At 46.2% G+C, this 112,011-nt stretch overlaps 2 protein-coding genes across 3 annotated transcripts; one reads left to right on the forward strand and one right to left on the reverse strand.

Moving 5' to 3' along the window:
- Positions 1–44,231: 44,231 nt before the first annotated feature.
- Positions 44,232–64,258, reverse strand: LOC311150701 (uncharacterized protein; the record flags this gene model as incomplete). Of its 2 annotated transcripts, none has more annotated exons than XM_084188211.1 (3): positions 44,232–46,915; positions 64,009–64,068; positions 64,159–64,258. In XM_084188211.1, the coding sequence occupies 3 exons, from the start codon at positions 64,256–64,258 to the stop codon at positions 45,930–45,932; spliced, it is 1,146 nt and encodes a 381-aa protein (XP_084044337.1). In that variant the 3' UTR covers positions 44,232–45,929. The 2 variants fall into 2 exon arrangements, with proteins under 2 accessions (XP_084044337.1, XP_084044338.1); XM_084188212.1 differs by lacking the exons at positions 64,009–64,068; positions 64,159–64,258 and adding exons at positions 61,858–62,029; positions 62,200–63,985.
- A 223-nt stretch (positions 64,259–64,481) lies between these two features.
- eef1da (eukaryotic translation elongation factor 1 delta a (guanine nucleotide exchange protein)) lies at positions 64,482–96,464 on the forward strand. Its single transcript, XM_084188213.1, has 7 exons — positions 64,482–64,859; positions 75,695–75,821; positions 92,050–92,128; positions 92,275–92,366; positions 93,725–93,922; positions 94,379–94,573; positions 96,196–96,464. The coding sequence occupies exons 2-7, from the start codon at positions 75,702–75,704 to the stop codon at positions 96,232–96,234; spliced, it is 723 nt and encodes a 240-aa protein (XP_084044339.1). The 5' UTR covers positions 64,482–64,859; positions 75,695–75,701; the 3' UTR covers positions 96,235–96,464.
- Positions 96,465–112,011: the final 15,547 nt, after the last annotated feature.

Here is a 112,011-nt window from a genome sequence, read left to right on the forward strand (position 1 = left end):
TGTTGTTGTTGATGTTGTTGATGTTGTTTACAGTGTTGTTGTTTAAAGTGAGAACTCCTCCCCACTGGACTGTGATGTCAGTCTGCTGCTCCTGTACAGAACACTGCTGTTGTTGTTGTTATTGACAACGGTAACACCATGACAACAACCCTTCAACATTCTCTTCAGGTGGTTCCGGAACTTGACCCCAACGAACACGTAGAACAGAGGGTTGAGACAGCAGTAGGAGAACGCCAGCAGCCTGGTCACATAGAAGGAGTACTCTAACATGTTGCTAGCGCCACACTCGCCCCCTAATGGTGTGGATGACTCAGCACTGCCAGCGCCGCCTCCATCTTGTCCCTTATACACCAGCGTCCTGAGGAAGATGACAACGTTGTACGGCGCCCAGCCCACAAAGAACACCAGGACCAGGCCCAAGACCAGCCTGGCGGTCCTCTGGCTCCTCCTGTCTCCTCCACTCCTCTGGCGCCTAACCCTAACCCTAACCCTGGGCCTCAGGAGTCGGACTAGAATCTGACTGTAACAGACACACACCACTAGTAATGTCACTATGAAGAGGATGTTCTGCTGGTAGACCCCCCACAGCCTCCAGCCGACGTCTGCAACCTCACAGTACCGCTGGCCACCACTAGGGGCTTTAGAGTCACTAGGCCAATCAGGGTTGTTAGGGTCCACAGGATCAGTGATGATTAACTTGGTAAAGATGAGAGCTGGCGTAGCAGCTAACACACTGACGGTCCAGACAACCAATGAGACCACAGCGCTCCAGGTGCCCTGAGAGTGGGAGGGGCCTGACACCAGGTGAGATAGGGGGCGGAGCACGGCCAGGTAACGATGCAGCGTCATCAGGATGAGGAAGATGCCACTGCTGTAGTAGCCAGCATAGAACAGGAAGCTGACCGCCTTACAGGTGAGGTCACTGTAGCTCCAACCAATCAGGTGATAAGAGACCCAGAAGGGAAGGCCGCAGGTGAACACCAGGTCAGACAATGCCAGGTTCATCATGAACGCATTCGTCAGTGACCGAAGACACTCGTACCTGGGAGAGAAGCAGAGACACACAGCACTGTTTGAAACACAACACACAACACTGTTTTAAACACAACACTGTTTGAAACACAACACACAACACTGTTTTAAACACAACACTGTTTTAAACACAACACAACACTGTTTTAAACACAACACTGTTTTAAACACAACACAACACTGTTTTAAATACAACACTGTTTTAAACACAACGCAACACTGTTTTAAACAACACACAACACTGTCGCTAGCTAACCAAGGTGCACGAACATAGGAACTGAAGATGAGATGAACATACAACTCTTAGAGGACAATGGAAGTCGACTTCAAAACCCTGATGAAGACTACAGTAATAGTCCTACCCTGAAACCTTGATGAAGACTACAGTAATAGTCCTACCCTGAAACCCTGATGAAGACTACAGTAATAGTCCTACAATGAAACCCTGATGAAGACTACAGTAATAGTCCTACCCTGAAACCCTGATGAAGACTACAGTAATAGTCCTACCCTGAAACCTTGATGAAGACTACAGTAATAGTCCTACACTGAAACCTTGATGAAGACTACAGTAATAGTCCTACCCTGAAACCCTGATGAAGACTACAGTAATAGTCCTACCCTGAAACCCTGATGAAGACTACAGTAATAGTCCTACCCTGAAACCTTGATGAAGACTACAGTAATAGTCTTACCCTGAAACCCGGATGAAGACTACAGTAATAGTCCTACCCTGAAACCCTGATGAAGACTACGGTAATAGTCCTACCCTGAAACCCTGATGAAGACTACAGTAATAGTCCTACCCTGAAATCCTGATGAAGACTACAGTAATAGTCCTACCCTGAAACCCTGATGAAGACTACAGTAATAGTCCTACCCTGAAACCTTGATGAAGACTACAGTAATAGTCCTACAATGAAACCTTGATGAAGACTACAGTAATAGTCCTACCCTGAAACCCTGATGAAGACTACAGTAATAGTCCTACCCTGAAACCCTGATGAAGACTACAGTAATAGTCCTACCCTCCTTGGACTGTCACTAGTTACCTCGCTCTCTCTGAACAAGATGCATGAATAGAGCAGCAAGCCAAGTTAAAATGAGGAAAATATTCATGATCTATTTCTCATCGTCAGACTGTCCTACCTGGCCAGAACCACCAACACCAGCAGGTTACCCACAAGGCTTAGTGCAATGACCACGGAGAGGACCATGGGTGTGACGAGGGCTCCGAACCTGACCACGCCTGTCTTGGAACAGACTTCATCATCGTACTCATCGTCCCATTTGCCGCTGCCGTAGTAATCAGTGGTTCCGTTGCCATAGTTGGGGGTAGTGGGTCTCATTCCTTCCTCTACCGTGTTATACAGGTACACTGTAGGAAACAGCTGAGATTGAAGAAGTGTTAATGAGTGAGATTCCTATAAGGGGAAATAGGTTCAACTATACCCAGTAACAATGATAGCATGAAGAAAATGCTAATAAATATACCATTTGATTTTACATACAATGGTATCAGTTCCTGTTTGACTAGCTCCTCCAGAGGGTCAGACTCAGTCAATCTGGGCTCCTCCAGAGGTTCATATCTTTGATAAGGTGTTACAAGCTGAAGTAAACAGTAAGCATGTTAAAATACACTGAACAAAAATAGAAACGCAACATGCAACAATTTAAAAGATTTGACTGAGTTACAGTTCATATCAGGGGCGCAACTTTCACTGGGGACGGGGGGGGTCATGTCCCCCCCACATTCTGAAATCAAATGTTTGTCCCCCCCAGTTTTATCATTGGAATGTGATACAAAAACAGGCAATGGTGTGCTTTAGGACCATGCGGACGCCTCCAAGCGGTCGGGTAGGCTGTTTGGAGTGTTCAGCCGGCTGGATTTAGGACCACGCGGACACCACAGAGCGGGCTGACAGGATGTGTGAACGCAAAGCTTCTGGAAGGCTGGCTGGACCAGCATGGGAGAGTTCAGCATAGTTCAGTGTGTATGTGTTGCACTCTTTCACCAAGTTTTAAAAGCAAACAAAGCATAAACTGGCTACTCTTTAGTTGACTGATGTAGCTGGCAAGGTAACTGCTGTTTAACTTAACAGAAAAAAATAGTGTTTATTTGCAGTGCTGAGCTAGTAGTGTAACTGACATGTACAGTCACGCTAATGTTTCATCCCCTCTCGACTGAGGTGAATGAATAAGCTACGCTAGCTAGTAGCTATCACAGCTCTAGCCTCTAGTTATCTGTCAGATAGCGATATGAGGTGGATATTATTACGATCTAACAGCTCTGGTTTGTATGGAAATTATTTCTAGCCTTTGTTTTGTCCCGTTTAAGAAGTAAATTAACTTGGCTAGCTTTCACCAGTTGATGTACCGTTAGAGAGCTCGCAAAAAAGTTGGCTAATGTTAGCTATTCTTTTTGCCTCAATCACACTAGACCTAAATCAAATAATGAAACCATCGGCCAAATGATTGAAGATTGATATTCTGACGTTTTTTCTGTGCAATGTGAGTTTTATTAGTCAGTATGGCAATGTAACGGTATTGATCTGTCAGTTTCCCTGGCTAATTCCCTACTTTTCACACTGACACAGTAATAAACATCTCTAACGTTACAGGCTTCACTGTCATGGTGCACAGTAGAGGTCTGCGCGGGACCCATTTCTTCACTCCGCCCGCACCAGCTGTCTTTCTGTCCGACTCCCACCCGCTACCTCAAGAACTGGTCCAAACCCAACCGCTACCTCAGGAACTGGTCCAAACCCAACCGCTACCTCAGGAACTGGTCCAAACCCAACCGCTACCTCAGGAACTGGTCCAAACCCAACCGCTACCTCAGGAACTGGTCCAAACCCAACCCCAGTCCCGCAATGTTATTTCAGGCCTATGTGACGCAGCTCACTGCCAGCCATGGTCCCGGCAACTTTGCGCACTATAGGCAATATCAAATATGCAAAAATTACTTAAGAAATAAGTTAAATTACCAGAGATTCTCACATGGCCCTTACATTGTATTACTGCGCTATATCAGCCAATATGCTAGATGTAGTTTGAAGAGAGCAGAGTTGGAGAGACTTGCACTTTCTCTTGAGCTATTTTTATAGCCTACCTTTTAGGAGTGGGAAAATTTTCAGATGGAGAAATATAATAATAATAATATGCCATTTAGCAGATGCTTTATCCAAAGAGACTTACAGTCATGTGTGCATACATTTTTAAGTATGGGTGGTCCCGGGGATCGAACCCACTACCCTGGCGTTACAAGCGCCATGCTCTACCAATTGAGCTACAGAGGACCCCTGAATTTGTGTGATATATATTTAGCAGGCAGAGACAAATAATAAATGGGTAATCAATACTTATTGAAAATGAAAAGGCGCAAAGCTCGCTCACCATAGCTGCCTAACCTATGCTCACCATAGCTGCCTAACCTATGCTCCCCATAGTAGACTAACCTATACTCACCATGGTAACCTAACCTATGCTCACCATAGTAACCTAACCTATGCTCACCATAATAGACTAACCTATGCTAACCATAGTAACCTAGCCTATGCTCACCATAGTAACCTCACCTATGTTCACCATAGCTGCCTAACCAATGCTCACCATAGCTGCCTAACCTATGCTCACCATAGTAGACTAACCTATGCTCACCATAGTAACCTAACCTATGCTCACCATAGTAGACTAACCTATGCTCACCATAGTAACCTAACCTATGCTCACCATAGTAGACTAACCTATGCTCACCATAGTATACTAACCTATGCTCACCATAGTAGACTAACTTATAATCACCATAGTAACCTAACCTTTGCTCACCATAGTAGACTAACCTATGCTCACCATAGTAACCTAACCTATGCTCACCATAGTAACCTAACCTATGCTCACCATAGTAGACTAACCTATGTTCACCATAGTAACCTAAAATATGCTCACCATAGTAACCTAACCTATGCTCATCATAGTAACCTAACCTATGCTCACCATAGTAGACTAACCTATGCTCACCATAGTAACTTAACATAAGCTCACCATAGTAACCTAACCTATGCTCACCATAGTAGCCTAACCTATGCTCACCATAGTAACCTAACCTATGCTCACCATAGTAACCTAACCTATGACCACCATAGTAACCTAACCTATGCTCACCATAGTAACCTAACCTATGCTCACCATAGTAACCTAACCTATGCTCACCATAGTAACATAACTTATGCTCACCATAGTAACCTAACCTATGATCACCATAGTAACCTAACCTATGCTCACCTTAATAACCTAACCTATGCTCACCATAGTAACCTAACCTATGCTCACCATAGTAACCTAACCTATGCTCACCTTAGTAACCTAACCTATGCTCACCATAGTAACATAACTTATGCTCACCATAGTAACCTAACCTATGATCACCATAGTAACCTAACCTATGATCACCATAGTAACCTAACCTATGCTTACCATAGTAACCTAACCAATGCTCACCATAGTAGCCTAACCTATGCTCACCATAGTAGACTAACCTATGCTCACCATAGTAGACTAACCTATGCTCACCATAGTAACATAACCTATGCTCACCATAGTAACCTAACCTATGCTCACCATAGTAGCCTAACCTATGCTCACCATAGTAACCTAACCTATGCTCACCATAGTAACCTAACCTATGATCACCATAGTAGCCTAACCTATGCTCACCATAGTAGACTAACCTATGCTCACCATAGTAACCTAACCTATTATCACCATAGTAACCTAACCTATGCTCACCATAGTAACCTAACCTATGATCACCATAGTAACCTAACCTATGCTCACCATAGTAACCTAACCTATGATCACCATAGTAGCCTAACCTATGATCACCATAGTAACCTAACCTATGTGTCACGATCGTTGAAGGGAGTGGACCAATGCGCAGCGTGGAATGCGAACATCTTTTATTTATATATCACCACACGAACAAAAACAACAAAACGATATGTGAAGTCCTTGGGTACATACACAAACCAACACGGAACAAGATCCCACAAACACAAATGCCCAAACGGCTGCCTAAGTATTGTTCCCAATCAGAGACAACAAGCAACAGGTGATTCTCGTTGCCTCTGATTGAGAACCACCCCGGCCAACTTAGAAACACAATGAACTAGATACTGAACAAAGAAACACAAAACATAGACTCTAAACACCCTGGCTTAACATAACAGAGTCCCCAGAGCCAGGGCGTGACACTATGCTCAACATAGTAACCTAACCTATGCTCACCATAGTAGCCTAACCTATGCTCAACATAGTAACCTAACCTATGCTCACCATAGTAACCTAACCTATGCTCACCATAATAACCTAACCTATGATCACCATAGTAACCTAACCTATGCTCACCATAGTAGCCTAACCTATGCTCACCATAGTAACCTAACCTATGCTCACCATAATAACCTAACCTATGATCACCATAGTAAACTAACCTATGCTCACCATAGTAACCTAACCTATGATCACCATAGTAACCTAACCTATGATCACCATAGTAACCTAACCTATGCTCACCATAGTAACCTAACCTATGCTCACCATAGTAGACTAACCTATGCTCACCATAGTAGCCTAACCTATGCTCACCATAGTAACCTAACCTATGCTCACCATAGTAACCTAACCTATGCTCACCATAGTAACCTGACCTATGCTCACCATAGTAACCTAACCGATGCTCACCATAGTAGACTATCCTATGCTCACCATAGTAACCTACCCTATGCTCACCATCGTAGGCTAACCTATGCTCACCATAGTAACCGAACCTATGCTCACCATAGTAGACTAACTTATGCTCACCATAGTAACCTAACTTATGCTCACCATAGTAACCTAACCTATGACCACCATAGTAACCTGACCTATGCTCAACATAGTAACCTAACCTATGCTCACCATAGTAACCTAACCTATGCTCACCATAGTAACCTAACCTATGATCACCATAGTAACCTAACCTATGCTCACCATAGTAACCTAACCTATGCTCACCATAGTAACCTAACCTATGCTCACCATAGTAGCCTAACCTATGCTCACCATAGTAACCTAACCTATGACCACCATAGTAGACTAACCTATGCTCACCATAGTAACCTAACCTATGTTCACCATAGTAACCTAACCTATGTTCACCATAGTAACCTGACCTATGCTCACCATAGTAACCTAACCTATGCTCACATAGTAACCTAACCTATGATCACCATAGTAACCTAACTTATGCTCACCATAGTAACCTAACTTATGCTCACCATAGTAACCTAACCTATGTTCACCATAGTAACCTAACCTATGTTCACCATAGTAACCTAACCTATACTCACCATAGTAACCTAACCTATGCTCACCATAGTAACCTAACCTATGCTCACCATAGTAACCTAACCTATGCTCACCATAGTAACCTAACCTATGCTCACCATAGTAACCTAACCTATGCTCACCATAGTAACCTAGCCTATGCTCACCATAGTAACCTAACCTATGCTCACCATAGTAACCTAACCTATGCTCACCATAGTAACCTAACCTATGCTCACCATAGTAACCTAACCTATGCTCACCATAGTAACCTAGCCTATGCTCACCATAGTAACCTAATCTATGCTCACCATAGTAACCTAACCTATGCTCACCATAGTAACTTAACCTATGCTCACCATAGTAGCCTAACCTATGCTCACCATAGTAACCTAACCTATGCTCACCATAGAAACCTAACTTATGCTCACCATAGTAACCTAACCTATGCTCACCATAGTAACCTAACCTATGCTCACCATAGCAACCTAACCTATGCTCACCATAGTAACCTAACCTATGCTCACCATAGTAACCTAACCTATGCTCACCATAGTAACCTAACCTATGCTCACCATAGTATTCTGAGAGTGTGAATAATGTCTAAGCAGGATCAGATGGTGACAGGGGTCCCTGCAGGGTCAGGCAGCCAGGGAAGACCAGTCAGGGTCAGGCAGCCAGGGAAGACCAGTCAGGGTCAGGCAGCCAGGGAAGACCAGTCAGGGTCAGGCAGCCAGGGAAGACCAGTCAGGGTCAGGCAGCCAGGGAAGACCAGTCAGGTTCAGGCAGCCAGGGAAGACCAGTCAGGGTCAGGTAGCCAGGGAAGACCCGTCTGGGACGGAGGCGAGGTCAACACTTTATTCTCTCTGTGCAGCAAACAAAGGACAAGCCAGATGCTATTTTAAGGCAGTCTGACAAACCTCCAAAGTTGAAAGTTGACTGTATACTGGGCAACTTTCATAAGGACTGGATGCCTTATATGGAACACAGAGGATTAAAGGAGTCTGTATTGAAAACATGTCCACGTCAGCTTATTTAGCTGCTGGGCTGCTCAGTTCTGGCCCTGGGGTCTGCCGTCCTCTGGGTTGTCACTCTGGCCTTGGCCTAACACACCCGAAACCAATAATGAATGAGTGGGGTGTGTTGGGGCGCTGCAGGGTGGTGGACCCCTAGGGACAGGACGGGGCGACCCAGCTATATTGTGTGCACAGGAAGGCCAAAAACACAACAAGGACATCAACCACCCGAGCCACTTCCTGCTCACCCCACTATCATCCAGAAGGAGAGGTCAGTACAGGTGCATCAAAGCTGGGACCGAGAGAATGAAAAATAGCTTCTATCTCAAGGCCATCAGACTGTTAAATAGCCATCACTAGCAGGCTTCCACCCGGTTACGTAACCCTGCACCTTAGAGGCTGCTGCCTCTATATACATAGACTTGGAACCACTGGCCACTTTAATAACGGAACATTAGTCACTCTAATAGTTTTGACATATTTTTTGCTTTACTCATCTCATATGTAAACTCTGAAAAAAAGAAACGCCCCTTTTTCAGGACGCTGTCTTTCAAAGATAATTAGTTAAATTCCAAATAACTTCACAGATCTTCATTGTAAAGGGTTTAAACACTGTTTCCCATGCTTGTTCAATGAACCATAAACAATTAATGAACATGCACCTGTGGAACGGTCGTTAAGACACTAACAGCTTACAGACGGTAGACAATTAAGGTCACAGTTATGAAAACTTAGGACACTAAAGAGGCCTTTCTACTGACTCTGAAAAACACCAAAAGAAAGATGCCCAGGGTCCCTGCTCATCTGCGTGAACGTGCCTTAGGCATGCTGCAAGGAGGCATGAGGACTGCAGATGTGGCCAGGGCAATAAATTGCAATGTCCGTACTGTGAGACGCCTAAGACAGCGCTACAGGGAGACAGGACTGACAGCTGATTGTCCTCGCAGTGGCAGACCACGTGTAACAACACCTGCACAGGATCGGTACATCCGAACATCACACCTGCGGGACAGGTACAGGATGGCAACAACAACTGCCTGAGTTACACCAGGAACGCACAATCCCTCCATCAGTGCTCAGACTGTCCGCAATAGGCTGAGAGAGGCTGGACTGAGGGCTTGTAGGCCTGTTGTAAGGCAGGTCCTCACCAGACATCACCGGCAACAACGTCGCCTATGGGCACAAACCCACCGTCGCTGGACCAGACAGGACTGGCAAAAAGTGCTCTTCACTGACGAGTCGCAGTTTTGTCTCACCAGGGTTGATGGTCGGATTCGCGTTTATCATCGAAGGAATGAACGTTACACCGAGGCCTGTACTCTGGAGTGGGATCGATTTGGAGGTGGAGGGTCCGTCATGGTCTGGGGCGGTGTGTCACAGCATCATCGGACTGAGCTTGTTGTCATTGCAGGCAATCTCAACGCTGTGTGTTACAGGGAAGACATCCTCCTCCCTCATTTTTTTGCTGACGTTTCTTTTTTTGCGTTTATATACTGTATTCTATTGTACTGTATCTTAGTCTATGCCACTCTGACATTGCTCATCCTAATATTTTATTCATTCCTTAATTCTATTATTTTACTTATAGGTTGTGTGTATTGTTGTGAATTGTATATATAGTAACCTGACCTATGCTCAACGTAGTAACCTGACCTATGCTATACTGCACTGTTGGAGCTAGAAACACAAGCATTTCGCTACACCCACAATAACATCTAATAAGTGCCTTGCTTAAGGGCACGTCAACAGATTTTTCACCTAGTCGGCTCGGGGATTAGAACCAGCAACCTTTCGGTTACTGGCACAACACTCTTACCCACTAAACTACCTGCCACCCTCAATCCAATTGAGAATCTGTGGTATGACTTAAAGATTGCTGTACACCAGCGGAACCCATCCAATTTGAAGGAGCTGGAGCAGTTTTGCCTTGAAGAATAGGAAAAAAAATCCCAGTGGCTAGATGTGCCAAGCTTATAGAGACATACCCCAAGAGACTTGCAGCTGTAATTGTTGCAAAAGGTGGCTCTGCAAAGTATTGACTTTGGGGGGGTGAATAGTTATGCACACTGAAGTTTTCTGGGTTTTTTTTCTTGTTTGTTTCACAAGAAAAAATATTTTGCATCTTCAAAGTGGTAGGCATGTTGTGTAAATCAAATGATACAAACCCTCAAAAAATCCATTTTAATTCCAGGTTGTAAGGCAACAAAATAGGAAAAATGCCAAGGGGGTGAATACTTTCGCAAGCCACTGTAGAGGATGTCTTAATAAAGACATTGTTAGGCTATTGGTTAAAGGTGCAACACAATATTTATTATTGAATTACATTTGATCTAGTTCAATCTTTTTAACCACTTAAACATATTTAATAATGATCTCTTATCTAGTTTGACATATTTGCTTACTTTTTGTTCTAAATAGAGACGGTATATTGGATTGTGTAAAAATGCAGGAAAAATTCTGGGGGAGTGGCGCTCCTGGTTCATATAAGGAAATCAGTCAATTGAAATAAATAAATGAGGCCCTAATCTATGGATTTCACATGACTGGGAATACAGATATGCATCTGTTGGTCACAGATACATTTGAAAAAGGTAGGGGCGTGGATCAGAAAACCAGTCAGTATCTGGTGTGACCATTTGCCTCATGCAGCATGACACATCTCCTTCACATAGAGTTGATCAGGCTGTTGATTGTGGCCTGTGGAATGTTGTTCCACTCCTCTTCAATGGCTGTGCAAAGTGGCTGGATATTGGTGGGAACTGGAACACGCTGTCGTACACATCGATCCAGAGCATCCCAAACATGCTCAATGAATGACATGTCTGGTGAGTATGCAGGCCATGGAAGAACTGGGACATTTTCAGCTTCCAGGAATTGTGTACAGATCCTTGCGACATGGAGCCGTGCATTATCATGCTGGAACATGAGGTGATGGCGGCGGATGAATGGCACGACATTGGGCCTCAGGATCTCATCACAGTATCTCTGTGCATTAAAATTGCCATCGATAAAATGCAATTGTGTTCATTGTCCGTAGCTTATGCCTGCCCATACCATAACCCCACCATTACATTTTAGCAGATGCTCTTATCCAGAGCGACTTACAGTTAGTGAGTGCATACATTTTCCATACTGGCCCCCCATGGGAATCGAACCCACAACCCTGGCGTTGTAAGCGCCATGCTCTACCAACTGAGCTACAGGGGCACTCTGTTCACAACGTCGACCTCAGCAAACACCTCGCCCACACAACGCCATACACGTGGCCTGCAGTTGTGAGGCCGGTTGGACGCACTGCCAAATTCTCTAAAACGACGTTGGAGGCGGCTTATGGTAAATAAATGAACATTCAATTCTCCGGCAACAGCTCCGGTGGACATTCCTGCAGTCAGCATGCCAATTGCACGCTCCCTCAAAACTTGAGACATCCGTGGAATTGTGCACATTTTAGTGGCATTTTATTGTTCCCAGCACAAGGTGTACGTGTGTAATGATCATGCTGTTTAATCAGCTTCTTGATATGCCACACCTGTCAGGTGGATGGATTATCTTGGCAAAGGAGAAATGCTCACTAACAGGGATGTAAACAAATTTGTGCACAAAATTAGAGTGAAATAAGCTTTTTGTGCATATGGAAAAGTTCTGGATCTTTTATTTCACCTTATGAAACATGGGACCAAGACTTTACATGTCGCATTTATATTTTTGTTCAGTGTATATTAGATATAAAATGTATATCCCTGTAGAGGATGTCTTAATAAATACATTGTTAGGCTATTGGTTAAAGGTGCAACACAATATTTATTATTGAATTACATTTGATCTAGTTCAGTCTTTTTAACCACTTAAACATATTTAATAATGATCTCTTTTCTAGTTTGACATATTTGCTTACTTTTTGTTCTAAATAGAGACGGTATATTGGATTGTGTAAAAATGCAGGAAAAATTCTGGGGGAGTGGCACTCCTGGTTCATATAAGGAAATCAGTCAAAGTACCAACACTTTACATGTCGCGTTTATATTTTTGTTCAGTGTATATTAGATATAACATGTATATCCCTCCTCCTACCTCCATGCTGACTCCTTCAGCATCCATCTCCCTGTAGAGGTGTGTAATCCCAGCAGGACAGGTGGTGCTAGTTAGGATCCTGCTCTGACTGGAACACACAGACCCTGGAACACACAGACCCTGGAACACACAGACCCTGGAACACAGACCCTGGAACACACAGACCCTGGAACACACAGACCCTGGAACACACAGACCCTGGTTGTTGCTAAATGACTACAGGTGAGGAGGACTGATCTGGTTCAGAGGCTGACTGTCTCAGATGCCTGCTCTGAGTGACTGGGACACCAGACTCTATGGGATCTAGCTAGACAAATGGCACCCTATTCCCTATATGGTGCACTACTTTATATAGAGCACTATGGGGGCTCTGGTCAAAAGGCATTTGGGACGTACCTATAGTATGAAAGTTGCACCTGAAATCCAACTGCAGGGATCTGTTCCGCATAGAAACAGGAAAGACACTGGACATGATGCGTCACTGTTCCCTTTAATAATAATAAGCCATTTAGCAGACGCTTTTATCCAAAGCAACTTACAGTCATGTGTGCATACATTTTTACGTATGGGTGGTCCCAGGGATTGAACCCACTACCCTGGCATTACAAGCACCATGCTCTACCAGTTGAGCTACAGAGGACAAGGAAAAGTGCACCACTTTTACCAGGGCCGTATGTAAAGAGAATAGGGTACCACAAATCGTGTGGAGGTTGGAGCTGAAATCCAACCACAATACATGCAGGTATCAGTTCCTCTCAGACAGAATGGTACCAGGAGGAATTGGTAAAGGTCACCAGACCACAAAGACAACAAGGTCTCTAATATCACTGGCTGTTGTTTTTAACTCTTTCCATAAAGATATTGTAGCAAAATGAAGGCCTTTTTAGAGTTCTAGAGTTGTAGATGACTTTTTTTCACCTTTATTTAACCAGGTAAGCCAGTTGAGAACAAGTTCTCATTTACAACTGCGACCTGGCCAAGATAAAGCAAAGCAGTGCGATAAAAACAACAACACAGAGTTACATATGGGGTAAAACAAAACATAAAGTCAATAACACAATAGAAAATCTATATACAGTGTGTGCAAATGTAGTAAGTTATGGAGGTAAGGCAATAAATAGGCCATAGTGCAAAATAGTTACAATTTCGTATTAACACTGGAGTGATAGATGTGCAAAAGATGATGTGCAAATAGAGATACTGGGGTGCAAAAGAGCAAAATAAATAACAATATAGGGATGAGGTAGTTGGGTGGGCTAATTTCAGATGGGCTGTGTACAGGTGCAGTGATCGGTAAGGTGCTCTGACAACTGATGCTTAAAGTTAGTGAGGGAGATAAGAGTCTCCAGCTTCAGAGATTTTTGCAGTTCGTTCCAGTCATTGGCAGCAGAGAACTGGAAGGAATGGCGGCCAAAGGAGGTGTTGGCTTTGGGGATGACCAGTGAGATATACCTGCTGGAGCGCATACTACCGGTGGGTGTTGCTATGGTGACCAGTGTGCTAAGATAAGGCAGGGATTTGCCTAGCAGTGATTTATAGATGACCTGGAGCCAGTGGGTTTGGCGACTAATATGTAGTGAGGACCAGCCAACGAGAGCGTACAGGTCACTATGGTGGGTAGTATATGGGGCTTTGGTGACAAAACGGATGGCACTGTGATAGACTACATCCAATTTGCTGAGTAGAGTGTTGGAGGATATTTTCTAAATGACATCGCCGAAGTCAAGGATCGGTAGGATAGTCAGTTTTACGAGGGCATGTTTGGCAGCATGAGTGAAGGAGGCTTTGTTGCGAAATAGGAAGCCGATCTAGATTACACTTTGGATTGGAGATGCTTAATGTGAGTCTGGAAGGAGAGTTTACAGTCTAACCAGACACCTAGGTATTTGTAGTTGTCCACATACTCTAGGTCAGACCCGTCGAGAGTAGTGATTCTAGTCGAGTGGGAGGGTGCAAGCAGCGTTCGGTTGAAGAGCATGCATTTAGTTTTACTAGCGTTTAAGAGCAGTTGGAGGCTACGGAAGGAGTGTTGTATGGCATTGAAGCTCGTTTGGAGGTTTGTTAACACAGTGTCCAATGAAGGGCCAGATGTATACAAAATGGTGTCGTCCGTATAGAGGTGGATCTGAGAGTCACTCGGGTTCTGCCTCTCTTCTTTTTCTCATGATCTTTGTTGACATTATAGCTGCTTCACAGCACTGGTTTATTGAAAGTCTGGCTGTGGATGCCAGTGAATGCTCTATCGTAGTTCTTTAAGATCTCACTTTAATACTATTGATCATAACATCTTTGTTGACCGGCTGGAGAGGTGGGTGGGAATCTCTGCCGTTGCCCTCGACTGGTTCAGGTCATATATTTTCACTATGGTGTCGATCCTTTTTCCCTGTATATGCGTCCCCCTGGTGATCCACAATCATAATATTCAGTTTCACTGCTATGCTATGCTATGCTACGCTACGCTACGCTACGCTACGCTACGCTACGCTATGCTATGCTACACGCAGCCCTATTTACCGATCAGACCCAATGGCCAAGCTAGCATAGCTACCTTTCACAAGTGTCTTGCTGACATCAAATGTTGGATGTCTGACCATTTTCTCCAGCTCAATTATAAAAGATCAGAGGTATTTGGCACCCACCTTGCTAGAACTCAGATTGTGGATAACCTTGTGTCACAACATCCTCCTCTTGTGCGTCTGACTCCGTCCAACATCACCCGCTACACCTTGGTCATTTGTCCACCAATGTAAAGCCTACGGCCAGAAACCTTGGTGTCTTCTTTGACCCTTGACCTAAACCTCGAGCTGCATGTAAAGAAGGTTGTCCAATCCTGCTTTTATCATCTAAGAAATATAGCTAAAGTCAAGTCTTTTATCTCAGTCACTGATCTGGAGAAACGTAAACATGCTTTAATTTCCTCACGTCTAGATTACTGTAACTCTTTGTATACATGTCTCAGTCAGAAAACATTCCATCTACAGTTAGTTCAAAATGCTGCAGCTCTGCTTTTAACAGGCAACAGGAAATGGAATCATATAACACCTAATTTAGCTTCTCTACACTGGCCACCAGTCACTTTTAGAATAGATTTGAAAATGTTATTAATCAAGTTTATGGCTTGGTTTAGCCCCATCCTATATCTCTGTTCTTGTATCTCCCAGGATGCAGCGGGAGATCCTCTGGCAGGGCACTATTGACCATTCCAGAGTCTAGGTTGAAAAAGAAAGGAGGCTGGGTATTTTCCATTAGGGCCCCTAGACTTTGAAATGGTCTGCCAGAGGAGATCAGGCTCCATTTACATCCCTGCAGAAGACGATTTTAATGTATGATTTTAATGTATGATTTTAATGTATGATTTTAATTAGCATCTTTTTTTTCCATTTCTCCTTCCTCTTGTTTTTGTGTCTTTGTTAGTTATTTTATTTTATTATTTGATGTGAAGCACTTTGTTACTTGCGTTGAAAAGCAATATACAAATACAGTTATTCTCAATATTCTATGATAATGATACTATTCATTATTACATTATTATGTCTTCCTTTAGTCGTGTTTGTTTTTTCTCTCCTTCAAATGTTTTGATCAACTTTTTAATTTGAATCCTCCACTATCTGATGTTATCGGTCTGTCCAGAGAGGAAGAGGTGAAGCCGGAGGGTTTATTCCACCCAAAATCTGTCCACGAATAAAAGCCCACAAAGTGAGGAATTTTTTGTGTGGAGGTCAATGAGAGAATGTCGAAAAATGTGTATTGCTAATTTGCTAAGTGTGGCTTATCTGATCTAATATAAGTTTTGTAATGGTTAGGATGGTACGAATGTACTGATATACACTGAGTGTACAAAACATTATGAACACCTGCTCTTTCCATGACATAGACTGACCAAGTGAATCCAGGTGAAAGCTAGGATCCCTTATTGATGTCACCTGTTAAATCCACTTCAATCAGTGTAGATGGAGGGGAGGAGACAGGTTAAAGAAGGATTTTTAAGCCTTGAGACAAGTTTTTTGTGTATCAAGAATGATCCACCACCCTAAGGACATCCAGCCGACTTGACACAACTGTGGGAAGCGTTGGAGTCAACATGGGCCAGTATCCCTGTGGGAAGCGTTGGAGTCAACATGGGGCAGTATCCCTGTGGGAAGCGTTGGAGTCAACATGGGGCAGTATCCCTGTGGGAAGCGTTGGAGTCAACATGGAGCAGTATCCCTGTGGGAAGCGTTGGAGTCAACATGGGGCAGTATCCCTGTGGGAAGCGTTGGAGTCAACATGGGCCAGCATCCCTGTGGGAAGTGTTGGAGTCAACATGGGCCAGTATCCCTGTGGGAAGCGTTGGAGTCAACATGGGCCAGCATCCCTGTGGGAAGCGTTGGAGTCAACATGGGGCAGCATCCCTGTGGGAAGTGTTGGAGTCAACATGGGGCAGTATCCCTGTGGGAAGCGTTGGAGTCAACATGGGGCAGTATCCCTGTGGGAAGCGTTGGAGTCAACATGGGCCAGCATCCCTGTGGGAAGTGTTGGAGTCAACATGGGGCAGTATCCCTGTGGGAAGCGTTGGAGTCAACATGGGCCAGTATCCCTGTGGGAAGCGTTGGAGTCAACATGGGGCAGCATCCCTTTGGGAAGCGTTGGAGTCAACATGGGGCAGTATCCCTGTGGGAAGCGTTGGAGTCAACATAGGCCAGTATCCCTGTGGGAAGCGTTGGAGTCAACATGGGGCAGCATCCCTGTGGGAAGCGTTGGAGTCAACATGGGGCAGCATCCCTGTGGAGCACTTTCGACATCTTGTGGAGTCCAAACCCCGACAAATGAAGGCTGTTCTGTGGGCAAAAGTGGGTGCAACTCAATATTAGGAAGGTGGACGCACGTGGCATTTCGGCAACTTTGAAAATGTTTTCATTATATAAGAGTGTGCCCACTACAAGAGTAGAAATCCTTTATGGATGGTGTTAAGAGATAGATGGGAGGTATTGAATCGAGTTGAAGGATGGGACTAATAACAAATAACAACAAATAATAACAAAGATAGCTAATAATGTAAGCATACTGTGTCCATAATAGCCCATCCCAGCCTTGTGCAGGTCTACAATTGTATCCCTGATGTCCTTACACAGCTCTCTGGTCTTGGCCATTGTGGAGAGGTTGGAGTCTGTTTGATTGAGTGTGTGGACAGGTGTCTTTTATACAGGTGACGAGTTCAAACAGGTGCAGTTAATACAGGTAATGAGTGGAGAACAGGAGGGCTTCTTAAAGAAAAACTAACAGGTCTGTGAGAGACGGAATTCTTACCGGTTGGTAAGTGATCAAATACTTATGTCATGAAATAAAATGCAACTTAATTACTTAAAAATCATACAATGTGATTTTCTGGATTTTTGTTTTAGATTCCGTCTCTCACAGTTGAAGTGTACCTATGATAAAGATTACAGACCTCTACATGCTTTGTAAGTAGGAAAACCTGCAAAATCGGCAGTGTATCAAATACTTGTTCTCCCCACTGTATATATATATATATATATATATATATATATATATATATATATATATATATATATATATATATATATATATATATATATATATATATATATACATACAGTTGAAGTCAGAAGTTTACATACACCTTAGCCAAATACATTTAAACTCTGTTTTTCACAATTCCTGACATATAATCCTAGTAAAAATTCCCTGTCTTAGGTCAGTTAGGATCACCACTTTATTTTAAGAATGTGAAAATGTCAGAATAATAGTAGAGAGAATGATTTATTTCAGCTTTTATTTCTTTCATCACATTCCCAGTGGGTCAGAAGTTTACATACAATCAATTAGTATTTGGTAGCTGCTATTACAATTACTACAAACCTACTACTGTCCCTTAGCAACACCTTCTGTCCACCAAAACCTACTACTGTCCCTTAGCAACACCTTCTGTCCACCAAAACCTACTACTGTCCCTTAGCAACACCTTCTGTCCACCAAAACCTACTACTGTCCCTTAGCAACACCTTCTGTCCACCAAAACCTACTACTGTCCCTTAGCAACACCTTCTGTCCACCAAAACCTACTACTGTCCCTTAGCAACACCTTCTGTCCACCAAAACCTACTACTGTCCCTTAGCAACACCTTCTGTCCACCAAAACCTACTACTGTCCCTTAGCAACACCTTCTGTCCACCAAAACCTACTACTGTCCCTTAGCAACACCTTCTGTCCACCAAAACCTACTACTGTCCCTTAGCAACACCTTCTGTCCACCAAAACCTACTACTGTCCCTTAGCAACACATTCTGTCCACCAAAACCTACTACTGTGTCTCTTAGCAACGCTTCCCTTCCTTCTTTTTATCTACGTTTAACAAAGTGTTGAATCTTCTCTCATGCATTTATAACAGCATATAATCTCCTCAAACATAAACATTTATAACAGCATATAATCTCCTCAAACATAAACATTTATAACAGCATATAATCTCCTCAAACATAAGCATTTATAACAGCATATAATCTCCTCAAACATAAACATTTATAACAGCATATAATCTCCTCAAACATAAGCATTTATAACAGCATATAATCTCCTCAAACATAAGCATTTATAACAGCATATAATCTCCTCAAACATAAACATTTATAACAGCATATAATCTCCTCAAACATAAACATTTATAACAGCATATAATCTCCTCAAACATCCCATTCTGCAGTCTGAGACTTTATGGGAATGTGTGGGAAAGAAGAGGAATTTATGACAATTTATCATAGACACTGGCTACTATCATCATTAGACACTGGCTACTATCATCATTAGACACTAGCTACTATCATCATCATCATGATTTATGCCATTTAGGCTTAGCTAGTTATGTTATCCACTTACTCCTGAGTGGCGCAGTGGTCTAATGCACTGCATCGCAGTGCTAACTGTGCCACTAGAGATCCTGGTTTGAATCCAGGCTCTGTCGCAGCCGGCCGCGACCGGGAGACTCATGGGCGGCGCACAATTGGCCCAGCGTCGTCCAGGGTAGGGGAGGGAATGGCCGGCAGGGATGTAGCTCAGTTGATAGAGCATGGCGTTTGCAACGCCAGGGTTGTGGGTTCGTTTCCCACGGGGGGCCAGTATTAAAAAAAAAATATATATATATATATATATAAAATAATATGTATTCACTAACTGTAAGTCGCTCTGGATAAGAGCGTCTGCTAAATGACTTAAATGTAAATGTCTAGCTAATAATACTAGCTAGCTAGTGTTTAACATTACGTGCTAACGCTAATAGCTAGCTACCACGGATTAAATGGGTTAGCTAGTTATCACAATTTTTGCTAAGACACTAGCTAGTTAGCTAGCTAGCTAGTAAATTAGTCTTACAATAGGCTCTATGCACGCATCACTTCCGCATTGGCGTAAGGATGCTTGGGCTTTTCCGGTTACCGGAAAAAAACATTAGACAGCGACAGTAGACCGTTATGATGGCAGAGATGAAGTTTACAAGGTGTTTGCTGGAGTTGCCTAAAGTATCTGTTAATGATATACGGAGGGTCGTCCGGACATCCAGTACGACACCACGTAGCAAACTGGATAAAGGCTTCAAATTTTAAGTTTCTTCTTTTCTTTGCAACTTTGAAGGTAATATGCTAACGCTAGCTAGCCTGAGCTAGAAGCCTTGCTTTGGTGTTTTAAGTCATGACTCCGTCCTGCTTCAGGTTAATCATGCTTTAAATAAAGTTTAATCATGTGTATATACCTCTCACTTCATGTGTTTGTACTTTTATGAAAGTATCAGGTAAAAACAGGGCTACAAATGAGATCTCTGTGAGAGCCCACTGCTACCGCTCAATAAAGAACCTAAAGCCACCACACCAGCTGAGAGTAGGACTCGATTAAGGGACACGTTCAAAGTTCTGTTGAACTTGTTCAAGGTTCCGTTCAACACATGTTTTACTCGTTTAATGTTACCACAGCTTTGATTGCCGTTGCTAAGAGAACACTTTAGAACTTTAGTGGTTTCCACGGTAGCTGAACAGTGGTAGCCTTATACAGACCAGGGTAGCTGAGTGGGAATTGCCATGCTTTGTTGTTGGGTCTGTTGGAAACAAATTGGGGTTTGGTTTGAAATGTAAACAATAATGAGATTGCTACTTTTTCCTGACTTGATGACTGCCATGACAGTAACATATTCCACACTATTCTTCAAACTGCTGATGTTCTACTGAAATCTTAATCTGACAAAGTGTGGGCTAGTCGTGCATCCGGACGCACGGTATACGCCAAGGTAGTGGGTTCGATCCCCGGGACCACGCATACACAAAAATGTATGCACGCATGACTGTAAGTCGCTTTGGATAAAAGCGTCTGCTAAATGGCATATTATTATTATTATTATTATATTATTATTTATTATTATATGACCCACTTGAGCCACCATCATTTGGTCTAGTTGAAATGAAATGCCCAAATGTAGCCAGCTACATAGACTGCAAGTTCCTGAGATTTGACCATGGCCTACACAAATTGAAGGAAAGCCATTGTTATTAATGGCAAGTCCAGGGACAGTTACTCATCACAGGCATGGAATGGTGTGATTTTGTTGTCTGTGCCACGATGACATTTCCGTGCATTTCCGCATTTGCCGAGGCAGCACCGTATTAAGCTCCCTGAAAGAGAGATGTGATTTGTTTTTCTTTAACACATACATGTCAAAATACCTCTCTATGAAAAGTAACTGAACAGACACATGAATTATTGTATTGTATTGTATTTTGTCAACTGTCTTATTTACAACATTGTAATATTAAAGGGGCGCTATGCAGTTTTGGTCATTTCTTCACATTTCTATATGTTAAGTGTCCAAACACAACATTAAATTGCAAGCATGTTAGCATCCTTATTGACAGTTACACAACATCTTAGAACATTTGGCACTAAGGTCAGAAACTGGACCACGCACACGTCAGTCCTTTTGCTTACTGCTCTTCTCAGTATTTTAAAATACAATGAATGAGCTAGTAGATAGCCTAGATCTAGATAGTGTTAGATAGATACTTTACTCATCCCGAGGGAAATTCAAGGTTTCCAGTAGCTTACAACAACACACATGCAACATTTAAACAGATAATAATACTAGTCATTGTTGACAGCTCAAATACAGAGGCCTATATATTAAACACATTGGACTTTTTTTATTTACCTTGTGAAAAACCTTGTGTCATCATCAGATCCAGCAAACCGCTCCAAGCAGAACTTGCTGCTGATAGTTCTCTCCTCAATTTGATTTCGGAGCCTTGCTATCTCTACACTAAGTTCTTCATCGTGGTCAAGGGACATATCCAGCGCAGCAGGTTCAGTACTGTTGCAGTAGTCATGGTCAGGAGGACAGTCCAATTCCACAGACGGATCATTCATAGTTTCTGTGTTGGGACGCTCGGTCCTTTCCCAAACTCCGGGCCGCGGGGCTGGAAGACTGAAATTGTTCCATTGAAACGTCACTGGAACAGCTCCCTTCTTCAGACGTCTGCGCCCAGCTGGAGTCGGAGGCTCTATCACATCTTCACTTAGAAAGTGTCGGCTGCAGACTTGTGTGTTTGTTGTAAGAAAGTTGACTCGTCGAATGTTAATCACCCACCGTTTATGTAATTCACTGTCTTTGGGAAAAGTAAAAAAAACTAACAGAAGAATTGCATCCGGCAGACAGCAGTGATGGCTGGAAGAGCTGTCATCCCGTTTTTGAAATGACACTTTCGTACGTTTACACGTCATCGTGTTACAAGTATTACAAGTAAAAACATTAACATAAACATTAAGATCAACAACAACTACGACGAGAATGTGGGGCTATGACAGTCAATTGCAAATTAGTCTGACATAATTAGTCTTATCTCACCACCACTAATGAGAATGGTTGCTCACGGTGTATCATACAATGTGACCATATGGAAGAGGGAGACACATTCATAGCTAGAGTCCAGAGGCCTGCCCGCCGTCCGAGGGAGACGTATTCATAGCTAGAGTGTAGAGGCCTGCCCGCCGTCCGAGGGAGACGTATTCATAGCTAGAGTCCAGAGGCCTGCCCGCCGTCCGAGGGAGACGTATTCATAACTAGAGTGCAGAGGCCTGCCCGCCGTCCGAGGGAGACGTATTCATAGCTAGAGTGCAGAGGCCTGCCCGCCGTCAGAGGGAGACTGTTACGGATACAGGTATCCTGTGTTTTTGTGTGTTTCTCTCCTTCTGCCCTAATCACAGGTGTCCTGTATGTTCCTGATTGGTGGTCGTTGAGGTGTCTGCTGATTGGACCAATCAGTGAACATTCCTGTTAATTGCACCACCTGTTATTCGTTTGTTCAATCACACATCCCATTTTATAAAAACCAGACTTGTGTTTGTTGCAGGAGAGAGAGATTTTTGCCATATGTGAGTATGGACACGGTGGTGTCCTGTGTGATGTGTACTCACTAAGTTGTTGGTTACCCTATTGGTAACTTTGTTAGAATACATTTCTTTATGTGAGTGTGGATACTGTTGTGTCCTGTGTATTGTGTACCTACTTTATTGCTGATTACCCTGTTTTGTAGCTTTGTGTGTTTCTGGGAAAAGGGGAGTTTAAGCTAGTTGCCCTTGGGCGTACATTACCCGTAGGAAGAAATCTGTCTAAAAACACTAGTTAGACCTGAGCGGACCACCCACTGTACTTTTGTATGACTAGCAGTAGCCTAGCGGTTCTTTAGGCAGGCTAGATCAGTTTAGGGGGTTTTACACTATTGTTTCATTTCTTGGGTCCTGCTCAGCCCTTTTTCCCAAACCCTTACCGTGTGTTCTGAAATAAACCATGTGTGTTTGACGGTAGTTCATGGTAGTTGTGTCCTATTTGTTCTCACTGTTCCATACTACACTTATAATTTGCATGAATTTATGTTACGGGTCTCATGTCCGTCACCCTATACGTTTAAAAGCCACGGGGTTCGTAACATAAAGTGGGGGCTCGTCTGGGATCTATCCCATGCTACTCATGTAAATTAGTAAGTGTCTGGTTCAGTGTTGAGCTTGGCAGCTGTACTACCTGTTTTTTTTGTGTGTTCAGTAGTCGACGGCTCGTGTTGCTAGTAGGATGGCTACTTTTGAGTTAGGGGCATTTTTGGAAAACCCTACGTGGGGGGTTTTTGAGAATTGCCGTAGAGTGGATCTACAGGCTTTGGCTGACCATTTTTCTTTACCCATACCGAGGGGTTTAGTGAAAGCAGAAGTTAGGGAAGTAGTGTTAGAAATATTATTGAGCGAGCGAGTGCTTGTGTTACCGCCGCCTGAGTCTGCTTCTCATGTAGGGGATGTGGTTGCTGTTTCTGTAAGCCCATCAGTGTCTGAGGACGAGGCTAAGGCTCCAGCCACATTGCCCCGTTATGACCCACTCTCCCCACTGACTGACAGTGATGCCAGGATCGATGTCCGCTCGACGCGGCTCCAAATGGAGGCGGAAGAGCGGGCACAAATCAGGCAAGACAAGCTGGAGATGCGTAAGCTAGAGGCAGAACAGGAGACGCGTAAGCTAGAGGCAGAACAGGAGACGCGTAAGATGGAACTGGAGATGCGTAGGCTTGATCAAGAACTGGAGATGCGTAGAATGGAACTAGAGGCAGAAACAGCGAGGTTAGTCTCTGCTAATACTATGCCTGCTAGTGAGCCATCCTCACCAGTTGTGTCATCTGCTACGTTTGATATTAGTAGACAGATCACCTTGGTACCTGTGTTTAGGGAGTCAGAGGTTGATTCCTATTTCAGTGTGTTTGAACGTATAGCGGTAGCATTGAAATGGCCCGAAGAGGTATGGTGCCTATTACTTCAGTGTAAACTAACAGGTAAAGCCCAAGAGGTTCTGGCAGCGCTACCTCTTGAAGACAGTTTGAATTATGAAGTGGTCAAAGCTACTGTTCTTCGTGCCTATGAGCTTGTTCCTGAGGCATATCGACAGAGATTTAGGTCTCATAAAAAGTCTCCTACTCAGACTTATGTGGAGTTTGCTAGAGACAAAGGAAATCTGTTTGACAAATGGCACAGTGCAAGTAAGGTAACTGATTTTAACTCTCTACGGGAGTTAATCTTGTTAGAAGAGTTTAAAAATTGCTTACCGGAACGCATTGTAGTTTATCTGAACGAACAGAAAGTATCCTCACTGTCGGAAGCGTCTGTATTGGCAGACGAGTTTGTGTTGACACATAAGAGCGTGTTTTCGGCTCGTACGGAGAGCAGGGCTGCGGAGTTGCTAACTTCTAGTCCTAGTCGACCAGCAGTACATCCAGCACGCCCAAAAGATGTGCGTCACTGTTTCTATTGTCATAAGGTGGGACATTTAGTTAGTGATTGCTTTTTGCTTAAACGCAAACCGGGGATGCCTCAGCACGCCAGGCCGCCAACGGGTGTTGGGCTGATTCGTACGGTTGTAAGGCCGGAATCAAGACAGAAGCCTCATAGTGAATGTGGTTTGAAAGTCCCTGTCCCAGATCACAGTTATGAACCGTTCATTTTTGAGGGGTTTGTTTCTATATCAGATGACGAAGCGTCTCAGCGTCCAGTTAGAATCCTCAGAGATACTGGTGCGGCGCAGTCGTTCATACTAGCTGATGTGTTGCCCTTGTCTAATAATACATATTGTGGTTCCAGTGTATTAGTACAAGGAATTGAAATGGGTTTCGTCCCAGTGCCATTGCACTTTGTGAACGTACACTCTGAGTTAGTCAGTGGATTGTTCAGAGTGGGCGTACGTCCTATGTTGCCAGTAAAAGGTGTGACATTTATAATGGGCAACGATATTGCCGGAGGAAAGGTAATACCCATATTGGAGGTATTGGATAAAAGTGACCAGTCTCTCTCCGAGGAGCTGGCACAGGGTTATCCAGATGTGTTCCCCGCTTGTGCTGTCACACGTGCTCAAGCACGACAAGTGGGTGAAGTGATAGATTTGTCGAACACGATTCTATTCAGAGAGTGTGACCCAGAGGATAGTTCGGGTGCTACCTCTGGTAAGCTGGTGCAGTCTGACCAACAGCCCAGAGAAAGGAAGAAGGATGTGGAACTTGTTGCGGAGGCAATACAGTTACCAGTTACTCGTGAGCAGCTGATCGCTAACCAACAGGTTGACATTAGCCTGGCTAAATGTTTTTCTAGTGTTGTCTCAGAGGAGGAGCTAAAGAAGAAAAACATGGCATACTTCATTGATGGTAATCTCCTCATGCGTAAATGGACATCCCATGTTGACGCTGGCGGAGATTGGAATGCTGTTTACCAAATAGTGATTCCTACAGCCTTTCGACAAAATGTTTTATCCCTCGCTCATGATCACCAGTGGTCCGGACATCTGGGAGTCACCAAGACTTATGATCGAGTTTTGCGACATTTCTTTTGGCCTGGCTTAAAACAAGATGTGGCTCAGTTCTGTCGGACTTGCCACACCTGTCAAGTAGTTGGGAAACCGAACCAGGTTATTTTCCCCGCGCCTCTTTGTCCCATACCGGCCATAGGTGAACCATTCGAGCATGTGATGGTTGATTGTGTTGGACCATTACCAAAAACAAAATCTGGTAACCAGTTTATGTTGACAATTATGTGTGTGGCCACCAGGTACCCAGAGGCCATTCCTCTGCGAAGGATTACTGCTCCGGTGGTGAGTAAAGCGTTGATCAAGTTCTTCTCAACTTTTGGATTACCTAAGGTGATACAAACTGATCAGGGTACGAATTTCCTTTCTAAACTTTTCAAACAAGTGTTAAAATCCTTGTCAGTTACACACCGTGTGTCAAGCGCATATCACCCAGAGTCTCAGGGTGCGCTTGAACGTTGGCATCAGACCCTGAAGTCTATGCTCCGTAAATATTGCTTGGAATCTGAGAAAGATTGGGATGAGGGAGTTCCTCTAGTGTTGTTTGCTGTCCGTGAGACAGTACAGGAATCCCTAGGGTTCAGCCCAGCTGAACTGGTGTTTGGACACACCATGAGAGGACCTATGAAAGTCCTTAAGGATCAGTTTTTGACACAAGAGTTGTGTGTGAAAGAAAATGTGTTGGACTACGTTAGTCGCTTTCGTGAGCGCCTACATGCTGCCTGTGCTCTAGCAAAGGAAGCGCTGTCTTCCTCACAGAAACGGATGAAACGACACTATGACATACAGGCTGTTTCTCGTGCACTGCAGCCAGGTGACCGAGTTCTTGTGTTATTGCCTGTGCCAGGAGCGTCATTGTCAGCACGTTTCTCTGGTCCTTATGTCATTGAAAAGAAACTAACTGAAACTGACTACGTGATACAGACTCCTGATAGAAAACGCCAATCTCGTGTGTGCCACGTTAACATGTTGAGGACATACCACACCAGACCCGTCACTCAGGTAGACAGTCCAGAGAAACTGGCCGAGTCGGCTGTCTCTATTGCTGCTACGGCTGTAGTGGGAGGTCATGTTAATGATGTGGACGGAGATGGTTTGGAGTTGCGCAATACTCAGCAGCAGTGTGCTAGATTGCCCAATTCGGAGATGCTGCTGTCTCTCCCGTCTAGCCTGATTCATTTAGCGGACAGACAGTCAGATGATATTGTGAGACTATTACACAGCTTTCCATGTCTTTTTAATGATGTTCCTACATGTACTAATGTGTTAGAACATGACATTAATGTTGGAAACGCTGCACCTATCAAGCAACATCCTTATCGTGTCAACGTCGCTAAGAGAAAGATAATGAGGGGTGAGGTCGGTTATTTGCTGGAGAATAACCTGGCTATGCCAAGTTCAAGTCCTTGGAGTTCTCCGTGCATTCTGGTTCCTAAACCTGATGGGACATCCAGATTATGTACGGACTATCGGAAAGTCAATGCTGTCACAGTGCCCGACTCGTTCCCGTTACCCAGGCTGGATGACTGTATTGATACTGTTGGTACTGCTACTTGCCTGTGCCATTGCCTGTGCCATTGCCTGCCTGTGCCATTAAACCCCTACAACTCATCCAGAATGCCGCAGCCCGTCTGGTGTTCAACCTTCCCAAGTTCTCTCACGTCACCCCCCTCCTCCGCACACTCCACTGGCTTCCAATTGAAGCTCGCATCCGCTACAAGACCATGGTGCTTGCCTTTGGAGCAGTGAGGGGAACGGCACCCCTGTACCTTCAGGCTCTGATCAGTCCCTACACCCAAACGAGGACATTGCGTTCATCCACCTCTGGCCTGCTGGCTCCCCTTCCTCTGCGGAAGCACAGCTCCCCCTCAGCCCAGTCAAAACTGTTCGCTGCTCTGGCACCCCAATGGTGGAACAAGCTCCCTCACGACGCCAGGACAGCGGAGTCACTCACCACCTTCCGGAGACATTTGAAACCCCACCTCTTTAAGGAATACCTGGGATAGGCTAAAGTATTCCTTCTAACCCCCCCCCCCCCCCCCCCCCCCCCCAAATTGTAAAGTGGTTATCCCACTGGCTATAGGGTGAACGCACCAATTTGTGAGTCGCTCTGGCTAAGAGCGTCTGCTAAATGACGTTAATGTGCCCTTGAGCAAGGCACTTAACCCTAATTGCTCCTGTAAGTCGCTCTGGTTAAGAGCGTCTGCTAAATGACTAAAATGTAAATGTAAAATGTACTTATGTAACCAAACTAGATCTTCTAAAAGGTTACTGGCAGGTGCCGTTAACCCCACGTGCCTCCGACATCTCTGCCTTTGTGACCCCAGATCACTTCCTACAATATGCTGTCATGGCATTTGGGATGCGGAACGCACCAGCCACTTTCCAACGCCTGGTTAACACAGTATTGGCTGGAGTTCCTAATTGTAGTGCTTACCTTGATGATCTGGTAATTTATTCAACTGAGTGGTCTGATCATGTTAACACTCTAAGGGTAGTGTGTGAACGTCTAGCAACCGCTTCTCTAACCCTGAACTTAGCAAAGTGCGAGTTTGGGAAGGCCACTGTTACTTATCTGGGTAAACAGGTCGGCCATGGTCAGGTGCGCCCTGTAGATGCCAAGGTCTCAGCTATAAACGCATTTCCCGCACCTACCACCAGAAGAGAGCTACGCCGTTTTTTAGGGATGGTTGGCTACTACCGTAGTTTCTGTAAAAATTTCTCTGCGGTAGTTGCTCCATTAACGGATTTGCTCAGTCCGGCGAGAAAATTTGTATGGTCTGAAGATTGTTGTACTGCTTTCAACACTGCTAAAGCACTCTTGTGTAGTACTCCTGTTCTTGCTGCGCCAGATTTTGAGCGGCCGTTTAAACTGGAGGTAGATGCAAGTGCCAGAGGTGCTGGTGCTGTTCTACTGCAGCAAGACCAGAGTGGAGTGGACCATCCTGTCTGTTATTTTTCACGGAAATTTAACAAATGTCAGACAAACTATTCCACCATTGAACAAGAAGCTCTAGCTTTGTTGTTAGCTCTGCAGTACTTTGAAGTTTATGTTGGTTCCAGTGCATTACCAGTGGTAGTGTATACTGACCATAACCCCTTAGTTTTTCTCCACCGGATGTACAACCAGAACCAACGCCTTATGCGTTGGGCACTTGTCGTGCAAAATTATAATTTGGAGATCCGCCACAAAAAGGGGTTGGATAATGTGTTGGCAGATGCTTTGTCTCGTGTGTAATGATCTAGGTTTTTTTTTGTTATCCCGGCAGGATGATTATTGAATTTTGGGTATTGTGATGGTACGTGTGTCGCAAACCATTGTGGTTTGCTCTTTTAAGGGTGGGAGTGTTACGGATACAGGTATCCTGTGTTTTTGTGTGTTTCTCTCCTTCTGCCCTAATCACAGGTGTCCTGTATGTTCCTGATTGGTGGTCGTTGAGGTGTCTGCTGATTGGACCAATCAGTGAACATTCCTGTTAATTGCACCACCTGTTATTCGTTTGTTCAATCACACATCCCATTTTATAAAAACCAGACTTGTGTTTGTTGCAGGAGAGAGAGATTTTTGCCATATGTGAGTATGGACACGGTGGTGTCCTGTGTGATGTGTACTCACTAAGTTGTTGGTTACCCTATTGGTAACTTTGTTAGAATACATTTCTTTATGTGAGTGTGGATACTGTTGTGTCCTGTGTATTGTGTACCTACTTTATTGCTGATTACCCTGTTTTGTAGCTTTGTGTGTTTCTGGGAAAAGGGGAGTTTAAGCTAGTTGCCCTTGGGCGTACATTACCCGTAGGAAGAAATCTGTCTAAAAACACTAGTTAGACCTGAGCGGACCACTCACTGTACTTTTGTATGACTAGCAGTAGCCTAGCGGTTCTTTAGGCAGGCTAGATCAGTTTAGGGGGTTTTACACTATTGTTTCATTTCTTGGGTCCTGCTCAGCCCTTTTTCCCAAACCCTTACCGTGTGTTCTGAAATAAACCATGTGTGTTTGACGGTAGTTCATGGTAGTTGTGTCCTATTTGTTCTCACTGTTCCATACTACACTTATAATTTGCATGAATTTATGTTACGGGTCTCATGTCCGTCACCCTAGACGTTTAAAAGCCACGGGGTTCGTAACAGAGACGTATTCATAACTAGAGTGCAGAGGCCTGCCCGCCGTCCGAGGGAGACGTATTCATAGCTAGAGTGCAGAGGCCTGCCCGCCGTCCGAGGGAGACGTATTCATAGCTAGAGTGCAGAGGCCTACCCGCCGTCCGAGGGAGACGTATTCATAGCTAGAGTCCAGAGGCCTGCCCGCCGTCCCATGATAGATGGAGCCCCATCTGTGCAAAAGCCCACCATTCCATCCCATGGAATCTGTTTTTCATCAATACAGCCTCACAGCTCACTGAACATCCCCTGTGCCGATTCACGCTCGGGAATCGTGAGACAGAACAATATGTCCTCATGAATAGCATCCCGACGTGTAGCGAACTAAAGTCAATGCGTCTCGGCCCTCACATCTAAGGTCCATTTGGAGAGCATAAAGTGGGGAGTTTGAGTCTTTCAGTCAGAGTTTCCTCTTGATTGCTGTAGTATCTGTGATTTATATCTGTCTATATTAATGACTATGCTGTTAATAAGAAGTCATGTATTACGGCAGTGTTATGATACAACACCTAATAAGAAGTGGTCATGTGCACTATAGGGCCGGGGGGGCCGGGGGCCGTGGGGGCCGTGGGGGCCGGGGGCCGTGGGGGCCGTGGGGGCCGGGGGCCGGGGGGGCCGGGGGGGCCGGGGGCCGTGGGTGCCGGGGGCCGGGTGGGCCGTTGGGGCCGTGGGGGCCGGGGGGGCCGGGGGGGCCGGGGGCCGTGGGGGCCGGGGGGGCCAGGGGCCGGGGGCCAGGGGCCGGGGGTGCCGGGGGGGCCGGGGGCCGGGTGGTTCGGGGGGGCCGGGGGGGCCGGGGGCCGTGGGGGCCGGGGGGGCCAGGGGCCGGGGGCCGGGGGCCTTGGAGGCCGTGGGGGCCGGGGGCCGGGGGCCGTGGGGGCCAGGGGGGCCGGGGGGGCCGGGGGCCGGGTGGGCCGGGGGGGCCAGGGGCCGGGGGCCAGGGGCCGGGGGCCGTGGGGGCCGGGGGGGCCGGGGGCCGGGTGGGCCGGGTGGGCCGGGGGGGCCGGGGGCCGGGGGCCTTGGAGGCCGTGGGGGCCGTGGGGTCCGGGGGCATGGGGGGCCGTGGGGGCCGGGGGCCGAGGGGGCTGGGGGCCGGGGGCCGGGGGCCGGGGGGGCCGTGGGGGCCGGGGGCCGGGGGGCACAGGATGTTTTTACTAAACAACACTAAACTGTACTCCCGTCTCCTGCCTGATGATATTCTCCACAACACAAATATTACAGTGGCGACCAAGCTTCTTAAACGGACATTACTTGAAGGGAAGAATGAAACTCAATATAATGATGTAAATCTTCCGTTTTCTTCACGCCAGTAGAAGCATTGCTAACAGGCACAGTGTTCAGGAGCTGCCAAGTCGCAAGCCAATTGGAGTCCACAATAGCGACACTGCCCTCTGGTGGTTAAAGTAATAACTGTCATTGAACCTATTGAAAATAGGCGATCTCAGTGGAGAAATATTGTAGAAAAATAAGCATTAGATGCAATTTCATAAAATTACGGAATACAAGGAATGTGGAAAATGCACAAATAACTGTGAAAATGGCAACGATTGGTTGAGTACCAGAGTTTGAGGCTACGAAAATAGGAATTTGATTCCTATTTAGAGCGTTTTGAGTTTGGCTGGCTGCAAAGGAAATCAAAGATGAGAAGAAAGCAGAAGTATTTCTCAGTGTTTTGGTCTCAGTGTTTTGGTCTCAGTGTTTTGGTCTCAGTGTTTTGGTCTCAGTGTTTTGGTCTCAGTGTTTTGGTCTCAGTGTTTTGGTCTCAGTGTTTTGCGTCCAACTGAGTATGGATTTCTGAAAGGTCTCATTGGAGTTGACCTATGCAGAACTGACTGAAACTCTCTCAAGGGATTTCAAGTCTAAGCCAATTCTCATTGATGAACGCTTCAGATTCTACCAACGTCACCAGAGTCCAGGGAAAACCGTGGCTGACTACATCCTTGCTTTGAAAAGGCTGGCAAGTACAGTGGGGAAAAAAGTATTTAGTCAGCCACCAATTGTGCAAGTTCTCCCACATAAAAAGATGAGAGAGGCCTGTAATTTTCATCATAGGTACACGTCAACTATGACAGACAAAATGAGAAAATAAATCCAGAAAATCACATTGTAGGATTTTTAATGAATTTATTTGCAAATTATGGTGGAAAATAAGTATTTGGTCACCTACAAACAAGCAAGATTTCTGGCTCTCACAGACCTGTAACTTCTTCTTTAAGAGGCTCCTCTGTCCTCCACTCGTTACCTGTATTAATGGCACCTGTTTGAACTTGTTATCAGTATAAAAGACACCTGTCCACAACCTCAAACAGTCACACTCCAAACTCCACTATGGCCAAGACCAAAGAGCTGTCAAAGGACACCAGAAACAAAATTGTAGACCTGCACCAGGCTGGGAAGACTGAATCTGCAATAGGTAAGCAGCTTGGTTTGAAGAAATCAACTGTGGGAGCAATTATTAGGAAATGGAAGACATACAAGACCACTGATAATCTCCCTCGATCTGGGGCTCCACGCAAGATCTCACCCCGTGGAGTCAAAATGATCACAAGAACGGTGACCAAAAATCCCAGAAACACACGGGGGGGACCTAGTGAATGACCTGCAGAGAGCTGGGACCAAAGTAACAAAGCCTACCATCAGTAACACACTACGCCGCCAGGGACTCAAATCCTGCAGTGCCAGACGTGTCCCCCTGCTTAAGCCAGTACATGTCCAGGCCTGTCTGAAGTTTGCTAGAGTGCATTTGGATGATCCAGAAGAGGATTGGGAGAATGACATATGGTCAGATGAAACCAAAATAGAACTTTTTGGTAAAAACTCAACTCGTCGTGTTTGGAGGACAAAGAATGCTGAGTTGCATCCAAAGAACACCATACCTACTGTGAAGCATGGGGGTGGAAACATCATGCTTTGGGGCTGTTTTTCTGCAAAGGGACCAGGACGACTGATCCGTGTAAAGGAAAGAATGAATGGGGCCATGTATCGTGAGATTTTGAGTGAAAAGCTCCTTCCATCAGCAAGGGCATTGAAGATGAAACGTGGCTGGGTCTTTCAGCATGACAATGATCCCAAACACACCGCCCGGGCAACGAAGGAGTGGCTTCGTAAGAAGCATTTCAAGGTCCTGGAGTGGCCTAGCCAGTCTCCAGATCTCAACCCCATAGAAAGTCTTTGTAGGGAGTTGAAAGTCCGTGTTGCCCAGCGACAGCCCCAAAACATCACTGCTCTAGAGGAGATCTGCATGGAGGAATGGGCCAAAATACCAGCAACAGTGTGTGAAAACCTTATGAAGACTTACAGAAAACGTTTGACCTGTGTCATTGCCAACAAAGGGTATATAACAAAGTATTGAGAAACTTTTGTTATTGACCAAATACTTATTTTCCACCATAATTTGCAAATAAATTCATAAAAAATCCTACAATGTGATTTTCTGGATTTTTTTTCTCATTTTTCTGTCATAGTTGACGTGTACCTATGATGCAAATTACAGGCCTCTCTCATCTTTTTTAAGTGGGAGAACTTGCACAATTGGTGGCTGACTAGATACTTTTTTTCCCCACTGTACATGTGAGTTTGCACAATTTCTTAATGACGCTCTCCGAGACAAGTTTGTATGTGGTCTCACAGGTGAAGCATATCATAGACGGCTTCTGTCAGAGGATTTGACTTTCAAGAAAGCCTGTGATATCGCACTCGAGCTTGCCCACAGGGAGACTATCGGGCTATCGGGACACTCGAGCTTGCCCACAGGGAGACTATCGGGCTATCGGGACATGCAGAACGTCAGAGAGGAGTTCACAAGGTCAGTGACACACGTGGAGGAAAATGTTTTTCACAGTCCCATCCTCAAGGCGACACAAGAACACAGCAGCCTACATCACAGCAGCCCACATCACAGCAGCCCACATCACAGCAGCCCACATCACAAAAGTCTAAGCTAAGTTGCTACAGATGTGGGGGAGATAATCATCAGTGCATGTCGATTCCAAAATGAAAAGTGAGAAGAGAGTATGTGAAGCTGCAAAACGCACAGCAAGAAGAGGACGGTACAGCTGAAACAGTCTGGAGCTGGTCACACTGATGTGCTGTGTCTGGCTCCACACATTCACTTTTAACAAAGGCACACCTGTTAATTGAAATGCATTCCAGGTGACTACCTCATGAAGCTGGTTGAGAGAATGCCAAGAGTGTGCAAAGCGGTCATCAAGGCAAAGGGTGGCTACTTTGAAGAATCTCAAATATAAAATATATTTTGATTTGTTTAACACTTTTTTGGTTACTATATGATTCCATATGTGTTATGTCATAGTTTTGATGTCTTCACTATTATTCTACAATGTAGAAAATAGTAAAAATAAAGAAAAACCCTTCAAAGAGCAGGTGTGTCCAAACTTTTGACCGGTAGTGTACAAGTACACATTACCTCAATTACCTCAACTAACCTGTACCCCCTGTATATAGCCTCATTATTACCTCAACTAACCTGTGCCCCCGCACATTGATTTATCAATTTTTTACTTAACACTTGTTTTTCTTAAAACTGCATTGTTGGTTAAGGGCTTGTCAGTAAGCATTTCACTGTAAGGTCTATACCTGTTGTACTCGGTGCATGTGGCAAATAAAATGTGATTTGATTTGATTTTGAAGTTATATTTTCAGCACCTGTTCACCTCCTATTTTATTATTAGCTGCGGTTGCAACTTTACGTTTCAGCACCATGTGACTAATTTAATTTAATTTAATTTGATAGTGTTCCATTATTAAAGTGACCAGTGATTCCATGTCTATGTATATGGGGCAGCAGCCTCTAAGGTGCAGGGTTACGTAACCGGGTGGAAGCCACCTAGCGATGGATATTTAACAGGCTGATGGCCTTGAGATAGAAGCTGTTTTTCATTCTCTCGGTCCCAGCTTTGATGCACCTGTACTGACCTCGACTTCAGGATGATAGCGGGGTGAACAGGCAGTGGCTCGGGTAGCTTATTCTCAAATAGATTTATAGAATTGACGAAAGGGAGGAGGGGTCACGAGAAATTACAGTGGAGTGTTTTTCGAGTTAAAGAAGCAATTGTGTCAGGCGCCAGCATTGGGGTTGCCAAACCTAAAATTACCTTGTACATTTTAGGCAAAAACAATTAATAAGTGGAGGAAGGACAGTGGCCTCCCTGTGAACAGAAGTTATCAATTTTGTCTATAAATTGAAACCTTTTGTTCACCTGGTAAAGTACGGTTAGATGGAAAGAGAGAGGTAGAGTACAGCAGAGATAGTAGAGGAAAACAAGAAGGGAAGAGAAAAGTACTGGGTGATGGTGATTGGGCTTGTGAGTTAAAGGAAACAGATGTAGATTAATTGGAAAGTAAAATGGTTTAATATTTAGCAAAGTGAAAGCTAACGAAATGTTTGTTTTCTCTTTTAGGAGAGGATGTCCCTATCTCTCTCTTTAAAATGTTTCCCGATTGGGAGAACTGTTAGTGAAATCCTGCAGTTTTATAAAGTATAAAAGGTACCCGATCCGGCCGTGAAGGGAGCTCCCAAATAAGGTCTGGCCAAATCCCCGCCTTATCTTAGCTCATTGGTCACCATAGCAACACCCACCCGTAGTCTGCGCTCCAGCAGGTATATCTCACTGGTCATCCCCAAAGCCAACACCTCCTTTGGCCGCCATTCCTTCCAGTTCTCTGCTGCCAATGACTGGAACGAACTGCAAAAATCTCTGAAGCTGGAGACTCTTATCTCCCTCACTAACTTTAAGCATCAGTTGTCAGAGCACCTTACCGATCACTGCACCTGTACACAGCCCATCTGAAATTAGCCCACCCAACTACCTCATCCCTATATTGTTATTTATTTTGCTCTTTTGCGCCCCAGTATCTCTATTTGCACATAATCTCTTGCACATCTATCATTCCAGTGTTAATACTAATTGTAATTATTTTGCACTATAGCCTATTTATTGCCTTACCTCCATAACTTACTACATGTGCATACACTGTATATATATTTTCTGTTGTATTTTTTTTTTTGACTTTATGTTTTGTTTACCCCATATGTAACTCTGTGTTATTTTTATCGCACTGCTTTGCTTTATCAAGTTTCCAAGATGGCGAGGTAGTGCAGTTGTTTTTTTATCGTCTGTCTGTATATAGCCTGTAAATACTCTATTTTCGTACATTTTTCGTACATATTTCCCTATCTACATTTGCACACACTGTATATATATTTTCTGTTGTATCTCTGACTTTATGTTTTTTTTTACCCCATATGTAACTCTGTGTTGTTTTTTTTGTTGCACTACTTTGCTTTGTCTTGGCCAGGTCACAGTTGTAAATGAGAACCTGTTCTCAACTGGTTTACCTGGTTAAATAAAGGTGAAATAAAAAAAAAAAAAAAAAAAAAAAAAAATATCTTGGCCAGGTCGCAGTTGTAAATGAGAACTTGTTCTCAACTGGCTTACCTGTGTCACGCTCTGGCTCCGGGACTCTGTATGTTGAGCCAGGGTGTGTTCGTTTCTTTGTGTTCTGTTTCTTGGTTGGGTTGTTCTAGGTTGTTGTATTTCTTTGTTTGAGTGACTCCCAATCAGAGGTAACGAGTGTCAGCTGTTGGCTCGTTGTCTCTGATTGGGAGCCATATTTAAACTGTCTGTTTTCACCTTGTGTTTGTGGGTTTTTGTTCCTAGTCAGTCATTGTCACTGTGGACTTCACGAATCGTTATTTGTTTTGTTGTTTCGTGTTTCGCTTTAATTAAATAAAGCATCATGTTCGTGCAACACGCTGCGCTTTGGTCCGCTTCCTGTAACGACGATCGTGACAGAAAAACCCACCAAGACCAGACCAAGCAGCGTGGCCAGGAGTCATCACTAGCAGATCTCCGTGGCAGCCTCGACTGGGTCAAGCCGAGTGAGGAGCAGAAAGGATGGACTTGGGAACAGTTGAGGAAGAACTTCGACTGGGTCAAGCCCATTGAGGAGCTGAAAGGCGGAGAGTGGAAGCAGAGGAGCGAGAGTTGGGCGAGAATTATAGAGGCCTGGCCCACGGGGAGGAGAGACCCCCAGATTTTTTTTTGGGGGGGGCTCACGACGTCGGGGCAGCAGGAGGCCGCGATAGAGCGGCCCAGCGGGTTGCCAGAGGAGGCCGCCAGGTTACGGGGGCCACTGGTCGAAGAGGGGATGGAAGGTGGAGAGGCACGGCGAGAGGTACTGGGGTGTGTTACCAGTCCGGTCCGGCCCGTTCCAGATCCCGATGTAGGGCCAGTGGTGTGTGTCCCCAGTACGGTCCGGTCCATTCCTGCTCTACGTACCAAGCCTACGGTGTGCGTCGCCAGCCCAGCCCGGCCGGTCCCTGTTCCACGCACCAAGCCCACAGTGTGCGTCGCCAGCCCAGCCCGGCCTGTCCCTGCTCCACGCACCAAGCCTACGGGGTGCGTCGCCAGCCCAGCCCGGCCGATCCCTGCTCCACGCACCAAGCCCACGGTGTGCGTCGCCAGCCCGGTCCGGCCTGTTCCTGCCACTCGCACCAAACCTACGGTGCGCGTCGCCAGCCCGACCCGGTCGGTTCCTGCTACTCGCACCAAGCCAGGGGTGCGAGTCGTCAGCCTGGTCCGGCCCATTCCTGCTACTCGCACCAAGCCAGGGATGCGAGTCGTCAGCCTGGTGAGGCCCATTCTGGCTCCACGCACCAAGCCAGGGGTGCGTATCGTCAGCCCGGTCCGGTCCGTTACTGCTCCACGCACCAGGCCAGGGGTGCGCATCGTCAGCCAGTTCCGGTCCGTTCCTGCCTCACGCGCCAAGCCAGGGGTGCGCGTCGTCAGTCCGGTGCCTGATCAGGTACCGGTCAGCTGCTCCACAACGGAGCTTAAGCAATCCGCTCCGTCGATGTCCAGTCCAGATCCAGCCAGCGGGGTCAGACCGGACCAGGGGCGCTACGGGGGGATTATGGAAGGGTGGTGGTCAAGCCCGGAGCCGGAGCCGCCTCCGAGAAGGAATGCCCACCCAGCCCTCCCCTGTTTGGGTTTTGTTGAGGCGCGGTCGCAGTCCGCGCCTTTAGGGGGGGGTACTGTCACGCTCTGGCTCCGGGACTCTGTATGTTGAGCCAGGGTGTGTTCGTTTCTTTGTGTTCTGTTTCTTGGTTGGGTTGTTCTAGGTTGTTGTATTTCTTTGTTTGAGTGACTCCCAATCAGAGGTAACGAGTGTCAGCTGTTGGCTCGTTGTCTCTGATTGGGAGCCATATTTAAACTGTCTGTTTTCACCTTGTGTTTGTGGGTTTTTGTTCCTAGTCAGTCATTGTCACTGTGGACTTCACAAATCGTTATTTGTTTTGTTGTTTCGTGTTTCGCTTTAATTAAATAAAGCATCATGTTCGTGCAACACGCTGCGCTTTGGTCCGCTTCCTGTAACGACGATCGTGACAACCTGGTTAAATAAAGGTTAAATAAAATAAAATAAAATAAATAAATAAAACATGCACACACAACCCACCGGTTATGAATATTTGTTAGTGGTAATACCGTGTGTGATTTATTGTGTGGTTGTAAACGGGTAAGCAGAATGATGGAAATGTTTGAAATGGTTTTAAATGGTTTGGGAAGTACAGGGAAAGAAAAGGGAAAGAAAATACTTAGTAGTGCTGACTGGCCTCTGACCTCTGTTCTGACTTCCTGGTGAGGCCTGATCACTCTCACTAGAAATACTGGAGACATTGGGTGAGATTTAAATGGGCTATGTAAACACTAATAATTAGGAAGAGGTTTATAATTCAGCAATAGTCCCATGTGTGATTCGGAACACGAGAAGGAGCGAGAGAGAGCGCGCTGCCCCTGAATGAGGGACACCTGTCTCTAGTCTATTTTACCATTACCTTATGGGATACAATTATTTCCTTATGGAGTTCAGAAATTCTAATTTGATTTGTTATTCTAATTCATTTATATTTAATTGTTTTTGTATTTTTTATTACCGGTCCCCTGGGGCCTTTTGGTAAATATGCAAATAGTTTTCTTCACATGCCTGCCTGTAAAAGGAAAAAATATATGCTAGTAATGTTTGACAGTTACTCCAAATGGATTGAAGTTTTCCCCACCTCGAGTGATATGTGTATTGCTGTTCTTGTTTTGGTTGTTCTTGTTTTTGTCTTTGTTTCGATACAATTCTCACCAGATTGGATCTGCTGTATGGTTGGGATGTCTCCCTAAGGGTTAGCTCCCTAACTCTCTGACCCTGTAACAGATTGGGTCTGCTGTATGGTTGGGATGTCTCCCTAAGGGTTAGCTCTCTAACTCCCTGACCCTGTAACAGATTGGGTCTGCTGTATGGTTGGGATGTCTCCCTAATGGTTAGCTCCCTAACTCCCTGACCCTGTAACAGATTGGGTCTGCTGTATGGTCAGGATGTCTCCCTAAGGGTTAGCTCTCTAACTCTCTGACCTGGTAACTCTGCGGTGAGGTCGCCAGTATGATAAGGGAGTATAAGCAAATTAGAAAAATGGTTTCAACAAGTGTGTTGTTATTCTTTTTGACATTTGTCTTAGAAATGTTTTTATTAAGAAAATTGGGAATGTAATCATTTGTCATACGGTGAATAGTTGGTCTGGATTTCCAGAATCAGAAATGTCTTAAACTGTTGTTTTGGTCTGTCCTCTCTCAAGGTTATGGCGAAGGTGACCACAGATGGTGTCTAGATGCATGGGAAGGGATAATTTGACCAAGAACAGTGTGAACCTCAACCCCCTCTAACCGGCTGAAGTAATGGCGAAAATAGCTTCACTACGGCCCTGTCCTGCACAGATTCTACCGTGAGACCGGAGTCCGAGCCAGCAACCTGTCCACAGCATCCAGTCGAAGCTATCAACTGCCTTTTCTCTCATGCCTTTTCTCTCAGGAGTGCGACGTGAGACCACGTGGAGGGAGCATGGAGAGAGATCTGCTCCAAACTTCTCTCATGTTGCTGGTGTACTGGCAGGAAAATGGACAAGACATTTTGGACTGTAAAGGACAGTGAGTGACATTATCAAGGGCCATCCACTTTGAACATGTGCCATTGGGAGGATGAACTGAAACACTATCTGAAGAAGAACATGAAGAAACGGCAGAAAGATGAGTGCCGGGAGGGAGGGGGGTGGTCGACCGTGCCCGTAATTGATTAAGGCTTATCCAAAATTGTTTCTTTGGGTATTAGGTTGATTGTGGAGGTCTGCACACTGCGAGATTTATAGTAATTTAGACCAATCTGTCATTACCACAACTGATGAGAATTGTTAATGCTGGAAATATAAGATGAATATACTGTTTGTAAATGTGTTGGTGTATGCTAAGTTGAGGGTCTTGAATTTGAGTGATAGACTCAACATGACGCACTAAGGACTGTCATTCTAAGTTTGGGTTGTGTAACAATGATCGGGACATTGATAGTGTGGTTTTTGTTTTACCATGTTATCAGAATTCTAATGTTAAAGCGCATCAATACATATAGCTTTCTGGATGATACAGTACAATTGACTTGATCATGTTTTAGTATGTTTATAACTATATACAGTGGACAAGCAGTAGTGACTAACGTGTTATGGGTTAAATGGAATGATTTATGTGCAAATGTATTTGTAGCCGGAGGCGAAGTACATATGGGGCATGTGTTTGAGACAGGATGTTTGCTTAAGGGTGTTAGTTGCAGGTTCTAGCAGAGATAGTGCGTGCTCAGTCCCCTCCTGTACTCCCTGTTCACCCATGACTGCATGGCCAGGCATGACTCCAACACCATCATTAAGTTTGCTGACGACACAACAGTGGTAGGCACTTTTTGTTGTTGTTTTATTCTACTTTTTTATTAAAAATAAATGCACTGTTGGTTAAGGGCTGTAAGTAAGCATTTCACTGTAATGTCTGCACCTGTTGTATTCGGCGCATGTGGCCAATACAATTTGATTTGATTTGATTTGAGGTAGTGTTGTCATGTCAGACACCATTGTCAACTTTCAGATCGTTCGGGGTTCGTCAACGAAGGTACAACACTTGAAAGAATAGCCACAGATCCCTGTATACAGGAGTCCACCTCACCGGAAGGGAAGTTCGCTGTAGTGGTGAAATCACATCTTCTGCAGAATGATAGGTGACCATTGCTGTACATTCATACCCCAGGGTCAGGGTAACTTGAGTATCGTAGTGGAACGTCCGAAAGAGCTCAGCGGTGACCTCTGCAAAATGAACACCAACCAGACAATGATTGGAATCCGTTTGGATGGGTTCAGTCATTATTTGGTGTTATGGGAGCTACAATATTTCATTGGTTGATTTATGGCTTAGTTATACTTTTTACAATAATGTTTATTATAACTTGTGTTAAGAAATTGTGCAGCAAAGCCGTTGACACTATTCTTGCCGTGCCATTACTGACCCCTGAAGGAGACACCTCAGAGCCCTATTTACCTGATTTATTTCCTATGTCTGATTACATGTCTGATGAAGACGGTGATAATCCAGAACACCAAGGTAAAAACATTTAGTTAATGGTGCAGTGTGTCCATAACACCAAGGTGTAAACATTGAGTTAATGGTTCAGCATGTCCATAACACCAAGGTGTAAACATTGAGTTAATGGTGCATATAAACATTGAGTTAATGGTGCAGCATGTCCATAACACCAAAGTATAAACATTGAGTTAATCGTGCATATAAACATTGAGTTAATGGTGCAGCGTGTCCAGAACACCAAGGTGTAAACATTGAGTTAATGGTGCAGCGTGTCCATAACACCAAGGTGTAAACATTGAGTTAATGGTGCAGCGTGTCCATAACACCAAGGTATAAACATTGAGTTAATGGTGCAGCATGTCCAGAACACCAAGGTATAAACATTGAGTTAATGGTGCAGCGTGTCCATAACACCAAGGTATAAACATTGAGTTAATGGTGCAGCGTGTCCATAACACCAAGGTATAAACATTGAGTTAATGGTGCAGCGTGTCCATAACACCAAGGTGTAAACATTGAGTTAATGGTGCAGCGTGTCCATAACACCAAGGTGTAAACATTGAGTTAATGGTGCAGCATGTCCATAACACCAAGGTATAAACATTGAGTTAATGGTGCAGCGTGTCCATAACACCAAGGTATAAACATTGAGTTAATGGTGCAGTGTGTTCATAACACCAAGGTGTAAACATTGAGTTAATGGTGCAGTGTGTCCATAACACCAAGGTATAAACATTGAGTTAATGGTGCAGCGTGTCCAGAACACCAAGGTGTAAACATTGAGTTAATGGTGCAGCGTGTCCATAACACCAAGGTGTAAACATTGAGTTAATGGTGCAGCGTGTCCAGAACACCAAGGTATAAACATTGAGTTAATGGTGCAGCGTGTCCAGAACACCAAGGTATAAACATTGAGTTAATGGTGCAGTGTGTCCAGAACACCAAGGTGTAAACATTGAGTTAATGGTGCAGCAGGTCCATAGGCCCTAAGCGGTGGTTCTGTAAATTATGCTCCCATGGTAGAGTTATGGACAGTGTCAACGAAGCGATTGCTTTCTATGTACTGATGTTTAATTCATATGTCCTTTCCCCTCACGTTAATGCTTGTTTGATGAAAATGCTTGTAAGTAATTTCCTATGAGGTTGAGACTTGGTCTCAAATGGGGGGATATATGGAGGAAATTAATATTCATTACATACTACATACTATACTGTTTAATTAGACATACTATACTGTTTAATTAGACATACTATACTGTTTAATTAGACATACTATGCTGTTTAATTAGACATACTATGCTGTTTAATTAGACATACTATGCTGTTTAATTAGACATACTATGCTGTTTAATTAGACATACTATACTGTTTAATTAGACATACTATACTGTTTAATTAGACATACTATACTGTTTAATTAGACATACTATACTGTTTAATTAGACATACTATGCTGTTTAATTAGACATACTATGCTGTTTTTTACTTAAAGATTGTCCATTGTTATACGCTAGTATTTGTTTACTGATACAAACTCTCTTGTGTGACTTAGTCATAAATCTGAGCGTACAGATTAATGAGCCACTTGGGTGCGACCACAGTATGTGACCTTCTGTCTTTACGATCAGCAAGAATTCAGCTATGTAGGAATTGCCGGGTGGAACAGAGAATGGTGGCGATATCAGCCATCTTGATCTACACAGATGAGTCTACTGACGATGGCTCAGAGACATGAGATGGTGATGGTACGTGGCCTACTGACGATGGCTCAGAGACATGAGATGGTGATGGTACGTGGCCTACTGATGATGGCTCAGAGACATGAGATGGTGATGGTACATGGCCTATTCTCTCTACTCTCTCTCAGTGCATGCTGGGAGTTCCAGTGTTTGGTGTGGAGGGCTCTTTCCTAACTTATTTTTTGATTCTTTCCTTGGTCTTTTCTTTAAATTTTTCTATGGTGGAGGGTTAATGCACTGTTTGTTTTAGTGGTACCCCGTCACGTTTGTTTAAGGACAGGTCAGACCAAGGCGCAGCGTGAAATGCATACATGGTTTATTTCAACTATAAACACACGAACAAAACAACAAACCAACGAAACGTGAAGTCCTCAGGCTAAACACAAAACAAGCCTACACACAGAACAAGATCCCACAACTAATGATGCCAACAGGCTGCCTAAGTATGACCCCCAATCAGAGACAACGAGCGACAGCTGCCTCTGATTGGGAATCACACCCGGCCAGACATAGAATTACAACACCTAGACTGAGAACATAGAAAATACAACATAGAACTCCACACCCTGACTCAACATACAAGAGTTGCATGAATCAGGGTTTTGAACGGTGTGGTGTGGTGTGAGCGATCGCTTCGCAGCCTAGCGCGGAGGAGACGCTGTCGTTACCATGGATTCAGGTGTGTTCCCAAGAATGGAATTAAGATGGAGGAGGTTCTGCTCGCGGTCGGCATATATTTTGATTTGTTTAACACTTTTTTGGTTACTACATGATTCCATATGTGTTATTTCATAGTTTTGATGTCTTCACTATTATTCTACAATGTAGAAAATAGTAAAAATAAAGAAAAACCCTGGAATGAGTAGGTGTGTCCAAACTTTTGACTGGTACTGTATGTAAATGTGATATTTAATTTTTTTATTTTTAATACAATTGTAAAAAATTCAAAAAAACTGTTTTTGCTTTGTCATTATGGGGTATATAACAAAATGTGGAAAAAGTCAAGGGGTCTGAATATTTTCCGCATTCACTGTACATAACATCTTTATTAGAAGCCTCTTGCATCACATCATTATTAGAAGCCTCTTGGATCACATCATTATTAGAAGCCTCTTGGATCACATCATTATTAGAAGCCTCTTGGATCACATCATTATTAGAAGCCTCTTGCATCACATCATTATTAGAAGCCTCTTGGATCACATCATTATTAGAAGCCTCTTGGATCACATCATTATTAGAAGCCTCTTGCATCACATCATTATTAGAAGCCTCTTGCATCATATCATTATTAGAAGCCTCCTGCATCACATCATTATTAGAAGCCTCTTGCATCATATCATTATTAGAAGCCTCCTGCATCACATCATTATTAGAAGCCTCCTTCATCACATCATTATTAGAAGCCTCCTGCATCACATCATTATTAGAAGCCTCTTGCATCATATCATTATTAGAAGCCTCTTGCATCACATCATTATTAGAAGCCTCTTGCATCACATCATTATTAGAAGCCTCTTGGATCACATCATTATTAGAAGCCTCTTGCATCACATCATTATTAGAAGCCTCTTGGATCACATCATTATTAGAAGCCTCTTGGATCACATCATTATTAGAAGCCTCTTGCATCACATCATTATTAGAAGCCTCTTGCATCATATCATTATTAGAAGCCTCCTGCATCATATCATTATTAGAAGCCTCTTGCATCACATCATTATTAGAAGCCTCTTGCATCACATCATTATTAGAAGCCTCTTGCATCACATCATTATTAGAAGCCTCTTGCATCACATCATTATTAGAAGCCTCTTGGATCACATCATTATAAGAAGCCTCTTGCATCACATCATTATTAGAAGCCTCTTGCATCACATCATTATTAGAAGCCTCTTGCATCACATCATTATTAGAAGCCTCCTGCATCACATCATTATTAGAAGCCTCTTGGATCACATCATTATTAGAAGCCTCCTGCATCACATCATTATTAGAAGCCTCTTGGATCACATCATTATTAGAAGCCTCCTGCATCACATCATTATTAGAAGCCTCCTGCATCACATCATTATTAGAAGCCTCCTGCATCACATCATTATTAGAAGCCTCCTGCATCACATCATTCCCTCCTCTGATCAGCTGAGGCAGTTTGTTTTGCAGTTCACTCATAATAGTACTTGAAATATTATTACAAACTCAATGTATTATATTATCTCATTTTAAATCCATGTTTTAAACAAAGGTTGAGTGTAGAACAACTGTGATTTGACTGTAATGTTTTATGAAAGCATTTACACGTTCAACACATTCAGTAGTGCCGTTATCAACTAGACTGGGATGAAAAGTTCAACATTCACTGAGGGGGAAAACAAACACTAAAGAAAAGTGTGTAAATGTTGTGTTTAGCTGTAGCATTCATCCATCCATCCATCCATCCATCCATATGATGTATTGCAGAATATTTGACAGAATAACAACACCGATGGTTTTACGCAGCAGTGAAATACAAGTAAAAACAAGTGTAAAAATGTACACAACGTTTGGAATTATGCAATCATACAATCATTCCTCTGTAGCTCAGCTGGTAGAGCACGGCGCTTGTAACGCCAAGGTAGTGGGTTCGATCCCCGGGACCACCCATACACCAAAAAAATGTATGCATGCATGACTGTAAGTCGCTTTGGATAAAAGCGTCTGCTAAATGGCATATTATTATTATTATTATACGAGTTCACTCATTAATTCACCATCTACAGGTTGTTCTGGCACAGTGTCTTCATCAAAGACGTCAGGTGAATCATCTATCGGTCTAATGTACTGATCTGAACTGATTCTAGGGGATAACTGATCTTCAGGTGTGTCCGCTGCTAGGTGGATGCGTCGATGCCTGTCCAGATGCCCCTGTTGAATGAAGCTCTTCCAACAGAGGGAACAATGATAGGGTCTTTCCCCTGTGTGAGTCCTCTGATGAGCCTGGAGGTGAGCTAGCTGGGAGAAGCCTCTCCCACAGTCAGAGCAGCAGTGAGGTTTTTCCCCTGTATGGGTCTGGCTGTGCTTCCTCAGAGCCCCAGAGTTTATAAACCTCTTACCGCAGGCCAAGACAGCGCAGACGTAGGGTCTCTCTCCTGAGTGAATCCTCTGGTGGTCTTTCAGAGCTCCTGGGTGGGAGAAGGTCTTCAGACACTCTGAGCAGTGGTACGGCCTCTCTCCTGTGTGAGTACGCATGTGTTGGATCAGCTGGCCTGAGTTGGAGAATTTCCTTCCACAGTCCGGGGCAGAGCAGGGGTAAGGCTTCTCTCCTGTGTGCGTCCTGTGGTGTGTCTGTAGGTGTTCTAGCTTGGAGAAACTCTTGCCGCACTCTGTGAAAGTGCAGTGGAATGGCTTCTCTCCTGTGTGTGTTCTCTGGTGCTTGGCGAGGCCTCCTGGCTGACTGAAGCTCTTGCCACAGACCAGACAGTGGTACGGTCTCTCTCCTGTGTGGATCACCTGGTGACTTCTCAGGTTGCCAGAGTGACTGAAGCTCCGCCCACACTCAGAGCAGTGGTAAGGCCTCTCTCCTGTGTGAGTACGCATGTGTCTCCGCAGGGTTGATGAGTTGTAGAAATACTTCCCACAGGCTAAGCAAGGGTAGTTGGTTTCAGTGGTGTGACACTGCTGGTTCTTCTGGAGTGATTCTGAAGGGTCTATAGCCTGGCCTATACTGCCACCTGCAGGACAGGAGGGGAACAGCATTAATGGGACATTATTTCATAGTGCTGTGTGTAGGATATTTTATTCATTTTAAACTTTATATTTATGTAATATCATCTATTGTTTTTTTAATATAGACAATTTATTGAATTTTTTCATCTTTAACACAAACCAACAAATTAAACAAAAAAACACTAATACAAAACACCAATCCAGAGAAAACACATACTGTAAATCCATAGGGAGATGTTTTCCTGATAAATGATCTGCTATTTCATGGCCATGATATTCTGTTATGTGCCCTTAAGGAAACACAGGAATTGTTCCCATCTCTTGTATGTATTATTTTCTCCAGCCTCTTTGCTAACATGATTTCAGACGATGTTGTTGTGATCAACATATTCATCCACTCCGTGAACACTGGCTCATTAGAGCTTTTCCAATGTTCCAGGACCAGCCTTAACACTGACACAATACTTCAGACCAGCCTTAACACTGACACAATACTTCAGACCAGCCTTAACACTGACACAATACTTCAGACCAGCCTTAACACTGACACAATACTTCAGACCAGCCTTAACACTGACACAATACTTCAACATAATATTTTAAATCCTGTCTGGTTAATCCCTCTTATTTCAGACTTGTCACTCAACAGACACAGTCTTGGTGACCTGGGTACCTGGGATCAAACTCCGTCTCCCATGCACTGTAAGGCTTTGTCCCATAGGGGGCGCACAACCAGGCTTTCCCAGTGCATGTAGGAGGGTTCCTTTTGCCCCTTCACACGCTAACACACACCATCCTGGGACAAACCCATCCTATGGAATCTTAGGGGAGAGAAATAAAACTTTTAATTGTATACCTTTCCGTTGGATTCTCTGAAATGTTGCCCAATATCTGAGATCCTTGTACGTATTGCATCCATATCCTCTTATTAGAGCTGGGTGATATGGACAGAAAGATATATCACAATAAACTGACTGGACTATCACAATAAACTGACTGAATCATCACAATAAACTGACTGATTATCACAATAAACTGACTGGACTATCACAATAACCTGACTGGACTATCACAATAACCTGACTGGACTATCACAATAACCTGACTGGACTATCACAATAAACTGACTGGACTATCACAATAACCTGACTGGACTATCACAATAACCTGACTGAATCATCACAAACTGACTGAATCATCACAATAAACTGACTGAATTATCACAAACTGACTGAATTATCACAAACTGACTGAATTATCACAATAAACTGACTGAATTATCACAATAAACTGACTGGACTATCACAATAAACTGACTGAATCATCACAATAAACTGACTGAATCATCACAATAAACTGACTGAATTATCACAATAAACTGACTGAATTATCACAATAAACTGACTGAATTATCACAATAAACTGACTGAATTATCACAATAAACTGACTGAATTATCACAATAAACTGACTGAATCATCACAATAAACTGACTGAATTATCACAATAAACTGACTGAATTATCACAATAAACTGACTGAACTATCACAATAAACTGACTGAATTATCACAATAAACTGACTGAATTATCACAATAAACTGACTGAATTATCACAATAATAATCAATTGAACAATATGTTTATAAAATTAATAAGCACCAGTTACTTGTTTTATTTTACCCTTTAAAAATACTACTAATTTGAATGTTAATCAAAATACTACTACTTTGAATTTTAATTAAAATACTACTACTTTGAATTTTAATTAAAATACTACTACTTTGAATTTTAATTAAAATACTACTACTTTGAATGTTAATTAAAATACTACTACTTTGAATTTTAATTAAAATACTACTAATTTGAATGTTAATTAAAATACTACTACTACTACACTGACATTCCTGTCTTGCAGGAATCAGCCATACTGCTCGTTCTGTGCGTGGTGGTATTGTCATGCTGGAGGGTCATGTCAGGATGAGCCTGCAGGAAGGGTACCACATGAGGGAGGAGGATGTCTTCCCTGTAACGCACAGCGTTGAGATTGCCTGCAATGACAACAAGCTCAGTCCGATGATGCTGTGACACACCGCCCCAGACCATGTCGGACCCTCCACCTCCAAATCGATCCCACTCCAGAGTACAGGCCTCGGTGTAACGCTCATTCCTTCGAAGATACACGCGAATCCGACCATCACCCATGGTGAGACAAAACCACGACATGTCAGTGAAGAGCACTTTTTGCCAGTCCTGTCTGGTCCAGCGACGGTGGGTTTGTGCCGGTGATGTCTGGTGAGGACCTGCCTTACAACAGGCCTACAAGCCCTCAGTCCAGCCTCTCTCAGCATATTGCGGACAGTCTGAGCACTGATGGAGGGATTGTGCGTTCCTGGTGTAACTCGGGCAGTTGTTGTTGCCATCCTGTACCTGTCCCGCAGGTGTGATGTTCGGATGTACCGATCCTGTGCAGGTGTTGTTACACGTGGTCTGCCACTGCGAGGACAATCAGCTGTTCGTCCTGTCTCCCTGTAGTGCTGTCTTAGGCGTCTCACAGTAGGGACATTGCAATTTATTGCCCTGGCCACATCTGCAGTCCTCATGCCTCCTTGCAGCATGCCTAAGGCACGTTCACGCAGATGAGCAGGGACCCTGGGCATCTTTCTTTTGGTGTTTTTCAGAGTCAGTAGAAAGGCCTCTTTAGTGTCCTAAGTTTTCATAACTGTGACCTTAATTGTCTACCGTCTGTAAGCTGTTAGTGTCTTAACGACCGTTCCACAGGTGCATGTTCATTAATTGTTTATGGTTCATTGAACAAGCATGGGAAACAGAGTTTAAACCCTTTATAATGAAGATCTGTGAAGTTATTTGGAATGTAACTAATTATCTTGGAAAGATAGTTTTTGTTGTTGCTGAGTTTAGCAGTAGCTGTTTAGCATAGTGGCTAGCCTAGCGGTAACCCCAAGCTAGCCCTAACCCTAACCCAACCAGGGAAACAAGCTCTCTGCTCTCCACAACCCCAAGCTAGCCCTAACCCTAACCCAACCAGGGAAACAAGCTCTCTGCTCTCCACAACCCCAAGCTGGATGATCCAAGATGGCGTAGTAGTGCAGTTGTGTTTTTATCGTATGTCTGTAAATAGCCTGTAAATACCCTATTTTTCTGTATTTTCGTACATATTTCCCTATCAGACTTTTCATCCTTCTACAAAATATACTTTCCTGCAACCCGCCTCACTCAATGTGGAACAGATTCTATTATTGACTTACCTTTATCTAGAATCTAGAATCTCCAGTTGAAACTAGCTAGCCAGCTAACTAGCTACTTACTATTAGCCACAGCTAGCGGTATTTCACCCAGAACATTGGATTTTTTTTCTGCGGGATTAATTTTAATCACTGGACATTGATCACCGGATATTCGGCCAGTCTGCACAGCGCGTTATCGACCCAGAACATATCAGTTTTTCCGCCAGAATCACTGAATCACTGGACCTTTAACTCCGGATTCATCGCTACCAGCTAGCTACAACAAAACGGACGCTGTGGTCTGGCTAATCATCCTGAGCTAGGCCCATCTCCCGGCTATCTACCTCTCTGTCAACCGGACGGGACCACCTAGTGTTGACACGGAGCCCCGCCGATCCTACACGACTGGTCTGCCGACGAAATCGTCTGATGTGGTTACGACGTTAACCACGAAGATTCCATCCATCTGCTAGCCCTGGCCCGCTAGCACACGCTAGCCATGGCCTCTTACTCACTAGTGCTTTACCACCGGACCTTATGATAACTCAGCTATACAGCTGATGTCTGCTGGACTGTTCCTTTTTACGGTACTACATCCTGTTTATGTTTAGCCTCAGCCCAAACATGGTTAGTTTATTGTTGTTTTGGTTATTTCTAATTGTACTATATCACTGTAGACCCCCCAGCCTAGCTAAACCTGCCTTAGATAGCTCCTTTGCCCCTCCCCCTATACACGCGGAGACCGACTCAATTGATGCCTCCTGCGATGCTATCTCTTTCATTGTTACCCAACGCTTAGGTTTACCTCCACTTTACTCATATCCTTCCATATCCTTGTCTGTACATAATGCCCTGAATCTTTTCTATAACACCCGGAAATCTGCCCCCTTTATTCTATGTACCCAACGCACTAGAAGACCAGTTCTTAAAGCCTTTAGCCGTATCCTTATTCTAGTCCTCCTCTGTTCCTCTGGTGATGTAGAGGCTAACCCAGGCCCTGCAGCCCCCAGTATCACTCCTACTCCCCAGGCGCTATCATTTGATGACTTCTGTAATCGCAAAAGTCTTGGTTTCTTGCACATAAATATCAGAAGTCTACTTCCTAAGTTTGAGTTATTCACTGCGTTAGCACACTCTGCCAACCCTGATGTTCTAGCAGTGTCTGAATCCTGGCTCAGGAAGGCCACCAAAAATTCTGAAATTTCCATCCCCAACTATAACATTTTCCGTCTAGATAGAACTGCCAAAGGGGGTGGAGTTGCAATCTACTGTAGAGATAGCCTGCAGAGCTCTATCATACTATCCAGGTCTGTGCCCAAACAGTTTGAGCTTCTACTTCTAAAAATCCACCTTTCCAGAAATAAGTCTCTCACTGTTGCCGCTTGCTACAGACCCCCCTCAGCCCCCAGCTGTGCCCTGGACACCATATGTGAATTGATTGCCCCCCATTTATCCTCAGAGTTTGTACTGCTTGGTGACCTAAATTGGGATATGCTTAATACCCCAGCCATCCTACAATCCAAGCTAGATGCCCTCAACCTCACGCAAATTATCAACGAACCTACCAGGTACAACCCTAAATCCGTAAACATGGGTACCCTCATAGATATCATCCTGACTAACATACCCTCTAAATACACCTCAGCTGTCTTCAACCAGGATCTCAGCGATCACTGCCTTATTGCCTGCGTCCGTAACGGGTCCGCGGTCAAACGACCACCCCTCATCACTGTCAAACGCTCCCTAAAACACTTTAGCGAGCAGGCCTTCCTAATTGACCTGGCCCAGGTATCCTGGATGGATATAGATCTCATTCCGTCAGTAGAGGATGCCTGGTTGTTCCTTAAAAGTAATTTCCTCTCAATCTTAAATAAACATGCCCCATTCAAAAAATACAGAACTAAGAACCGATATAGCCCCTGGTTCTCCTCAGACTTGACTGCCCTTGACCAGCACAAAAACATCCTGTGGCGTACAGCATTAGCATCAAATAGCCCCCGCGATATGCAACTTTTCAGGGAAGTTAGGAACCAATATACACAAGCAGTCAGGAAAGCAAAGGCTAACTTTTTCAAACAGAAATTTGCATCCTGTAGCACTAACTCCAAAAAGTTTTGGGACACTGTAAAGTCCATGGAGAATAAGAGCACTTCCTCCCAGCTGCCCACTGCACTGAGGCTAGGAAACACTATCACCACCGATAAATCTACAATAATCGAGAATTTCAACAAGCATTTTGCTACAGCTGGCCATGCTTTCCATCTGGCTACCACTACCCCGGCCACCAACTCTGCACCCTCTGCTGCAACTTGCCCATGCCCCCCCCCGCTTCGCCTTCACACAAATTCAGACAGCTGATGTTTTGAAAGCGCTGCAAAATCTGGACCCCTACAAATCAGCTGGGCTAGACAATCTGGACCCTTTCTTTCTAAAACTAGCCGCCGAAATTGTCGCAACCCCTATTACTAGTCTGTTCAACCTCTCTTTCATAACGTCTGAGATCCCCAGAGATTGGAAAGCTGCCGCGGTCATCCCCCTCTTCAAAGGGGGTGACACTCTAGATCCAAACTGCTACAGACCTATATCCATCCTGCCCTGCCTTTCGAAAGTATTTGAAAGCCAAGTTAACAAACAGATCACCGACCATTTCGAATACCACCGTACCTTCTCCGCTATGCAATCCGGTTTCCGAGCTGGTCACGGGTGCACTTCAGCCACGCTCAAGGTCCTAAACGATATTATAACCGCGATTGATAATAGACAGTACTGTGCAGCCGTCTTCATCGACCTGGCCAAGGCTTTCGACTCTGTCAACCACCGCATTCTTATTGGCAGACTAAATAGCCTTGGTTTCTCAAATGACTGCCTCGCCTGGTTCACCAACTACTTCTCAGATAGAGTTCAGTGTGTCAAATCGGAGGGCCTGTTGTCTGGACCTATGGCAGTCTCTATGGGGGTGCCACAGGGTTCAATTCTTGGGCCGACACTTTTCTCCGTGTATATCAATGATGTCGCTCTTGCTGCTGGTGACTCTCAGATCCACCTCTACGCAGACGACACCATGTTGTATACATCTGGCCCTTCATTGGACACTGTGTTAACAAACCTCCAAACGAGCTTCAATGCCATACAACAATCCTTCAGTAGCCTCCAACTGCTCTTAAACACTAGTAAAACTAAATGCATGCTTTTCAATCGAACGCTGCTGGCACCCGCCCACCCGACTAGAATCACCACTCTCGACGGGTCTGACCTAGAGTATGTGGACAACTACAAATACCTAGGTGTCTGGTTAGACTGTAAACTCAACTTCCAGACTCACATAAAGAATCTCCAATCCAAAGTTAAATCTAGAATCGGCTTCCTATTTCGCAACAAAGCCTCCTTCACTCATGCTGCCAAACATGCCCTCGTAAAACTGACTATCCTACCGATCCTTGACTTCGGCGATGTCATTTACAAAATAGCCTCCAACACTCTACTCAGCAAATTGGATGTAGTCTATCACAGTGCCATCCGTTTTGTCTCCAAAGCCCCATACACTACCCACCACTGTGACCTGTACGCTCTTGTTGGCTGGTCCTCACTACATGTTCGTCGTCAAACCCACTGGCTCCAGGCCATCTATAAATCACTGCTAGGCAAATCCCCGCCTTATCTTAGCTCATTGGTCACCATAGCAGCACCCACCCGTAGTCTGCGCTCCAGCAGGTATATCTCACTGGTCATTCCCAAAGCCAACACCTCCTTTGGCCGCCATTCCTTCCAGTTCTCTGCTGCCAATGACTGGAACGAATTGCAAAAATCTCTGAAGCTGGAGACTCTTATCTCCCTCAATAACTTTAAGCATCAGTTGTCAGAGCACCTTACCGATCACTGCACCTGTACACAGCCCATCTGAAATTAGCCCACCCAACTACCTCATCCCTATATTGTTATTTATTTTGCTCTTTTGCACCCCAGTATCTCTATTTGCACATAATCTCTTGCACATCTAGCATTCCAGTGTTAATACTATTGTAATTATTCTGCACTATAGCCTATTTATTGCCTTACCTCCATAACTTGCTACATTTGCACACACTGTATATATATTTTCTGTTGTATTTTTGACTTTATGTTTTTTACCCCATATGTAACTCTGTGTTGTTTTTATTGCACTGCTTTGCTTTATCTTGGCCAGGTCGCAGTTGTAAATGAGAACCTGTTCTCAACTGGCTTACCTGGTTAAATAAAGGTGAAATAAAAAAAATAAAAAAAAGCTACCAACCAGGGAAACAAGCTCTCTGCTCTCCACAACCCCAAGCTACCAACCAGGGAAACAAGCTCTCTGCTCTCCACAACCCCAAGCTACCAACCAGGGAAACAAGCTCTCTGCTCTCCACAACCCCAAGCTAGCCCTAACCCTAACCCAACCAGGGAAACAAGCTCTCTGCTCTCCACAACCCCAAGCTACCAACCAGGGAAACAAGCTCTCTGCTCTCCACAACCCCAAGCTACCAACCAGGGAAAACAAGCCAACCAACTAAACTAAAGATCTTTACAACTTTTGATCAAACATAATTTTGAAAAGAAAGAAAATCATAAGCTTCCCACCAAAGTCAAAGTTTGGTACCAAGGTCATCCAGACGAGCAGACTGCAGTAGCAAACCCAGTCATCTCTGCTCAAACGTATGCAACATTATATAGTCGATTGTAGTCTCACCATGCACACTGCTCTCCAGATACTCCTAATGTCCCCCCTCCTCTCCTCCTCTCCTCCTCCTCTCCTCTCCATGCACACTGCTCTCCAGATACTCCTAATGTCCCCCCTCCTCTCCTCCTCTCCTCTCCATGCACACTGCTTTCCAGATACTCCTAATGTCCCCCCTCCTCTCCTCCTCTCCTCACCATGCACACTGCTCTCCAGATACTCCTAATGTCCCCCCTCCTCTCCTCCTCTCCTCCTCTCCTCACCATGCAAACTGTTCTCCAGATACTCCTAATGTCCCCCCTCCTCTCCTCCTCTCCTCCTCTCCTCTCCATGCACACTGCTCTCCAGATACTCCTAATGTCCCCCCTCCTCTCCTCCTCTCCTCCTCTCCTCACCATGCACACTGCTCTCCAGATACTCCTAATGTCCCCCCTCCTCTCCTCCTCTCCTCCTCTCCTCTCCATGCACACTGCTCTCCAGATACTCCTAATGTCTCCCCTCCTCTCCTCTCCTCTCCTCTCCTCTCCATGCACACTGCTCTCCAGATACTCCTAATGCCCCCCCTCCTCTCCTCCTCTCCTCCTCTCCTCTCCATGCACACTGCTCTCCAGATACTCCTAATGCCCCCCCTCCTCTCCTCCTCTCCTCTCCATGCACAATGCTCTCCAGATACTCCTAATGCCCCCCCTCCTCTCCTCCTCTCCTCTCCTCTCCTCTCCATGCACACTGCTCTCCAGATACTCCTAATGCCCCCCCTCCTCTCCTCCTCTCCTCTCCTCTCCATGCACACTGCTCTCCAGATACTCCTAATGCCCCCCCTCCTCTCCTCTCCTCTCCATGCACACTGCTCTCCAGATACTCCTAATGTCCCACCTCCTCTCCTCTCCATGCACACTGCTCTCCAGATACTCCTAATGTCTCCCCTCCTCTCCTCTCCTCTCCTCTCCATGCACACTGCTCTCCAGATACTCCTAATGCCCCCCCTCCTCTCCTCCTCTCCTCCTCTCCTCTCCATGCACACTGCTCTCCAGATACTCCTAATGTCCCCCCTCCTCTCCTCCTCTCCTCCTCTCCTCACCATGCACACTGCTCTCCAGATACTCCTAATGTCCCTCCTCCTCTCCTCTCCATGCACACTGCTCTCCAGATACTCCTAATGCCCCCCCTCCTCCTCTCCTCTCCTCTCCATGCACACTGCTCTCCAGATACTCCTAATGCCCCCCCTCCTCTCCTCCTCTCCTCTCCTCTCCATGCACACTGCTCTCCAGATACTCCTAATGCCCCCCCTCCTCTCCTCCTCTCCTCTCCTCTCCATGCACACTGCTCTCCAGATACTCCTAATGTCCCCCCTCCTCTCCTCCTCTCCTCTCCATACACACTGCTCTCCAGATACTCCTAATGTCCCCCCTCCTCTCCTCTACTCTCCACACCATACACACTGCTCTCCAGATACTCCTAATGCCCCCCCTCCTCTCCTCCTCTCCTCTCCATGCACACTGCTCTCCAGATACTCCTAATGTCCCCCCTCCTCTCCTCCTCTCCTCTCCATGCACACTGCTCTCCAGATACTCCTAATGCCCCTCCTCCTCTCCTCCTCTCCTCTCCATGCACACTGCTCTCCAGATACTCCTAATGCCCCACCTCCTCTCCTCCTCTCCTCTCCATGCACACTGCTCTCCAGATACTCCTAATGTCCCTCCTCCTCTCCTCCTCTCCTCACTATGCACACTGCTCTCCAGATACTCCTAATGTCCCCCCTCCTCTCCTCCTCTCCTCACCATGCACACTGCTCTCCAGATACTCCTAATGCCCCCCCTCCTCTCCTCCTCTCCATGCACACTGCTCTCCAGATACTCCTAATGTCCCCCCTCCTCTCCTCTACTCTCCACACCATACACACTGCTCTCCAGATACTCCTAATGCCCCCCCTCCTCTCCTCCTCTCCTCTCCTCTCCATGCACACTGCTCTCCAGATACTCCTAATGCCCCCCCTCCTCTCCTCCTCTCCTCTCCTCTCCATGCACACTGCTCTCCAGATACTCCTAATGCCCCCCCTCCTCTCCTCTCCTCTCCATGCACACTGCTCTCCAGATACTCCTAATGCCCCCCCTCCTCTCCTCCTCTCCTCTCCTCTCCATGCACACTGCTCTCCAGATACTCCTAATGTCCCCCCTCCTCTCCTCCTCTCCTCTCCATGCACACTGCTCTCCAGATACTCCTAATGTCCCCCCTCCTCTCCTCCTCTCCTCTCCATGCACACTGCTCTCCAGATACTCCTAATGTCCCCCCCCCTCTCCTCTCCTCCTCTCCTCTCCATACACACTGCTCTCCAGATACTCCTAATGTCCCCCCTCCTCTCCTCTACTCTCCACACCATACACACTGCTCTCCAGATACTCCTAATGCCCCCCCTCCTCTCCTCCTCTCCTCTCCATGCACACTGCTCTCCAGATACTCCTAATGTCCCCCCTCCTCTCCTCCTCTCCTCTCCATGCACACTGCTCTCCAGATACTCCTAATGCCCCTCCTCCTCTCCTCTCCATGCACACTGCTCTCCAGATACTCCTAATGCCCCCCCTCCTCTCCTCCTCTCCTCTCCATGCACACTGCTCTCCAGATACTCCTAATGTCCCCCCCTCCTCTCCTCCTCTCCTCTCCATGCACACTGCTCTCCAGATACTCCTAATGTCCCCCCTCCTCTCCTCCTCTCCTCTCCATGCACACTGCTCTCCAGATACTCCTAATGTCCCCCCTCCTCTCCTCCTCTCCTCTCCATGCACACTGCTCTCCAGATACTCCTAATGTCCCCCCTCCTCTCCTCCTCTCCTCTCCTCTCCATGCACACTGCTCTCCAGATACTCCTAATGTCCCCCCTCCTCTCCTCCTCTCCTCACCATGCACACTGCTCTCCAGATACTCCTAATGTCCCCCCTCCTCTCCTCCTCCCCTCCTCTCCATGCACACTGCTCTCCAGATACTCCTAATGTCCCCCCTCCTCTCCTCCTCTCCTCTCCATGCACACTGCTCTCCAGATACTCCTAATGTCCCCCCTCCTCTCCTCCTCTCCTCTCCATGCACACTGCTCTCCAGATACTCCTAATGTCCCCCCTCCTCTCCTCCTCTCCTCTCCATGCACACTGCTCTCCAGATACTCCTAATGTCCCCCCTCCTCTCCTCCTCTCCTCTCCATGCACACTGCTCTCCAGATACTCCTAATGTCCCCCCTCCTCTCCTCCTCTCCTCCTCTCCTCACCATGCACACTGCTCTCCAGATACTCCTAATGTCCCCCCTCCTCTCCTCCTCTCCTCTCCATGCACACTGCTCTCCAGATACTCCTAATGTCCCCCCTCCTCTCCTCTCCATGCACACTGCTCTCCAGATACTCCTAATGTCCCCCCTCCTCTCCTCTCCTCTCCATGCACACTGCTCTCCAGATACTCCTAATGCCCCCCCTCCTCTCCTCCTCTCCTCTCCATGCACACTGCTCTCCAGATACTCCTAATGTCTCCCCTCCTCTCCTCTCCTCTCCTCTCCATGCACACTGCTCTCCAGATACTCCTAATGTCTCCCCTCCTCTCCTCTCCTCTCCATGCACACTGCTCTCCAGATACTCCTAATGTCCCCCCTCCTCTCCTCTCCATGCACACTGCTCTCCAGATACTCCTAATGCCCCCCCTCCTCTCCTCCTCTCCTCTCCTCTCCATGCACACTGCTCTCCAGATACTCCTAATGTCTCCCCTCCTCTCCTCTCCTCTCCTCTCCATGCACACTGCTCTCCAGATACTCCTAATGTCCCCCCCTCCTCTCCTCCTCTCCTCTCCATGCACACTGCTCTCCAGATACTCCTAATGTCTCCCCTCCTCTCCTCCCCTCTCCATGCACACTGCTCTCCAGATACTCCTAATGTCTCCCCTCCTCTCTCCTCCTCTCCTCTCCATGCACACTGCTCTCCAGATACTCCTAATGTCCTCCCTCCTCTCCTCCTCTCCATGCACACTGCTCTCCAGATACTCCTAATGTCCCCCCTCCTCTCCTCCTCTCCTCACCATGCACACTGCTCTCCAGATACTCCTAATGTCCCCCCTCCTCTCCTCCTCTCCTCTCCTCTCCTCTCCATGCACACTGCTCTCCAGATACTCCTAATGCCCCCCCCTCCTCTCCTCTCCTCTCCTCTCCAGATACTCCTAATGTCCCCCCTCCTCTCCTCCTCTCCTCTCCATGCACACTGCTCTCCAGATACTCCTAATGTCCCCCCTCCTCTCCTCCTCTCCTCACCATGCACACTGCTCTCCAGATACTCCTAATGCCCCCCCTCCTCTCCTCACCATGCACACTGCTCTCCAGATACTCCTAATGCCCCCCCTCCTCTCCTCCTCTCCTCTCCATGCACACTGCTCTCCAGATACTCCTAATGCCCCCCCTCCTCTCCTCACCATGCACACTGCTCTCCAGATACTCCTAATGCCCCCCCTCCTCTCCTCACCATGCACACTGCTCTCCAGATACTCCTAATGCCCCCCCTCCTCTCCTCCTCTCCTCTCCATGCACACTGCTCTCCAGATACTCCTAATGCCCCCCCTCCTCTCCTCACCATGCACACTGCTCTCCAGATACTCCTAATGCCCCCCCTCCTCTCCTCTCCATGCACACTGCTCTCCAGATACTCCTAATGCCCCCCCTCCTCTCCTCCTCTCCTCTCCATGCACACTGCTCTCCAGATACTCCTAATGTCCCCCCTCCTCTCCTCCTCTCCTCACCATGCACACTGCTCTCCAGATACTCCTAATGCCCCCCCTCCTCTCCTCCTCTCCATGCACACTGCTCTCCAGATACTCCTAATGTCCCCCCTCCTCTCCTCCTCCTCTCCTCTCCATGCACACTGCTCTCCAGATACTCCTAATGTCCCCCCTCCTCTCCTCTCCTCTCCTCTCCTCTCCATGCACACTGCTCTCCAGATACTCCTAATGTCCCCCCTCCTCTCCTCCTCTCCTCTCCATGCACACTGCTCTCCAGATACTCCTAATGTCCCCCCTCCTCTCCACAGAGTCCTGGCACCTATAGCTGATTTCATGGATGAACTCTCACCAAAACTCCAGGAGGAATTCGATGGAATCACAGTGAAATGAACTTGTTCTGTGTTCAGACATTATTCCATAGACACTTCTGTTATCTCCATGTCTGTTCATAGCAGAGTAAGCAGACACTGTTGTACTATTGTTCAGAAATAAACTACACTCTGACACATTTTCTTCCATGACACTTGTTCACATGCCTGTTCTCAGCAGACACGTTTGTACTGTGGTTTACGTTCAGAAGCAAGAATAAAGGTTTATTAGTGTGCCGAAAAGGCTCTGTTGGCATTTTTTCATCTCAATACATTTACATTTAAGTCATTTAGCAGACGCTCTTATCCAGAGCGACTTACAAATTGGTGCATTCAACTTAGGATAGCCAGTGGGACAACCACATCTTGATCACAATACAAGGGGTTTCAATGCATTCTATTTGAACATCAAGTTCTGACAACGTAGAGAAGAGCTGTGAGCCACAGACTAGACAGGCTTTCTACTACTGGTGGTGTAGTTCAATGTAATCTAAATTACTGGACACTGAGACGTCATAGAATCAAGATTAAAAGTCTACATTTTTAGTACAAAGTACTTTGGTTCACAGTGCGTCCATCAAGGAGTGTGTGTGAGCAGTCCAAACAAAGCCCTATTCTTGATTGGCTGGCTTTGGGTTGAGTTGTCCTCTCCTAACCACGGGGGGGGGGGGGGGGGGGGTTGTCAGCAAATGAAGGGAGTGGTTTGTCAGCAAATGCGGGCGGCACGAACACTATATATAAAAAAGTATGTGGACACCACTTCAAATTAGTGGATTTGGCTATTTCAGCCACACCCGTTGCTGACAGGTGTATAAAATCAAGCACACAGCCATGCAATCTCCATAGACAAACATCTGCAATAGAATGGCCTTACTGAAGAGCTCAGTAACTTTCAACGTGGCACAGTCATAGGATGCCACCTTTCCAACAAGTCAGTTCTTCACATTTCTGCCCTGCTAAAACTGCCCCGGTCAAATGTAAGTGCTGTTATTGTGAAGTGGAAACGTCTAGGAGCAACAACGGCTCAGCCGAGCTCACAAAACGGGACCGCTGAGTGCTGAAGCGAGTAGTGGGTAAAAATCGTCTGTAACAAATCACTACCGAGTTCCAAACTGCCTCTGGAAGCAACGTCAACATAATAACTGTTAGTCAGGAGCTTCATGAAATGGGTTTCCATGGCTGAGCAGCCGCGCACAAGCCTAAGATCATCATGCGCAATGCCAAGTGTCGGCTGAAGTGGTGTAAAGCTCGCTGCCATTGGACTCTGGAGCAGTGGAAACGCGTTCTCTGGAGTGATGAATCACGCTTCACCATCTGGCAGTCCAACAGACGAATCTGGGTTTGGCGAATGCCAGGAGAATGCTATTCATAGTGCCAACTGTAAAGTTTGGTGGAGGAGGAATAATGTTCTGGGGCTGTTTTTCATGGTTCGGGCTAGGACCCTTAGTTCCAGTGAGGGGAAATCTTAACGCTACAGCATACAATGACATTCTAGACGATTCTGTGCTTCCAACTTTGTGGCAACAGTTTGGGGAAGGCCCTTTCCGGTTTCAGCATGAAAATGCCCCTGTGCACAAAGCGAGGACCATACAGAAATGGTTTGTGGAGATTGGTGTGGAAGAACTTGACTGGCCTGCACAGAGCCCTGAACTCAACCCCATCGAACACCTTTGGGATGAATTGGAACACCGACTGCGAGCCAGGCCTAATCGCCCAACATCAGTGCCCAACCTCACTAATGCTCTTGTGGCTGAATGGAAGCAAGTCCCCGCAGCAATGTTCCAACATCTAGTGGAAAGCCTTCCCAGAAGAGTAGAGGCTGTTATAGCAGCAAAGGGGGGACCAACTCCATATTAATGCCCATCATTTTGGAATGAGATGTTCAACGAGCAGGTGTCCACATACTTTTGGTCATTTAGTGCATCTGGTGTTTGGCTCATGAGGACAGGTAGTTGGGGAGGGCCACATGCCCTTAGCCTTTTTAGGGGTCGATTGGACGACCAAGAATCCTCATCGAAGCCATAATGCCGAATGCATTCTCTGACTCAGGTAACCCCCGGTTTATTAAGATGGACACCTGTGAATGAGAGGTAACAAGAATATATGTCAGATATATACACGTCAGAGATTTTTTCCAGAAACCATATTCCAAAAGCCTTGATAAAATGGCATTCCTCAGAGGTGCATACATTAGAAATTAGAAACAGAAAAAGTTCAGTTGATTGCAACATTCTATTATCAACATACCTGGATAAGGGCGCATGAGGTTCTCATGTAGGGGGAATGCTGCATCTCCCAGGAAAACACAAGGAATTGGTGTTGTGGTACCTGGCCGGACAGCTGGCGGTGGTAAATCGAGGGTCTTAAAACACTCGACCATAGCTCCCTCGGCCGCATGCCCCTACATCCACCCTGTAGCCTCTGTTTCCGTATCTCGCCTTTTATATGTGTTGCTAGGTACATCAAATCTAGTAGATCCCTATTATATGTGTTGCAAGGTACTATCAAATCTAGTAGATCCCTATTATATGTGTTGCTAGGTACATCAAATCTAGTAGATCCCTATTATATGTGTTGCTAGGTACATCAAATCTAGTAGATCCCTATTATACATGTTGCTAGGTACATCAAATCTAGTAGATCCCTATTATATGTGTTGCTAGGTACATCAAATCTAGTAGATCCCTATTATATGTGTTGCTAGGTACATCAAATCTAGTAGATCCCTATTATATGTGTTGCTAGGTACATCAAATCTAGTAGATCCCTATTATATGTGTTGCTAGGTACATCATATCTAGTAGATCCCTATTATATATGTTGCTAGGTACATCAAATCTAGTAGATCCCTATTATATATGTTGCTAGGTACATCAAATCTAGTAGATCCCTATTATACATGTTGCTAGGTACATCAAATCTAGTAGATCCCTATTATATGTGTTGCTAGGTACATCAAATCTAGTAGATCCCTATTATATGTGTTGCTAGGTACATCAAATCTAGTAGATCCCTATTATATGTGTTGCTAGGTACATCAAATCTAGTAGATCCCTATTATATGTGTTGCTAGGTACATCATATCTAGTAGATCCCTATTATATATGTTGCTAGGTACATCAAATCTAGTAGATCCCTATTATATATGTGGCTAGGTACATCATATCTAGTAGATCCCTATTATATATGTTGCTAGGTACATCAAATCTAGTAGATCCCTATTATATATGTGGCTAGGTACATCATATCTAGTAGATCCAGGGCAATTCGCACAACTTCCATTTTCTCGCCAGTCAAGTGTCTCTCTGTGTCCACTATTATATCACAGATGGAACAATGAGACAGATATTTCACCGGATGTATACATGTGAAGCATCCACTTGGCGTTTCCACTCACTGGCTGGCAGTGGGAGAAGATGGAAAGACATTCTGCACATTTTCTCATCGAATAAACATTTGATTTCAATACAGTTTTCTGTTCCCAAAACTAGAATATGTTATGAACAGAGTGGACTACGTTTTGTAGACTTTACCATTTGTAAAAGTTTTTAAAAATCGCGATGTTTAGAAGGAGTACAAAGGAGAATTTAGTTATTGCACAAGCGCACTTCAGAGTAGGCGGTCCCTAACGGAAATATGCAGATGAATGCCAGAACGCGCCAATAAGATCTCGCTAAATCGTACTTTACTCCGCCCACCTCCTTGTCTGTTCTGCCCAATATGACTAATTTGTTCCCATTGGAAACGACAGGCTGTGGTCTATCTTGGTATAGTTAAACAAGTCTTTGATTATCTTCTCCCGCGCGTTTCTTCCCTGTTTGGGTGTCTTCACTTCCTTGTTTGGCCGTAGATGGCTATTACCAGCTCATCACCCTCTACAGTCCCGGGGTAATATTGCCGCTTTCCCCTTTATTTTTTTTAGTTTTCAAGCGAACGTCTTTCTAGGGACCATGCGAGTACACTCGTTCAGTACACTGAAGCATGCTGACGACGGCTTTAGTGCCTACAAAAAGACGCCATTACTATTTCTCTCTATTGTCACCTCACCAGACTTACCGTGTTCTCCAAGGTGACACGGTACCTCTTCCTGTTCCTCTTTCACACCCCAGGACAGCCCTAGTGTCAACAGAATAAAAACACATAGGCTATAACAATAAATAATCCCAATAATTTACAGTTTAGCTACATTGATCCATCAGAACTTACTGGGTTCCGCTAAATAATCCACTATCTCTCCCTCTTCATCCTTCACCACAACGTTGATCCCGAGGATTGGAGCAGAGTCCACTGGGTTGATGGATACCATCTCTGCTATAGTTAGTTCTGTGGTTTTACCATCTATGGTACCAGGCTAGCTAGCTATCTATCAACGGTTAGTTATGTAGCAGATAAACTATTCGTAAAAAGGCATGCAATTCTACGGTCCCATGTAGAACGAAAACCAATAGCTATCCCTAAATCAGATTTTCTACAAAACAGCTAGGTACTTGAAAGACTAGTCACTTGTTATGATGTTGCTAAAAACATTTACTTTCCTCTCCTCTTTTCTTACCGGAACAAATTTCAGGACACACCCTAAGCGCGGTGCATCGTGGTAAACGCAGTTTTGAATGTTGGTGCGTACCAACTGAGAAAGTACATTTAAAAGTCGTTAAAAACATAAACTAGCTTTTCACTGCTAACTAAAACGTAAACTAATAGGTCTCTACAGTTTCGTATAGTGGTCACTATCTCTTTATATCGTTTAATAGTTCCGCCACGCATGACATAAACTTTTTTTAAAGTCCCCCCTTCCTTTCTGTACAAGTACTTTCCGTCCATCCTGGCCACTTCTTTTCGATCATCGGATTACAGCGGAGAGCACGCAGGCGACTCCAACTCAACTCTAAAACCTCGATAAAAACACAGTGAGTCAAACTAACTGATTATTTTTACACCTCCAAGTATCTATAGTTGAGTGGAATGTTAATGGAGGCAGAAAACATGTTTAAAGGGAAATATTTCATCGACACGTGGTCGAATCAGCAGCAACTGTCTGCATGCCAAACTTCAGCTGAAGTTACCTGGCAAGAGTTTTTCCCTTCCACACATCAGACCACAGCACTGAGACGCCATCACACAGCTGCAATTTACCCCACTAGTTATTTGCGCTGACTTGCTCGTTGGTAACTAGTAATATCCTTTCAAGGGGACAACAAAACGTTTGCATGACAATCAAGTCCAATGTAAGATTGATCAAAGCTCTTTCATCCTGAATTGTTTCAGATGTATCTTATGTATTGTCTGTCATGAGAAACTGAAGACTAGATGTACCATGATGCTATAGGAAACCATGAACACTAGATGTACCATGATCAAATCAAATTGTATTTGTCACATGCGCCGAGTACAACAGGTGTAGACCTTACAGTGAAATGCTTCCTTACAAGCCCTTAACCAACAATGCAGTTTTAAGAAATACCAAAAAAAATCACACAAAAAAATACAATATAAAATAATACGTAATAAAAGTAACAAATAAATAAAGACCAGCAATAAAAAAAATAACAATAACGAGGCTATATACTAGGGGTACTGGTACCGAGTCAATGTGTGGGGGCACCGGTTAGTTGAGGTAATATGTACATGTAGGTAGAGTTATTAAAGTGACTATGCATAAATAATAAACAGAGTAGCAGCAGCGTAAAAGAGGGGGGTGGGGGGGCAGTGCAAATAGTCCGGGTAGCCATGATTAGCTGTTCGGGAGTCTTATGGCTTGGGGGTAGAAGCTGTTTAGAAGCCTCTTGGACCTAGACTTGGCGCTCCAGTGCGGTAGCAGAGAGAACAGTCTATGACTAGGGTGGCTTGAGTCTTTGACCATTTTTAGGGCCTTCCTCTGACACCGCCTGGTATAGAGGTCCTGGATGGCAGGAAGCTTGGCCCCAGTGATGTACTGGGCCGTACGCACTACCCTCTGTAGTGCCTTGCGGTCGGATGCCGAGCAGTTGCCATACCAGGCGGTGATGCAACCAGTCAGGATTCTCTCGATGGTGCAGCTGTAGAACCTTTTGAGGATCTGAGGACCCATGCCAAATCTTTTCAGTCTCCTGAGGGGGAATAGGCTTTGTCGTGTTTGGACCATGATAGTTTGTTGGTGATGAGGACACCAAGGAACTTGAAGCTCTCAACCTGTTCCATTACAGCCCCGTCGATGAGAATGGGGGCGTGCTCAGTCCTCTTTTTTTTCCTGTAGTCTACAATCATCTCCTTTGATCACGTTAAGGGAGAGGTTGTTGTCCTGGCACCACACGGCCAGGTCTCTGACCTCCTCCCTATAGGCTGTCTCGTCGTTGTCGGTGATCAGGCCTACCACTGTTGTCGTCGGCAAACTTAATGATGGTGTTGGAGTCGTGCCTGGCCATGCAGTCATGAGTGAACAGGGAGTACAGGAGGGGACTGAGCACGCACCCCTGAGGGTCGCCCCCGTGTTGAGGATCAGCGTGGCGGATGTGTTGTTACCTACCCTTACCACCTGGGGGCGGCCCGTCAGGAAGTCCAGGATCCAGTTGCAGAGGGAGGTGTTTAGCTTAGTGATGAGCTTTGAGGGCACTATGGTGTTGAATGCTGAGCTGTAGTCAATGAATAGCATTCTCACATAAGTGTTCCTTTTGTCCAGGTTTGAAAGGGCAGTGTAGAGCACAATAGAGATTGCATCATCTGTGGATCTGTTGGGGCGGTATGCAAATTGGAGTGGGTTTAGGGTTTCTGGAATAATGGTGTTGATGTGAGCCATGACCAGCCTTTCAAAGCACTTCATGGCTACAGACTTGAGTGCTACGGGTCGGTACTCATTTAGGCAGGTTATCTTAGTGTTCTTGGGCACAGGGACTATGGTGGTCTGCATGAGACATGTTGGTATTACAGACAGACAGGGAGAGGTTGAAAATGTCAGTGAAGACACTTGCCAGTTGGTCAGCGCATGCTCGGAGTATACGTCCTGGTAATCCGTCTGGCCCTGCGGCCTTGTGAATGTTGACCTGCTTAAAAGTCTTACTCACAACAGCTACGGAGAGTGAGATCACACAGTCGTCCGGAACAGCTGATGCTCTCATGCATGTTTCAGTGTTACTTGCCTCGAAGCGAGCTTAGAAGTAATTTAGCTCGTCTGGTAGGCTCGTGTCACTGGACAGCTCGCGGCTGCGCTTCCCTTTGTAGTCTGTAATAGTTTTCAAGCCCTGCCACATCCGACGAGCGTCAGAGCCGGTGTAGTACGATTCAATCTTAGTCCTGTATTGACTCTTTGCCTGTTTGATGGTTTGTCGGAGGGCATAGCGGGATTTCTTATAAGCCTCCGGGTTAGAGTCCCGCTCCTTGAAAGTGGCAGCTCTACCCTTTAGATCGGTGCGGATGTTGCCTGTAATCCATGGCTTCTGGTTGGGGTATGTACGTACAGTCGCTGTGGGGACGACGTCATCGATGCACTTATTGATGAAACCAGTGACTGATGTTGTGTACTCCTCAATGACATCGGAAGAATCCCAGAACATATTCCAGTCTGTGCAGCAAAACAGTCCTGTAGCTTAGCATCTGCTTCATCTGACCACTTTTTTATTGAGTGAGTCACTGGTGCTTCCTGCTTTAGTATTTGCTTATAAGCAGGAATCAGGACGATATAATTATGGTCATATTTGCCAAATGGAGGGCAAGGGAGAGCTTTGTACACATCTCTGTGTGTGGAGTAAAGGCGGCCGCGACCGGGAGACTCATGGGCGGCGCACAATTGGCCCAGCGTCGTCCAGGGTAGGGGAGGGAAGGGAATGGCCGGCAGGGATGTAGCTCAGTTGATAGAGCATGGCGTTTGCAACGGCAGGGTTGTGAGTTCGATTCCCACGGGGGGCCAGTATAAAAAAAAATATATATATATGTATGTATGTATGTATTTATTCACTAACTGTAAGTCGCTCTGGATAAGAGCGTCTGCTAAATGACTAAAATGTAAATGTAATGTACCATGATGCTATAGGAAACCATGAACACTAGATGGGTGATTCTCACGAAACTGGCACTTGACAATAGAAATGAAGCCTTTTCCACCATAATCCCTCTTGGATCCTAGGATCTGTATTTATCTATTTCATAATTTTATTCATCCGATACTATGCATTTTACCACCATTTCCACAACTTCCAACAGTTTTTCGAAATCCAAAAAAGTAATAAAAAAATCAATTTCTAATATTTTTTGATCACCTATTGATAAGGCCTGAGTTAAACATAACACTGAAAGCAAATATATTTTAAATTCAAATGTATTTAGCACTTTCTCATTACCTCAACAACCTTTTCTGAATCTTGTTTCTTGTCAAAATTACTTGTGTATTAATGTTATTTTTATAGATATTTGGATAAAGAACGAATGGCACTATCAGATTAAACCAAAATTACTAAAGGTTTTATTTTTCCTAATATTTCCTAATTATTAGTGCATTACGGTAATGATAAATAGGTTTCGGAGATGAGTGCATGTTTCGGTAATGAGTGTTGCATAGTTTGCCATTTGAAAAACTGTACTGATCTCTATTAGAGATTCAGTAACCCAATACTACATTTACTGACATTTGTTAATCCCAAATGATTTGCAAAATACTAAAATCCCTGATCTTAATGCAATTGACAAAAATGCCCTTTAATTTAGCGTAAGTAGAAGTACTGTAATTACGTGTATTGGAGCCACTGAACATGCCGCTTGGCACCTGTGTTTTTCTGTTGCTCATTAGAAAAATGAGATTTAAGTCTGGGAGGTGTGTTTCCTGACCGATTCCGCATTCGGTTAATGTTTGTCCCCCATGAGACACTGTAGACGCGGAAGCCTATTTCACTTCCTCCAAATCCCCAGAATGAATCTAGGAAATCTGTAATTAATTGAAGTTTTTGACGAGGATGTCTTAGTCGCGCAATTTGACATCAAACTAAAAGGTGTTTGGTGCAGTTTTTCTCAAGTAAAATATGTGACGTGTTGTCTGAGCTGATGGGCAGGTTGCTATTGGATTGAGAGCAATCATCATGATGTTCCAAACTCAGTTTTAGACGAGAATGACGTAATGACCAAAATTATCCTATTTACACTTTGTAGTCAATTTTCACACTAGACTAACTGTTTCTGTCTCAATATCAATGCCACATGCCCTTTTCAAAGGGATTCTTTGCTTTTTAAAAGCAGTCACTCTTTAAGCATGAAGTTACTTTTTTTGAAAAAGCATTAATATTGGTCTATTAGGATGTGGATACAGTTGAAGTCAGAAGTTTACATTCACCTTAGCCAAATACATTTAAACTCAGTTTTTCACAATTCCTGACATTTAATCCTAGTAAAAATTCCCTGTCTTAGGTCAGTTAGGATCACCACTTTATTTTAAGAATGTGAAATGTCAGAATAATAGTAGAGTGATTTATTTAAGCTTTTATTTATTTCATCACATTCCCAGTGGGTCAGAAGTTTACATACACTCAATTAGTATTTGGTAGCATTGCCTTTAAATTGTTTAACTTAGGTCAAACGTTTCGGGTAGCCTTCCACAAGCTTCCCACAATAAGTTGGGTGAATTTTGGCCCATTCGTCCTGACAGAGCTGGTGTAACTGAGTCAGGTTTGTAGGCCTCCTTGCTCACACACCCTTTAGCAGTTCTGCCCACACATTTTCTATAGGATTGAGGTCAGGGCTTTGTGATGGCCACTCCAATACCTTGACTTTGTTGTCCTTAAGCCATTTTGCCACAACTTTGGAAGTGTGCTTGGGGTCATTGTCCATTTGGACATGCAAGTAGTAGTCCCCTGTAGCTCAGTTGGTAGAGCATGGCGCTTGCAACGCCAGGGTTGTGGGTTCGTTTCCCACGGGGGGCCAGTATGAAAATGTATGCACTCACTAACTGTAAGTCGCTCTGGATAAGAGCGTCTGCTAAATGACTAAAATGTAAAATGTCTGGGCGTTTGTGATGGTGTTCTTCGGCTTGCAAGCGTTCCCCTTTCCTCCAAACATAACGATGGTCATTATGGCCAAACAATTCTATTTTTGTTTCATCAGACCAGAGGACATTTCTTGCAAACCTTAGTCAGGCTTTTTTATGGCGGTTTTGGAGCAGTGGCTTCTTCCTTGCTTTTCAGGTTATGTCGATATAGGACTCGTGTTACTGTGGATATAGATACTTTTGTACCTGTTTCCTCCAGCATCTTCACAAGGTCCTTTGCTGTTGTTCTGGGATTGATTTGCACTTTTCGCACCAAAGTACGTTAATCTCTAGGAGACAGAACCCGTCTCCTTCCTGAGCGGTATGACGGCTGCGTGGTCCCATGGTGTTTATACTTGCATACTATTGTTTGTACAGATGAACGTGGTACCTTCAGGCGTTTGGAAATGCTCCCAAGGATGAACCAGACTTGTGGAGGTCTTGGATGATTTCTTTAGATTTTCCCATGATGTCAAGAAAAGAGGCACTGAGTTTGAAGGTAGGCCTTGAATTACATCCATAGGTACACCTCCAATTGACTCAAAATATGTCAATTTGCCTATCTAAAGCCATGACATCATTTTCTGGAATTTTCCAAGCTGTTTAAAGGCACAGTCCATTTAGTGTATGTAAACTTCTGACCGACTGGAATTGTGATGCAGTGAATTATAAGTGAAATAATCTGTCTGTAAACAATTTTCTGAAAAATTACTTGTCATGCACAAAGTACATTTACATTTAAGTCATTTAGCAGACACTCTTATCCAGAGCGACTTACAAAGTAATGTCCTAACCGAATTGCTAAAACTAGAGTTTGTACCTCTCTTTCGCTCTGTGTTCCTCTCTCTCTCGCTCTGTGTTCCTCTCTCTCTCGTTCTGTGTTCCTCTCTCTCTCGTTCTGTGTTCCTCTCTCTCTCGTTCTGTGTTCCTCTCTCTCTCGTTCTGTGTTCCTCTCTCTCTCGTTCTGTGTTCCTCTCTCTCTCGTTCTGTGTTCCTCTCTCTCTCGCTCTGTGTTCCTCTCTCTCTCGCTCTGTGTTCCTCTCTCTCGCTCTGTGTTCCTCTCTCTCTCGCTCTGTGTTCCTCTCTCTCTCGCTCTGTGTTCCTCTCTCTCTCGCTCTGTGTTCCTCTCTCTCTCGCTCTGTGTTCCTCTCTCTCTCGCTCTGTGTTCCTCTCTCTCTCGCTCTGTGTTCCTCTCTCTCTCGCTCTGTGTTCCTCTCTCTCTCGCTCTGTGTTCCTCTCTCTCTCGCTCTGTGTTCCTCTCTCTCTCGCTCTGTGTTCCTCTCTCTCGCTCTGTGTTCTCTCTCTCTCGCTCTGTGTTCCTCTCTCTCTCGTTCTCTGTGTTCCTCTCTCTCTCGTTCTGTGTTCCTCTCTCTCTCGTTCTGTGTTCCTCTCTCTCTCGTTCTGTGTTCCTCTCTCTCTCGTTCTGTGTTCCTCTCTCTCTCGTTCTGTGTTCCTCTCTCTCTCGTTCTCTGTGTTCCTCTCTCTCTCGTTCTCTGTGTTCCTCTCTCTCTCGTTCTCTGTGTTCCTCTCTCTCTCGTTCTCTGTGTTCCTCTCTCTCTCGTTCTCTGTGTTCCTCTCTCTCTCGTTCTCTGTGTTCCTCTCTCTCTCGTTCTCTGTGTTCCTCTCTCTCTCGTTCTGTGTTCCTCTCTCTCTCGTTCTGTGTTCCTCTCTCTCTCGTTCTGTGTTCCTCTCTCTCTCGTTCTGTGTTCCTCTCTCTCTCGTTCTGTGTTCCTCTCTCTCTCGTTCTCTGTGTTCCTCTCTCTCTCGTTCTCTGTGTTCCTCTCTCTCTCGTTCTCTGTGTTCCTCTCTCTCTCGTTCTCTGTGTTCCTCTCTCTCTCGTTCTCTGTGTTCCTCTCTCTCTCGTTCTCTGTGTTCCTCTCTCTCTCGTTCTGTGTTCCTCTCTCTCTCGTTCTGTGTTCCTCTCTCTCTCGTTCTGTGTTCCTCTCTCTCTCGTTCTGTGTTCCTCTCTCTCTCGTTCTGTGTTCCTCTCTCTCTCGTTCTGTGTTCCTCTCTCTCTCGTTCTGTGTTCCTCTCTCTCTCGTTCTGTGTTCCTCTCTCTCTCGTTCTGTGTTCCTCTCTCTCTCGTTCTGTGTTCCTCTCTCTCTCGTTCTGTGTTCCTCTCTCTCTCGTTCTGTGTTCCTCTCTCTCTCGTTCTGTGTTCCTCTCTCTCTCGTTCTGTGTTCCTCTCGCTCTCGTTCTGTGTTCCTCTCGCTCTCGTTCTGTGTTCCTCTCGCTCTCGTTCTGTGTTCCTCTCGCTCTCGTTCTGTGTTCCTCTCGCTCTCGTTCTGTGTTCCTCTCGCTCTCGTTCTGTGTTCCTCTCGCTCTCGTTCTCTGTGTTCCTCTCGCTCTCGTTCTCTGTGTTCCTCTCGCTCTCGTTCTCTGTGTTCCTTTCTCTCTCTCTCTCTCTCTGTATTCCTCTCTCTCTCTCTCTTGGGAGATAATACGGTCGGCATTTGATTGTGAGGTATTCTAGGTCGGGTGAACAGAAGGACTCCAGTTCCTCTATGTTACTACAATTACACAATGAGTCGTTAATCATGAAACACACACCTCCGCCCTTCTGCTTCCCGGAGAGATATTTATTCCTGTCTGTGCGATGAACTGAGAACCCATCTGGCTGGACCGATTCCGACAGAATATCCCAGGAGAGCCATGTTTCAGTGAAACAGAGTATGTTACAGGCCTTGAAGTCTCTCTGGAAATAAATCCTTGCCCGGAGTTCGTCAACTTTGTTAACCAAAGACTAAACATTAGCGAGTAGTATATTTGGAAGCGGTGGGTGGTGTGCGCGCCTCCTAAGTCGAACCAGCAGGCCGCTCTGAGTGCCTCTCCTCCGCCGGCGATGTTTTGGGTCAGCCGCTGGAATCAGTTCAGTTGCCCTGGGGAGAGCAAACAAAGGATCTGCTTCGGGAAAGTCGTATTCCTGGTCGTAATACTGGTGAGTTACCGCTGCTCTGAAATCCAATAGTTTTTCCCGGCTGTATGTAATTATGCAAAACACTTTCTGAGCTAATATGTAAAAAATAATACATAAAGGTTTCCTGAGAGCTAGTCGCGAGGCCGCCATCTTCGTCGGCCCCAGGATACACTACATAGAGCCATGAAAACAGATAAAAAAACACCTTATGGAACAGCGGGGACTGTGAAGCAACACAAACATAGGCACAGACACATGCACACACGGTAACATACACACTATACACACACGGTAACATACACACGGAGATATGTGGTAGTAGAGTAGTGGCCTGAGGGAACACACTTAATATGTTGTGAAATCTGTTATTTTCATTTGCATTTGGGTCATTTAGCAGACGCTCTTATCCAGAGCGACTTACAGGAGCAATTAGGGTTAAGTGCCTTGCTCAAGGGCACATCGACAGATTTTTCACCTAGTCTGCTCGGGGATTAGAACCAGCGACCTTTCGGTTACTGGCACAACGCTCTTAACCACTAAGCTACCTGCCGTTATGAATTTATTGTAATGTTTTTAAAATGGTATAACTGCCTTAATTTTTCTGGACCCCAGGAAGAGTAGCTGCTGCCTTGGCAGGAACTATTGGGGATCCATAATAAACCCCAGGAAGAGTAGCTGCTGCCTTGGCAGGAACTAATGGGGATCCATAATAAACCCCAGGAAGAGTAGCTGCTGCCTTGGCAGGAACTAATGGGGATCCATAATAAATCCCAGGAAGAGTAGCTGCTGCCTTGGCAGGAACTAATGGGGATCCATAATAAACCCCAGGAAGAGTAGCTGCTGCCTTGGCAGGAACTAATGGGGATCCATAATAAACCCCAGGAAGAGTAGCTGCCGCCTTGGCAGGAACTAATGGGGATCCATAATAAACCCCAGGAAGAGTAGCTGCTGCCTTGGCAGGAACTAATGGGGATCCATAATAAACCCCAGGAAGAGTAGCTGCTGCCTTGGCAGGAACTAATGGGGATCCATAATAAACCCCAGGAAGAGTAGCTGCTGCCTTGGCAGGAACTAATGGGGATCCATAATAAACCCCAGGAAGAGTAGCTGCTGCCTTGGCAGGAACTAATGGGGATCCATAATAAACCCCAGGAAGAGTAGCTGCTGCCTTGGCAGGAACTAATGGGGATCCATAATAAACCCCAGGAAGAGTAGCTGCTGCCTTGGCAGGAACTAATGGGGATCCATAATAAACCCCAGGAAGAGTATCTGCTGCCTTGGCAGGAACTAATGGGGATCCATAATAAACCCCAGGAAGAGTAGCTGCTGCCTTGGCAGGAACTAATGGGGATCCATAATAAACCCCAGGAAGAGTAGCTGCTGCCTTATTTTTTTATTTCACCTTTATTTAACCAGGTAAGAAGCCAGTTGAGAACAGGTTCTCATTTACAACTGCGACCTGGCCAAGATAAAGCAAAGTAGTGCAATAAAAAACAACACAGAGTTACATATGGGGTAAAAAACATAAAGTCAGAAATACAACAGAAAATATATATACAGTGTGTGCAAATGAAGCAAGTTATGGAGGTAAGGCAATAAATAGGCTATAGTGCAGAATAATTACAATAGTATTAACACTGGAATGCTAGATGTGCAAGAGATTATGTGCAAATAGAGATACTGGGGTGCAAAAGAGCAAAATAAATAACAATATAGGGATGAGGTAGTTGGGTGGGCTAATTTCAGATGGGCTGTGTACAGGTGCAGTGATCGGTAAGGTGCTCTGACAACTGATGCTTAAAGTTATTGAGGGAGATAAGAGTCTTGGCAGGAACTAATGGGGATCCATAAAAAACCCCAGGAAGAGTAGCTGCTGCCTTGGCAGGAACTAATGGGGATCCATAATAAACCCCAGGAAGAGTAGCTGCTGCCTTGACAGGAACTAATGGGGATCCATAATAAACCCCAGGAAGAGTAGCTGCAGCCTTGGCAGGAACTAATGGAGATCCATAATAAACCCCAGGAAGAGTAGCTGCTGCCTTGGCAGGAACTAATGGGGATTCTTAATAAACCCCAGAAAGAGTAGCTGCTGCCTTGGCAGGAACTAATGGGGATCCATAATAAACCCCAGGAAGAGTAGCTGCTGCCTTGGCAGGAACTAATGGAGATCCATAATAAACCCCAGGAAGAGTAGCTGCTGCCTTGGCAGGAACTAATGGGGATCCATAATAAACCCCAGGAAGAGTAGCTGCTGCCTTGGCAGGAACTAATGGGGATCCTTAATAAACCCCAGGAAGAGTAGCTGCTGCCTTGGCAGGAACTAATGGGGATCCATAATAAACCCCAGGAAGAGTAGCTGCTGCCTTGGCAGGAACTAATGGGGATCCATAATAAACCCTAGGAAGAGTAGCTGGCTTAGTAGCTGGCTTAGTAGCCTTATTTACTTAGCTTTATATAACAACATTACCTAGAGATTATTGTATTTTACTTTTCTGCTTCAGAACTAGCTTCAGACTGAACATTACTCACTCAGTTTTGTGTTGGATGGTATTTCCAGGTTTTTGCTGTGTTTCTTCTGAAGGTTTTGGTTTGCTATACATTTTTTCTTGATAGTCCTTGGTAGTAAGAAGGTTGTAGGTTTGGAATTTGGATTTGGAGTGAAGATTTTGATGTAGAGGGTATTGTCCTGTATAAGTCCTTGCGGAAAAAAATCGAAGTTGATCTACATTTATCAAACTCAACTCTATTTTCATTTGCGGAAGAACTCAGGAGCTCATGACCTCTGTCACTTTCTCTCTGTTCCTCTCTGTGTTCTTCTCTCTCCATATTCCGCTCTCCATCAGTATCATCATGTCTGGTCTACAGTGCCTTGGTGAAGATAACATCTGGTTTGAGAAGCCCCGCTACGACGAGGCTGAGAGACGCTTCTACGAGGGAGCCAACGGGCCCTCCACACACTCACACCCCCAGGTACTGACGTAACGATGCACACACTCACAGTCACCACCAGGTACTGACGTAACGATACACACTCAGTCACCACCAGGTACTGACGTAACGATACACACTCAGTCACCACCAGGTACTGACGTAACGATACCCACAGTCACCACCAGGTACTGACGTAACGATACACACTCACAGTCACCACCAGGTAGAGACGTAACGATACTCACAGTCACCACCAGGTACTGACGTAACGATACAGTCACCCCCAGGTACTGACGTAACGATACACACTCAGTCACCACCAGGTACTGACGTAACGATACCCACAGTCACCACCAGGTACTGACGTAACGATACACACTCAGTCACCACCAGGTACTGACGTAACGATACACACTCAGTCACCCCCAGGTACTGACGTAACGATACTCAGTCACCCCCAGGTACTGACGTAACGATACACACTCAGTCACCACCAGGTACTGACATAACGATACAGTCACCTCCAGGTACTGACGTAACGATACACACTCACAGTCACCACCAGGTACTGACGTAACGATACACACTCAGTCACCACCAGGTACTGACGTAACGATACACACTCAGTCACCACCAGGTACTGACGTAACGATACACACTCAGTCACCCCCAGGTACTGACGTAACGATACACACTCAGTCACCACCAGGTACTGACGTAACGATACACACTCAGTCACCCCCAGGTACTGACGTAACGATACACACTCAGTCACCACCAGGTACTGACGTAACGATACACACTCAGTCACCACCAGGTACTGACGTAACGATACACACTCAGTCACCACCAGGTACTGACGTAACGATACACACTCAGTCACCCCCAGGTACTGACGTAACGATACCCAATCAGTCACCACCAGGTACTGACGTAACGATACTCACAGTCAGCACCAGGTACTGACATAACGATACACACTCAGTCACCACCAGGTACTGACGTAACGATACACACTCAGTCACCACCAGGTACTGACGTAACGATACACACTCAGTCACCACCAGGTACTGACGTAACGATACACACTCAGTCACCACCAGGTACTGACGTAACGATACACACTCAGTCACCACCAGGTACTGGCGTAACGATACCCACTCACAGTCACCACCAGGTACTGACGTAACGATACACACTCACAGTCACCACCAGGTACTGACGTAACGATACACACTCAGTCACCACCAGGTACTGACATAACGATACAGTCACCTCCAGGTACTGACGTAACGATACACACTCACAGTCACCACCAGGTACTGACGTAACGATACACACTCAGTCACCCCCAGGTACTGACGTAACGATACCCACTCAGTCACCACCAGGTACTGACGTAACGATACTCACAGTCACCACCAGGTACTGACATAACGATACACACTCAGTCACCACCAGGTACTGACGTAACGATACACACTCACAGTCACCACCAGGTACTGACGTAACGATACACACTCAGTCACCACCAGGTACTGACGTAACGATACACACTCAGTCACCACCAGGTACTGACGTAACGATACACACTCAGTCACCACCAGGTACTGACGTAACGATACCCACTCACAGTCACCACCAGGTACTGACGTAACGATACCCACTCACAGTCACCACCAGGTACTGACGTAACGATACACACTCAGTCACCCCCAGGTACTGACGTAACGATACACACTCAGTCACCACCAGGTACTGACGTAACGATACACACTCAGTCACCCCCAGGTACTGACGTAACGATACCCACTCAGTCACCACCAGGTACTGACGTAACGATACTCACAGTCACCACCAGGTACTGACATAACGATACACACTCAGTCACCACCAGGTACTGACGTAACGATACACACTCACAGTCACCACCAGGTACTGACGTAACGATACACACTCAGTCACCACCAGGTACTGACGTAACGATACACACTCAGTCACCACCAGGTACTGACGTAACGATACACACTCAGTCACCACCAGGTACTGACGTAACGATACACACTCAGTCACCACCAGGTACTGACATAACGATACAGTCACCTCCAGGTACTGACGTAACGATACACACTCACAGTCACCACCAGGTACTGACGTAACGATACACACTCAGTCACCCCCAGGTACTGACGTAACGATACCCACTCAGTCACCACCAGGTACTGACGTAACGATACTCACAGTCACCACCAGGTACTGACATAACGATACACACTCAGTCACCACCAGGTACTGACGTAACGATACACACTCACAGTCACCACCAGGTACTGACGTAACGATACACACTCACAGTCACCACCAGGTACTGACGTAACGATACACACTCAGTCACCACCAGGTACTGACGTAACGATACACACTCAGTAAACCACCAGGTACTGACGTAACGATACACACTCAGTCACCACCAGGTACTGACGTAACGATACCCACTCACAGTCACCACCAGGTACTGACGTAACGATACACACTCACAGTCACCACCAGGTACTGACGTAACGATACACACTCAGTCACCCCCAGGTACTGACGTAACGATACACACTCAGTCACCACCAGGTACTGACGTAACGATACACACTCAGTCACCACCAGGTACTGACGTAACGATACACACTCAGTCACCACCAGGTACTGACGTAACGATACAGTCACCCCCAGGTACTGACGTAACGATACACACTCAGTCACCCCCAGGTACTGACGTAACGATACACACTCAGTCACCACCAGGTACTGACGTAACGATACACACTCAGTCACCCCCAGGTACTGACGTAACGATACAGTCACCCCCAGGTACTGACGTAACGATACACACTCAGTCACCCCCAGGTACTGACGTAACGATACCCACTCACAGTCACCACCAGGTACTGACGTAACGATACACACTCACAGTCACCACCAGGTACTGACGTAACGATACACACTCACAGTCACCACCAGGTACTGACGTAACGATACTCACAGTCACCACCAGGTACTGACGTAACGATACACACTCAGTCACCCCCAGGTACTGACGTAACGATACACACTCAGTCACCACCAGGTACTGACGTAACGATACACACTCAGTCACCCCCAGGTACTGACGTAACGATACTCACAGTCACCCCCAGGTACTGACGTAACGATACTCACAGTCACCCCCAGGTACTGACGTAACGATACACACTCAGTCACCACCAGGTACTGACGTAACGATACACACTCAGTCACCACCAGGTACTGACGTAACGATACACACTCAGTCACCACCAGGTACTGACGTAACGATACACACTCAGTCACCACCAGGTACTGACGTAACGATACACACTCAGTCACCACCAGGTACTGACGTAACGATACACACTCAGTCACCACCAGGTACTGACGTAACGATACAGTCACCCCCAGGTACTGACGTAACGATACACACTCAGTCACCCCCAGATACTGACGTAACGATACACACTCAGTCACCCCCAGATACTGACGTAACGATACACACTCAGTCACCACCAGGTACTGACGTAACGATACAGTCACCCCCAGGTACTGACGTAACGATACACACTCAGTCACCACCAGGTACTGACGTAACGATACACACTCAGTCACCCCCAGGTACTGACGTAACGATACACACTCAGTCACCACCAGGTACTGACGTAACGATACCCACAGTCACCACCAGGTACTGACGTAACGATACTCACAGTCACCACCAGGTACTGACGTAACGATACACACTCAGTCACCCCCAGGTACTGACGTAACGATACACACTCAGTCACCACCAGGTACTGACGTAACGATACACACTCAGTCACCCCCAGGTACTGACGTAACGATACTCAGTCACCCCCAGGTACTGACGTAACGATACCCACAGTCACCACCAGGTACTGACGTAACGATACCCACTCAGTCACCACCAGGTACTGACGTAACGATACACACACTCACAGTCACCACCAGGTACTGACGTAACGATACACACACTCACCACCAGGTACTGACGTAACGATACACACACTCACAGTCACCACCAGGTACTGACGTAACGATACACACTCACAGTCACCACCAGGTACTGATGTAACGATACACACACGTCAGTACCTGGTGGTGACTGAGTGTGTATCGTTACGTCAGTACCTGGTGGTGACTGAGTGTGTATCGTTACGTCAGTACCTGGTGGTGACTGAGTGTGTATCGTTACGTCAGTACCTGGTGGTGACTGTGAGTATCGTTACGTCAGTACCTGGGGGTGACTGAGTGTGTATCGTTACGTCAGTACCTGGTGGTGACTGAGTGTGTATCGTTACTCACAGTCACCACCAGGTACTGACGTAACGATACACACTCAGTCACCACCAGGTACTGACGTAACGATACCCACAGTCACCACCAGGTACTGACGTAACGATACTCAGTCACCACCAGGTACTGACGTAACGATACACACTCAGTCACCCCCAGGTACTGACGTAACGATACTCACAGTCACCACCAGGTACTGACGTAACGATACACACTCAGTCACCACCAGGTACTGACGTAACGATACAGTCACCACCAGGTACTGACGTAACGATACACACACTCAGTCACCCCCCAGGTACTGACGTAACGATACAGTCACCCCCAGGTACTGACGTAACGATACTCACAGTCACCACCAGGTACTGACGTAACGATACACACTCAGTCACCCCCAGGTACTGACGTAACGATACACACACTCAGTCACCACCAGGTACTGACGTAACGATACCCACAGTCACCACCAGGTACTGACGTAACGATACACTCACAGTCACCACCAGGTACTGACGTAACGATACACACTCAGTCACCACCAGGTACTGACGTAACGATACACACACTCACAGTCACCCCCAGGTACTGACGTAACGATACTCACTCAGTCACCCCCAGGTACTGACGTAACGATACTCACTCAGTCACCCCCAGGTACTGACGTAACGATACTCACTCACAGTCACCCCCAGGTACTGACGTAACGATACACACACTCACAGTCACCCCCAGGTACTGACGTAACGATACACACTCAGTCACCACCAGGTACTGACGTAACGATACACACTCAGTCACCACCAGGTACTGACGTAACGATACACACACTCAGTCACCCCCAGGTACTGACGTAACGATACAGTCACCCCCAGGTACTGGTGTAACGATACACACTCAGTCACCACCAGGTACTGACGTAACGATACACACACTCAGTCACCCCCAGGTACTGACGTAACGATACAGTCACCACCAGGTACTGACGTAACGATACACACACTCAGTCACCCCCCAGGTACTGACGTAACGATACAGTCACCCCCAGGTACTGATGTAACGATACACACTCAGTCACCCCCAGGTACTGACATAACGATACAGTCACCCCCAGGTACTGACGTAACGATACACACCAGGTACTGACGTAACGATACACACACTCAGTCACCCCCAGGTACTGACGTAACGATACACACACTCACAGTCACCCCCAGGTACTGACGTAACGATACACACAATCAGTCACCCCCAGGTACTGACGTAACGATACTCAGTCACCCCCAGGTACTGACGTAACGATACACACTCTCTCTCCCCCAGTTACCTGCTTTACTAAAGAATGTACTTGAAATGAGAATCAACAGGTGTGATAGTGCCGTGATGAGGTTCTGATGGAGTATCAGTTGAAAGACTGCCACAAGGTTGAGTTGAGACCCTTAAAGACAGTCCTCTCTGCGTGTGTTGTGTCCATGCTGTCTTCTCTCTTGTTGCCATGACAGCAGCTGCATGGCATCAACAGCTGTCAGTCATGGGTTGTTTCTGTTTCATCACACACACAGTGCTGCTCTACCCAACCCTAACATTATATTAGCTGGGCTGAAAACATCCGTCAGTTCTGGCAGCTGTCCTGTCCTCCATGATTCAACTGGTGCTGCTGGGATGGAACTCTTAGTAACTCACGGCTGGTGTAACATTCTGGAACTCTTAGTAACTCACGGCTGGTGTAACATTCTGGAACTCTTAGTAACTCACGGCTGGTGTAACATTCTGGAACTCTTAGTAACTCACGGCTGGTGTAACATTCTGGAACTCTTAGTAACTCACGGCTGGTGTAACATTCTGGAACTCTTAGTAACTCACGGCTGGTGTAACATTCTGGAACTCTTAGTAACTCACGGCTGGTGTAACATTCTGGAACTCTTAGTAACTCACGGCTGGTGTAACATTCTGGAACTCTTAGTAACTCACGGCTGGTGTAACATTCTGGAACTCTTAGTAACTCACGGCTGGTGTAACATTCTGGAACTCTTAGTAACTCACGGCTGGTGTAACATTCTGGAACTCTTAGTAACTCACGGCTGGTGTAACATTCTGGAACTCTTAGTAACTCACGGCTGGTGTAACATTCTGGAACTCTTAGTAACTCACGGCTGGTGTAACATTCTGGAACTCTTAGTAACTCACGGCTGGTGTAACATTCTGGAACTCTTAGTAACTCACGGCTGGTGTAACATTCTGGAACTCTTAGTAACTCACGGCTGGTGTAACATTCTGGAACTCTTAGTAACTCACGGCTGGTGTAACATTCTGGAACTCTTAGTAACTCACGGCTGGTGTAACATTCTGGAACTCTTAGTAACTCACGGCTGGTGTAACATTCTGGAACTCTTAGTAACTCACGGCTGGTGTAACATTCTGGAACGTTGCCGCCCAGCTCTCCAGTTTCAACCCATGTTGCGCTTTATCAGTTCCACCACCGTGCCCTGATAACAGTTCCACCACCGTGCCCTGATAACAGTTCCACCACCGTGCCCTGATAACAGTTCCACCACCGTGCCCTGATAACAGTTCCACCACCGTGCCCTGATATCGGTGATATCACCGTGCCCTGATATCGGTGATATCACCGTGCCCTGATATCAGTTATATCACCGTGCCCTGATAACGGTGATATCACCGTGCCCTGATAACGGTGATATCACCGTGCCCTGATATCGGTGATATCACCGTGCCCTGATATCGGTGATATCACCGTGCCCTGATAACAGTGATATCACCGTGCCCTGATAACGGTGATATCACCGTGCCCTGATAACGGTGATATCACCGTGCCCTGATAACGGTGATATCACCGTGCCCTGATATCGGTGATATCACCGTGCCCTGATATCGGTGATATCACCGTGCCCTGATATCGGTGATATCACCGTGCCCTGATATCGGTGATATCACCGTGCCCCGATAACAGTGATATCACCGTGCCCCGATATCAGTGATATCACCGTGCCCTGTCTGTGATCTGGTGTTGTGAACAGATGTTACTGTCTGTAATGTATCAGCGGTGTAGGTCACAGAGACAATGGAGTTGAAATTATGTGGCTGACAATCTATTCTTTAGATCTTTCCTGTTTTCAAGTCCCTTATTTCCTGACGTCTGTTCCTGTAGTATTCGTCTGTCTGTATCTGTAGTCTCTATCTGTTTCTGACCTACAATCTTTCTCTTTCTGCTCCTTTGTATTGTCCTCCTGTCCTTCATGGCTGTTTCGCTGTCCTGTCCTCCGTCTCTCTCCTGTCCTCCCGCTCCATGTTAACCAGGTAAAGTCAGCCCTCCATCAAGGTAGAGGACGATCTCGTCCCCAGAAGCGCCAGCACAGGAATGTAAGTCCCCATTATGAGGGCCTTGTACAGGGCTGAGAGGTGCATGGTCTGGTCAGGACTGGAGTGAATGTAAGTCCCCATTATGAGGGCCTTGTACAGGGCTGAGAGGTGCATGGTCTGGTCAGGACTGGAGTGTACAACACAGACACATTGACCAATCCTCAACCCCCCCACTCTCTAATTCTACCCTCTCAGCCCTCTCAGCCCTCTGTCCTCTGTCCCCACTACCCCCTCTGTCCCCTCTGTCCTCTCAGCCCTTTGTCCTCTCTGTCCTCTGTCCCCACTACCCCCTCTGTCCCCTCTGTCCTCTCAGCCCTCTGTCCCCTGTCCTCTCTGTCCTCTCTGCCCTCTGTCCTCTCTGTCCTCTCAGCCCTCTGTCCTCTCAGCCCTCTGTCCTCTCAGCCCTCTGTCCTCTCAGCCCTCTGTCCTCTCAGCCCTCTATCCTCTCAGCCCTCTGTCCTCTCTGTCCCCTGTCCTCTCTGTCCTCTCTGTCCTCTGTCCTCTCAGCCCTCTGTCCTCAGCCCTCTGTCCTCTCAGCCCTCTGTCCTCTCAGCCCTCTGTCCCCTCTCTCCTCTCAGCCCTCTGTCCTCTCAGCCCTCTGTCCCCTCTGTCCTCTCAGCCCTCTGTCCTCTCAGCCCTCTGTCCTCTCAGCCCTCTGTCCTCTCAGCCCTCTGTCCTCTCAGCCCTCTGTCCTCTGTCCTCTCTGCCCTCTGTCCTCTCTGCCCTCTGTCCTCTCTGCCCTCTGTCCTCTCTGCCCTCTGTCCTCTCAGCCCTCTGTCCTCTCAGCCCTCTGTCCCCTCTGTCCTCTCTGCCCTCTGTCCTCTCAGCCCTCTGTCCCCTCAGCCCTCTGTCCTCTCAGCCCTCTGTCCTCTCAGCCCTCTGTCCTCTCAGCCCTCTGTCCTCTCAGCCCTCTGTCCCCTCTGTCCTCTCAGCCCTCTGTCCCCTCTGTCCTCTCAGCCCTCTGTCCCCTCTGTCCTCTCAGCCCTCTGTCCCCTCTGTCCTCTCAGCCCTCTGTCCCTCTGCCCTCTGTCCCCTCTGCCCTCTGTCCCCTCTGTCCTCTCAGCCCTCTGTCCTCTCAGCCCTCTGTCCTCTCAGCCCTCTGTCCTCTCAGCCCTCTGTCCTCTCAGCCCTCTGTCCATCCTGTCCTCTCAGCCCTCTGTCCCCTCTGTCCCCTCAGCCCTCTGTCCCCTCAGCCCTCTGTCCCCTCAGCCCTCTGTCCCCTCAGCCCTCTGTCCCCTCAGCCCTCTGTCCTCTCAGCCCTCTGTCCCCTCTGTCCTCTCAGCCCTCTGTCCTCTCAGCCCTCTGTCCCCTCAGCCCTCTGTCCTCTCAGCCCTCTGTCCCCTCTGTCCTCTCAGCCCTCTGTCCCCTCTGTCCTCTCAGCCCTCTGTCCTCTCAGCCCTCTGTCCTCTCTGTCCTCTCAGCCCTCTGTCCTCTCAGCCCTCTGTCCTCTCAGCCCTCTGTCCTCTCAGCCCTCTGTCCCCTCTGTCCTCTCTGCCCTCTGTCCTCTCATCCCTCTGTCCTCTCAGCCCTCTGTCCTCTCAGCCCTCTGTCCCCTCAGCCCTCTGTCCTCTCAGCCCTCTGTCCCCTCTGTCCTCTCAGCCCTCTGTCCCCTCTGTCCTCTCAGCCCTCTGTCCTCTCAGCCCTCTGTCCTCTCTGTCCTCTCAGCCCTCTGTCCTCTCAGCCCTCTGTCCCCTCTGTCCTCTCAGCCCTCTGTCCTCTCAGCCCCCTGTCCCCTCAGCCCTCTGTCCTCTCAGCCCTCTGTCCCCTCTGTCCTCTCAGCCCTCTGTCCTCTCAGCCCTCTGTCCTCTCAGCCCTCTGTCCTCTCAGCCCTCTGTCCCCTCTGTCCTCTCTGTTCTCTGTCCCCTCTGTTCTCTCAGCCCTCTGTCCCCTCTGTCCACTCTGTCCTCTCTGTCCTCTCAGCCCTCTCTCCTCTCAGCCCTCTCTCCTCTCAGCCCTCTCTCCTCTCAGCCCTCTGTCCTCTCAGCCCTCTGTCCTCTCAGCCCTCTGTCCTCTCAGCCCTCTGTCCTCTCTGTCCTCTCAGCCCTCTGTCCCCTCTGTCCTCTCAGCCCTCTGTCCTCTCAGCCCTCTGTCCTCTCTTTCCTCAGCCCTCTGTCCTCTCTTTCCTCAGCCCTCTGTCCTCTCTGTACTCTGTCCTCTCAGCCCTCTGTCCTCTCTGCCCTCTGTCCTCTCAGCCCTCTGTCCTCTCAGCCCTCTGTCCTCTCAGCCCTCTGTCCTCTCAGCCCTCTGTCCTCTCAGCCCTCTGTCCTCTCAGCCCTCTGTCCTCTCTGCCCTCTGTCCTCTCTGCCCTCTGTCCTCTCTGCCCTCTGTCCTCTCAGCCCTCTGTCCCCTCTGTCCTCTCAGCCCTCTGTCCTCTCAGCCCTCTGTCCTCTCAGCCCTCTGTCCTCTCAGCCCTCTGTCCCCTCTGTCCTCTCAGCCCTCTGTCCCCTCTGTCCTCTCAGCCCTCTGTCCTCTCAGCCCTCTGTCCTCTCAGCCCTCTGTCCTCTCAGCCCTCTGTCCTCTCAGCCCTCTGTCCCCTCTGTCCTCTCAGCCCTCTGTCCCCTCTGTCCTCTCAGCCCTCTGTCCTCTCAGCCCTCTGTCCTCTCAGCCCTCTGTCCCCTCTGTCCTCTCAGCCCTCTGTCCTCTCAGCCCTCTGTCCTCTCAGCCCTCTGTCCTCTCAGCCCTCTGTCCTCTCTGCCCTCTGTCCTCTCTGCCCTCTGTCCTCTCAGCCCTCTGTCCTCTCTGTCCTCTCTGCCCTCTGTCCTCTCTGTCCTCTGCCCTCTGTCCTCTCTGCCCTCTGTCCTCTCTGCCCTCTGTCCTCTCTGCCCTCTGTCCTCTCAGCCCTCTGTCCTCTCAGCCCTCTGTCCCCTCTGTCCTCTCTGCCCTCTGTCCTCTCTGCCCTCTGTCCTCTCTGTCCTCTCAGCCCTCTGTCCTCTCAGCCCTCTGTCCTCTCTGTCCTCTCAGCCCTCTGTCCTCTCAGCCCTCTGTCCCCTCTGTCCTCTCAGCCCTCTGTCCTCTCAGCCCTCTGTCCTCTCTGCCCTCTGCCCTCTGTCCTCTGTCCCCTCTGTCCCCTCTGTCCTCTCAGCCCTCTGTCCTCTCAGCCCTCTGTCCCCTCTGTCCTCTCAGCCCTCTGTCCTCTCAGCCCTCTGTCCATCCTGTCCTCTCAGCCCTCTGTCCCCTCTGTCCTCTCAGCCCTCTGTCCCCTCAGCCCTCTGTCCCCTCAGCCCTCTGTCCTCTCAGCCCTCTGTCCTCTCAGCCCTCTGTCCTCTCAGCCCTCTGTCCTCTCAGCCCTCTGTCCCCTCTGTCCTCTCAGCCCTCTGTCCTCTCAGCCCTCTGTCCATCCTGTCCTCTCAGCCCTCTGTCCCCTCTGTCCTCTCAGCCCTCTGTCCTCTCAGCCCTCTGTCCCCTCAGCCCTCTGTCCTCTCTGTCCCCTCTGTCCTCTCAGCCCTCTGTCCTCTCAGCCCTCTGTCCTCTCAGCCCTCTGTCCTCTCAGCCCTCTGTCCTCTCTGTCCTCTCAGCCCTCTGTCCTCTCAGCCCTCTGTCCCCTCTGTCCTCTCAGCCCCCTGTCCCCTCAGCCCTCTGTCCTCTCAGCCCTCTGTCCCCTCTGTCCTCTCAGCCCTCTGTCCCCTCTGTCCTCTCAGCCCTCTGTCCTCTCAGCCCTCTGTCCTCTCAGCCCTCTGTCCTCTCAGCCCTCTGTCCCCTCTGTCCTCTGTCCCCTCTGTTCTCTCAGCCCTCTGTCCCCTCTGTCCACTCTGTCCTCTCTGTCCTCTCAGCCCTCTGTCCACTCTGTCCTCTCTGTCCTCTCAGCCCTCTCTCCTCTCAGCCCTCTGTCCTCTCAGCCCTCTGTCCTCTCAGCCCTCTGTCCTCTCAGCCCTCTCAGCCCTCTGTCCTCTCAGCCCTCTGTCCTCTCAGCCCTCTGTCCTCTGTCCTCTCAGCCCTCTGTCCTCTCAGCCCTCTGTCCTCTCTGTACTCTGTCCTCTCAGCCCTCTGTCCTCTCAGCCCTCTGTCCTCTCAGCCCTCTGTCCTCTCAGCCCTCTGTCCTCTCTGTCCTCTGTCCTCTCTGTCCTCTGTCCTCTCAGCCCTCTGTCCTCTCAGCCCTCTGTCCTCTCTGTCCTCTCAGCCCTCTGTCCTCTCAGCCCTCTGTCCTCTCAGCCCTCTGTCCCCTCTGTCCTCTCAGCCCTCTGTCCTCTCTGTCCTCTCAGCCCTCTGTCCTCTCAGCCCTCTGTCCTCTCAGCCCTCTGTCCTCTCAGCCCTCGGTCCTCTCAGCCCTCTGTCCTCTCAGCCCTCTGTCCTCTCAGCCCTCTGTCCTCTCAGCCCTCTGTCCTCTCAGCCCTCTGTCCTCTCAGCCCTCGGTCCTCTCAGCCCTCGGTCCTCTCAGCCCTCTGTCCCCTCTGTCCTCTCAGCCCTCTGTCCTCTCAGCCCTCTGTCAATCCTGTCCTCTCAGCCCTCTGTCCATCCTGTCCTCTCAGCCCTCTGTCCTCTCAGCCCTCTGTCCCCTCAGCCCTCTGTCCTCTCAGCCCTCTGTCCCCTCTGTCCTCTCAGCCCTCTGTCCATCCTGTCCTCTCAGCCCTCTGTCCCCTCTGTCCTCTCAGCCCTCTGTCCCCTCAGCCCTCTGTCCTCTCAGCCCTCTGTCCTCTCAGCCCTCTGTCCTCTCAGCCCTCTGTCCTCTCAGCCCTCTGTCCTCTCAGCCCTCTGTCCCCTCTGTCCTCTCAGCCCTCTGTCCCCTCAGCCCTCTGTCCTCTCAGCCCTCTGTCCTCTCAGCCCTCTGTCCTCTCAGCCCTCTGTCCTCTCAGCCCTCTGTCCTCTCAGCCCTCTGTCCTCTCAGCCCTCTGTCCCCTCTGTCCTCTCTGTCCTCTGTCCCCTCTGTTCTCTCAGCCCTCTGTCCCCTCTGTCCTCTCAGCCCTCTGTCCCCTCTGTCCTCTCAGCCCTCTGTCCCCTCTGTCCTCTCAGCCCTCTGTCCTCTCAGCCCTCTGTCCTCTCAGCCCTCTGTCCACTCTGTCCTCTCTGTCCACTCTGTCCTCTCTGTCCTCTCAGCCCTCTCTCCTCTCAGCCCTCTGTCCTCTCTGTCCTCTCAGCCCTCTGTCCTCTCAGCCCTCTGTCCTCTCAGCCCTCTGTCCTCTCAGCCCTCTGTCCTCTGTCCTCTCAGCCCTCTGTCCTCTCTGTCCTCAGCCCTCGGTCCTCTCTGTACTCTGTCCTCTCTGTACTCTGTCCTCTCAGCCCTCTGTCCTCTCAGCCCTCTGTCCTCTCAGCCCTCTGTCCTCTCAGCCCTCTGTCCTCTCAGCCCTCTGTCCCCTCTGTCCTCTCAGCCCTCTGTCCCCTCTGTCCTCTCATCCCTCAGCCCTCTGTCCTCTCTGTCCTCTCAGCCCTCTGTCCTCTCTGTTCTCTCAGCCCTCTGTCCCCTCTGTCCTCTCATCCCTCTGTCCCCTCTGTCCTCTCAGCCCTCTGTCCTCTCTGTCCCCTCTGTCCTCTCAGCCCTCTCAGCCCTCTGTCCTCTCAGCCCTCTGTCCTCTCAGCCCTCTGTCCTCTCAGCCCTCTGTCCTCTCAGCCCTCTGTCCTCTCAGCCCTCGGTCCTCTCAGCCCTCGGTCCTCTCAGCCCTCGGTCCTCTCAGCCCTCTCAGCCCTCTGTCCCCTGTCCTCTCAGCCCTCTGTCCTCTCAGCCCTCTGTCCTCTCTGCCCTCTCAGCCCTCTGTCCTCTCAGCCCTCTGTCCTCTCAGCCCTCTGTCCCCTCTGTCCTCTCAGCCCTCTGTCCCCTCTGTCCTCTCAGCCCTCTGTCCCCTCTGTCCTCTCAGCCCTCTGTCCCCTCTGTCCTCTCAGCCCTCTGTCCCCTCTGTCCTCTCTGTCCTCTGTCCCCTCTGTCCTCTCAGCCCTTTGTCCTCTGTCCTCTCAGCCCTTTGTCCTCTGTCCTCTCAGCCCTCTGTCCTCTCAGCCCTCTGTCCTCTCAGCCCTCTGTCCTCTGTCCTCTCAGCCCTCTGTCCTCTCAGCCCTCTGTCCTCTGTCCTCTCAGCCCTCTGTTCTCTCTGTCCCCTGTCCTCTCTGTCCCCTCAGCCCTCTGTCCCCTCAGTCCTCTGTCCTCCTAGCCATCTGTCCTCTCTGCCATCTGTCCTCTGTCCTCTCTGTCCCCTGTCCTCTCAGCCCTCTGTCCTCTCTGTCCTCTCAGCCCTCTGTCCTCTCTGTCCTCTCTGTACTCTGTCCTCTGCCCTCTGTCCCCTCTGTCCTCTCTGCCCTCTGTCCTCTCTGCCCTCTGTCCTCTCTGTACTCTGTCCTCTCTGTCCCCTGTCCTCTCTGTACTCTGTCCTCTCTGTCCTCTCTGCCCTCTGTCCTCTCTGTACTCTGTCCTCTCTGTACTCTGTCCTCTGTCCTCTACTCCATGGATCATCAACTAGATTCAGCTAAGGACCAATTTCTTTCTTGACCGGAAGGTTGGCGGCCAGAACATAATTACAAATCATTTGTAGACTGCAATTTGACCGCAAGAATCCCAAAAAGATCATTTCAAACATTGCTTACATTTGTGTACGATCACATGTCTCTCTATTATGTGTGGGAATACTTGAACATATTTATAAAATTAAAATCACTTGGAGCTGATTTCCTGGTGTTTTTACAGTCTTGTGTCCAACAATGAAAATTCCCCAAAATAGTAATAATTTGCTCAGAATACTTGGGGGGAACCCTGACTACCCTATAGTTAAATATCTGGTCTGTCTGTCGGTCTGTCTGTCCTGTTAGTTAGGTGGGATACCAACCTATTGTCTGTCTGTCTGTCTGTCCTGTTAGTTAGGTGGGATACCAACCTATTGTCTGTCTGTCTGTCCTGTTAGTTAGGTGGGATACCAACCTATTGTCTGTCTGACCTGTATATCACTACCTCACCTGTCTGTCTGTCACCCCTGAACACGTAGAGGTAGACTGAATATACTGGTTTCCACACCTGAACACCTAGAGGTAGACTGGATATACTGGTTTCCACACCTGAACACCTAGAGGTAGACTGGATATACTGGTTTCCACACCTGAACACGTAGAGGTAGACTGGATATACTGGTTTCCACACCTGAACACCTAGAGGTAGACTGGATATACTGGTTTCCACACCTGAACACGTAGAGGTAGACTGAATATACTGGTTTCCACACCTGAACACCTAGAGGTAGACTGAATATACTGGTTTCCACACCTGAACACGTAGAGGTAGACTGAATATACTGGTTTCCACACCTGAACACCTAGAGGTAGACTGAATATACTGGTTTCCACACCTGAACACGTAGAGGTAGACTGAATATACTGGTTTCCACACCTGAACACGTAGAGGTAGACTGGATATACTGGTTTCCACACCTGAACACCTAGAGGTAGACTGGATATACTGGTTTACACACCTGAACACGTAGAGGTAGACTGGATATACTGGTTTCCACACCTGAACACGTAGAGGTAGACTGGATATACTGGTTTCCACACCTGAACACGTAGAGGTAGACTGAATATACTGGTTTCCACACCTGAACACGTAGAGGTAGACTGAATATACTGGTTTCCACACCTGAACACCTAGAGGTAGACTGAATATACTGGTTTCCACACCTGAACACCTAGAGGTAGACTGAATATACTGGTTTCCACACCTGAACACGTAGAGGTAGACTGGATATACTGGTTTACACACCTGAACACCTAGAGGTAGACTGGATATACTGGTTTCCACACCTGAACACGTAGAGGTAGACTGAATATACTGGTTTCCACACCTGAACACCTAGAGGTAGACTGAATATACTGGTTTCCACACCTGAACACGTAGAGGTAGACTGAATATACTGGTTTCCACACCTGAACACGTAGAGGTAGACTGGATATACTGGTTTCCACACCTGAACACCTAGAGGTAGACTGGATATACTGGTTTACACACCTGAACACGTAGAGGTAGACTGGATATACTGGTTTCCACACCTGAACACGTAGAGGTAGACTGGATATACTGGTTTCCACACCTGAACACGTAGAGGTAGACTGGATATACTGGTTTCCACACCTGAACATGTAGAGGTAGACTGAATATACTGGTTTCCACACCTGAACACCTAGAGGTAGACTGGATATACTGGTTTCCACACCTGAACACCTAGAGGTAGACTGGATATACTGGTTTCCACACCTGAACACCTAGAGGTAGACTGGATATACTGGTTTACACACCTGAACACGTAGAGGTAGACTGAATATACTGGTTTCCACACCTGAACACCTAGAGGTAGACTGGATATACTGGTTTCCACACCTGAACACCTAGAGGTAGACTGGATATACTGGTTTACACACCTGAACACGTAGAGGTAGACTGGATATACTGGTTTCCACACCTGAACACCTAGAGGTAGACTGGATATACTGGTTTCCACACCTGAACACATAGAGGTAGACTGGATATACTGGTTTACACACCTGCGTGTCGCTGCCAGCCTGCTAATGTTGCCATGCAGCAGCCTCTGACCACCGGGGGGGGGTGTAGTCTTCCTCAGCCAGTGGGGAGCAGGAGTTGGTGTCTCGAATGAAGAGTCTGGAGTTGGAGAACCAGGGACTGCACAAAGGTACGACTGGCTTTCATTTGTTACTGATCATATTCTGATCTATATTGATGTAGAATAGATCTTTATTGATCCATTATACACAGGCAACAGAAACAATGATTATGACGATAATGATGACTTGCTTGCTTGTGTGTGTGTGTGTGTAGTGGTGGAGGATCTGAGAGCAGCCTTGTTCACGCTGGAGTCTAGAGTCCAGGTTCTGGAGAGAAGCCCAGCTGCAGCTGTTTCCTGTGCCAAGGTGGGTTTAGAGAGGAAGTCCGTTCGAACTAAATGATTCTATTTCAAACGTCCGTCACATCTGCATGCGCTGATGTGGACGCCGCACTCTGTGCAGACTGGAGCGGACATTCAGTTGAAGCTTGAAGGTGTACATTTGGATTTTTCTGTACCAAGAATGGTGTGGTCTATGAACGATATTCAGGCTTTATAACTACACTGAACAAAAACATAATTGTTGGTCCCATGTTTCATGTGCTGAAATAAAAGATCCCAGAAATTGTCCATGTACACAAAAAGCTTATTTCTCAAAAATATTTTATTTATTATGATTTACATCCCTGTTAGTGAGCATTTCTCCTTTGCTAAGATAATCCATCCACCTGACAGGTGTGGCATATCAAGAAGCTGATTAAACAGCATGATCATTACACAGGTGCACCTTGTGCTGGGGACAATAAAAGGCCACTCTAAAATGTGCAGTTTTGTCACACAACACAATGCCACAGATGTCTCAAGTTTTGAGGGAGTGTCCAATTGGCATGTTGATTGCAGGAATGTCCACCAGAGCTGTTGCCAGTGAATTGAATGTTAATTTCTCTACTATAAGCCGCCTCCAATGTCATTTTAGAGAATTTGGCAGTACATCCAACTGGCCTCACAACCGCAGACCACATGTAACCACGCCAGCCCAGGAGCTCCACATCTGGCTTCTTCACCTGCAGGACCATCTGAGACCAGCCACCCCGACAGCTGATGAAACTGTGGGTTTGCACAACCGAAGAATTTCTGCACAAACTGTCAGAAACCGTCTCAAGGATGCTCATCTGCGTGCTCGTCGTCCTCACCAGGATCACCTCATGTTTCAGCATGATAATGCACAGCCCCATGTTGCAAGGATCTGTACACAATTCCTGGAAGCTGGACACGTCCCAGTTCTTCCATGGCCTGCATACCTACCAGACATGTCATCCATTGAGCATGTTTGGGATGCTCTGGATCGACGTGTTCCAGTTCCCGCCAATATCCAGCAACTTCGCACAGCCATTGAAGAGGAGTGGGACAACATTCCACAGGCCACAATCAACAGCCTGATCAACTCTATGTGAAGGAGATGTGTCACGCTGCATGAGGCAAATGCTGGTCACACCAGATACTGACTGGTTTTATAATCCACACCCCTACCTTTTTTTTGTTGTTGCTATCTGTGACCAACAGATGCATCTCTGGGGCCTAATGAATTTATTTCAATTGACTGATTTTCCTTATATGAACTGTAACTCAGTAAAATCTTTCAAATTGTTGCATGTTGCGTTATATTTTGTTCAGTGGTCTATGAATGATATTTATTATTTCTCCCTCCTCCCCCTCTCCTCCCAGGTGGTGACTGTTCAGTCTGTGAAGGTGGAGAATGGTGGTGATGATGATGATGATGACATGGACCTCTTCGGGAGTGATGAGGAGGAGGATGAAGAGGCAGAGAGGCTGAAGGAGGAGAGAATCGCTGCTTACGCTGCCAAGAAGTCCAAGAAACCAGCGCTCATCGCCAAGTCATCTATCCTGCTCGACGTCAAACCTGTACGTTGTCCCTCTCTGTTCCATGTCTCTGTCCCTCCGTCTCTCTCCTGTCCCCTCTCTCCCCTGTCTATTCTCTCTTTCGCTCTCGCTCTCGCTCTATCTATCTATCCCGCTGGATGTTAAACCTTGTATGTCAATAGTTGAAACATGTTGAAAGGCAGAAGGTGTATCTAATGCTTTCTCACCAACTCTCCCTCCTTCCATCAACTCTCTCTCTCTCTCTCTCTCTCTCTCTCTCTCTCTCTCTCTCCCCCTCCTCTCTCTGTCTCTGTCTCTCTCTCTCGCTCTCTCTCTCTCTCTCTCTCTCTCTCTCTCTCCCCCTCCTCTCTCTCTCTCCCCCTCCTCTCTCTCTCTGTCTCTCTCTCTCTCTCTCTCTCCCCCTCCTCTCTCTCTCTCTCTCTCTCTCTCTCTCTCTCCCCCTCTCTCTCTCCCTCTCCCCCTCTCTCTCTCTCTCAGTGGGATGATGAGACAGACATGGCTAAGTTGGAGCAGTGTGTGAGGTCTGTTGTAGCTGACGGTCTGCTGTGGGGTCAGTCCAAGCTGGTTCCCGTGGGTTACGGCATAAAGAAGCTCCAGATCGGATGTGTTGTCGAGGACGACAAGGTGGGAACAGATCTACTAGAGGAAGAGATCACCAAGTTTGAGGACTATGTGAGTATTACACACTGTAGATAACTCACTGCTTAAAACACAGTCAGGAACCCCAGAGAACTAACAATAAACTCAGCAAAAAAACAAACGTCCTCTCACTGTCAACTGCGTTCATTTTCAGCAAACTTAACATGTAAATATTTGTATGAACATAACAAGATTCAACAACTGAGACATAAACTGAACAAGTTCCACAGACATGTGACTAACAGAAATGGAATAATGTGTCCCTGAACAAAGGGAGGACTGACTGAACAAAAGTAACAGTCAGTATCTGGTGTGGCCACCAGCTGCATTAAGTACTGCAGTGCATCTCCTCCTCATGGACTGCACCAGATTTGCCAGTTCTTGCTGTGAGAGGTTGACCCACTCTTCCACCAAGGCACCTGCAAGTTCCCGGACATTTCTGGGGGGAATGGCCCTAGCCCTCACCCTCCGATCCAACGGGTCCCAGACGTGCTTAATGGGATTGAGATCCGGGCTCTTCGCTGGCCATGGCAGAACACTGACATTCCTGTCTTGCAGGAAATCACGCACAGAACGAGCAGTATGGCTGGTGGCATTGTCATGCTGGAGGGTCATTTCAGGATGAGCCTGCAGGAAGGGTACCGCATGAGGGAGGAGGATGTCTTCCCTGTAACGCACAGCGTTGAGATTGCCTGCAATGACAACAAGCTCAGTCCGATGATGCTGTGACACACCGCCCCAGACCATGATGGACCCTCCACCTCCAAATCGATCCCGCTCCAGAGTACAGGCCTCGGTGTAACGCTCATTCCTTTGACGATAAACGCAAATCCGACCATCCCTCCCTGGTGAGACAAAACCGCGACTCGTCAGTGAAGAGCACTTCCTGTCTGGTCCAGCAATGTTGGGTTTGTGCCCATAGGCAACGTTGTTGCCGGTGATGTCTGGTGAGGACCTGCCTTACAACAGGCCTACAAGCCCTCAGTCCAGCCTCTCTCAGCCTATTGCGGACAGTCTGAGCACTGATGGAGGGATTGTGCGTTCCTGGTGTAACTCGGGCAGTTGTTGTTGCCATCCTGTACCTGTCCCGCAGGTGTGATGTTCGGATGTACCGATCCTGTGCAGGTGTTGTTACACGTGGTCTGCCACTGCGAGGACGATCAGCTGTCAGTCCTGTCTCCCTGTAGCGCTGTCTTAGGCGTCTCACAGTACGGACATTACAATTTATTGCCCTGGCCACATCTGCAGTCCTCATACCTCCTTGCAGCATGCCTAAGGCACGTTCACGCAGATGAGCAGGGACCCTGGGCATCTTTCTTTTGGTGTTTTTCAGAGTCAGTAGAAAGGCCTCTTTAGTGTCCTAAGTTTTCATAACTGTGACCTTAATTGTCTACCGTCTGTAAGCTGTTAGTGTCTTAACGACCGTTTCACAGGTGCATGTTCATTAATTGTTTATGGTTCATTGAACAAGCATGGGAAACAGTGTTTAAACCCTTTATAATGAAGATCTGTGAAGTTATTTGGATTTTTACGAATTATCTTTGAAAGACAGGGTCCTGAAAAGGGGACGTTTCTATTTCTGCTGAGTTTATTATAGTCGTCTTAGGACATGTTAGTGAAGTTACCCTGATCTGAGCATGGCTCTTCTATTTCAGGTCCAGAGTGTCGACGTGGCTGCCTTCAACAAGATCTAAGCCTCTCCTCTACCTCACCCTCCCCTTCCTCCCTTCTCCTCTCCTCTACCTCACCCTCCCCTTCCTCCCTTCTCCTCCTCTACCTCACCCTCCCCTTCCTCCCTTCTCCTCTCCTCTACCTCACCCTCCCCTTCCTCTCCTCCATTCTCCTCTCCAGTCATCCAAAGTGTTGCTGGTGCTCTCTGCTTGCACAGTTACTAATAAAACATAGAGCTTTAAGCACAAACACCTGTCTGTCTGTTTCTGTCTGAATGGAGGGAAACATGTACAGTATATTTTTTATGTATTTTTCTCTTCTAATGTATCCTCAATCATGCTTCCACCAGGAAAAGGATCAGTCTAGTGAAATCCACTTTAAATCAATTTGTCAAATGCATTCCAGTGTATTGAATGGTATAACATGAACAAGACACAAAGCTTAATCGTATTAATATCAAATGTATATGTTAAAGTCATTGACACAAAGCGCTAGAGTGAACCATTCAGTCAGATGGTTGGTGATGACAGAGTGTGGACCCCAGTCCGACCCAGAACCAGGGTAAAGAGGGTCTGAGGAGAAGGCCAGGCTCCGTGCTTGGTGGTCCAGGTAAACTCCTACCCAGTTGGACCTGGGGACGGTTCTGCTGTTCTCTACATGGTGCACATAGCAGCCGGAGGGGGACCAGTCTAGGACCGGGGATCGTGTCCCATCTTACAGTTGCCGTCTCATGTCTCTGTAGCAGACCTCTATACATAGCCGTGGGAAGATGTTTGGGGTGGTAGTGGCAGAGTTTTGTTGTTGTTGCACTACAGACGGCTATATCAGTCCACTAATACAGGACTAGTAAAAGCCCAGAGAGGGGAGAGCCCTACCTCTGCTATGCCCCTTATAGACACCCCTCCCTGGCCGCTCCACTCTGCCTCCTATAGACACCCCTCCCTGGCCGCTCCACTCTGCCTCCTATAGACACCCCTCCCTGGCCGCTCCACTCTGCCTCCTATAGACACCCCTCCCTGGCCCCTCCCATTGTGCGCCGCCCATGAGTCTCCCGGTCGCGGCCGGCTGCGACAGAGCCTGGATTCGAACCAGGATCTCTAATGGCACAGCTAGCACTGCGATGCAGCGCCTTAGACCACTGCGCCACTCTGGAGCCCCAAACTCAGTCTGCTCAGACAGACCCCCTCCACACAGCACCTGGGCCCAGCGGGGGAAGAGGTCCGGGTGGTCGGGGTACGGCTGGGGTTCCCCCTGTGTCCCCCCCCCCCCCTCCCCTCACACACAGGTAGGGGTTGGCTGTGTTCACGTTCAGAACCAGAACCTCACTTATAAACGTTGCATATGCACAAAATATGCTCCCAAAACATGCATGCGCCAGTTTCTACGCAAGAAATAGCAATTATAAAAACTGAACTTCATGAGAATGTCCTTGTCCTCTTGCGTCAGTTTCTAGTGGTTGAAGTCTTGCATCGCCAGAATGCAAACTACATGATTACATATGTGTTATTTCATAGTTTGATGTCTTCACTATTATTCTACAATGTAAAAATAAAGAAAAATCCTTGAATAAGTAGGTGTGTCCAAACCTTTGACTTTTGTGGGGAAAACACTACATGAAATATTTACTCTTCAGTTAGGGTCCCTCTCTCTTCCTCACACACTCTCTCTCCCACATACACACACTGCTCCCAACTTTTAAAACATTAGGCACCAGACAGAATTTAAAGAGCACCAGAAAGAGATGTTTAGTCTTACGTATGAATCCTACCTTTGAAGCACATCTCATGAGTAGCAGACCCTTGTCCTTTATTCCTGAGCCAATCAGATGTGCCTGAACCTACTGTGAAGTTACCAGGATGTTAGCTAGCTAGGTAACATGACTGAACAACGTATTGTTATCAAAGCAATAATTAGAGACCCAGAATTAGTTTAAAACGGTCCGCGACTGGATCCTGGACTTCCTGACGGGCCGCCCCCAGGTGGTAAGGGTAGGCAACAACACATCCGCCACGCTGATCCTCAACACCGGGGCCCCTCAGGGGTGCATGCTCAGTCCCCTCCTGTACACCCTGTTCACCCATGACTGCATGGCCAGGCACGACTCCAACACCATTAAGTTTGCTGACGACACAACGGTGGTAGGCCTGATCACCGACAACGACGAGACAGCCTATAGGGAGGAGGTCAGAGACCTGGCCGTGTGGTGCCAGGATGGTCCTCTGTAGCTCAATTGGTAGAGCATGGCGCTTGTAACGCCAGGGTAGTGGGTTCGATCCCCGGTACCACCCATACGTAAACATGTATGCGCACATGACTGTAAGTCGCTTTGGATAAAAGCGTCTGCTAAATGGCATATTATTATTATTATTATTAACAACCTCTCCCTCAACGATGAGACAGCCTATAGGGAGGAGGTCACAGACCTGGCAGTGTGGTGCCAGGACAACAACCTCTCCCTCAATGTGATCAAGACAAAAGGAGATGATTGTAGACTACAGGGGTCAAATAATTATTTCCCCCAATAAAATGCAAATCAATTTATAACATTTTTGACATGCGTTTTTCTGGATTTTTTTGTTGTTATTCTGTCTCTCACTGTTCAAATAAACCTACCATTAAAATTATAGACTGATCATTTCTTTGTCAGTGGGCAAACGTACAAAATCAGCAGGGGATCAAATACTTTACCCTCACTGCTATGTTATTATTATTTCAAGGCTGTAGCCTGCCATTTAAGAAATCCATTGTGAAGCATTTGGGACAGTTACAGGCTGTCAGGAGCACTCAGCATTTCAATATCATGCATATGAATGTAGCATTTAGGCTGTAGAGAATTATTGTTATTTATTTTTTAAAGACTTAGAATTTAATAATAATGAAATGGAAAATGCCTTAAATCATAATGCCTTATTAGACTATACAAGCATTCCATAATGCCTTATTAGACTATACAATCATTCCATAATGCCTTATTAGACTATACAAGCATTCCACAATGCCTTATTAGACTATACAAGCATTCCATAATGCCTTATTAGACTATACAATCATTCCATAATGCCTTATTAGACTATACAAGCATTCCATAATGCCTTATTAGACTATACAAGCATTCCATAATGCCTTATTAGACTATACAAGCATTCCATAATGCCTTATTAGACTATACAAGCATTCCATAATGCCTTATTAGACTATACAAGCATTCCATAATGCCTTATTAGACTATACAATCATTCCATAATGCCTTATTAGACTATACAAGCATTCCATAATGCCTTATTAGACTATACAAGCATTCCATAATGCCTTATTAGACTATACAAGCATTCCATAATGCCTTATTAGACTATACAAGCATTCCATAATGCCTTATTAGACTATACAAGCATTCCATAATGCCTTATTAGACTATACAAGCATTCCATAATGCCTTATTAGACTATACAATCATTCCATAATGCCTTATTAGACTATACAAGCATTCCATAATGCCTTATTAGACTATACAAGCATTCCATAATGCCTTATTAGACTATACAAGCATTCCATAATGCCTTATTAGACTATACAAGCATTCCATAATGCCTTATTAGACTATACAAGCATTCCATAATGCCTTATTAGACTATACAATCATTCCATAATGCCTTATTAGACTATACAATCATTCCATAATGCCTTATTAGACTATACAAGCATTCCATAATGCCTTATTAGACTATACAAGCATTCCATAATGCCTTATTAGACTATACAATCATTCCATAATGCCTTATTAGACTATACAATCATTCCATAATGCCTTATTAGACTATACAAGCATTCCATAATGCCTTATTAGACTATACAAGCATTCCATAATGCCTTATTAGACTATACAATCATTCCATAATGCCTTATTAGACTATACAAGCATTCCATAATGCCTTATTAGACTATACAATCATTCCATAATGCCTTATTAGACTATACAAGCATTCCATAATGCCTTATTAGACTATACAAGCATTCCATAATGCCTTATTAGACTATACAAGCATTCCATAATGCCTTATTAGACTATACAAGCATTCCATAATGCCTTATTAGACTATACAAGCATTCCATAATGCCTTATTAGACTATACAAGCATTCCATAATGCCTTATTAGACTATACAAGCATTCCATAATGCCTTATTAGACTATACAATCATTCCATAATGCCTTATTAGACTATACAAGCATTCCATAATGCCTTATTAGACTATACAATCATTCCATAATGCCTTATTAGACTATACAAGCATTCCATAATGCCTTATTAGACTATACAAGCATTCCATAATGCCTTATTAGACTATACAAGCATTCCATAATGCCTTATTAGACTATACAAGCATTCCATAATGCCTTATTAGACTATACAAGCATTCCATAATGCCTTATTAGACTATACAATCATTCCATAATGCCTTATTAGACTATACAAGCATTCCATAATGCCTTATTAGACTATACAAGCATTCCATAATGCCTTATTAGACTATACAAGCATTCCATAATGCCTTATTAGACTATACAAGCATTCCATAATGCCTTATTAGACTATACAAGTATTCCATAATGCCTTATTAGACTATGCAAGCATTCCATAATGCCTTATTAGACTATACAATCATTCCATAATGCCTTATTAGACTATACAAGCATTCCATAATGCCTTATTAGACTATACAAGCATTCCATAATGCCTTATTAGACTATACAATCATTCCATAATGCCTTATTAGACTATACAAGCATTCCATAATGCCTTATTAGACTATACAAGCATTCCATAATGCCTTATTAGACTATACAAGCATTCCATAATGCCTTATTAGACTATACAATCATTCCATAATGCCTTATTAGACTATACAAGCATTCCATAATGCCTTATTAGACTATACAATCATTCCATAATGCCTTATTAGACTATACAAGCATTCCATAATGCCTTATTAGACTATACAAGCATTCCATAATGCCTTATTAGACTATACAAGCATTCCATAATGCCTTATTAGACTATACAAGCATTCCATAATGCCTTATTAGACTATACAAGCATTCCATAATGCCTTATTAGACTATACAATCATTCCATAATGCCTTATTAGACTATACAAGCATTCCATAATGCCTTATTAGACTATACAAGCATTCCATAATGCCTTATTAGACTATACAAGCATTCCATAATGCCTTATTAGACTATACAAGCATTCCATAATGCCTTATTAGACTATACAAGCATTCCATAATGCCTTATTAGACTATGCAAGCATTCCATAATGCCTTATTAGACTATACAATCATTCCATAATGCCTTATTAGACTATACAAGCATTCCATAATGCCTTATTAGACTATACAAGCATTCCATAATGCCTTATTAGACTATACAAGCATTCCATAATGCCTTATTAGACTATAAAGTAATTCTACAATTTCTTATTAGTAATTCTATAGTGCCTTTTAATTCACTTTTAGTTTGGCCGGTCTTTGGTTTGAGGATCATGCGGTGAGCTACGCATGTCTGGTTCGTTCATTTAGTTTAGCAGAGGCTCTTCTAATCCCTTTATTATATATATATATATATTATATTATTATTCTCAGTCAACACACATCTATTTTGTAACAACATTATAATAGTATACAATGGAATAAATTAGAAAAGTTTTCCCAAGTTTTTTTTTTTTACATTGTTGCATTTAACACTTTTAGTTAAATATCTGGTCTGTCAGAGAGCTGACCTGTTAGTTAAATATCTGGTCTGTCAGACAGCTGTCCTGTTAGTTAAATATCTGGTCTGTCAGAGAGCTGACCTGTTAGTTAAATATCTGGTCTGTCAGAGAGCTGACCTGTTAGTTAAATATCTGGTCTGTCAGAGAGCTGTCCTGTTAGTTAAATATCTGGTCTGTCAGAGAGCTGTCCTGTTAGTTAAATATCTGGTCACACTTCAACTGTGAGAGACGGAATCTAAAACAAAAATCCAGAAAATCACATTGTATGAGTTTTAAGTAATTCATTTGCATTTTATTGCATGACATAAGTCTTTGATACATCAGAAAAGCAGAACTTAATATTTGGTACAGAAACCTTTGTTTGCAATTACAGAGATCATACGTTTCCTGTAGGTCTTGACCAGGTTTGCACACACTGCAGCAGGGATTTTGGCCCACTCTTCCATACAGACCTTCTCCAGATCCTTCAGGTTTCGGGGCTGTCGCTGGGCAATACGGACTTTCAGCTCCCTCCAAAGATGTTCTATTGGGTTCAGGTCTGGAGACTGGCTAGGCCACTCCAGGACCTTGAGATGCTTCTTACGGAGCCACTCCTTAGTTGCCCTGGCTGTGTGTTTCGGGTCATTGTCATGCTGGAAGACCCAGCCACGACCCATCTTCAATGCTCTTACTGAGGGAAGGAGGTTGTTGGCCAAGATCTCGCGATACATGGCCCCATCCATCCTCCCCTTAATACGGTGCAGTCGTCCTGTCCCCTTTGCAGAAAAGCAACCCCAAAGAATGATGTTTCCACCTCCATGCTTCACGGTTGGGATGGTGTTCTTGGGGTTGTACTCATCCTTCTTCTTCCTACAAACACGGCGAGTGGAGTTTAGACCAAAAAGCTATATTTTTGTCTCATCAGACCACATGACCTTTGCCAATGACCATCTGGATCATCCAGATGGTCATTGGCAAACTTCAGACGGGCCTGGACATGCACTGGCTTGAGCAGGGGGACCTTGCGTGTGCTGCAGGATTTTAATCCATGACGGCGTAGTGTGTTACTAATGGTTTTCTTTGAGACTGTGGTCCCAGCTCTCTTCAGGTCATTGACCAGGTCCTGCCGTGTAGTTCTGGGCTGATCCCTCACCTTCCTCATGATCATTGATGCCCCACAAGGTGAGATCTTGCATGGAGCCCCAGACCGAGGGTGATTGACCGTCATCTTGAACTTCTTCCATTTTCTAATAATTGCACCAACAGTTGTTGCCTTCTCACCAAGCTGCTTGCCTATTGTCCTGTAGTCCATCCCAGCCTTGTGCAGGTCTACAATTCTATCCCTGATGTCCTTACACAGCTCTCTGGTCTTGGCCATTGTGGAGAGGTTGGAGTCTGTTTGATTGAGTGTGTGGACAGGTGTCTTTTATACAGGTAACGAGTTCAAACAGGTGCAGTTAATACAGGTAATGAGTGGAGAACAGGAGGGCTTCTTAAAGAAAAACTAACAGGTCTGTGAGAGCCGGAATTCTTACTGGTTGGTAGGTGATCAAATACTTATGTCATGCAATAAAATGCATATTAATTACTTAAAAATCATACAATGTGATTTTCTGGATTTTTGTTTTAGATTCCGTCTCTCACAGTTGAAGTGTACCTATGATAAAAATTACAGACCTCTACATGCTTTGTAAGTAGGAAAACCTGCAAAATCGGCAGTGTATGAAATACTACAGACCCTACAGCTTGTTCTCCCCACTGTAGCTAGTTTACGTTAGCTCTGCTAGCTAGCTCTGGTTAAAAATTGCAAAATAACTTTAAGTTACCTGAACGATTCCGGTAGCATCACGTACCACATATGTGGCGGGTGGTTCCACATGTCACATATTTATTTATATTAATTTATGTGATCAATGAGCTAATTTCAACCTTTTAATAGTGTGACTGGAAGCTGATTTCAACCTTTGAATAGAGTGACTGGAAGCTGATTACAACCTTTGAATAGAGTGACTGGAAGCTGATTACAACCTTTTAATAGAGTGACTGGAAGCTGATTTCAACCTTTGAATAGAGTGACTGGAAGCTGATTTCAACCTTTGAATAGAGTGACTGGAAGCTGATTACAACCTTTTAATAGAGTGACTGGAAGCTGATTTCAACCTTTGAATAGAGTGACTGGAATCTGATTTCAACCTTTGAATAGAGTGACTGGAAGCTGATTTCAACCTTTTAATAGAGTGACTGGAAGCTGATTTCAACCTTTTAATAGAGTGACTGGAAGCTGATTTCAACCTTTTAATAGTGTGACTGGAATCTGATTTCAACCTTTGAATAGAGTGACTGGAAGCTGATTTCAACCTTTTAATAGAGTGACTGGAAGCTGATTTCAACCTTTTAATAGAGTGACTGGAAGCTGATTTCAACCTTTGAATAGAGTGACTGGAATCTGATTTCAACCTTTGAATAGAGTGACTGGAAGCTGATTTCAACCTTTTAATAGAGTGACTGGAAGCTGATTTCAACCTTTTAATAGAGTGACTGGAAGCTGATTTCAACCTTTGTATAGAGTGACTGGAAGATGATTTCAACCTTTGTATAGAGTGACTGGAAGCTGATTTCAACCTTTGAATAGAGTGACTGGAAGCTGATTTCAACCTTTTAATAGAGTGACTGGAAGCTGATTTCAACCTTTGAATAGAGTGACTGGAATCTGATTTCAACCTTTGAATAGAGTGACTGGAATCTGATTTCAACCTTTTAATAGAGTGACTGGAAGCTGATTTCAACCTTTTAATAGAGTGACTGGAAGCTGATTTCAACCTTTTAATAGAGTGACTGGAAGCTGATTTCAACCTTTTAATAGTGTGACTGGAATCTGATTTCAACCTTTGAATAGAGTGACTGGAAGCTGATTTCAACCTTTTAATAGAGTGACTGGAAGCTGATTTCAACCTTTTAATAGAGTGACTGGAAGCTGATTTCAACCTTTGTATAGAGTGACTGGAAGCTGATTTCAACCTTTGAATAGAGTGACTGGAAGCTGATTTCAACCTTTTAATAGAGTGACTGGAAGCTGATTTCAACCTTTTAATAGAGTGACTGGAAGCTGATTTCAACCTTTGAATAGAGTGACTGGAAGCTGATTTCAACCTTTTAATAGTGTGACTGGAAGCTGATTTCAACCTTTTAATAGTGTGACTGGAAGCTGATTTCAACCTTTTAATAGTGTGACTGGAAGCTGATTTCAACCTTTGAATAGTGTGACTGGAAGCTGATTTCAACCTTTTAATAGTGTGACTGGAAGCTGATTTCAACCTTTGAATAGTGTGACTGGAAGCTGATTTCAACCTTTTAATAGTGTGACTGGAAGCTGATTTCAACCTTTGAATAGTGTGACTGGAAGCTGATTTCAACCTTTTAATAGTGTGACTGGAAGCTGATTTCAACCTTTGAATAGTGTGACTGGAAGCTGATTTCAACCTTTTAATAGTGTGACTGGAAGCTGATTTCAACCTTTTAATAGTGTGACTGGAAGCTGATTTCAACCTTTTAATAGTGTGACTGGAAGCTGATTTCAACCTTTGAATAGTGTGACTGGAAGCTGATTTCAACCTTTTAATAGTGTGACTGGAAGCTGATTTCAACCTTTGAATAGTGTGACTGGAAGCTGATTTCAACCTTTTAATAGTGTGACTGGAAGCTGATTTCAACCTTTTAATAGTATGATTGTAGTCTAATTGGGTGCACCCACCATGAGGGGATCCCTGATGAATTTGCTATCACAAAAGAGGTCCCCTGCCCCAAAAAGTTTGAGAATCCCTGGTATGTGGGACAAATTCTGAGATGGACCATTGCTAGGCAACAGTCTGACGGTAGAGGGAGAGAACACCGGCGAACTTCGAGCTAGCAACGTTACTGATGTGTTGTTTTGAGTGTTTCAAACGTTGATAACTCATTCATTAAATAAATACCCGTAGCTAACAATCGTGAGGACAGCAAGGGTTTGTTTTTGGATTTTTTCAACTGTAATTGAAAGTAAAAGACCAGCCACATCACTCTGCCTCTCTCCCCTCCGGCCCAGAGGCTCAACCATTGGGATGCTGTTAGAGGCTGAACTGGCATACTGCTCGTGAGTGAGCAACCACTCTTTGTGGTAAAAGATCGATAATAATAGTTTTAGATAAGGGACCAGTCAAGTTTTTCTGAGGACTGTGCTTTTGTTTATTTCTCTTTCCGTTTGCGCCGCCTCTCTCCTCGCACACAATTCTTATAAAATGTATTTGGAATAAAATAATGTATTTAAAATTAAAGTACTTGGGAATGTATCATGTTTGACAATGACACCAATTTTCAGTTGTCCTGATACATCATTTACATTTACATTTTAGTCATTTAGCAGACGCTCTTATCCAGAGCGACTTACAGGAGCAATTAGGGTTAAGTGCCTTGCTCAAGGGCACATTTACGTCATTTAGCAGACGCTCTTATCCAGAGCGACTCACAAATTGGTGCGTTCACCCTATAGCCAGTGGGATAACCACTTTACAATTTTTTTTTTTGGGGGGGGGTAGAAGGATTACTTTATCCTATCCCAGGTATTCCTTAAAGAGGTGGGGTTTCAAATGTCTCCGGAAGGTGGTGAGTGACTCCGCTGTCCTGGCGTCGTGAGGGAGCTTGTTCCACCATTGGGGTGCCAGAGCAGCGAACAGTTTTGACTGGGCTGAGCGGGAACTATGCTTCCGCAGAGGAAGGGGAGCCAGCAGGCCAGAGGTGGATGAACGCAATGCCCTCGTTTGGGTGTAGGGACTGATCAGAGCCCGAAGGTACAGAGGTGCCGTTCCCCTCACTGCTCCATAGGCAAGCACCATGGTCTTGTAGCGGATGCGAGCTTCAACTGGAAGCCAGTGGAGTGTGCGGAGGAGGGGGGTGACGTGAGAGAACTTGGGAAGGTTGAACACCAGACGGGCTGCGGCATTCTGGATGAGTTGTAGGGGTTTAATGGCACAGGCAGGGAGGCCAGCCAACAGCGAGTTGCAGTAGTCCAGACGGGAGATGACAAGTGCCTGGATTAGGACCTGTGCCGCTTCCTGTGTAAGGCAGGGTCGTACTCTCCGAATGTTGTAGAGCATGAACCTGCAGGAGCGGGTCACCGCCTTGATGTTGGCGGAGAACGACAGGGTGTTGTCCAGGGTCACGCCTAGGCTCTTCGCACTCTGGGAGGAGGACACAGCGGAGTTGTCAACCGTGATGGCGAGATCATGGAACGGGCAGTCCTTCCCCGGGAGGAAGAGCAGCTCCGTCTTGCCAGGGTTCAGCTTGAGGTGGTGATCCGTCATCCATACTGATATGTCTGCCAGACATGCAGAGATGCGATTCGCCACCTGGTTATCAGAAGGGGGAAAGGAGAAGATTAGTTGTGTATCGTCAGCGTAGCAATGATAGGAGAGGCCATGTGAGGATATGACAGAGCCAAGTGACTTGGTGTATAGGGAGAAAAGGAGAGGGCCTAGAACTGAGCCCTGGGGGACACCAGTGGTGAGAGCACGTGGTGCGGAGACAGCTTCTCGCCACGCCACTTGGTAGGAGCGACCGGTCAGGTAGGACGCAATCCAGGAGTGAGCCGCGCCGGAGATGCCCAGCTCGGAGAGGGTGGAGAGGAGGATCTGATGGTTCACAGTATCAAAGGCAGCAGACAGGTCTAGAAGGACAAGAGCAGAGGAGAGAGAGTTAGCTTTAGCAGTGCGGAGAGCCTCCGTGACACAGAGAAGAGCAGTCTCAGTTGAATGACCAGTCCTGAAACCTGACTGGTTTGGATCAAGAAGGTAATTCTGAGAGAGATAGCAGGAGAGTTGGCTAAAGACGGCACGCTCAATAGTTTTGGAAAGAAAAGAAAGAAGGGATACTGGTCTGTAGTTGTTGACATCAGTGGGATCGACTGTTGGTTTTTTGAGAAGGGGAGCAACTCTCGCTCTCTTGAAGACGGAAGGGACATGGCCAGCGGTCAAGGATGAGTTGATCAGCGAGGTGAGGTAGGGGAGAAGGTCACCGGAGATGGTCTGGAGAAGAGAGGAGGGGATGGGGTCAAGCGGGCAGGTTGTTGGGCGGCCTGCAGTCACAAGTCGCAGGATTTTATCTGGAGAGAGAGGGGAGAAAGAAGTCAAAGCATAGGGTAGGGCAGTGTGAGTAGGACCAGCAGTGTCATTAGACTTAACAAACGAGGATCGAATGTCGTCAACCTTCTTTTCAAAGTGGTTGACGAAGTCATCCACAGAGAGAGGGGGGGGGGGGGGGGGGGAGGATTCAGCAGGGAGGAAAATGTGGCAAAGAGCTTCCTAGGGTTAGAGGCAGATGCTTGGAATTTAGAGTGGTAGAAAGTGGCCTTAGCAGCAGAAACAGATGAAGAAAATGTAGAGAGGTGGGAGTGAAAAGATGCCAGGTCGGCAGGGAGTTTAGTTTTCTTCCATTTCCGCTCCGCTGCCCGGAGCTCTGTTCTGTGAGCTCGCAATGAGTCATCAAGCCACGGAGCTGGAGGGGAGGACCGAGCCGGCCGGGAGGATAGGGGACACAGAGAGTCAAAGGATGCAGAAAGGGAGGAGAGGAGGGTTGAGGAGGCAGAATCAGGAGATTGGAGGGAGAAGGATTGAGCAGAGGGAAGAGATGATAGGATGGAAGAGGAGAGAGTAGTGGGAGAGAGAGAGCGAAGGTTGCGGCGGCGCCTTACCATCTGTGTAGGGGCAGAGTGAGTAGTGTGGGAGGAGAGCGAGAGAGAAAAGGAAACAAAGTAGTGGTCGGAGACATGGAGGGGATTTGCAGTGAGATTAGTAGAAGAGCAGCATCTAGTAAAGATGAGGTCAAGCGTATTGCCTGCCTTGTGAGTAGGGGGGGGCGGTGAGAGGGTGAGGTCAAAAGAGGAGAGGAGTGGGAAGAAGGAGGCAGAGAGAAATGAGTCAAATGTGGACATAGGGAGGTTGAAATCCCCCAAAACTGTGAGGGGTGAGCCATCCTCAGGAAAGGAACTTATCAAGGCGTCAAGCTCATTGATGAACTCTCCAAGGGAACCTGGAGGGCGATAGATGACAAGGATATTAAGCTTAAATGGGCTAGTGACTGTGACAGCATGGAATTCAAATGAGGAGATAGACAGATGGGTTAGGGGAAAAATTGAGAATGTCCACTTGGGAGAGATGAGGATTCCTGTGCCACCACCCCTCTGACCAGATGCTCTCGGGGTATGCGAGAACACATGGTCAGACGAGGAGAGAGCAGTAGGAGTAGCAGTGTTTTCAGTGGTAATCCATGTTTCCGTCAGCGCCAGGAAGTCGAGGGACTGGAGATTAGCATAGGCTGGGATGAAGTCAGCTTTGTTGGCAGCAGAACGGCAGTTCCAGAGGCTGCCTGAGACCTGGAACTCCAGGTGTGGGGTGCGTGCAGGGACCACCAGGTTAGAGAGGCAGCAGCCACGCGGTGTGGGGCGTTTGTGTAGCCTGTGCAGAGAGGAGAGAACAGGGATAGGCAGAGGCATAGTTGACAGGCTGTAGCAAATGGCTACAATAATGCAGAGGAGATCGGAATGAAATGAACTAAACATCTGGGAGAGTAGAGAGCAGGGCCTCCCTCACCAAAAACTTCTACCTCAGAAACTATAATTGTTTCACTGAACCACCCGAACAAAAACTCTACCAACTTCCACCTTTAGAAATCAGAATTGTTGTGAACCACAGCGGTTCAATGTTTAAAGGAATAGACTCAACCCACTTTATTCAGCTAGCTAACTATGACACCATAGCTAACTAGCATGCTAGCATCCAAAAACACACAGTTTAGCACCAACACTTGGTCACAACAAACCACCAATAGTGTGTTAACACACTAAGCAGATAATTTGTGTCCGTGTCTGTTGGCTAGCTAGCAATGGCCACTGTGTTGACCTTGTTTGAAGAACGGCTAGCTAGCTAGCTTCGTGCTACCCCCGGCACCGCCGAAAAACAATGCCAACCCACAGTAACTACCCACTACAGCCCACGATGCCTAGCTATGACGCCATAGCTAACTAGCATGCTAGCATCCAATAACACACAGTTTAGCACCAATACTTGGTTACAACAAACTACCAAGAGTGTGTTAACACACTAAACAGATAATTCATGTCCGTGTCTAGTTCCTTTCATAACGCAGCAAAAATTAAACGTTGGCTAGCTAGCACATTAACACTGGAAACAACTCTCCACCGTTGCACTAAACAGATAATTACCAATAAACGTTACCAGTAGCTACCCGCTAGCTAGCTAGCATACCAAGAGTGTGTTAACACACTAAACAGATAATTCATGTCCGTGTCTAGTTCCTTTCATAACGCAGCAAAATATTAAACGTTGACTAGCTAGCACATTAGCTAGCACATTAACATTGGAAACCACTCTCCACCATTGCACTAAACAGATAATTACCAATAAACGTTACCAGTAGCTACCCGCTAGCTAGCTAGCCTCGTGCTTCGCCGGGCTCCGCCGTAAACAATACTTAAACAATACGTAAACAATACTTACCTACAATAATTGCCTACGGAAACCTACAATAACTACCTAAATAACTACCTAAATAAACTACCTACCTACGATCTAAATACATGGTTTAAGCTTTACTCAACACCATATGAGAAGCCAAGCTTACCTCCTGCTAGAGAAAACACAACCTCTCCCGACGAAGTCAGCACTGTAGGCTTGTACATCTTGGGGATCAAACACAACAGCAGAATCTAATCTAGTGCATAGCTATACTCATTCAAGAGCAGTGTCTTTGAAGGCCACATCTCTTCTGAGGCCATCCATGGTGACTCCTGTTTCCCACATGGTATCCCTCTCTTTCTCTCTACCTGTTTCCCACATGGTATCCCTCCCTTTCTCTCTACCTGTTTCCCACATGGTATCCCTCTCTTTCTCTCTACCTGTTTCCCACATGGTATCCCTCTCTTTCTCTCTACCTGTTTCCCACATGGTATCCCTCTCTTTCTCTCTACCTGTTTCCCACATGGTATCCCTCTCTTTCTCTCTACCTGTTTCCCACATGGTATTCCTCTCTTTCTCTCTACCTGTTTCCCACATGGTATCCCTCTCTTTCTCTCTACCTGTTTCCCACATGGTATCCCTCTCTTTCTCTCTACCTGTTTCCCACATGGTATCCCTCTCTTTCTCTCTACCTGTTTCCCACATGGAAGACTTGGTATTTTACCTAATAGGCCTATCTTCTGTATACCCCCCTACCTTGTCACAACACAACTGATTGGCTCAAACACATTAAGAAGGAAAGAAATTCCATAAATTAACTTTTAGCAAGGCACACCTGTTAATTGAATTGCATTCCAGTTGACTACCTCATGAAGCTGGTTGAGAGAATGCCAAGCGTGTGCAAAGCTGTCATCAAGGCACTTTTGGTTACTACATGATTCCATATGTGTTATTTCATAGTTTTGATGTCTTCACCATTATTCTACAAAGTAGAAAATAGTAAAAATAAAGAAAAACCCTTGAATGAGTAGGTGTGTCCAAACCTTTGACTGGTACTGTATATATCCATTGATTCTTGAATAATATAATTTATAAATGCCTCATGAGCTTAATTCAACCCAAAAATAGAAGCTTGTTTTTCTCCAATGTTTCTAAACATTGTAAATGTAAACAACACTATGACCTCATCACATGGTTAAAACAACACTATGACCTCATCACATGGTTAAAACAACACTATGACCTCATAACATGGTTACAACAACACTATGACCTCATCACATGGTTAAAACAAGAATGTTGATGTCATGGATGGTCAGTCCTTGCATCCATAGCTCTGTCTATTAATCTGAGAGTAGTTACATGTTTCCAGGCCCATCCCTCAGCTTTTACCAAAACAGAGGCGGGGCGCCCGTTTTGTTATTGTTTCATCAGGTCATTGACCAGGTCCTGCCGTGTAGTTCTGGGCTGATCCCTCACCTTCCTCATGATCATTGATGCCCCACAAGGTGAGATCTTGCATGGAGCCCCAGACCGAGGGTGAT

Source organism: Coregonus lavaretus (genome assembly GCF_964263955.1).
Source record: "Coregonus lavaretus genome assembly, chromosome: 23".
Taxonomy (NCBI): domain Eukaryota; kingdom Metazoa; phylum Chordata; class Actinopteri; order Salmoniformes; family Salmonidae; genus Coregonus; species Coregonus lavaretus.

Excerpts from the sequence above, each read along its gene's own strand:
- eef1da (XM_084188213.1), top strand. The coding sequence starts at position 75,702 with ATGTCTGGTCTACAGTGCCTTGGTGAAGATAACATCTGGTTTGAGAAG. Across the intron at positions 92,367-93,724 it reads CAGCTGTTTCCTGTGCCAAG|GTGGTGACTGTTCAGTCTGT; the intron begins GTGGGTTTAGAG and ends CTCTCCTCCCAG. Across the intron at positions 93,923-94,378 it reads TCCTGCTCGACGTCAAACCT|TGGGATGATGAGACAGACAT; the intron begins GTACGTTGTCCC and ends TCTCTCTCTCAG.